This window comes from Spermophilus citellus (assembly GCF_964194105.1).
Source record: "Spermophilus citellus genome assembly, chromosome: 6".
NCBI lineage: Eukaryota > Metazoa > Chordata > Mammalia > Rodentia > Sciuridae > Spermophilus > Spermophilus citellus.
This window is the reverse complement of record NC_138187.1, coordinates 74,727,817-74,871,995: the sequence shown is the minus strand read 5'-3', so window position 1 is coordinate 74,871,995 and position 144,179 is coordinate 74,727,817. Positions and strand designations below refer to the sequence as shown.

General features: G+C 35.1%; 3 protein-coding genes across 4 annotated transcripts in view; 1 reads left to right on the top strand and 2 right to left on the bottom strand.

Annotated features, from left to right (window-relative positions):
* The window catches only part of TMEM236 (transmembrane protein 236), a gene marked incomplete at its 5' end in the record, with an annotated part of 47,890 nt that extends 44,633 nt beyond the window's left edge, over positions 1–3,257 (bottom strand). The window contains one exon of the mRNA XM_081300522.1: positions 3,001–3,257. Within this exon, the coding sequence (XP_081156648.1) occupies positions 3,001–3,257 (257 nt within the window). The remainder of the gene's footprint in view (positions 1–3,000) is intronic.
* Positions 3,258–27,845: 24,588 nt separating this feature from the next.
* Positions 27,846–96,488, bottom strand: STAM (signal transducing adaptor molecule). Its single transcript, XM_081298424.1, has 14 exons — positions 96,262–96,488; positions 76,703–76,787; positions 61,021–61,096; positions 60,844–60,939; positions 58,203–58,349; positions 53,490–53,580; positions 51,555–51,747; positions 47,683–47,777; positions 45,525–45,613; positions 42,156–42,243; positions 41,230–41,284; positions 40,548–40,701; positions 38,110–38,285; positions 27,846–32,961 (listed from the first exon to the last, which is right to left on the bottom strand). Exons 1-14 carry the CDS (start codon positions 96,299–96,301, stop codon positions 32,739–32,741), a joined length of 1,608 nt encoding a protein of 535 aa, XP_081154550.1. The 5' UTR covers positions 96,302–96,488; the 3' UTR covers positions 27,846–32,738.
* A 14,527-nt stretch (positions 96,489–111,015) lies between these two features.
* Positions 111,016–130,905, top strand: HACD1 (3-hydroxyacyl-CoA dehydratase 1). Of its 2 annotated transcripts, XM_081297990.1 has the most exons (7): positions 111,017–111,546; positions 121,535–121,652; positions 121,826–121,844; positions 121,922–122,010; positions 124,978–125,099; positions 129,301–129,479; positions 130,730–130,905. In XM_081297990.1, exons 1-7 carry the CDS (start codon positions 111,290–111,292, stop codon positions 130,810–130,812), a joined length of 867 nt encoding a protein of 288 aa, XP_081154116.1. In that variant the 5' UTR covers positions 111,017–111,289; the 3' UTR covers positions 130,813–130,905. The 2 variants fall into 2 exon arrangements, with proteins under 2 accessions (XP_081154117.1, XP_081154116.1); XM_081297991.1 differs by lacking the exon at positions 121,826–121,844 and having other exon boundaries at positions 111,016–111,546; positions 121,900–122,010.
* Positions 130,906–144,179: the final 13,274 nt, after the last annotated feature.

The window sequence follows — 144,179 nt, the reverse complement described above, 5'->3', positions numbered from 1 at the left end:
GGAGTGAGGGGAGGAAATACTGGTGAATAATATTGGCCAAATCATATTGCTATATTAGGTTCATGAAAAAATCTGGAACAACAACTCCCACCATTATGTATAATTATATGGAAAAAAATAATTAGAAAGAATAAAGGAAAAATTGCATGAGATAGAGAAAATTACATTGAATGACAGAGATCCATGCTAACAAATCCCAGCACCACCACTTAGTAGCTCTATCACTTGACAAAGTTAATCTCTGCTTTAAGTTTCTGTTTCTTCATCTATAACATGAGAACCTTAGCACTTCCATGTCACTGGCTTGTCATCAAATTTAGATTTAATAACACAGAATGTGTAAAGCTACTAGAATAGTGTTTAGTAGCTCGTCTTTTCTATTTTATACTGATAAAAGAGAGCAATGTTATAGTGCTCATGAGACTATGAAGAAATTGTTTCATAGTTCCCTGAAATCATAGATAAACTGTCATCTATTTAATTCATGTGTGGCTGCCTACACCCATACACAGAAACTAAAGACTGGAAGAGGATTTCCCAAGAGAAATTGCTAAAAGATTTAATTGTTGGGGCTGTTGGGGTTGGGGATGTGGCTCAAGCAGTAGCACGCTCGCCTGGCATGTGTGCGGCCCGGGTTCGAGCCTCAGCACCACATACAAACAAAGATGTTGTGTCCACCAAAAACTAAAAAATAAATATAAAATAAATATAAAATTCTCTCTCTCTCTCTCTCTCTCTCTCTCTCTCTCTCTCTCTCTCTCTCTCTTTAAAAAAAAAAAGATTTAATTGTTGTCACAAAGCAAGATATTCTAGCACAGGAGGAATACCTGAACCAGGATGTTAAAAATGAAATCTGTATAGACACCAGAATACAACATGCACTAGAGGGTAGAAACCAAGGACTACTCTCCTCCTCACTCTCAATTGCCTTAAGTGATTGGAACCTTGACCTTCAAAGAGATAGTTTAGGGTAGTGGTTAGAAGTATCAATTATACAGTCAGACAGATCTAGGGCCAAAGTCTTCCATTCACTGGTTGGCTGACTTTGAGAAAGTTGCTTAATCTCTCTAATCAACAGTTTTCTCTTGGGGATAATAATGGTAAAGTCATTAAGATAGCAGTTTCATGAGGTGACATACTCATATGAGGTGGTATCGAGTGAAATGAAGTCCATATATAATGCTCTCAGAACATAATAAATTATCCATAAAGAAGCAATTAGAGCTTAATAATAATAATGATAATGGTAATAATAGCAAATGACATAGGAAATGCCTAAATGACAGTCAGAACATAGAATCCTAGAGACTTTGGGCGAGGCAGGGTACCAGGAATTAAACTCAGGGGCACTCGACTACTGAGCCACATCCCCAGCTCAATTTTGTATTATATTTAGAGAGTTGTATTATATTTATATTCTCACTGAGTTGCTTAGCATCTTGCTTTTGCAGAGGCTGGCTTTGAACTCACTGTTCTCATGCCTCAGCCTCCTGAGCCACTAGGATTACAGGCGTGCACCACTGTACCCGGCTAAGTCCTAGAGATTTGAGCCAACGTGAAGAAAAAAACAAAAACAAACACAAGAGCTTTTCTTGGACTATGGTGGACCAGCTTCCTGTTAGTTTACTCTTGCTGTCATTTGGAACGTCCATCATTCCCTCACAATTTCTGGTCCAACCAAGAATCTTACAGTGTCAAAAAAAAAAAAAAAAAAACTCCTATAGGTTATGACAGGTGGAGGGCCCAAGCTAGCTCTTTGCTACCCACCGGAGACCCTCGAGCTCTGGCCAAGGTTGGAAAGGCCTACACCTCACTCATGTCAGCAATAGCCACAAATGAAAGCAATAGTTTATTTTGGGAAAATCCTTAAGAGTTCTATTCTTGCAGAACTGAAAGTCCTCTGACAGTGTTCAGGGGAGCCACACCCGCTCTCCATATTTAAAGAGCACTTCTTGAACTCCACCCACACTTCACCGCTCCCTTCCAACATTCCCCTAAAGATATTTCTAGCCAGATTGCTCTATCAATTATCTCTACATTTATGCCCTTGCTCGTGTTCAATTTCCAGCTCCTCACTCTACAAGTGTGTTTTCCATTTTTTGACTTTAAAAGATCAGTAAGAAAATTTAAATCAGAGAAAATTTCAAAAATTCCAGGTAGGTAAGAATCAAATCTGAAGATCTGAAAGAAAAAGTCTACCAGGATCAGGAATGATTCATTCTCAATACCTTTAAGTAGATCAGTTCAGCCTTTAGCAAAACCGTTAGTTAAACCAACATTAAATCTTAGTTTATTTAAAATATTTCTGTATTGTTATTGAAGTACTTTTTCTGTAAAAGAATAATAGAATTTATCAACATAGTAAAGTGGTCTTTTTTTTAATCTAAAAGAACTAGTTGCTTATAGTATGTCAGTTACTTAATGGTCCAGTTAAACATTAGATCTAAAAAATGGAATGTAAAACATCAAAAACAGACATTATTTTCAGTTTTACACCAAAGTAAAGTTCTACATCCTAATCTCATGATTATTATTTGTATAACTTAATGGTGAGAACTGCATGCAATTTTATGGGCACCTGTCATAACCTATAGGAGTTTTGTTTTTTGTTTTTTTTTTTTTTTTGACACTATCAGATTCTTGGTTGGACCAGAAATTGTGAGGGAATGATGGACGTTCCAAATGACAGCAAGAGTAAACTAACAGGAAGCTGGTCCACTATAGTCCATAAAGGTGCAATGTTTGCAACTTAGGATGTCATGGACTCAAGCTAACACCACACATATGACACATATAATTTTTGTCACTTAGAAAATTCATCATGAAAAAGTAGAAGATACAACAGTATCAAAACACTTACAGAAACAGTGATCGTACCTTTACCATAATCTCACTTTGTCCATACACACCAGTGCTAGGCTCTCATCCTTCTTCATAGTACATTGGAAAATACATGTTAAGTCTTGCAGGGATTCCCTGCCAAAGAATTGTTTTACTTACCATCCTGTGATTTTTTTGTAAAGATGACGTTTCTTGTGCAAGATAACTTTTATGGGGACCCAAATCAATAGAGTCACTGAAGCCACATAAGCAATAGAACAGGAAACGATCAGCCAATAATGTGTTGGCTCAGACGCATTCCTGGTCCTCTGATAGGCGGTGGCAAACTGCTCCATAACCACCAGTGTGGGGACTGAGAAAGCAGCAAACTCCAGCAGCTCAAAAACGATGAGTTTAATCAGTTTTCCTGAAGCCATCCCGAGGAGAAGCAAGCTGCCAGGGATCCACTGCTCCCCCTTTGACCGTGAGCAGCATATGGACACACAGATACTGAATGAGGATCAAGTTCCTTGTACTCGAATCACTAACCAGTGACTTTATTCTTTTATTGACCCTCATATGGTTCAATGATCTTCTGACTTAACAACCACAGTCTCTTAAAGACACAAGGCCATTATGGGAGTGATCACTAAACATATTTGCACATCTATTGTTAGAAATCGAATGAACTCTAAATCCTGTCTTGAAACCCTGGTAAAAGCAGAGTTTTGTTTCCATGTAGTGTTTATTGCTAATTTTAGCATAAAAACTCCTATAATATGCAAACCTTGTTAAGTAAAACCAGGAAGTAATGTCATTTTAGAATTAAAAAGAAAGATGTAACAGAGAAAGAGGAGATACTCAGACTCTGAATCTTCATCTTAGAGAACTGTCCCTCATTTTTCTTCGAAGTGTTTAAAAAGGGAGTTTGGATTCATTTTGTCAACTTCCTAAAAAGGATGTTTCCTGATACTTATTTTCATGCATTATTTCACTTTGATTATCGTAAGCCACAGATTAACATTATTTTCTTAAGAAACTAAAATAACAACATTAGAAAACTTTTATCAGGATTAGCACATTAAGAAGTATCGCAAATATTTAAAAAACAATAATTGTGTCCATAAATATCCTTTATTCAACAAATATGGTTGAACCAGGCAGGTGTGGTGGTACATACCTGTAACTCCAACAACTTGAGAGTTTAAAGCAGGAAGATCACAAGTTCAGGATCAGCCTCAGCAACTTAGTGAGACCCTGTCTCAAAATAAAAAATAAAGAGATCTGGGGATGTAGCTCAGTAGTAAAGAACCCCTGGGTTTAATTTCTACTACCAAAAGTAAATAAAGCATTACACACACATGAACAGAAAGAAAACATATTTGAGCACTCATGGTGAGTGCTTTACTAGGGTGTGAAGATAAATGAATGAAGAGGTTCCTGTCCTGAAAATGCTCACAGTCCAATGGAAAAAACAAACCTATAAACAACAAAAAAGAACAAAGGTCAGAAGCATAAATGCTGTGGTGACACACAGAAGGACTTCTCCTTTGGCCTATGGGAGAGGAAAATGTGGATAATGGAGATGGATGGAGGTTGTCGGTGGTATTTCAGACAGCAAAAAAAAGAAGGCAAGGAGGATGCACTGGTTAATAAGAGTCTGGTGTAGGGTTGGGGTCCTAGTTTAATGGTAGAGGATTTACCTAGCACATGTGAGGCTGGGTTCGATCCTCTGCACCACATGAAAATAAATCAATAATGAGATTGTGTCCATCTCCAGCTAAAAAATATTGTTAAAGAAGAGTCTGGTGTAGCATAGCAGATAATAGGAAAAAGTGATGTTAGAAAACTTGATGGGAGTGAAAAAAAAAATGTCCCAGTAAGGATTGGGGGGAGGGGCGTGGCAGGCAGTGAAAAAACAAAGTTTCAGTATTTTCTAAACACAGGAATCATTTGATCATTTGGAAAGTCAAGTCAGTGCTGATGTGGAGAAAGGACAGAAATGGCACTACCAGGAGGCAGGGAGGACTGGTGGGAACCACAGAGGAAACCAGGCAAAAAGTGACAGCCTTTGCTAATACCAATGGAGGGGTGACCAGAGGGGAACAGAATCAACAGGCAGTGACTCTTGTCCCTCCTATAAGCTTGCTTCTCTAGATGCCCCTGTGCCTGCAACCAGTATTTCTCGAGGGTGTCTCTCCCACCCATAATTTTCCTCTGGTTTATACTCTCCCTTCACCTTTAACTTCAAAGACAACACAGAGAGCATTGGCATTCATGTGACATGACCTGCTCTTTTCTATCGCCCTCTTATCACTAGCTATGCTTTCTTTGAGCAAGGGGGAGTCTGTGGTTCTGGCCCTCTGCCCCTAGAAAGCCCTACTGTGTGTGAAGAAATGATTGAATGTTTTAACGTGGTCCACTGAACACTTGCTGTGCGCAGACCATGGCAGTCCCTGTTAACTACGTACAGGTCAGGGAGACAACGCAAATGCACAGGTAAGATCTGAGACAGCGTGCAGCACAGGTTAGGACCCATGGTCCTCCGTCCTCCTTCTCGAGCCACGTGTGTCTGGACAAATAGGCTCTGAGCCATGGAATGTCTCCATAAGGTCTGGTGTCACCTGAGCCAATCAGTTCTCACCCTTTAGGAATTTGGACTTAGAAACATGGGAAGCATCTGGTTAGTAGATCTAAAGAAGGCCATGATTCAGAGTTGAAATTAGAGTGAGCCAAACTATATGTGCTAGGACCAGCTCTGGCATGTTGGTAATACTCAGTAACTCTCTGATCAATGAATGAATGAATGAACTAACAAATAAACAGAAGCCAGACAGGGAAGAAACAGAGAAGCCAGTAGAGTCACAATGCCAATCTGTAGAGTGAGAAGACTGGAACAGATGGACAGGGAGCGGCAAGCATACCAAGACAGACCAGTCTCTCCAAACAGGCACCTCAGTTGGAGAAGTCTCCAGTTCATACACATCCCTATAACAAGCAGTTTTTCCTCGCCACACAAAGGGCTTGAGTATAGCATAAAGTAGTACGTTTAGGAGTAGGGGCCAAATATCATTCAGAAACAACGTGAAAATACTGGATAATTCAAAGGAAAATACCAGATTGAAAAAAAAAATTTTCCAAAGTAGAGTTCATCAAGTGAAGCCTTCCCAGCAGAAGTGAGTTTGGACTTGGATTGCTCTTTCTGTTGGCTCAAAGCAATAGCAACAATATTTCTACAGTCATTGTCTCTGTACAGTGCAATGACATTTCCTTTGAAAGATATTTCTAAGAATGTTCATGATCTATGTAATATGTTGAGGAGAGAAGCAGGTTGCAGATACAGTGTATAGCAATAATCAAGGGCACAATCCCATTTTTTTCTTAAAATATTGTAGTTGTAGATTTGTATGTAAATTATAAAATCCAAAAAGATACTCATCCGAACTGTTAATAGTGTTGACCCTGAGGAGTGGGTGAGGAAGGTGAAATTAAGGAGGTTTTTGCCTTTGATTAATATTACCACAGTCTGAATATTTCTCTTTTTTTTATTGGTTGTTCACAACATTACAAAGCTCTTGACATATCATATTTCATACATTAGATTGAAGTGGGTTATGAACCCCCAATTTTACCCCAAATGCAGATTGCAGAATCACGTCGGTTACACATCCACATGAATATTTCATAAGCATAAAAATTAGAAAATGATTTTAGACATTCCAACTGAATAAAAAGTTTGTGCTCTATTCTTTTAATCTTTCCTTCACCAATTTGTTTTCCCTTGCTTTTCTTTAAGCAGAAGCCAGATAAACAAATTTCACTTCCACTTATCCTTTTACTGACAATACTGAAGAGCAGTGAAATGTTCAAGCAGCAAGCAGAAGACAGGGGAAAGCTTTGAATAACTTTTTCCTGGCCGGGCATTTGGGGTGTATTGGATTGCCTTCGGCTGTCATATGAGAAAGCTGGAAGTGTAGCCTTCATGCTTTGACAGTCATTTCAAGTGTTTTCTATTTTGTGCAAACTTTCTTTATTGTCTTTCTCCAAACAGAATTAAGCATTTCCTTTTTTGTGTCAAAATACCTTTTGAATCCTAGGATTGACTTATCACCCTAGCTCATTGGTTTACATGTGGTCCCTACATATCCATAAGTTCCTCCAAGACAGGGAACATCAGCTTTCATTTTTGTGTTATCTCTCAGCACAGTGTCTAGCACATAATATATATTCCTGGAAGAGAAGCGGGGTGCAGTCAGGGGAATGTACAGAGCTTTGGTAATAGCTGCTCTTTTATTCCAAGGAATGCTGCCTCTCACTCTGACATTTCAGAAGGAGAAATCATGCATTCTCTGTCCCATTAAATCTTCTAGCTCAGTATATAACTTCCATTTCCCTGCTTGGTCCCTGTCACCATTGCTGGATTTGGTCATAGTTACAGCTACCAGGTCTCCTTTCTTCATAACCATCTTTCCTTAGGGTCCCAAGGAAATGAAAAGACAAAGTCCTCTTGGACTGCAGATCGGACTAACCTCATAATGAATGTTAGGAAAAGACTCCGACCCTCTCTGAGCATTCACAAAGGCTTTATAGACACTGATGCTACAATATCTTTCCCAACATTTCCCAGCCCATGTGCCCTCAAACAATGCATATTCCAGGATGAATGTGACCATTATCAAAGAAAGCTGAAGGGGACCATCTGATGTTTGTCTGGTCCAGGGTATAAACTTCAACTATTTCACTTTTTAGCCCTTCTAAAGTGTCATTTGCCTGAATTATACTTAACAGATTAGCAGGCAGGGAATGTTCCTTCATGAGTGGTACAGCAACTAGCTAGCTTGGCAGAGAAAAAGAATGCCATTGTGCCAACATGAAGCTACCCGGGAGGAAGTAATGCCAGAGCTTGACTTGGAAACAAAGACAAAGGGAGATGAAAAAGGCTTTTAAAACCACCTACCCTTCAGCTGGGACCCGTTTACTCCAGTCCTGATTCCTTCCCTGATGATTCTGCCATGAAATTGCATTTCCAATAACTGGAAGGACATGGAGAGGAGGTACATTTTCAAACCACCCAAATTCTTTTCTTGGATTTGTCCAGTACTGATTTGAAGAACCCTGCGCCTTCGCCTGCTCTTTTTTTGCTATCTTTAAGAACTTCCTGGTAGAGAACAGATTTGGCTTTCTGAGGCTGGATCCGTGGTGGAAAGACTGAGTCTTGTGGTTAGAATTCACTTCCATGTAGGAGTGTTGATGCAGAGTTTTTTATTTTAGTAAGCAGAAGATATCATTCTGCCCAGAGGAACACCTGTTCTCCACACTTCCAACTGTCATTTCCTTCCTGCAGGCAGGAAGTCAAAAACTGAAAATCTAAAATTGTTAGTAAGATCATTTGTAATCTCAAGGTTTGTTCATTGTTTTCAGTAGAAGGTTTGTGAAACAAAATGTACAAACTGCCAGGAATGTTCTGGCATATCCATGGTTTGTTTCCTGTGATCGCATGGTGTTGATGTGCAAAAAGGCAGGATCTGGTGGAGTGAAACTGCTCTGGGGATCAAGCTGGATCTCCAGAGAGCCTAAGGAATAGGAGAGAGCATGTCTCTGGGCCCAATTCACTATTTACAATTTCCAAAAAAGTTCCTGATCCTCGTAAACAGGTGTTACCAAATAAATCACCTGAAGGGAACTTGGTAAGATTCTGACATCATTTGCTATGTGTCATTTTCACCCCCCGCTAAGCACTTGCAGGCTGGACATACTAAATTTATAGTATAGGACAAAGTACAAGTTCATCTGTGTGGCTATTATGTAATTTAAGCAATTTTGTAAGAGCAAAAATGACACCATATTCACTTTTGTAACCCTTTTAACTGAAGTAACTCTTCTTAAAATTAACAAAATATACAGAATGACCTTAATTTTTAAAAATAATTATTATGCTCCCTTGAAATGGTTTTCAGTCATAATTACCTAGGTCTTAAAAGAAGAAGAAAGAGAACAAATGAATACCTCCCATTCCACTGCATACCCATCACATAAACTGTGTAATTCCTAGTAAGCTAGGAATTACAAAAAGCGATATTAAGGTAAAGCAGTCACTTCATTTTTCACAACATTTCTCAAATTTTATTTTTCAAGAGACAGCAATTTGAGTTGACCTTTCAAGAATTTCAACATAACAGACTTACGTAAATAAATAAAGCTTATTTAAATGTAGGTACTTCCCTAATTATAATTAGCATAAATTTATCCCTGACTTTTCAAGGATGCCTTGGCCTAAACTTTCCAAATCTTTACTGTTAAGGGCTCAAGTTTGTAATTCTCCAAATTTTTGGTTACTTACATTAAAGAAATTTGGAATTACTTTTAGTAGCCTTGCCCATACTCTCACAAAATAAGGCAATAACAATTATCCAGTTAGTTTGGTCAACATAGATAAAATAGCTTAGCTTTCCATGGTGTTTGCCTATGAGCAGTGCTTCCCAACTCCACTGGGTAGTGTGGGTTTTGTTTGGTTTCAAGCACAGTTTTTGAGTTAATATTCTAAAAGCCCTTGTGGGTTTGGAATCCTTCAGCCTAAACTACCTTTTTTTCCCCCCATGTTTTTCTGATACTTTTATTTTACAATTAATTTTTTTCTTTTTTTAAATTTTTAGTTAGTTTGTTTTATTGATTTTATTTTTTAAATAACAACAGAGTAATGTATTAAAATTCTTATTACACATATAGAATATAACTTTTCATATCTTTGTGTATAGATATGTTCACATCAATTCATGCCTTTATACATGTACTGTTTTTATTTTTTGCATTACTATTTTTATTACACATATATACCACAATTTTTCATATCTGTTTATATATAAAGTATTTTGACACCCAATTCGAGTCTTCATACATGTACTTTTTGATGATGTCCATCACATCCCACCATCCTTGCTAATCCCCTGCCCCTCCCTTTCCCTCCCACCCCTCTTCCCTAACTAGAATTCATCTATTCCTCCCATGCTCCCCTTCCCTACCCCACTGTGAGTCAGCCTCCTTATATCAGAGGAAACACTCAGCATTTGTTTTGAGGGGATTGGCTGACTTCACTTAGCATTATCTTCACAAATGCAAATGCCATGATTTTATTCTCTTTTAATGCTGAGTAAAATTCCATTGTGTATATATGCCATTTTTTTAATCCATTCATCCACTGATGGGCATCTAGGTTGGCTCCATAGTTTAGCTATTGTGAATTGTGCTGCTATAAACATTGATCGTGGCTGTGTCCCTGTAGTATGCTGTTTTTTAAGTCCTTTGGGTATAGTTCGAGGAGAGGGATAGCTGGGTCAAATGATGGTTCCATTCCCAGATTTCCAAGGAATCTCCATACTGCTTTCCATATTGGCTGTACCAATTTGCAGTCCTACCAGCAATGTATGAGTGTGCCTTTTTCCCCACATCCTCGCCAACACTTATTGTTGTCTTCATAATAGCTGCCATTCTGACTGGAGTGAGATGATATCTTAGAGTAGTTTTGATTTGCATTTCTCTGATTGCTAGAGATGATGATAAGTTTTTTCATGTATTTGTTGATTGATTGTATATCCTTTTCTGAGAAGTGTCTGTTCAGGTCCTTGGCTCATTTGTTGATTGGGTTATTTGTTTTTTCAGTGCTTAGCTTTTTGAGTTCTTTATATATCCTAGAGATTAGGCTATAAAGGTGTATGCAGTTTTGCAGAATATACTGTATATTTTTACACTATATAAACTGGGCTCATTTAATTTTACAAACACTCACTGAGAGAAGTCAGAACTTCTCTTCATCAAAAACAACCTAGTGACCTCCTGTCTCATTTACAGTCAAAGTCTTGGGCTTTGCCATGATTTTCAAAGCCCTACACCATCCATCCCTTGCCTCCTTTGTAACTTTATTTTTTGTTACTGTCCTTCCTCATAACTCTCTTAAATATTCTTCAAGCATACATAAAGCCTTCGACCCTTGTTATTCTCTCAGAATGTAAAGCTCTCCCCACAACACCCAAAAAGGCAGCCACCTTGCTTTCTGTAGGTCCCTTAAATGATACTAAAGTCAACACTCTTAGTTTGAGTTAATCTACCAACTGATATCAGCCCTGTGATTTAAGTCTGAAGTATTATTATCATTACAGAGAAGGGTCAAATAGAGAAATTTAGACACCTTAGGTCAGATCCTGAATAGATGTCAAAATAGAAAGCATACCTGGGCCACTACCTCTGTGTTGGTGATTTAAACCATTACAGTCTGTTTTCTTCTATATTTATTTGTTCTATCAACCTGCCTCATTTTTCTCCTTATCCCTTAAAACTACCATCATGTTTATCTTATTATTTAATTACCTGTTTCCTGAACTAGAATATGTTTTTATTATTACATAATGTAAGTTTCTGGAGGGCAAAATTTTTTTTACCAATTTTGATTTCTGTTATATGCTCCTTCCTAGACTAGTGCTTGGAGGATAGTAAGATCTCAACAAGTCTTTATTGAATGAGCAGCTGAATGACTTCCCAAATGACCTGGGTGAAGTCTATACTAGGTACTGCACTGATGCTGGGTTTTCCAGGATTTTTAGTCTAGTTGGATCTACAGGTAATTTCAGCAGAAGCAAAACATATGCCCAGATCATGTGGGAGTAAAGGAAAGAGGTGCTGATCAACCTAGAGGTTCCCGTAAAAATTAAAACAGGCACATTCTCTTGCTTACAAAACTAGTATTAAAGAAAACAAAATTACAACAAAAACAGATTTTTGTGTTGGAGAAACCCTCAAACTACCACTACCGTCAAAGATATGCTAAGAGGACTCACAGGACTTGGCCCACTGCCATCATCATAGATGTGATTTATTATAACAAATGGGCTTGAAGACAATGCTTCAAATGCAGGAGCTGCAGGAGGTGAAGCTAGCTCCCAAGGATCCTCTCACCTTTGAGCCACATAGGCCACAGTTAACTACCCCAGCAATAAGTTGTGACATGAAATATTGCCAATAAGGAAGGCCCATTAGACACTCAGTGCCCACAGTTTTTTTCTTGGGTGCTTATCATGTAAGCACTCTCTACCTGACCTGCTTCAAAATTCCAGAGACCTAGAATGAAAGCAGGTGTTCATCATAAACCACATCATTCATGCAAATTATTTAAGCACAGTAGGCCATGCTGATCAGTCCTGGGAATGGTGGAAATCCTTCTCAACCCAAGTTCCCCAATGCCAAAGGAGGGCCACCTTTATAAACAGGCCTTTTAGCCTATGATGTTAACCCCTTTCTGTCCATTTACTCATCATTAGACCCCAGTACTACCAACTTTCTAAAGTACATGTTCAACTTTGCACTGTTTTGTTAAAATGAGGAAATGTAAATTAAAGAAATAAAAACACCACATGTTAAAAAAAAAGTACGACCTAATTTTAAAATGGTCCATATGTAAGTTTTTAAAAACACTGTTTTTTTATTTCTATATTACTTAAATCTGAATGAATCAATTTCAAACAGCAAGCTCATCATCATAATAAATATAGAAGAAAACAGACTGTAATGGTTTAAATCACCAACACAGAGATAGTGGCCCAGATATGCTTTCTATTTTGACATCTATTCAGGATCTGACCTAAGGTGTCTAAATTTATCTATATGACCCTTCTCTATAATAATAATAACACTTCAGACTTATATCACAGGGATGGTATCAGTTGATAAATTAAACTAAGAGCAAATTTATTAGTTTAAATAATTAAAAATTTTGAGTGACAGGACAACTCTAATTACCTGTAGGATCCAGGCCTGCCGATGCTAAAGAATGTGTTGGAAAGTCTCTGGCAAAGCCTGCACTTTACCATTGTGCTGCAAGAATGACTCTCTCTCTCTCTCTCTCTCTCTCTCTCTCTCTCTCTCTCTCTCTCTCTCTTACACACACACACACACACACACACACACACACACACACACCCCTTGACAGACCATCAGTCTCCTTTACCATATTTTTTTTTTTTTTTACTCCCTTGAAGATATCAGTAACTTCACAGCACAGCATGAAATCCTGACTGGAAAATTTCCTTAACAGACTCTATTCTGTATTTTGAAGAATAGGAGAACTTCAAGCAATGTATATAGGATCCTTTTAATTTGTTCATGTGTTCAGGAATATAATCTATAAAATGGGTCCATTTTCACAACTTCTGGCTATAATGGGGATAATGAAACAATAGGCTCCATCAGTAGGGTGGGATAGGATTATGGGAAATCCAGGCTGGAGTTTTAAATTGATTTTATAGGACACATTTTTATAAGATCAGTTACATAAATGGGTTCTAGAGGGTCTCTGACGCACGTGAAACTATATGCAAAACTGGGCAGGAACATTTTTCTGGGGTGAGGGTCCATGGTTTTCATCAACTAACCAAGGATGACTGTGATCTTAGAATTCTATTTGTGAATCTTATACCAAGTGGGTAAGAAAATAGTTTAAAAGGAAGAGGTTGCATAGTATGTTTCCTAAACCGCTATAACTGAAGGATCACTTGGGATTGTAGTTCATTTACAGGTTTCCAGTCCCATCTCAGGCCTACCAAATAAGAATCTTCAGGCAAATGCCTGGGAGTCTATATGTTACCACATTTCTCTTTAACGTAGGTTGGAGAATAGAGATTTCAGCATCTTTAATATCCATACCAGACTGGACATTTTATAATTGCATGATTTTTATGGGCCTATTTCTAACTGGTTAAAGGCCTGAAGTCCTCTCTATATCTTGAAAGTGGACATGAAAATGGTACCTCAGAGGGTCACTTCTGATTCAGCCAGAATGTAAAGCTCCTTGCATATAATTTTATTCTCCAGGAAACTCAAATTGAACCTTTTCTTTTAAACCTTAATACACATTCTGATTTGTTTCTTAGATCTATCACAGTAAATTTAAACATGAAGGCAATAGCCATCCCCATTACAACCTATCATAAATAATTATATTTGATAATATGTTCTTCCTTCAGATTCTGAAGACATATGTCAGTTGCAGTTTCTTTAGTTTTGGAGCAAACCTAGAATATTCTACATATTAAGCAAATCAAAACTCTAAAAATCAACATTTTCCAGATGTCATAGTAAAATGATGAATGGGAAATAGACTGCCTTATAACACTGAATTCTTTTTCCCAAATAACTTGTCTGGAGCCTAGATAATTTTCAGCTATTTTAGATTTTTCAAGATTCAATCTCAGCAGCACCACCTACTGATAATTTAAATTCAGTGCTTTATGTAAATTGTTAGCAATGTACATATTAAACAATTAATTGGAAAATGCCTAGAACATGTTTGGCTTTTCACAAAATAATGTTCATGGTAATATAATTACACATGATAATATAATTACATTATAATATAAAATAAAAATGTAATGTTTTTGCAGGTGACAAATTAAATTGATTGAAATGGTGTTGCATGCTTCATTCCAAATGTGTCTCTAGCATGCTGACTCTTATCCATTTGCCTCAATCCCCATCATTTCCCAGAATTCTCCCTTCATTCTCTGTTCCAATTGGGCTCAGCCAATGAGAAGACTGGTAGAAGGTCAGAGGACAGTGCGGGAAGCTGTGGTATTTATTTCCTTGTCCCTCTTTCCTGACTGGTATGCTACTTACAGTTGTGTCAGCCTGTCCATAGGTTCAGTTCTCACTGGATTCCAGACACTTGCCCTACAGGCCTAGAGGTGGTGACACTTGCAGATGCCTCAATTTCCCTGTCTGCTCCCTTAAGTAAATAATATTTCTTTCATTAAAGTATTAAGTCAAAACTCCTGAGTATAATCCTGCTTCCTCCAGGGCCATGACTCTGGAGACTCAGATTTTATACTTGAAATGGAATTGATCAGTCACTCAACATTTACTAAGTGAATACTATGAAAAAAATCTTGTCCTTAGTACAATGGTAGATACAAAGAGAAAAAAGATTCTGGTATTTACATTAACATACATAAAAGGAATCTGGATTAAACTAAAAAATTTTGTTTTAATGATTAAACATAACTATTTTAATTTCTGTATACAATTTTTAAAATCTTAGTCACCAAACAGAAAGGTTTTGGAGCCAATTATGTCCCCATAGTTCCCTATGAAGTTCTGATCTCATTTATTACCATTAGATTGGAACCCTAAAGTGTATTACAAACAATCTTAAACCTGGAGCCAATTATTTAGTCTATACTTAATGTATGCTTTTGCATTCTAATGAGTATTCTCACACACAAATGCTCACACTGGAGTCCTCTGGGACATGCACGCACACACACACACACACACACACACACACACACATGCACAGAAAATGAAATTTTCCATGAGTGCCCAAATCCTGGAGATCAGAGTGGGACTGTTTCATTATCCATTGTGGCTTGTAGCATTCTCAGGACATGCCTCTCACACAGTAGAGGGTGATTCCACTGTCCAGTGATCAGATGGAAGGCAGCAAGAGGGTGATTCCATTGTCCAGTGACCAGATGGAAGGTAGCATGGCATGGTAAATAAGAATATAAGCTTTGGGCTGGGGCTAGGGCTCAATGGCAGAGTGCTTGCCTCGCACACATGAGGCAGGCACTGGGTTCTATCCTCAGCACCACATGAAAATAAATAAACAAAATAAAGATATTGTGTCCATGTATAACTAAAAAGATATTTGAACAACAACAACAAAAAAAAAGAGTACAAGATTTAACTAGGTTTCAGTCATTCAAACAGTCTAGCTGGGGATTGTGGGTAAACTACTAGGCTCTCTTGCCTCATATCCTCATGTTACAAATGAGGATGTGAATATCCCTCTAGTTTGAGTTACTTGAAAAGCATTTACACTGGTGCCTGTCCCACAGCAGGGGAAATATAAGTTCCTGCTGAATATATCAAATTAAAGTGATGCTATTTTTTATATTACCTGGAAGTAATGTACCTGAAAGGAAACTTAAGCTACCTGGCCTGGACCCAGGTAGCTAATAAATCCCATAATTATCTCATTTTATACATGATAAAACTGAGGGCCAGAAAAAAATTAATGCAATAAACCATTGAAAAAGCCATTATCACCCAGATAACCTCACTCCTAAGATCTGCTTGTTGGTTGGTACAGCACACTTTAAAAATAAATGGAGTAATTTTATCTAATAAAACAAATACAAATCATTTTTCCTCTCATAGAAAAACACATAGGCATGCAAATCTATTTTGGAAAAGGTTTAATCATGAGTGATTGAATTCTGCTACACAATAAACCATTTCGTAACTTTATTATAATTACCTAACACAAAACTGTTGAAATCTATAAAGGGTCTGAATTTTTATTCTACTTGCAAACTAAAAGGTTAGCCTGTCATAGTTCCCTGAATGCCAGCAACCGACATAAGAGGAGGCATGACTCCAAAAGAGAAGACTGTGTTATGTGTTACTGTCAGCATTAGCAGTAGCCAGAACACCAGCATGTTCATGTGCCAGTTCCCCAAGAACAGGGGACATACGAAGGTCAGATGACACTTGCACTTGCAGTGGGCTGTGGAACAAAAGAAGAACCCTGAGCTTAGAGAACCCTGCTTTTTGGTCTGACTGGAGATAGGAACTGTATCTTCTAAGACTCTAACAAACCTGCACTAATTTCCATGAGACGTCTCTACTTCAAAAACTATCTGTTATATAAACATCATTGAAAAGATAGTTTAGAAAAAGCATAGTTAGTGTCACTGCTTACAAGGTGTATAGAACTATGAAAAAATTAAGGAGAATTTATCTCCCAACAATTGCTAGCACAAATTTCCACTTAATTGTTGGCAAATTTTCCTATCAATACACCAATCCATCACTATGACTAATATGACAGAGGTTGGGACCAAATCCGTTAAATTTGTCTCCCATAATATTCAATTAAAAATACACCAACAGGACTCCAAGAAGTAAGATAAGGCCAACTTTAACCATGCCCCTGTGGCCTGGATCCTATTAGTTAATAAATCCCACAAACCACCAAAATTTACCTTCAAAAAACAGATGGACCAGAAATTCCTCAAAGTGATGCAGACCTACACTAGAAGCAAGGAATAATCACTAAGCTATTCTGTGACTGTGAAAGCAAAACAGGGCAGAATGTTCATTCAGTACCAGAGCACTGTGTGATATCTGCTGAGATGTACTCTCACCAGATTTCTCTTTTGCTAGACTTCCATAGTTCTCACTGGGCCTTGACCCTATTTTCCCAGCCTATGTTTCTCTTGCTACATAAAAAATTACCATGCATTTAGTAGCTTAAAACAGAATACAGTTATGATCTCCATTTCTGGGGATAAGGAGGCTGGACCTCTTCCAAGTGTGATTACGATGTTATCCAGGACTGAGTTCTCATCTGGAGGCTGCACTTGGCAAGAGGGCTTCCAAGTTTAGTTTGCTAGCAAGATGGAATCTTATGTGACAAAATATAATCACTGGAGTTACATCCTGTTACCTTTCCTGTAGTCTGTTGGTTATCAGCAAGTCAACATCCTGCTCACACTCAAAGGAAAAGGCTTAAACAAAGGTACAATCATCATGAGGAAGGTATCATGAGGACCTGTGTAGAGGCTGTTTGACACAGGTCAGACACAGTCTTTTACTTCAGTCAGGTCCTAGAAGTCCTAGATGGGTAGTAACAGAAATAGGATGAGAGCTTGGGGGGCAGATAAGTGATGGAGTACTTGCCCAGCATGCTCAAGGCCCTGAGTTAGATACCAAGCACACACACACAAAAAAGCCACATATGTAAATTTTCTATTAGCCATGTTGTAACATAACAAGTGTACAGATTACAGTACTACTTTATGTGAAGCCATGGTCATGGTGAAACAGTTCTACCAAAACAATGAAGTAGTCTACACTATTCTTTTTCAACTTCAAATTAAGATTTAAGATGCAGTTCCATAACTTCACTGAAACATCATAAGTGCCCAAGGGTATGAAGGTACAGCACAGTCTGAGAGCCACCTTTCCTTCAAGCATAAGTCAAAGCTTCAAATATTGCCAGGATTCCAGGTAAAAATGAAGTGACAAGACTGTTAGTCTCCTTGACCAAACTTGGTCAGACTTTCCAAACCCTCTTTCCAGGAGGCTTTGACCTTGCCAGACCTGCCTAGCCCAGTTCTAGCAAGAATCCTACTGAGTCAGTTTAGAGACAATCCCACCCATGCTTGATATCTCACAGAATCCTCATCCCCTGCTCTTCAAGGCTGATCCCCTTGGCCCGCTCTCACCTAGAATCTTCCCTATTCTTGAGTCTCCTCTTACTAATTTTTCACCCAGGGAATGATTGCCCCTTACCCTCCTTGGCTGTAAATCCCCAACTATCTACTTATATTCCACAGAGCCCATTCTATACTGAAGTCCCTTTCCCCTACTGAAATAGTTTCTAGGGAAATAAAAAGAAGTCTTTCCATTTAAACTAGTCTCGAGCTCTGATTCTCTTTAACAGTTGGGAGGACAACAAGTTCTTAGAGGGCTCAGTGGCAAATTGGAGACAGCATGGTTGCTCTGGGAATGTAGAAGTTAATGCTGTCGAATCACCTAATTTGTCAAGAAATCGAAAATCTAATTTCATAGGAAATTACCTTGTCCAATATATATTTTTTACTAGCATTAATTCTGTGCAGTACAACTGGATCTGGCTATCGGTTTCTAACCTCTGTTTTAACATATTTTTAAATTTTTTTGCTCTTTCTTTCTTTTTTTCCTTTGTGGTACTAGGGAATGAACCCTGGGCCTCATACATGCTAGGCAAGCACTCTACCACTGAGCTAGATCCCCAGACTCAAGGTATCTATCTTATTTTTTACTATGGTGCATTATGCATTTCCCACAACACTCCCCCACACACACACCCAATTTGGGTCACAGGAGTAATTTTTGGGGGGCGGTACCGGGGATTGAACTCCAGGATGCCTAACCACTTTTGTATTTTATTTAGAGACAGTCTCACTGAGTTGCTTAGGGCCTCACTAAATTATTGAGGGGGCTGTCTTTGAATTCACAGTCCTCCTACCCCAGCCTCCTGAGCCACTGGGATTACGGACTCATATCACCTTGTCCCACACTGGGGTAATTTTATTTCCTCTAAAGTTTGAGGGAGCTCCATCATCGCAATCCCTAAGAACTGATCGGGACAATATTTCAGAACACAAAGGCTTCTTTTAGGCTATTAGGATTTCTTCATCCTTCCCTTTGCAATTCCATGAAATCCTTCTTTTTATGTCATTGGGAGACAGTGTGAAAGAGAAGCAAGAAACGAGAAGATCTCCTAGCATCAAACTCTATTCCTTCCTTTTAAATGTCAAAAAGAAAAAAGGATCGATTTTTTCTGATTAATTTTACTTCTTCTTCTTTTTTTTTTTTTTTTTTTTTTGCACATTTGTGTTTTCCCCAAGTGTAAGTGAAAAAGCACAAGAAGGGCTGAAGTGGGAACTAGTTTACCTTAGTGCTTCCTACAGCTAAGTGAGAAAAAAACGTACCATGAAATTGCTGAAATCATATGGAAATGAAAATTACAAGGAAACGAGTTTATTTTGAAACTCCCAGAGAGCATTAGAATGGCAAGATTGTTTGATGAAGTGCTTAAGGGTATGGAAAGAGCCCAGGCCACTTTCCAGCTGTTGTAGTCAACTTTTGGTCACTGAGACCAAAACACCTGACAAGAACAATTTAGAAGAAGAAAATTATATTTTGGCTCATGGTTTCAGAGGTCTTAGTCCAAGAAATACTCCATTTTGGGGGCCTGAGTTGACACAGAACATCATAGCAGAGCGTGTGGTGGAGAAAAGCTGTTCAGCTCATAACAGCCTGGAAAGAGAGGATCCACGACAAAATATATTCCTCAAGGACACAGCCCCAGTGACCTCCTTCCTCCAGCCACTCCCCACCTGCCTACAGTTAAACACACAGTAATCCATTCAAATTATTAATCCGTCAAATGGATTAACCCACTAATTTGATTACAGCTCTCATAATCTCATCATTCACCTCTGAATATTTTTGCATTGCCTAACATTAGCTTTTCATATCTATACTATAACAACTACCCTCCTCTCCCATCCAGCGAGGGCCTCTCCAATAACCATTACAAAACTGCCTTCAAAGGACAGGAGCAAAGTTTTGGATTCCCTTGGTGGGAATACAAGTTGGTGGCTCTCTGCTTAAAAAAAAAAAAAATACAAATTTAAAGATTACCTTATTGAATAGATATCAGGTTAGCCTGCCTGGAGCCTGTGATTTGGGTCAGTATTAGAAAACACACACACACACACACACACACACACACACACACACACACTCTGGGGAGAGAAAAATATGAGAGATTATTTTTACAAAGGATAAAATAAAACAAAAATCTTTACATGATCTGAAGTTTCATGCTGCGAAAGTAGCAAGAGGGTAGGTGAATTTATCTTTTGAACTCTCAAAATGATAGGACACAGCAAGCTGGCCTGGGATAGATAGTCTGAGGGTTCAGATGAGACGACTACCTCTGCTTATGTGGAGGTGGAAGAGTCTTGGCATCCACTGATCAGCACTAGGAGATAGGTTCCTGGACAATCCAATGTGCACACTTAGGGTGTCTTCCTATAAAGCACCTGTGGTATGTAAGGTAAGTTCAAGTTGCCATTAACACTATGCTACGCTTTGGTTACAACCTGGTTCAAAAAGGATTTGGATCATAGGCTAGAATCCCAACAACCAGTTTCAGCATGCTTTCTAAAATGTTTCCCACAACTATGTTACAAATGATCTTGGAGAACATATGAATTACAGACAACTTTTGTCAAAGGCCTGCATATACTGTAAAACAATTGAATTGTGATACTAGAGTGGACTTGTTAACATGTTTACTGTTCCTGTTTCAATAAATTTATTGGTTCCTATCAAAATGAACTTGTAAAGACCTAGATGGAAGCTTCCTGACTTGTAGATACTTAAATCTTTAAAGAAATGCCTGTTGTAGTTAGTGGTGTGAAATGTAAAAATTTAGAAAGCAGTTAGTATATTTAAAATATTTTGTATATATTCATGTCAACTAAATGGATAAATCATCCATACTTAACAAACAAAAAAATAAATAAAATGACATCATGGCTATACCTACTTAACTAGAAAAATAATGTTTACTTCTAATTTTCCTCTTTCCCTTGTTTTGGAGGAAGAGGGCAGGACTAGAGGGTATTATAATTTCTTAAAGGCTGTATTTAAGCACAACATAAAATAGTCCTTTGAATTTGAATGTATCCACATATTCAATAGCAGCCATTTTTTTTCTTTTAGTATTTATTTTTTAGTTGTAGTTGGACACAAAACCTTTATTTTAATGTGGTGCTGAGGATTGAACCCAGGGCCTTGCATGTGCTAGGTGAGTGCTCTACCACTGAGCCACACCCCCAGCCCTAGGAACCATTTCTGACATGGTAAGAGGGATGTATTTTTTTTTTTTTATCCTAGATGTTGTCTTCAATTCTTATTAAGAATTTAAAAGCATAAAGGATGTTTTCTAAAGTTAGAAGTAAATGTCACTAGCCACTCATTTTCTGTTTCTAAATGATTTTTAGAGTCATTAATACTGCATTTATTTGGAAAACAAACTTCTTCTAGGAGATTGATAGCAAGGAATATTATGAGAAAAACACAAATGTCACATTTGCTTATATATGATTTCATGAAGGAGAAACACTAGGTGAAATATGGGAACTCCACCCAGCAAAGGAACACAAACAACACACACACATGCACACCCCTTATGTCACCAGTGACCTCAGTCACCACAAGTACTGAGTTACACTCATCCATACCGGGGTTATAACTTGCCTTCTAATTTCAACTGACTGTCCTTCGACAACTTCACAACATCACAGTCTGCAACCCTCCCTATACCCACCCCATAGGTACACATCAAATCTTGGCTAAGGTAAATTGCCATATTTATTTTCATGTTTATTTATTTCTCAATCATTTAACATGTGTGATCCTGCTATTTTAATTAGATTTCTTCCTTTATTATATCATTGCCAAAGTTTTTGAATGCTCTAAGTTTTTCCTTTCTCCATACCCTAAATTTTTTTATTGCATAATTTTGTATAGCACATTGATTTTTAGAATGCATTCTGTGTACTACAGTGGAATTTACTGTATTCTATTATGAACTCCATTTCATCAAAATTAAAAAAAAATATACAAAAGGCATCTGCTAAAAACCACCAGCAATGTTTGGGTTTCTCTTGATTTTAAGCATTCTGTATAGCATTTTACATTTCTCAAATGACAAGTCTTAGAATAAATGTCCAGAAACTAAGGAGTTATAAACAACACTTGATTAATAAGCCATGAATTAATACATAAAAAGAATATCTAGTTTGAAAGACATTAAACATAGTAATTTTGATCATACTATTAAATTTTAAGTTAGTGGTGTTCACCTCTTAGTCAAAATCTGGGTATTAGCACATCAGTTTTAAATCTCAAAATGTTGACTTTTGATAAAATTATTAAAACATACTGTCTATACATAGATTTTCCACCAATATCACCATCCTCTTTTCCTTAATTTTTTAAAATTTCCTGATCATTTTAAATTACAACATACATCAAACAAATATTGAGCATAAATAGGCCACTTATTCAATATTAATTTTCACTACTGAGAGCATAAATAGAATCAATGTTCAGTAACTATTCTACAGAAAATAAAAATCTGGAGTAATCTTCTGCTTTTCAAATATGTAAATTGGCATAGATATCTACAAATGCTGGATGAAGAATTTGTTCCCATCATGCCAAAATACTTGAGACAGTTTACTGCTTTTCAAATATATAAAAGGCACACACACACAAAAAAAATACAGAGATGCTCTACTCTTCAGTTTAATGGAATAAGCAAAAGCAAAATAATTTAACTTGCAACCTAATGTATCTCTATTCCAGTTACAGATCTTTCCATTTCAAATACATATCAAATATAATTTGAAGTCTGTTGGATTACCTTCCCTTCCCACGTAAATACATTGCAACCACATATATGAGATAGCCCTGAAGTTTTGATATTAAAATACTTCACTACACTCTACTGGAATCTGTTTCTCTTGAAAGTGCTTTTCAAAGGGAAGGAAAAACGCATTACTGTATAAACCTAAAAGTAGTATTTACTATGATATAAAAGCTTTTTCAGTGGGGGGGGGGGGGAAGTAAAACTGAACAGCATTCCCTTCTGAAATTATTCTTGAAAAAGGTAGCAAAGACAGCAAAGAAAATTCTAAAATCATCTGCTTACAAAAAAATTCAATAAAATCAGTAATAAATAACTGGAAAAGTTTATCTTTCCCCCACTATGAAAAATAACTAAAAAAGCTTATCTAGTTTAATCAATACTTGAAATAAGTCATTTCTTTATCAGATTCCGTTAAATCATGAAACAAATTTAGGATTTTTTTTTTGCAAACTACAAAGGATCATGTCATTATATTATATTTGTATAACTGTCATTACACAAACTACAATTAACTAGAAGGCAGCCCAGAAAGATTCACAGAGCTGTTCAAGATTACACAGCTAACAAGATGCTATTTTAACAAAAGCTCTGAGTTAAAAGCCAGTTCTCTGTCTTCCTAAGGAAAATAAACTGAAATTCCCACTTAATAGCATAATGGACCAGTAAATTCCTATAATTTAACTTATTTCTTATTCTTACCTTCAATCCAAAATACCATCACCACCATCTAGCAATTTCTTTATAAGATATCTATGTGGTTGTAAACCATGATACACTACAACACAAATTAATGAAACCAGTTGGTCACATAATAGCCATTATTTATAGAAATTAACTTGCTATTTATCAAAATAGAAGCAACAATAAATGTTAGCCAGGATGTGGGAAAAATGTACACCCATACATTGCTGATGAGATTGAAAATTGTGTAACTAATATGGAAAGCAGTATGAAGACTCTTCAGAAAATTTGGAATGAAATCACCATTTGATCCTGTTATCCTGCTCCTCGGTATATACCCAAAGGACTTAAAATCAGCATACTACAATGACATAGCTGCATCAATGTTTATAACTGTTCAACTCACAATAGCTAGACTATGGAGCCAATCTAGGTGTCCTTCAACATATGAATGGATAAAGAAAATGTGATACACACACACACACACTCACACAGGAATATTACTCAGCCTTAAAGAATGAAATGATAGCATTTGCTGGTAAGTGGATGGAGCTGGAAAATATCATGCTGAGTGAAACAAACCAATTCCAAAGAACCAAAGGCTGAATGTTTTTTTCTGATAAGGTAAGCAGAGGGGAGTAAAGGAAGTGGAGCAGGTATGGGGATAGGAAGGAGAGTAGAATTAATTGAGCAATATTACCATATGTGCATATGTTGATTACATGACTGGTGTAACTATACACCATGTACAACCAGAAAAATGAGAAGTTATACTCCATTTATGAATGATGTGTCAAAATGCATTCTACTGGGGCTGAGGTTATAGCTCAGTTGGTAGAGTGCTTGCCTCACATGCACAAAGCCCTGGGAGCAAACCCCAGCACCACAAAAAAAAAAAAAAAAAAAAGAAAGAAAAGAAAAAATGCATTATATAATCATGCATAACTAATTTGAAGAAATTTTTTAAAAAATTAACTTGCTGCTTGAAGGCTCTTTGATAAATTTTAAGTTAACTAACCTACATTTTTTTTAGTAAAGAGCTATTAATAGGACTCTAGTACTAAACTATGATGCTATAAAATATGGTATATTATATATAGTTTAATCATATTATCATAAATTATATAAAATATGTATACATATGTACAAAACTATACTGTGACCTACATACCTATATTCATGTACATACACTATATGCCCTAGATACATACTTTAGTCAGCTTTTTCACTGCTGTGACTAAAGGACCCGACCAGAACAATTGTTTAGGAGAAAAAGTTTATTTGGGGGCTCACAGTTTCAGAGGTCTCAGTCCATAGACAGCTGGCTTCATTTTCCGGGGCTCCAGGTGAGGCTGAACATCATGGCAGAAGAGTAGCAGAGGAAAATGGCTCACATGATGATCAGGAAGCAGAGAGATGGAAAATGGCTCACATGATGATCAGGAAGCAGAGAAAGACTCCACTCACCATGTACAAATATATACCCCAAGGCCATGCCCCCAGTGCCTCACCTCCTCCAGTTACCACTCAGTCCCATCAGGGGATCAATTCCCTGATCAGGTTAAGGCTCTTACAACCCAACCATTTCTTCTCTGAATTTTCTTGCATTGTCTCACATGTGAGTATTGGGGGGGGGACACCTCACATCCAAACCACAACAATACTATCTATACATCATATCAGTGTACTCAATGTACATAACAAAAGGTTCAACAAATTTAGAAAACTGAAACTATAAATAAAGATGACTTACACTATCCAGGATAATAGATGGATCCAGAAAAGCAATGGGATTACACATCTTAAAGACAATATAGTATCAATGTCCACCTCCAGGGTGCATTATCATGTACCTTTGAGTAGTCATGGGAAAAATGAAGGCATACCCACTTGTCAAGCACTCACAGTGTTTTTCTCAATTTTTTTTCATGTTTTTGTATGGCTCTGGAACACCTGAAGGTCTTATTACATTTATTACATAATTAAGGCTTTTATCCAATTGTGAATTCCTCCTTCTTTTTCAAAAAGGCCTGGACATTTTTTAGTAGTACCAGATTTCTTAGTCATCAGGCCTTTCTCAAATGAGTCCTTTAGTCTTTGAAGGAAACTGGGAAAATTGAGTATATTCTTACATTCTGTACTTATAGGGATTTCCTTGCATGAGTTCTTTTATATATGTGAAGTGGTATGCTTAGACTTGAAACGTCCCCTAAAGGCTCATGTGCTGTAGGCTTAGTCACCATCTGCTGGTATAATGGGAGGTGATGGAGATGTTTGGAAGTTGGGTCTGATTATCCCACTGGGGATAGGACCTTGAAGGGTCTATCTGGTTGCTGGCCAATTCTTCCCTCATCCAACTGTTTCCTATGAGCGATGAGAAAAGCAGCTCTCCTCTGCCCCTCCACCATGACATACTAAGTCACCTCAGGCTCAAAGCAATGTAGCTACTGATGGACAGAAATGATGAACAGAAAGCTCTGAAACTATGAGCCAAAACAAGTCTTTCTCTGTTAATTTTTTTCACATATTTTGGCTCAGCAACAGAAAACTAATACAAAAAAAGGAAATATAACATTTGAAGTCTTTACATTTTTTACTTGCATCAGGTGTCTTATTAGTGCGAATCTTTTTGTCTTTTAAAGAAACTCAGGAAAATGTATGCTTTCCTACATTCCTCACGTTCAGAGGGTTTCTTTCCACTGAGAACTTACATGTATAGAAAAGAAAAGGAAACACACTCAAGAGGTTGTTTTACAGTAAGAGTGAAAAAGCTTTGAAAGTAAGTGAGAGCACTCAAATTTACTGTATTCTAAAAAAAGAAACGAAAAAAAGGACTTTTTTCTGGATTACGTCTTTGAGGTGAATGGAAATATGAGATGTTATAGCAGCTTTGGGTATTCAAAGGACTTTTCTCTAGTACATTCTTTCATGTCTACAAAGAAAAATATAATAACATGATTATCTCCCATTACCTACATTAATAAGGACTTCTCTCCAGTATGAATTATCTGATGTTGAATGTAACTGTAAGCGAAGACTTTACCACACTGTTCACATTCATAGAGCTTTTGAGTTTGTTCATGTATTTGGAGATAAGTGGACTACTGAAGGCTTTAGCAAACTATTTGCATTCATAAACTTCTATTCAGAATTAGTTTCATTCATATTGTCTAGTCAAATTGAAGACAGTGAAGGCTTTAACACATTGTTTGCAATCATAGATCTTTTCTCAACTGAGTTCTTTCAAGGATTTTTAAGGGAAATAATAAGCAAAGGCTTTACCACATTGTTTATACCATAAGGTTTCTCTCCAGTGTAAATTCCTTCATATTTTTTGATGGTAAGCAGACTGAGAAAAAAGCGTTCCCACATTGTTTACATTCATAAGGCTTTACTCCAGTATGAACTTATTCTCATATTTGAAACTCTGTAAGGCTTTACTGCAATGTTTACATTCATAAGTTCTTTCATGTATGTGAAGGTAAGCAGAAGGAAAGAAGGCATTACTACATTGTGTACATACATCAGACTTCTCACCAGTATAATGCACTTAAAGGTGATGGGAAAAAGGCTTTCCCACATTGTTTATATTCATAGGACTTCTCTCCTATGTGAATTCTGTGGTGTGTGACGTCTCATGTGTGATGTTAACTGCAACAAGTGAAGGCTTTACCACGTTTACATTCATATGAGTCTGTTCATGTCTATGAAGGTAAGCAGAACTAGTGCAGATTTTAGCATGCTGTATACATGCATACGGCTTCTCTCCAGTATGACTACATGCATGTTTGTAATAGAACTGAAAAAAAATGAACATTTTTCCCACTTAAACATTTGTAAGGTCCATTTTCAGTGTACATAATCATCTATGTTTGAGTACTTGTAAAAAAAAAAATTTCCTGTGTGGCTTAAACTTACATGGCTTCTCTTCACATTTTCCACTTTCATGTGGTCTGTTTTTGTGTGCACCTTAGATTTCCCCCAGAATTTTTGTTCTGACCTGCAATATTTTGGTCTTCCTATAGAAGCCAGTTTTCTGAAGACTTTCTATATTACATGTAAGTAAACATTCATCTGGGAAGGATGCAGCAAAGACCATTCTTCCTAGATAAACTTCACAGTCACATATTAAAAGCCCAATGAATTCTAAAATATCCCATACATGGGGGTGGGGCTGTAGCTCAGCGGCAGAGCGCTTGCCTAGCATGTATGAGGCACTGGGTTCAATCCTCAGCACCACATTAAAAAACTAAATAAAGGCATTCTGTCCATCTACAACTACAAAAAAAAATTTTCTTTAAAAAGCAAAAATTGCTATTAAAAAATATCCCACATATGTATAGCTGCAGAGCTGCAGCTCTGCCTGACTCAAATTTAAAGGTTATGTTACATTCCTTAGTAAACAACATGTCATTGTTTCTGCATTTTGGGATGACCCAGTGTCCTCCCTAGGGATCTCCTGACACCTGCAGCTTCCAGGAGACATAGGCTGCTCTGAGGCACCTTGGCCACAGAAGTAGATGATGCAGAGCCTGGATCAACTTATTTATTTTGATACTGGGATTGAACCCTGGGAAGTTTAACTACTGAGCCACACCATCAGCGCTTTTATGTGAGACAGGGTCTCGCCAAGTTTTTACAACCTCGTTAAGTTGTTGAGGCTGGCATTGAACTTGTGCTCCTCCTGCCTCATCCTCCCAAGTCACTAGGATTACAGGCATCATTGTGCCCAGCTCGATTTTATATTCTTGATTACAACTTCTTCAGTCACTTTCACCAACTTCCTTGGTGTTGATCGTTCCTTTTAAAATTACAGAATATCAAAAGTACTTATGAAACTTTCTTTTTTAAGTTCTTTGGTTTAGAGAAAACCATAGTCTATGTACATTTTACCAATTTTCCTACTTGATATGTTACCTACCTAACAGATAATACTATATGCAAAATTAAAAAAAAAAAAACACCTTCTCAACTCTTTAAAGTAGCAAGATATATAATTGTCTTGAAGCTAAAAAACTTACATATCCTGCCACAGAAACAATAGATTGCAAGTATTTATTATATATCTTTTTAAAAAGCCATTTAACCAATTGAAATAATTTAAGGTCCTAAACATTATTGTGACTTGTATGTGTTTCTACCTGGACTGTGGTTTATACATTTTACTCAGCTTGCTTTCAATTTGTTAATCAACTTGGAGAAAATTAAGTTACAATTAGAACTTTTAAAAAGAAAGAACTTTCCCTCCCTTCTTAACAGAAGGTAAAATTATAGATAAGTTTTAAAACAAACATGCTAAAACTTATGTATCCAAAATTATAGCCCAATAGTTGCTGACTGTACTTCTAAAATTACACAAAAGTCAGCTAGAGTAAGTCCAGTCAGTGGGTGAATGAGCTGAGAAAAAACTCATTTAGGTTTGAACGAAAGGAAGGAGCTATTTGGAGAGGGGGGAACAAACTTTCTTCAGTTACTCTGAACACAACTGAAAATAAAGAACACAAAAACAACTATAATGAGCTACAGTAATGTCAATGGCCTAAGGTTAGAGTCTATTATACAGCATATACAAATAATTTAAGGTTAACAATATTCATTTATAAGATCAGCTTCTAATATAATCATGAAAATATTAGTTTCATTATTTTGAACCATAAATCATATGGTTCTGATTGTTATCTCTTAGGAATATAGAATAGTCACTACAATGAAAATACAGCATCAAGTTAAATAACACGATAAAGAATAAAAGAAATAATGGTATATGTTCCTGTATATAAGTCATACACAATCACTTATACAGTTGGGACATTTGGTAATATTACAGAATTGTTAGGTTTTTTAGATGTGATATTAGGTTTAGGTTATATAGGAGTCTGTCCTTGTCCTTACGAGAGGCATAATAAAGTATGTAGGAGTATGGTTTACAATGTCAACAACTTGGCTAGCTACATAATAAAGTATGGGGGGTATGTGTACATTTGGACACATCCATCTACATATACATATATAAATGTGTAAATATGTATATTTATACAAGTATAAATATACATAAGAAAACAAGTTGCTAATAATTATAAAATCTAGATGAAGAATATTTAATTGTTCAAGGTATAATTCTCTCAAATCTTTTTGTAGGTCTAAAAATTCTCAAAACAAAAAAATTGTTGGGAAAAGCACCATTCATAGTATTAGATATTTCAAAGGACCAATATAGTATTCCTACTCTTCTTCTAAAATAAAAGATAATTGAATGTAAGATCTAAGGGATATAAACAGTTAGTCAACAAAAACAAATAAATAAAAACCTGAAACCAAAAAGCAAACCAAAAAAAAATTGGGAAATGACACTAGAGTGAAAATTTTAAACTACAGTTTTGTTATTAATATTTAAAATGATACAACAAAAACTTATGGTTATTAGTATAACTGGTAAGCAAAATAAGGAAATAGAGAAGAAGAAAATAGTGATTTTAATGCATATTAGATAAAAATTTGACCAATTATACCAATAAACCTCATTTTGGAAAATAATTTCTATAATTTTTATAGTTGCATAATTGAGCAGGTAGGGCACTGATTTGTCTTATACAAATGAAGCCTTGAACAAAAGATACTTTCAAGCTCAATTAGACTGTCACATATAAAAGTCATATCTAATAGAAATGAATGGTAGTTAATGGTCTATTAACAATTTTAAATACAAAAACTAAGAGGTATAGAAAAGAAGTTCCAGAAGCATTTAAGATGAAGTGCGTCTCTAGGCACATAAGATTGTCCCTCACTGAGAAGCGAGAGATCATAGTGAAGGAAGACCACAGAGTTGGAAAAGACTGCAGCATATTAAGGATATATTACCAAATAATTCCTAGTAGGTTTAAGGTACTGATATATTATCATATCCAATTAGCCATACGGTCTGTTGGCTATTAATGCTACATAGTAATTGAATTGGATTCTTCTACTTAGTTGTTACTCTGGTGGAAACAAATCTCAAACTTTATAAAAAAATAAACTGAAAAATAAATTTGCTTCACAAAAGTTTACATTAAAATTAGTTCATTTTATAAATAATTCTACCCCTTTAAAATAAAAACAGCTAGTAATAAAGATTTCTAGTGCAAAACGCAAAGGTCTCAAACCAAAATCATTTGTGATCCTAGCTGGTCCCTTCCTATTTCCACCTCTGTCATGTCACTTCAAAGATGGCAAAGCTAGTGCTTCATTTTCATTGAAATTGTTTTTACCTGATATTTTCATTCTTAATAAATGAAAGGCACAAACAAATATGTTTTAAGTCCTCATTTAAATCTTCCTAAGCCTGATAACCAATAGGTAACAAATAATATATATATATTAAAATAGGATTTTTTTTCATTTCATCATTCTTTGACTTTTATAGGATAAAAAGGATAGAGAATACTTAACTGATTTTGTAACATAAAGGATATCAAAATTAAAATGGGAAAAGAATACAGTTTTAAACAGGAATTCATCAAAAGAAAGAAAAATACAATGACTTGGGAAAAAGTTTATCAGTTAAGACATAATATTCAAATTGAAATGAAAAAGATTATCATCTGTTTAACAAAGTTTATCAAAAGTAACTTATAAAAATAGTTAAAGTGTGAAGTTGAAATTGAAAATTATTATTTGAGAGCAACACACTCTAAACTCAAACACACTACCAGAGTGAAACATTTAAGTTGAATATGATGCTTTAAATAGGAACCTGTAGAATTAATCATCATTAAGATTATCTGCCAATGATGGAGTAATTTGTCAACAAGCAAACAAACAAGTTACCTGATTGCAATAGTTTTAGTACAAATCCAATTTGCACTTATAGTATGAAACCTGTTAATTCATTAAATGTACTCAACTCAACAGGTATTTAAATAATATTGTTAAATTATAGTACTGTAAAACCAGTGAAGTTTTAAATATTTAAGATTAAAATGTCAGTGGAAACATTCCTCGTATGAATGTATTAAAAAATACTCCCAAATATAAAGCCAAAATCACTCATTAGAACTTTAAAAGACAGGAAACAACTAAAAACTCCAGTCTGAAAGGTAATAATAAATACATAAACTGTGAAGCAAAGCCAGGAATATAAAATTACTTTGAAACAGCTACTTATATCCATTTTAATGATGAATTCAAGGTTACAATGTTAAAGACATATTTAAGTCTAGCAGTGGGGTAAGACAGGTGAATCAAACTTTGTATCCTAAATAATTACAAGACACTTTGAAAATGTAGTGTTTTCTTTCCAGTTAAAAAATTTCTATCCATTGCCTCTATCTTTGGTGTCACTGCCACCAATAAACACAGTATACAGCTTAGAAACCTAATTACTATCTTCAACTAGGAAAAAGTAAAACAACATTATTTCTTTAAAAATAAGATGTAAAGAATGTAATCCTACTTAATTTTGTCTCATGGTCCCACATATCTGAAATATCATGCCAAAAAGTAAAAGTCTAAAAGGGAACATCATCATTTGCTATAACTGCACCAAAAATTTAGCTACTGTACGCTGGTGTGATGACAGCCAGTAGTATGCAGAGGCTACAGAAAGACATAATTACACAAGTTTAGATCACAATTAGGAAAAGGAAGGTTCAGTTTAATGTGAAACTGAAACACAGACAACAATGACTTCACGTAAATATGCTACAACTTTGTTCTCTTGCAGTTTAAAAGGACAGTGTAAATATCTTAAATTTACACAAAACATTAGGAAACAAGGTAGTTGTTCATGATTAAAATAAAATAGCAATGTAAATTAATTTAACACAGTGTTAAATATATTCACATGATCACCATTGTGATTCAAATGGCCACTAATAGAGTTATATATCAGTATATGTACATAACATTTGCCGACAGTTTTTGTTAAGTTTGACATTTTGCAGACCAGGTAATTTTACAAGACAAATAATCTTGTATCAACTCTTCATATTATGAAAGGAATCAAATATTGTTAAGTAGTTTCATTCCTCTGGTGGAGGGGTGACCCTCTAAAAAGTCCTTGCAAATTGAAGAGAGTTCTACCTTCTTGAATATTTGAACTTGTTGACCAAGATAGATTCCTATAAGCTGAGGATAAACAAATCCTAAGAATTAACGAATCTCATAACATTGTCAGTGGCATTTAGCAGATATCTGCCACAAAGAGGAACACTGGGTCCTATAGCAGAGCCTTCTGAGAATATGGTTGCTGTGGCTGAGGAGGCTGATGGTTGCCTCCCGGATGAGTCAGGGTTGACGATGTTAAATTGTAGTTTGGCATCTGGGACATATTAGTTCCTGCATTCTGGTATATAGTGACATCAGCAGTTGCAGCAGTAGCAGTGGGAGGAGGACTATATATTGAAGCCTGGTTGGGATATGTATTTCCTTGAACCATTGCACTGTGGAGGGAGAAAAACATCTAATTAGCCAACTACCAAAATATAGCCATTAAGAGATAAACAGTAAAGCCATTTGTTAAACACTCATTCATCTAAATTCTTATTCTTTTTTTTGTTGTTGCACTTGAACACAATGACTTTATTCATTCACTTATTTATTCATTTAGTCCATTTGTTTGTTTGTTTATTTACTTATTTATTTAATATGTGGTGCTGAGGTTCGAACCCAGGGCCTCGCACATTCTAGGTGAGCACTCTACGGCTGAGCCCCCATTTAAATTCTTTTGATAACTGTTTATTAAACATTTGACACAGATGTCAGACATTATTATTTGAGGCACTGGGATGCTGTAGAATAAAAATAAATCACTACCATCATAGAGCTTTCACTCTAGCAGGAGAAGCTAATGGGTTATAAGTGCTGTGAGAAGGAAGAGAGCCTGTTAGTAGGACTAAAAGTCCTGAAGCATGTGATTCTAGAGGAAGGTCTTTCAGATAGAGCAACTGTTATGGTTTGGATATGTGGTGCCTTTCCTGTTTGAGACAATGCAAGAATGTCTTGAGGTCAATGATTAGATTATGAGAGTTGTGACCTGGTCAGTGGATTAGTCCACTGATATGGGTTAACTGGGTAGTAACTATAGGCAAGTGTGGTGTGACTGCAGGAGGTAGGTCACTGGGGCATGCCTTAGGGGCTTATATTTTGTCCCTGGCGAGCAGGGCTCCCTCTCTGCTTCTGTGTTGCCATGCCCCTCTGTCATGATGTTCTGCCTCATCTGGGACCAAAAACTAGGAAGTTGGCTATCTATGGATTGAGACCTCTGAAATCATGATCCAAAATAAACTTTTGCTTCTCTATATTATTCTTGTCAGATCTTTTGGTCACAATGACACAAAGCTGACTAAAACAGAAGTATTTAAACAAAGACCTAAAATAAGGAAGGGAAGGAGCCATATCAATTATCTAGGAAAAGTTTGTTTCAGGTAGAGAGAAAAGAAGCCTTTGAGAAGAGAAAACACCACACATGTTCAAGGAACAGCAAGGAGGACAAAGAGACCTTTGGCCAAGTAAGCACAGGTAAGAGTGATATATGATAGCAGAATTGAGGGACCATAGCATATACAGTACCTTGAAGGCCACAAAGATTCTGGCTTATAATGAGATGGAGAGACATTGGTTGGTTTTGAGCAGGAGGGTGATGTGATATCACTTAGATTCACCCTGAAACTAGGACAGAAGCAAGAACAGTAGAGGCTATTAGATTTTTCCAGGTGAGAGCAGACAAAGCCAGGATGGAGAAGGAAGAAAAGGGCATTCACATATTTTGAAGATCATGTCATCAAAATATAATTATGGACAAAGTAACTTGGAATGCCTGAGGATAGGATAAATAGGAGAGATAAATTTACAGTATTTATTTTATACTTAGTAAAAATAACTGGCAGAACGGCCATTCACTGAAGAGAAGAAGAATCAAGAATGGTTTTGAACATGTTAAGTGAGAAGTCTAGAAAACATACAAGAAAACATAATACATTAAGCAGTCAGATATTCAAGTCTGGAGACCAGTGGAGAGGGTAAGAGTAGAAAAAACATTTGAGTGTCATCAAGCATATACCTAGTGCTTAGAGTCACAGAGCTGAATGAGCTAACCTATAGAGTGTGGACAGAGAAAAAAGCAGTCCATCTGGTCAGCCCTACACATCTGAAAGATAAGATAAAGAGGAGTAAGGCCAAGGAAACTGAGTAGTAGTAGCAATGAATAAAAGAAAACTAATTGTCATAATGGTCATGACCAACTATAATAGTATTTCAAAAATGAAGAAATAATAAACTGTAAAATTGGGTACAAAAGCAAAATTGACCCCATGATCTGGTGATATGGAAATCACTTCCTAACAAGAATAATTCCAATGGACTACTGATAATGAAAGACTGATCGTTTCATTTCTCTTATTTTCTTAAAAATACAGAATAAAAGAAACCACCTATATACCACCCCACCACATTTATCAACTCTACCATTACCTATTCAGATCTGACTATCCATATGTGAAACTGTTAATACAGAGTCTGACCCTATCAATTTTTAGTATCGCTATTAATGCCATCTCTGAAGGAATACATGTTCAACAGGTGTTTTTTTGTAGAACATGTCATTGAAACATTTAGCTGCCTTCCTGGCTGGACTCATTTGTTTATTCTCTAGTTAATTCTTAGCTTACCTTCATTTTCACTAGGATACATTCCTTGATTTCCCACTTTTCTAGCATGGTTCCTCCTGTGTACCATCAGAGGACCCTGAATGTATAACTATCATTGTATATTCTCTGATAGTTTCCTTTTTACTTGTATGAATCCCTACTAACCTATAATATCTTAAGAACTGGAACTGAGTCACATTGCACAGGACACAGTTTTATACTATATAAGAACTTGCTAAATATTTGAAAAATAAATGTTTAAGTGTTAATTATGACAATTTCAGGTGCTATATTAAGCTAGTGAGGTGTATTTCTTTATTCCTTATAAAGGTTTCATAAAACTTTGAGTCAATTTAAGAATCTATGTATAAATGTACCATATATATATATATATATATATATATATATATACACACACACACACACACACACATACACACATATACATATATATACATATATATATAAGTATACATACAAAAATGTGTTTGCCTAGTGTTTCAGTGTAGAAATAAGAAAACTGATAGCAGAGCAAATGTAATATAACAAAATTGGAATAAGTGAGGGTCAGGGTTAGAAGTCTACTTGCTTGAAGTGTGCTAAATATTTGACTTGAGTTTTCTAGTTGCAAATTACGGCCAATGAGAATTTTTTGTTGTTTTTGACAGGCAGGATTTATTTCTTTGTTTTCCTTGATCTTCAGTACACATCTAAAAAGACTTTTTTAAAATTCTTCTACAGATAATTTTGGTTTCAGAGTTCAGTTTTTCAGACTTCTGTCATTCTTGGGCAATCTTATTATTCATTGGAGAAGGTAGCACTGATTCAGTTCTCAAAAGTTACTTGTAGAGATGGTAGTATTTTAAAGTGATAGTAAATGACTTTATAAGGACAGCAAAGCTTGTTTATTTGCTGTTTTTAATTTGCTTCTCCTACCCTGAGGTTCATGGACAAATCAGTGTATGTATGGCAGACATCTGACATATAAACATTACTTAGAGTTTCTTAATTTCAAAACGCTTCCTATTTAGTAGAAGCAAACATAAAAATATGTAGTTTATATTACAATATAAGTTATAAATAAAGATATAAGAGGTGAATAAGTTTTCCAAGAAAATATACTCAAGTTGTGTTATTCTAGATCAGAAGGGGAAGAAAAAAGTAAGAAAGATGTTCGGACAATGGTGGAATGGAATGGCATGGTACCCATGGTATAGCAAAGATGGAAAGTGTGAAAGGCCTGATGTGTGCTGGGAATCACCCTGTTACTAATTGATTGAAGATACCCCTGGAGATACTGACAAGGATTGAAGAACATGTAGTCCTAGGAGCACGCTAAGCAGCTTAACTCTTAATACTGAGAAAGCTCATAAAGAACTTTTAAATGGAAATAGGATAGATGAATTTACAGAGGCAAGATTAGAAGCCAAAGAACCACAAAGATTAGGCAAGAAATTCTATAGTGTTTAACTGTAAGATATGATGATATTAATAGGGAAGAGTTACTTAGGAAATTAGCAAATAATTTTATGTTGGGTATTATGATAGGGGAACAGTGCTGAGCAGACATAAAATAAATATTGGGTGAATTGTAGAGTTTTGTTCCAGGATACTGGGTAGACAGTGAAACTTTAAATTGAAAGTAAGGAAGTATATAGTTAGAATAAATACAGTAAAAGCTAATATTCTTGAAATGTTTAGTATGTGCTAGTTTGCTATATATATCACTCATTATTAGTTCATTATACTGTGATATATAGTTATATTACAGTAAGTCAAATTTTTTACACCAATAGGAACCACAATATTGCATTATCACAGTATAGAGGCCACGTGTGTTAAGCTCTGGAGCACAAGGCCTGGCTCTGAATTGAAGTTAGTAGGATCTTAGAACCCTCTCCCCGTCTCAGTTTCCCATTTTATAAATGAGAAATACTATTATAGCTTCCCCCTAAGTTATTACAAGAAGCAAATGAATCAATATATATAAAGCATAAAGCAGAGTGCTTGGCAGATACTAAACGTCCCATGCCTTCCTAAGTGACTCTGGAATACTAGATGTGACAATAGGATAATTCCTTAAAATTTCCAGGCTTCTCCAATATGTGACTCTTTGAGAATGAATATTACAATAGTGAGGGTAATACAGAGTATCTATAGACACTGATGGAAAGGTTTCTAGAAATTATGCTTGAGTCACCTAGAAATGTCTGTTACACAAGTCAGGATTTCATGACTTGTAGACTACATGCTAGTAAACTCTTAAAGTTTATTTGTTTCAAGGGGAAGAATTCTGCTTAGATTCACATAAAATACTTAAAAATTCATAATGATTTAACTACATGACAGAGAATATAAGTAAATGCCAAAAGAACTGGGCCTCTGTCATTGCATAATCAGTTAGCTATCTGCCTCAAGAACCACAGAGGCAAATCATGTTTTTCATCTTTTCTTTTCAAATGTGCACTCTCTTTAATGAAAATTAAATTCCAATATAATACAAAAATAAGGAAATATTTGCTTTCTTAAAGAGATAGCCCAGGGTGTATATTCCAAAACAATAACAGAATTTAGATTTTACATAAAATTTGTGGGAAAATAATAAATTATAGTTACAAATTAGTTTTTTAAATAAATTATCAAATATCATCATAGACTCAAAATCACAAAAATATTCCACTTATAGGAATACAAAAAATACAAAACTACCCCCCAAATACAGAAGTTGAGTGAGTTATTCAGTCAATGGACTGGCTTGTAGCTGATACTGTAGTATCAAATGGGTTCTTATAAAATCCACTCAACACCACAAATGGGGCTGTCTGGAAACACTGATGACCTCTATCTCAGATTTCTTATTCAGATCTATGCTTACTGATGATTGGAGGCAATTAAAGAATTTTAACAGCAAAATCACAAGTAATAGTCAATGTATCAAATTACTTTGAGTAAGAAGCCTGAGTCTGCTGACTAGATAGGGCCGGGTTTGCAGATGGTGGGACTGCTCCTTGGCTGAGAGAAGACAGTTGCTCTGGAGGAAGACTGTAGCTCTGGAGATGACTCATCTGGGCATTCCCTGCAACCAGGTAAGCACCACTCTGATGAGGCCCTGGATATACCTAGGATGGTTATTGAGAAAACATACTTGATTGTAAAACTTTCACACACATTCCAAACATTTTCTGAAGAGGCACTCAGCTACAAAAAGAACACATATTATTTCTCTGGAATCATGTTTTAAAAACTTACTTCTGTCAATAAGCATTTTATAAAAAACACTTTTTAGTGATGTGGACAGCTGAGGATTTTTGATTTTAAACATTACCTGAACTCTTATTTATTGCAATACAGAAGCATTAAAGGAAACTACCTTGAAACTTTATACTAACATAATATTTCTATTACATAGACTTAATATTTTGCATAATAATATGGAATCCAAAATGACATTTAGGAGGCACATTTTAGGAGACTACAATGCCATAAATTCTATTTATAATATAAATTTCCTAAACTGCAATTTATTGAACCTGGAGCAACTTAACTTTCTAAAGCAAGGGTGAGCAAGTTAACTTTCTAAAGCAGGGGTCAGCATGTTTTCTTATAAAGGGCCAGGTAGCAAATATTTTAGGACTGTAGGTCATATGGCCTCTGTCACAACAACTACAATCTACAGGTATAAAATGTAGCTACAGACAATGAGAATAGCTATGTTTTAATAAAAGTTATCTAAAAAACAACAAACAAACAAACAACAACAAAAACAGGAGGCAGGCTGGATTCATTTGCTTACTACTATATCGAAAAAATTGTACTGTTTTTAGTCTAAAGAGATTGAAGTTTTTAAATATCAAAAGTCTTAAACATGGAATTATTAATATTCTATAATATTCACTTTTAAAAGACAACTTCTGTCTTTGTAATAAAATTGTTACTATGTGGGCTGGGGTTATGGCTCAGTAGTGGAGTGCTCGCCTAGCACAGGTGAGGCACTGGGTTCTATCCTCAGCACCACATATAAATAAATGAATGAATGAATGAATGAATGAATGAATGAATGAATAATATTGTTACTATGTGTTAAATCAATATGACAACCACCAAGAGGCAAGGACAATAATCACCCTGGACTTCTGTTAAGCCACAACACATACCATTTCAGAATCCAAAAGGTCTTCATTATAAACATAGCTCTACCAGCTCATATAACTATTTTACTTTTTTCTTTGCATGAATGTTTTTTTTTCGCCTGACTCAAACTAGTACTGAAGACCCTTGAGAAGATATCATCTAGCCTTATGTTTCTAGGGCTTGGCTGTTAGTTCCAGGTAGTGCTAGACCCTCATCTCAGAGAAAATGGCCCATTAAAAAAAAAAAAAAAAATCTGAACAAAGTTTGTGATAAATCTTTGTAAACAAAAAAGAATCTGGCTGATTATTCCTTATACCTGGAAATTGCTGAATTTATGGAAAAGGGGCTCTTAAACAGTTGCTTCAGATGAAAAGAGAAAAAAGGGGTCTACATTGCATTATATGCATTTTATGTGAAAAAGGGGGAAATCCCTTTTAAGCAGCTTTTTAAAAACATGAAAATATTACATTTTGTTGGTTAACAGTTTTTCAATTCCATTTTTCCCACTGCATTTAAGTTTTCCTTTTATGTATTGCTAAAAGTCATTAGATATTTAAGAAAATTTTCCCATCTCTGAAAATGGTACGTTTTAATTTGTGGGTTTCTTTAAAAAATACAATATTGAGATAATACATACAAAAGGCTGTACATATGTAGTGTACCCAATTTGAGGAGTTTGGCGATAAGTACATACTTGTGAAATCATTACCATAATCTATGCAATGAATATCCAACAATCCAAAAGTTTCCTGGTACTCTATTATTTTTGTGATAAGAACACTTCGTATAATCAGGTCATTGTAAAATAAAAAATAGCAGATACTCAGAAGAACTTAGTAATAATTAAAAATTTGACTCAATAAATTACAGTTTAAAAAAACAAATGAAACTACAGTTCTTAACCAAATCATTATATACAAAGTTTAAAAATATGTAGATATTAGGTCCTCAACTTTAAAGATTCTTATTCAATGGTCTAGAGTAGAACCAAAATAACTATTTAAAATAAAATAAAATAAAAAGATTGATGGCTGATTTTGCTGCCTATTGCTATATAAGAGCAATACAACCACTGGTATATTTAATATATTATAAATTGCATATATCGAGTAAAAAATTGTATTAAACTTTATTCTCCTTCTAAACATTACTTTTAGAAAATTTCATATTTTACAAAAGTACAGCTATTACAGCAATTTCAAATGCATAAGAAAAGTTAAAACAATATTCTTGAGCTTTTAAAAGCATACCTGAGAACCAGAAACACCAGATGACTGCATATAATACTGCTGATTCTGTAATTTTGCATACATGGAATACATGGGATCTTCATTCATTAACTTAGTATACAACGAAAGTGCCTCCATCACTTTAACATTAAGTTCTGAGAGTTCTGAATGTTTCCTGAAACATTACACAATAATTTGAAACATAACTGCTTACTTAAATTATAAAATATTCTAAACTATGACATATCAAAATAGCAAAAATTAATATTGGTAGACATTATTAAAGATTCAACCTATGTAAAATTATCTTGTATTTTAGTGCTAAGGCAACCAAAACTGTTTAAGATTTAGGTACTGTGCTGAGGGGAAATACAATTTATTACAATTGACGGTACCCTGAAATACTTAAGATTTCTCCAATTATTAATAAATGAATCATTTATGGGCTCTGGTAATGCCACTTTAGCAAAGATGACTGCACTAGGCTACTTAACTCTTATTTGTTTAAAATATATATATATAGGGAGAGTCGATTAAATCCTCACTTTTAAAAAGGGCAAATGAGTCAAATTACCCACAGCTAGTTGAAAACAACTGAATAAGGAGTGGTTTCTGTGAAAGCAAATAGAGCTCACTCTGAAGTTTATAGAGACAGTTTTAAGGACAAATATACACAATACAGATATAGTCCATTTTCTTTTACCTATCAATATCTTCCAGCTTTTCATCAATGAGAGGTCCCATCTGGTGACACATTGCTAATATAACAAGATTTGAAGAAATAAGAAAATGCAATAAAAGAAACTGAACCATTGATACATAATTACAAAATTTTAATAATAAAAGATTTAATTTGGAGCAATAAACTTTATATTAATTAACGTTAGTCAACAGAATCCAAAACTCATTTTCTCAGAATATGACAGTGACAATCTACAATACTAATCTCAAAATTAAGAATTTTTTCATTTCATAAAATTCTAGAATATTGAATTAAAAGTTTAATTTGGATAAAAAGTATGAGAATTCAAACTTCACCCAAGGTTTAAACTGCATTTTAAAGAGTCAGAGTAAAGCTGGGTTCAGTGGCATAAGCCTGAAATCCCAGTGATCCAGGAAGCCTGAGACAGGAGGATTGAATGTTTGAGGCCCGCTACAAAAACTTACAAAGACTTTTTTTTATTTTCTCAAAAATAAAAATTCATACATACATAGAGCTGGGGATGCAGCTCAGTAATTCAGTGGTAGAGCACCAGTGGGTTCAATTTCCAGTACCACACCAAAAAAACAGTAAGACTGAGAAATGTTTTGTTTAAAATCATTCTTAAAAACCATTCTATAACAGTGCCAGGCAAGATGGTGTACACCTGTAATCCCAGCAGCTCAGGAGGCTTAGGCAGGAGGATGGTGAGTTCAAGGACAGCCTCAGCAACTTAGCAAGGCCCTAAGCAACTCAGTGAGACCCTGTCTCTAAATAAAATATAAGAAAGGGCTGGCAATGTGGCTCAGTAGTTGAGCGTCCCTGGACTCAAACCCCAGTACCAAAAAAATAAAAAATAAATCTATAACAGAACAATAGATAGAACCTCTGATTATTCTCTTTGCAAGGTAAACAGAAAACGGGTTTACCTTCTAGATGAAGTAGCTCTGGTAGATCTGGTTGATTATCACTGGGGTCAGTACTTTGCAACATCTGTAGCAACTGGTCCATTTTATCCTACAGGAATTAAGTAGTTAATATAAAAAACAACTGAACTTTATGAAACATTATGTTTTCACTTCTTTAACTAGATAAGGGACATAAAACTTTCATCATTAAGTTATAGAAACTTCAATTTTGCTTTTATGTTTTAGTATCCCAAGTATTATCTTTAATACCATGTGTAAACAGTTGAGCGCTATTCCTATGTATTTTAACAGATATTCTCTAAAATTAGAAGAAACAGAACCACATTTAAACTTAAATGTGTGAGTTCTTCAATCTTTTATATCATGATAGAGGATTTCACTTTGCTTTGTAGATGCTGCAGCTTAGACACACAGGGCAGTTGTAATATCTCTCTCAAGATGGCTGTTATGACTAACAACTCAAGTCATGAATACTTCACTCAGCTCTATTACAACTGTTCTTGTAAGCAGAGCTCTAAGGATTTATTTTGTGTTTTCCTTTTTTTACTTTTTTCCCCCTGACAATTTTATTCCTGATTCTTTTTTTTTTTTTAAAGAGAGAGGAAAGGGGGGGGGGGGAGAGAGAGAGAGAGAGAGAGAGAGAGAGAGAGAGAGAGAGAGAGAGAGAGAATTTATTTATTTATTTTAGTTCTCGGCGGACACAACATCTTTGTTGGTATGTAGTGCTGAGGATCAAACCCGGGCCGCACGCATGCCAGGCGAGCGCGCTACCGCTTGAGCCACATCCCCAGCCCCTGATTGTTTTTTGTTAGTACAGACTTCACCATTTCTCTAAAAGAACACTTTCCAAATTTTGTGCTCCTGTCTCCCCTAAAATAATGCTAAACTATCTATAAATATATTTACATCTTTTAGAGATGATTTTTCATTTTCTTCACAAGTTTAAAATAATACAAAACATATGACTGCCAGGTCATTAAATATTGGCATCTTAAATAAAACAGTTCTGCTTTTACATATATGCATTTAAAAAACAGCCTGGGGCTGGGGATGTGGCTCAGGGCTAAAGTGTTTTGCCTATGAAGCCCTAGATTAGATCCTCAGCACCACAAAGAATGAAAATAAAAATAAATAAATAAAACCATCTTTGTTAGGAATTTCAAATTGTTTATTTTTCTCTTTGATCTCATCAGATTTCCACTCAATTTTTTTTAAAATTTTTTTTAGTTGTAGATGGACACAATACCTTTATTTTATTCATTTTTATTTTTATGTGGTGCTGAGGATCAAACCCAGTGCCTCACCCATGCTAGGCAAGCGCTCTGCCACTGAGCCACAACCTGGGCCCTACCCCTACAAATTTTTATCTTAGTGTAGTATAACTGAAAGTCATTTACTTATGACTATATCAAATTTCCTCGCAATAAAATTATGTATATAAACTGACAATGCTCCAAGTATTAAATTCATCTGTATGAGTTAATGATTACTATGGGTCAAAATAACATATTTCAACTTTTAGAAAATAAAATAATCCAGCAATCAGCACTGATTCCATTCTTATTTTTTTTTTTTTTTTACAGGTAGAAGTGACAAAAATCTTTATTCATAAAATAGAAGCTTTTACAGCATCATCATTAAGTCCTTATAGTATCCTCTGCATTTAACACCAGGGATTATAGTGGCTTATCATTAAAAATTATGTTTAATTATCTACTAGTTGACAATTCATTTGTTCCACCCACTTTTTTTCTTTTTCTGTAACAAAATATATAAAACCATCTGATCTATTTTACTCAGTCATTTGTCATTACTTTCTTAACACCAACTCCAATATTTGAAATGGTCCCTGTAAATTTTTATACTGTAAGGCAATGCACCACAGTAAGGTTCAAGATGAGCCAGGGGTAAGGCTTTCTTCTGTACTAAGTACAAAGGCAAAGGGAAATTATAAAAAGAGAGGAGAAAAAGAAATGACCTACAGTGTCAGGGTCAGTACTTTGATAAATTTTAGGAAAGAGTATTTATGGAAAATGAGAAAGAACTGAAAAGATTCTTCTAAAATGATCTATACCCAGGGATCAGAAAATTTTTTTCTGTAAGGGCCAGAGAGTAAATATTTTAGGCATTGCAGGCCGTATTATTTCTACAGAGGTTACTCAATTCTATGCCAGCACAAAAGTAACAAAAGAAAATATGTAAACAAATGTAGATGTGTTACAAATTTGGCCAGCAGGTGATAATATTCTATATGGCTTGAAAGTTCCATAATTTAATATTGTACTATTAAGTTAACACAGCTATGTTAATAGTTTTTCAAAAAAAGGAAATAACATTAATAAGTTTGAACAGGAAAAGACAACCACAAACATGCTTAAATCTGAAAAAGTGAGCAATTTAAATCTTTTTTTTCTTATTTGTAATAACACAGAAATTTCAACATTTCTCTAAAAACACACTTCAAATTTAGTGCTCCCGTCTCCCCTAAAAGAATGCTAAACAATGCTGAATAATTTGGCAGTATCAACATGTAAAACACACAGATCCTTCAATTCAGCAAAAACTTATGTAAATAGGATATTGTGATTTAAAAAGCCTATATTTAAATCCTAATAATACAAGTTTAGGCACTATTATTGGCTCCAAAAATGACTGTCACCAAATTGACACTGCATTTTCAAACAAGTCACTGAAAGTAAGCATTGTTACAGATAATAACAATGACATGGAGACATTTAACATAAAGTTAGCATAAGTTTTTCCCAAAAGCTCAAATGTGTTCAATACAAGAAGAAACCATGGTTTATTCCATTGACAATTTAATCTTTAGAAACAATAGTTTGGCTTATTCAACAAATTCATTCAGTAAGTTTGCCTTTCTCACTAATGTGCAAACAATCTTACTATGCTTGTTGGGTATAATTGGAAAACAGGTACTCTTGCATAAAATCAATGAGTGTAAAAATCCTATTTTGCTGAAAAATTTGGCAGTATCAACATGTAAAACACACAGATCTTTCAATTCAGCAATTCAATTCTTGTACATCTTAAAGAAACACCAAGATAAATGTTGAAAAAAATGTCACTGTTTGTGCTAGCAAGAAAAGCTGGAAAATTCCCATCAGTTGAGGAATTAAATAAATCAAGAGTATATCCATGAAATATAAAGCAGGAACTTAAAATAATGAGGTCCTGATAGAATTAAAAATGGGGGGGGGACTGGAGAGGAAATTTCAAAAGCGATCTGTGTTTTGTCTATGTTAAGTTCTTATTATAACAAAAAAATAGATTACTCAACTAATTAATTATTTTAAAAAATTCCAATTTCAGTACAAAGTACCAACCACTATTACCAAGGAAATCACTTACTTCATCAATAAAGGCTGGTTCCGGCTCCGGTTCTATTGTTTCTACCTGAACATCATCACTAAATTGTACCGTCTTCTTTTCTGTTTTAACTGTAAAATATGTAAAAATTATCTTTTCCTTATGATATATTTAAAATTACATTAAGAATTTTAAGTTCTAAGAGAAAATTTAGATTTTTTTCTTTAATTTCCATCAAGCTGAGAAATTTAAGGAATAATTGGGGTTGCAGATTTAGGCAAAAAGATATAACAGTACTTTATGAAATTCAGTCAAGATTTCTCAATATTCTCTTGTTAAAAATTTTGTTTTCCATGAAAAAGACCACTAAAAGTAACTCATTTCTGAAATGAAAATTATTCAGCTATCACATTAAGAGAATTCAGTAAACTGTTCAGGAAAAAAAAAGTTTTATAATCACATTAGTAGAATCTTCAACTTAAAAACAAATCCTTTTTAAATTATTGAGCCTTCAAAGAAAAATCTCATTTGGAAAAGAAGCACACACTTTTTCACCAAATAGGAAAATAGCTATATATTCTCTGACCAGCCACTCATAATTTCTACCAAGAGAATGACAACCTCCAGGCAAAAGAACTTTTTGTCAGTGGTCTTGGCAGGGATCTGAATTTTCCAACAAATCAGCCTATATTTTCTAGTCACATTATACTTTAAAATGAAAATGTGGTCATCAAGAGATCCGAAAACCATTGGTCAGAAACACGTTTTTCTTTTGTTCACCAAAGCAATTTTTAAAAATCATTTAATACAACTTGTAAATATGTGAATACAAGGTTGTTATGAATATGGCAAACTCCAAATAATAATACTAAGAGGCATGTAAACCTCTAAAGGAATGACCTCCTCCCTTCTTTGTTTCCTCTCTTTTTTTTTTGGGGGGGGGGCAATACTAGAGATTAAACCCAGAGGCACTCAACCATTGAGCTATATCCCCAACTCTTTTTATTTATTTGTTTATTTTTAAATTTTGAGACAGAGTCTTGCTAAGCTGCCAAGGAAGGACTCAAACTAATGATCCTCCTGCCTCAGCATCCTGAGTTGTTGGGATTAGAGGAATGAGCCACTACTCCCAGTTTGAACTTCCTCTGTATTATTTATCCTTATATCAATGAGGTCACTTAAAATTTAAAGGAATGGTAATAATTAAGATAGGGATATGCCAGCAGCAGCACAATTAATGAAAGGAAGTAGTATTTACTAAACTATTAGATGTACTTAATAGAATATTACACATCCCCCAGCAAATCTCCAAAACAATACTATGATATATGCCCACTTAATAAATAAGGTGGTTAAGAAAGGTTAATAACTCTTCAACAAAGAAAACTAATAAATGGCAGGCTTTGATTTGAATGCCAATCTACTGTTTTATTAGCCCATACCAGTGGAAACCGGCCTATAATTTTATTCAGAGAACAAGTAATCATATCACTTAAGCATTTTGTCTTATGTGCTTCCATATTAAACAGAAATGGTTTAAATTCCAACATAAGAAATATACTTATCCCATTCAAACCCCATAAAGCAAAATTATACCATATAAAAAGAAAGTTTCAGCTGATTCATTCCCCATGGGGGAAAAGAGATCTGCTACAGGCATATTTGCTTTTTATATATCTTGAGCTATTAACAAGTACAAAGCTGGGACAGCAGTGCATTGGCTGTTACTCATGAGACAACACATGGCTGACTTCATATGCTGACAATGCACAAGTTTGCAGCCCTTTCTCTCAGAGGCACTAATATTATATATGTGTGTGGTATGTAAAAAATACTATAAAAGTGTTTTCACAATCTTACTACATCTCTAAAACAAAACAAGCTAAGTAGGGCATATGCTTCTATTTAACAGGTTAACACAATGAATAAATTCCATAACACTTCTTAATGGAAGTGTTTTACAGTTTATAAGGGCATCTAGGCAGATATATAAATATAATAAAGAAAAATCCATAGTCTATGTTAAATTAATCTTAATAGTCAGGGTTTGAATTCTTAGATTATTCTTCTGGTAAATAAAAAATAAATGCACTTTTAAATACCCACCTCAGACACATTAGCATTTAAAAGTAATTTCTCAAATTTCATTGAGAAGATTACAAATTACCTTTGATATGTTGACAGAATGAAAAATACTCACTCATTTCTGGTTCAGCAGTGAGATCTGCAGTCACAAAATTAGAAGGAAATAACCCTATGCCTTGATGGGTTTCACCTTTCCACCAGTTGGGATCACTATGATAAACAAAAAAGAATACTTTGTAATAATAAAGACTTTTATTTCTATAAATCTTCATCTTTTATAGTGTTTCTTATTAAATTAGAATTTTATAACAATCTAATAAAGGAGCCAAAGAATATCTTCATTAGAAATAAGAAATGAGGCATTAGAGAAGATAAAAAGCTATTAATCACACAGTTCTTTATCTTTTTAAGGGCCAGCGAGTGTTTTGGGAATCGAATAAAAAACTATAAATCTCTCCCCAAAAGAGGCCCTATTTATAGTTAAAAACTGTCAACTTCAGAGAGTTCTTTCAGTCTAGCATAAAGGTAGGTTCATTAATCCAAATCTTCATTCCTAAATCATTTTTCTTTCTAATACACATCAGCAAGTTTTTTCTCCAACAGAAGACATACAAGAGGATATCTTTTACAGCACAACTTTCCAAGAAACACACTCCCTGATGTGTACGCACATTCACCACTGTATCCCCACTGCCTAATACATGAAAAGCTAACAAGTCTTCAGTAAAGATTTTTTGAAGGAATGCAGGACCAAGGTTTTGTGCAATTTCCAGTTAACTGTCTCAAGTTTACATGATTTTTCTTCCTTAAGAAATCATATGAAAATAAAAATCCTACAGAATGTTTATCCCTCTAAAATTCTTATGTTGAAATCCTAACCCCAGAGCAATGATATCAAGATAAAGTCTTTGGGAAACAATTAGGTCATAAGGGCAGAACATTCCTGAATGGAATTAGTGACTCCAAAGAGCTCATTCACCTCTTCTGCTATGTGAGAACAGAATACTAAATGACCATACAAAAATCAATAGCTTTCCTCTACACCAATAATAAATCTGCTGAGAAAGAAATCAGGAAAATAACACCATTCACAATAACTTATAAAAAATAACAACGCAAGGAATAAATTCTATCCATGGAGGTTTAAGACCTCTACAATAAAGAAAACTGAAGAAAGATCCTGAAGACGACACTAAAGAAGACTGAAGAAGATTTTTAGAAGATAGACGTCCCATTGTTCATGGATAGAAAGAATTAATATTGTTAAAATGGTCACAATACCAAAAGCAATATACAGATTCCATATAATCCCTATCAAAATAACAACGATATTCATCACAGAACTAGAAAAGTTAAGTCTTAAAATTCATTTGGAAGAATAAAAGACCCAGAATAATGAAAGTAATCCTAAGCCAAAAAAGCAATGCTGGAGGTGTCATCATATCTGACTTCAAAGTATTAGATTGCAGAATTATACTAACAAAAGCCACATGGTACTGGTATAAAACCAGACACAGACCAATGCAACAAACTAGAAGACAGAAATAAGCCCCACAGATAGAGTCATCCAATTCTTGACAAAGCTGTCAAAACCATACATTGGAAAAAAAACAACCTTTGTAACAAATGGTGCTGGGTTATCATTTTGTAGAATAAGATTATATCCCTCTCATCCTGCACAAAAGTCAACTCAAAATAGCTCAAAGATCTAGGTAGACCAAAAATTACGCCACACCTAAGAAAACACCGAGGGTCAGCACTCCAACAAATGGGCACAGGCAATAACTTTCTAAATAGGGCTTCTAAACCTCAGGAAATAATACCAAGAACTAATAAATGGGATCACATCAATTTAAAAGGCTCTGCACAGCAAAAGAAAAAACAATCAACAATGTGGAAAGACCTTACAGAATGGGAGAAAATCTTTGCTAGTTACTCTTCTGACAATATTAATATCCAGAATATATAAAGAACTCAAAAAAAACTTAACAACAACAACAAAAAACCCCGAAAACCCAATTAATAAATGGAAAAAATGAACTAAATAGTCACTTCTCAAAAGAAATACAAATGGCCATCAAACATATGAAAAAATGTTCAACATCATTAGCAATTAGGGAAATAAATGCAAATCAAAACTACACTGCGATTTTATTTAATATTTATTTTTTAGTTGTAGCTGGACACAATACCTTTATTTTATTTATTTATTTATTTATTTTTTTAAATGTGGTGTTGAGGCTCAAACCCAGGGCCTTGCACAAGCTAGGCAAACGCTCTAGCGATAAGCCACTACCTCAGCCCCTACATTGAGATTTTATCCCATCCAGTTAGAATGGGAGTCATCAAGAATAAAACAATAATAAATGCTGGAGAGGAGGTGGAAAAAAATGAACTCTTACCCTGTTGGTGAGATTATAAATTAGCACAACCACTATGGAAATCAGTATGGAGGTTCCTCAAGATTGCAAATGAAACCACCACAACACCCAGCTATACCACTCCTCAGTATTTATCCTAAAGAATTAAAGTCATCATACTAGAGTGACACATGCATACCCATGGTTTTTAGCAAAACATTTCACAATAGCCAGATTGTGGAACCAGCCTAGGCGTTCATCAATGGATGGATAGACAAAGAACATGTGAGCATATGCACACACACACAATAAAGTTTTATTCAACCATAAATAATAATAAAATCACATCATTTGCAGGAAAATGGATAGAACTGAAGAATTTTTTTCCACCTCCTCTCCAAAAAAACAATTCATTTTAAGCATTTAATATTTTAAATGAAATAAAACGAACTCAGAAAGTCATGAACCTCAGACACTAGAATGGCAATAAGTAAATCAATGGAAGTGTAACCGATGTGATTCTGCAATCTGTATACGGGGTAAAAATGGGAGTTCATAACCCACTTGAATCAAACTGTGAAATATGATATATTAAGAACTATGTAATGTTTTGAACGACCAACAATAAAAAAAAATAATAAAAAAAAAAAAGAAAAGAAAAAGGAAACCCAAGGCAGGCAGTGTTGGGGGGGGGGGTGCGCTCATAAAAAGAGAAGGGAAATGAGTATAGTAGAGGCAAGGGACCAAGGGGAGACAAAGGGGAAACACTGGCAAACAATACTGGCCAAATTATATTGTTATATCATGTGAATGTATGAATATATAACAACAAAGCCAACTATTATGTACAACTATAACGCACCAATAAAATATAAGGAGAAAACACCGCATAGTGAATAGACTTCCATCTATGAACCAGGAAAAGGGCCCTCCATCAGACATAAAATCTGACAATGCCTTGATCTTGGACTTCCTAACCTCTAGAACTATGTGAAAAAAAAATTCCTGTTGTTTAGGAGTCACACAGTCTACAGCAATTTGTTATAGCAGCATAAAAGAACTAAAACAATAAGTGATACTTGAAATAACCTTGAACAAATTTGATAATATTTCATTATCAATAACAATTCATTTTAAGCAAAGCATCATATAGCTGCAGCTGTTTTTTTTTTAAGAGAGAGAGAGAGAGAGTTTTTTAATATTTATTTTTTAGTTTTCGGTGGACAACATCTTTATTTTATTTTTATGTAGTGCTGAGGATCAAACCCAGTGCCCCGCGCATGCCAGGCGAGCATGCTACCACTTGAGCCACATCCCCAGCCCATAGCTGCAGTTTTAAAGAGAGATGCATTGTAACACTATCCCTATGATAATGTAAATGTCTAATTCCATGTAAAGTTATTTTGATCCACATGGATACACTGACTGTTCTATGTAAATAAATCAATAAACTATATAAATGTCTTACAAATTCAGTGTATTCTCTAAAACTTTTAAGAATCTATCCTCCACACAAAAAGGTCAATATTTTGACTACATTTTGTAATTGAATTCAATAGGAACAATGTAAAACACAAAGGATTTTACATTGTTTCACATGGATAGTCAATTAATGATTAACCATTACCTGTCATCAAGAACTGTTATGATTTCCCCAGCTTTAAACGTAAGTTCATTATCTTCAGCAGCTTCAAAGTCATATATAGCACGAACTTTTCGGCCTTCATGTTGGTGGTTAGTTAAAAGATTGGATGTGCTTGGATACAAAGTGGAAAGAGTTGTTGACTGCTGCCTTTGCTCCTTGAGGGACAACTCAATGGCTGAAAAATAATGAGTTTTAAAATATCCAAAATTTTAATATAGCCACAATCCAAAGAAGTACCAAAAGATATCTCAACAGAGTATTACTTTTTCAAAAGTATAGCTGGAAACTAGAACATATCCTAATATAATATAATGAACAGAAATCATTTGTCAATAATATTCATATAAGCACAACTGAATATGTAAAATTTGATGAGAAATTCATGACTTTTTATTGAACAGATATAATTAAAATTATTGGAGATTAAAAAAATAAATTCTTGAATATTTTATGAAATTTAGTAGCAAATATTTTGCATTTTCTTTCAACTTTTAAATGTTTTTCTATAGCAAGTTCCCAAAACGATATCAAAATCACATGAGAAATCAAGAGTACCATGCCTCACTGCAGAACTGCTTAATCACAATTACAGTCTCAAGGGCAGTATCTAAGAAGCTGGATTTTATTGTTACAAAGATCATTCTTTTGTAACCAGTGGGAAGACTCACCTAACAAATCTTAAATGTATCTCCTCTATCTCTGCCATTACTCCATCAATGCAGATCATCCTCACCATGCATCTCTCAGAAACAATTATGTAACTGGATTATTCTGCAATACAATCTTAATGTACTCACTACCCTGCCTTCAACTGGAACCATAACCCTTTCTGAACCCCTGTTCTAGAGTGATATAAAGAGCTAATATGAAAATAAAACTTTAGAACGAGGGGAAGGGAATGCATCCTACACACAAAATGGTAAAAATCCTAAAAGAAAAGCAATTTAACATCAAAATTTATAACTTTTGGGGGGAGGAAAGTAGCTGGGACTGAACGTATGCCCTAGTGTATGCTAAGTATGCACTCTAACACTGAGCCAGCCCCTAAAACTTTTATTTGGTAAAACATGTCATTATCAAAGTTAATAAAACAAAAGGCAAGGGTAGATGTTTACACAGATAAAACAGCAATAGATAAATACCTAAAATATTTATATCTTTAGAAATATCACTATTTTAAAAAAAAGAACTTCAAAAGGAAGATAATTCACCTAAAAAGAAACCAGAACAGCCACTACACGCACAAAAAAAGGACTCAACCTCACTAATCAGGTAAATCAGGTAAATAAATAACTGGATAACATTTTGAAACTATCAGGTTCACAAAAAAATTAACTCTAACACCACCAACTCCTGTGAGGAGATTAAAAAATAATCACAGCTTCCATACATTGTTAATGGAAAAAAAAATCATGCAACCCTTTAGAAAAGTGAAGATATATATACTTATCTCATGTTCCAACAATGCCATTTTTAGTGCCACATGATAAAGTCACACATATATGTAAAAGAGAATACATAGAGGATATTGCAGTACTATTTGTTATAGTGAAAAAAAACAGTAACAATGCAAATGTCTATTGTAGAAAAAGTGTGCTATATTACTACACTAGAATTTTATACAGTACTTAAAACAAATGAACTTGATTCGTCTGTGTCATGAAAATCTCAAACATAATACATGAAAAAGCAAGCTGCAGATGATAGAGTGTACTGCTTATGAAAAATGAATTTGTTGGATAGCAAAAAGTAACTCATATGGTTTTCTGGATATACAAAGAAATGAAAATACTATAAAAACAGACTGAAAAGAATCATGATAATAGTTGCCTCTGAAGAAGAGAGACAAAGTAGATGTCTGCTTTAGATATAAAGTCCTCTATTTCCTTTAAATATTTCAGGGACTTAAAAATGCACCTTTTGCTAAATCTTCTTCTTCTTTTTTGTTTGCTGCAGTCCCAGGATCCTTGGCTACTAGAGCTGGGCTTGCTTTTGCTTGTTCTGCAGCCTAAAAATAAAGAAACCAATATTTGAGGGTTGTTCTCAAATTTTCCCACTACACTTAATTAAAGAACTTGCAAGAACCCTCTCATCAGCCCACTACAGATTTCAGAAGATGATGGACGTTCAAACTGAAAGTTTCCACTTTGAAAGGAAGAAAGAATAGTCAGAACTGGAGTAAAGACACTGAGAGTAACTGGACACTTACAGTAAACAGAGCTAATACATTCCCAAAGATTTGTAAAAAGAGGTTAAATTAAAAACAGAAAAATGGTATGAAGAGACTAGAGAATATTTTTTTTAACTTTAAAAAAATTCTAACACCAGAAAAGGGGTTGGGAGAGGAAAGTAGACAATTATTTTAAAAACAAATAGATTTTAAAAAATGTAATACTACTCCATTATTAGATTTTATTGCTTCCTTTAGATCAAAAGCCAGGCTGTTATCTTCAGGAACTGAAATTTATATATAACAACATAAATGCTCATGAAATCCCACTATAAACCAAAATACAAATAATTAATTTTGACTGTCTATTACTGCCTATATATTTTATAGATAAGGCAATGTACAAGTAAGCAAATATGAAAAATGATTCACATGTCTGGAATTACAAGTTTCTAAGCCTTATGTTTCCATGGCTTCTAAGTTTATGTACATTCCACACAAATCAGAATCCATCTTATTTTACCAGCCTCATGTTCAATCATTCTACCAGTTACCAGGAACTGCTAGCAGTTCCTGAGCAGTCTATACACTGGTACTTCTATACCTATGACACACTTTTGCTCCACTTAACAATGTTCTCTCTCACTGGCTCCTTATGTCATATCCAACTCGAGAGTCAGTAAACAGCTAAAATATCACTTTCTCAATAAAACAATCCTAAACTTCTTAACTAAAAACTTTTTCTTCTATATTCCTCTGATAATACTTTTAATCAAGGTACTATGGTATGGGTGGAAAAGAAGGAAAGTTGTGGAATCAGGCCAACATAGGTCAAATTCCACAAATTTAACACTTTTTCTAGCAGTCTGACATTGGTGCACTAAGCTCTTTGCACAAGTTCCCCATCCATAAAATGAGAATAATAATAGCACCTGCACTTCATGGGCACCTCATAGCCCATTTAGAGGACTAACATATGTAGCCTGCAAAATCAGAAGAGATGAGGATCATTCAGGGTTTAAAACATAAATATAACATCACCTCCAGGGGTTTATAATATATGTAGAGGTAATTCACCTAACAAATATAGCACAAGCATGGTGAGGCAGGGAGTAAACAGACCTACACTGTTTTTAAGATTTTGATATTTTTACAGCAAATGATACAATATTAGTTTTAATTCAAACAGATTGTGAAAAGTAACAGAGAGATGTTGTAATTCCCCAGAGCAATCAGGAAGAAAAATGGAACTCAAATTATCATACCTACAACATTTAGAACTGTAGCTGGAACACAGTATAGGCAATAAATCTCAGCTTCTATTATAATTATCTGACTACATTTCTTTCTCCACAACTGGACTATATGCTCCTTGGGAAAAAGTACCTAATATTACAAGTACTTGATAAATGTTTGTTGAGTGTTAAAAAAAAAAAAAAAGCCAAAATATTCAGCATTAGAGCAAAATATATTACTCTTATTTCTCGATGTATTTCATACTGTCAAATGCTCTGGCACAGGATGGGCATAGTGGTGCACACCTGTAATCACAGCAACTCAGGAGGCTCAGACAGGAGGACTGCCAGTTCAAAGCCAGCCTCAGCAACTTAGTAAGGCCCTAAGCAACTCAGCAAGACTGTCTCTAAATAAAATATTTTAAAAGGGCTGGGATGTGGCTCAGTGGTTAAGCACCCCTAGGTTCAATCCCCAGTACCAAAAAAATTTTTTAAAAGCACAAGTATTTACTTTTAGAAAAGCAAATTTCCAAAAAAGCTTTTTGGAATTCACTTGAATACAACTTTAAGCACTCTTAATTTTGACCCATCTCCAGTTGTAAACTTATTTAGATAATGTTTTCATTATTCACTTCTGAAAAATTGTAAGTATACTTGGTCAGTGATACTCTATAGTTCTTAGTGACACAATGATACTTGTCATATTAAATAATCTAATATAGTAAGAGTGCTAGACTTAATTCTATCAGTACATCAAAAATTAGTGCTAACAGAAATGTATCAGCATGAAGTGGGTATCTGAAGTATGACTATTCTTAACATTTTTACATTATTTTCTTCTGTACTTGCATGAAAAAATAAACATGGAAAAATCTTTATATTTTCAGGCACTTTTGTTAAGTATGCTACGACAAAAATCTAACCTGATAAAACTGTAGCAATGACTTAAATAATTAATTAGCTTTAAAATCTAGAGGGAATTCTGCAGCTGAACCCAGATGAGCCATTTTTTCATTAAACATGATACTCTCTGATTTCCAATAAAAAACTTTTCAGAACCACAAAAAAAATAAAAATAAATAAAACCCACTATTCTTTTATCATATTTTGGTTTTTATCTAGTTAATACATTTCTTGTAGCTGAAATATACCAAGTATAACAAAATTAGCTTGGGATATTTTATAACATCTAGATCAAAAGTACAGATTTAATTTTGCTACTGGTCCTCTATATCCTAAATATTTTGAATAAAAGAATCATCTGATTTTTCTTGTCAATCAAAAAATAATGCCCTTGCCAGTGTTTGCTTTATTTCTTTGCACTTTGAAGCCTAATCTGGACAGATACATATCCACTAAACTATATCAAACAGAAGATAAGATCAGGTTGGAGAAAATCACTGGACTGAAAATCATTATCCTTGTGTTCTAGTTCCAGCTCTGTCAACTACTAGCTGTGGCCCTGGACAAGTGCCTTAACCATTTTGAGTACCAGTTTCCTCATCTATAAAATGAGAGAAAAGGTTAGACATTCCTTTAAGTTATTCCTATAGCTAAGATTCTAGCTTAACCAAGCAAGGCTACATGTCAAATATATCATTACTTCTTTCTCTTATAAGATTAAGTCCATTTGTGGAGTGAAATGTCGTTTTCACTTGCACTGAAACCTCTACTCTAGAGTTTTGCTTTTCAAACTTCAGTATGTTCATAGAATCATCTAGGAATCTCATTAAATGGAGAAAATGAGTCCACGGGTATGCAGTGCCACAGGAGAGGCTGCATTTTTAATAAGTGTCCAAGTGATGCTGATGATGCTCTCCAGTAAATCACATTTCAAGGAACAAGTTCTAAAATAAGTATAGAAAATGTAATTCCAGGGGCTGGGGTTGTAGCTCAGTGGTTGAGCACTTGCCTCACATGTGTGAGGCACTAGGTTCGATCCTTAGCACCACATAAAAATAAATAAAGACATTGTGTCCATCTACAACTAAAAAAAAATATTAAAAAAAGAGAAAGAAAAAAGAAAATGTAATTCCACTATGTATCTGTGTTCTTTGGTTCTCTACACTGAGTTTACTCACTGGTAAACAAGCACTGTTTTTTCGTCAAGAAATTGATAATATCTTGGATTACTCTACATAAAATTATTGCTTAATTATACAGATTCTTGCAATTATTCTTAGTAAAGCCAGATAGCAATTATGAATAAATAACTTCTCAAAGACATAGCATTGTAAAAACTAATCAAATACCAAAAATTTAAATTATGAAGGAAAATGTCCTCTGTTTGCTTCCTCTCTCAGATATATTTCTGGATCTTCATATCACAAGAGCACTCAGATAAGATGGAAATACCTTGGGAAGAAAATCTATACAGATTTGGTTTGAGAATCTAGGAGACATCTGTAAGCAGTCAAAAGCCCAAAGGTGAGCCCTCCACAACTGAGTGTGTTCTGTTGATGATTTCATGCCTCTCATTATATTTTGGCCTGATCTACACAGTAGGCAAAGATGGTATACTAAATTACCACACATTTTAAGCCCCCTAGATTAGCTGGACATCCTAAAAGATGGTTACCCAGAATAGAAAAATACAGGAAGGGAATAAAAAAAATACACCTTGATTTTTTTCCCCTACATAACATAAATCAGAGATGATCCCATTACAAAATTCCATGTGTTTGTGTGCTATGCGTATATGTGTTTGTGTGTCTGAACGTGTGTATAAGAGGGAAGTTAACCCTTTTAGTCTGTCACATCTACTGGGGGAAAGGGAAAAGACTCAGGTATATAGGTTAGCTCATATTAAGAAAAATGTGTTTCTCTTTTCATTCAACCCTCATATCACTGCCCTATTTTCAATACAGATGTTCATAAACTTCCTAATCAAAAAAGCCATAACCTCATCCCTAAATTTTAAGGATAATAAGACTGTCAGTGTGACCTCACCCAAACAATTTTGTCTACATTAAAACTACACCAAAAAAATAGAAATTACAAAATATTAAACAAATTCATTTATAAAGAAAAGACAGTGAGAAAGTGGAGGTTGGAGCACATTAATATTTCACAACAACATTTTTCTGGCACCTTTGAATCCATCACTCTTATTAAAAATTCCTCTGAAATAGTAAAAACTACATAGAAAATGGACAAAGAAAAGAAAACTTCAACTGAACATAGTTATTTTATAGAAACAAACTATAGCACACACACACACATTACCTGAGAGCCAATAGCTGGGAACGTAACTCCTTGTTCCTTAAGGTTTTTAATCATTGCTGATATTAGACTAAGCTGTGGGTCATTCTTGAATTCATCTGTCCATTCAACCATAAGAGCCTTTAATTTTTCACATACTTTAGGATGACCCTAAGAAACAAACAAAAAAATTTAATGAAAAAATACCAACTTCCTAGCTAACAACTTAGTACAGACACTTTAAATATAAAAATTGCAAAAGTATTGTAGACATCTTTTTCAATCACAAGTCACCTCTAGTTATACATGTGAAATAACTACACTAGACTACACATGTTGAAATAGAACAGTTACTGGGGAAAAAACATATTATTTCATACTATGGGGGAAAAAACAAGGAATATGCCATTATATCTCACTTCAAAAATGAAATGTATTAAATACATAATAACACTGTGGAGATCAGAACAACAGGACTTAGACTCGAGTATTTTGCAAATTAAGCATGTCAGGAAGACAAAAATAGTTTTGTTTTGCTTTTTGCACAATTTTTAAAGACTGCAAGGAGACAATGGTACAGTTCCTTGTATTAATTCCTGACTTTTAATGTTCTTAACTGTGTATTTTTACCACAATGTTTAATAATCTGAGGCTTGGTATGAGGTACTTACATGTTAATCATCTTGGAAAGTTCGTTTTTTTTTTTTTTTTTATTTTAGTTCTCGGCGGACACAACATCTTTGTTGGTATGTGGTGCTGAGAATCGAACCCGGGCCACACGCATGCCAAGCAAGTGCGCTACCGCTTGAGCCACATCCCCAGCCCGGAAAGTTCGTTTTTTCAGAACAAAAACCCCTCCTTAAGTATAAAACTGATGATATAAATTATAAAACATTTGGAAAATAAAGTCCTCTCTGTGATATGTAGTTGCTTTTCAAAATACTTGATTACACTAATATGTAAGTTTTCATATTACATCTTCACTTAAATTATAGAAAACATGAGAATAGAATCTCTTTTGTACATTTTGATCGACATTCAGGACATCAAAAGACAATGTTTATTATTTAACAGAAAAAATTAAAATAAGTAGCTGAACACAGCAGAAAAGGATCTATCACATAATCATATCTGAAATGTACAGAATTTAAAATTTTTATGACATTTCTATGCTGCTTTTTTCTACTAAAATCTGGAATTACTAATTTTTGTCCCCCCCCCCAAAGCATTTCCCCTTTTGGTAGTTTTTAATAGTTATTTTTAGTTATTGATGGACACAATTCTTTTATCTATTTATTTTTATGTGGTGCTGAGGATTGAACCCAGTGCATCACACATACTAGGCAAGTGCTACACCACTGAGCCACAACCCCAGCCCAACCCTTTTGATAGTTTTTATATATAATACCAAAAATTTTTTAAAGCCAGAAATAGTTATCTTCAGAATGTATAATTCTTTACTAGAAAAACTCAAACTGTACTTATTAATTTTTTAACTTCTTTGAATTGGGGGATTTAATTTTTCACTTTACATCCAAATATGCAGACAGTTGTAGGGTCCCCCAAACTCCCACTTTCTTAGTCTTCATGAAGAAACAAAGCACTCTGTGACCCATCCAGCTGCATGTTTTCATCTATAGGCCTGAATCCCAGCCAGGGCTTTGAACACTCCAGGCATTGATTTAAAAAAAAAAAAAAAAAAAAAAAAGCTGTTCAAGGGGCTGGGGTTGTGGCTCAGTGGTAGAGTTCTTGCCTAACATACACAAGGTGCTGGGTTGGATCCTCAGCACCACATAAAATGTAAAATAAAGATACTGTGTCCTCCTAAAAAAAACCCTTAAGAATAAATATTAAAAAAAAAAAAAAAAAAAAAAGTTGTTCCAAGCTATCATTCAAAACACTAAAGACTGAGTAAGTTTGTAAATACACAGAAACCTGCCTTGGCCTGAGCCAAATTCCATAAACTCACATATTTACTTTATAACATAACCTGCTTGTTACAGACATATCTGGATAAAACATTTCTTTTCTCACTGGACACTGCAACTTACACTGTAAGTTCGACTTAAGTTCGAATATCAAATGATTTGGACTGATCACCCTGGCATTTGGTGATTCTTTCTTTGGAATTACATCTGACCCCATCTCTTGATGATTTGAGGCAGTCCCTAGTAGGAAATCACCTGCCACCACTTTTGTTGCCAGTTTGGTTAGACAAAATAGCAGTACCCTATTAAAACCCTGAGATAGCCAAGCAGTGATCTTATTTATATAAGATGAAAATTCAACAGTGCCCTACATTCTGGCAGTATTCCTGAAAGGTTCTACTTTAGGGAACCTATAAAAATGGTTACAAAACCTGTGCCTAAAATAGACTGGCAATATTTAATTAGCTATAGATAAACATATTTTCTTATCAGATGAAGGAATGAGAGTGAAAAAGTTAAATATATCTCAATATGACTTGAAAAAAACAACTCTAATAATTACATAGATTTGTAGTCTTTCCGTAAAACAGTATTTATTTGTATAACGGAAAGACAGTCTAGAAAAGGTATAATGTAGAGAAGAGAAACACAGAATAGTCCTTTGTGATATAAAATATTAAGAAGCGAACAATAAATACATGAAGACTGCCTTAATTTCTGGCAGTAGTGTTCCTTACCTTATTCAATACGTTGCTTACTTCACTAGCAAAATCTCTTGAACATACTTCTAAATGAAAAATTTTGCCACAGTTTGATACACATGCTCCTAGAAGCTAAAAGCACACAATCAGAAATTAAAAGGGTTCAATTTTGGTAGGTAATGTTGTGGCAAAGCTCAAAAGGAAACCACTTACAGTCAAAGCTTGCATAGCAACATGGGGATCTTTGTGGTTCACCCGCCTCATAATAGACCGAAGACAATCTTTAGGCCTAAAATATGAGAAATTAAGCAATTAATAATATATCCAGCACCCACCTTCAATTGTAGGCAACAGACTACTATACAAAAGAAACAGTATGGTGAAGTACATTTATTTTTTATCAAGGACGTGTTTGAAAAATGCCACATTGACTAGTTCCTTTAAAACTTTAAGCAAATTTAATGAGCTTTCTTATTTACCAAGCATAAATTAGGCATTTGGGGTTAATGCTGGTTGAAAAACATTTTGAAAATAAAATGGTAGGCCAAAACTTCCACTCTCCATCATGACAGTATAAATGCAACCAAATTTATATTTCTACTGTAAACAATTTTACAACAAAAAATGTTTAAAATAAATATAAATTAAGAGATGCATCCTACAGCTTCAGTAGTGACAGCAACTCCCTCTGGGTGCCATGCTAGCAACTCCCCAGGAGACCTTGCAGCAGGACAGCTTTGAGTCATGGTAACCATGTGCAACAAAGGAGATAATCAAAAGTACACTACTCAGGCATTTGGAGAAATATAAAAGTAAAGGACAATGCAGTGTACAAGTGTGGCTCAGTGGTAGAGCACCTGCCTAGCATGCACAAAGCCCTGGGTTCAATCCCCTATACCTTAGGGAGGGCAGAGAAGGGGAGAACACTGTGGCCTATGTCAAAGTTTTGTTTACTACGGTACAGGAACACCAGTATGGATCTTCCTGATGAAGAATTAATCTAAATGGAGAGTTTAACAAAAAGTACTACCCCACCAGGTACAGTACCATAGGAAGAACTTTGGTATGTGGCACATGAAACCAAATACTTCACCTACTTCTATGAGGCCAGCCAAGTGGCTATTCCACTTAAATCTGGTTAAAACCTGGGCTGTGTCATATGCCCATTAATACATACAAAAAGAAGCGGTAGGTCCTAAATTCTAGATACCAGAAACAAACATCTACATCTACAGCCTTGCTAAGCATAAAACTTCATTGTATTTTGTACACAGAGTTCTCTTAACTAAAGTTTTATGGGAGAGGGTTTGGTTGTTGTTTTTTTGGGAGGGAGGTTAAATGACAAAATAACTTACTTTTTTTTTAGGTTATTTTCTAGTGCTGGGGATTTGTTTCTTTAGCCATTATTGCCAGAATTCCTATCTTCATCCCAGTGCCAGTGAAGACAATGTAAATTGTTAAGAAAATTGTTTTCTTTTAGTGCCTTCTGGAATGTTACATAATTTTTTCTTTAGCCATTATTACCAGAATTCCTATCTTCATCCCAGTGCCAGTGAAGACAAAGATAAAACCCATCTACAGCTTCTGCAATAGCCATCACCGAACTGCTTGCAGAACTTGCCTAGACTATGTGTCACCTGTATGCATTGTGAACTCACTTGTATGCATTGTGAACTATCTGTTGGTGCAGCGAACAGAAACACATGTCCGTCAATTGGCTTGGTGTATCTTCCTCCCTTCTGCTTGTCATGATCGTTCAGCTAAAATTTGGGGGCCAACAGGTGAGGCAAAGAACCTCACCCCCCCACTGGTACAAAGACCTATCCACAGGTGTGGCTGTATACTAGACCGGTAGTCAGTGACGGGTAAGATCCAATTGCAATGGTACCAACCTAAGACAGGAGGCTGACGCCCTGAGGTCAGCTCATCCAATGACGGGTAAGGACCATATGTAGTATTGGACAACCTAAGGCAGGCACGGTCCCTAAGCCACATGCTTGTTGTTTAAACAGAGAGGGGGAGATGTTGAGAGCCACAGCCAAAGGGGCCCCAGCAAACTTCCAGCTGCCAGCTGATGATTGGCTCACAGCGGCCCCAGCAACATCTAGCTGATTGGCTCCTCTGCTGTGATGTTCATTGGGCTGTTTCCCTGCCCTTCAGACTGCCAGCTGATGATTGGCTCACAGCGGCCCCAGCAACATCTAGCTGATTGGCTCCTCTGCGGTGATGCTCATTGGGCTGTTTCCCTACCCTTTCAGACCACGGAGCTGCTCATTGGGGGACTTCTTTGGCTCCACCCACGTGACCCAGCCAATCGGCCTCAAGAGCAGGAGGATTGGGGGAGGTGGAGAGGCTTGTGGGAAGTGGGTGAGAGGCTTGTGGGAAGCCGGTGGTGGCAGTTGGGCTCTGAGGGTTTTTCTTGAGGAGCTGTTTTGTTTGGCGTGTGTGGTTCTAAAAATAAAGTTAGTTTCTTTTGACAAGTGGCTCCTGAATTGTGCCCAGCCAGACTGCAGCAGGGATTGAACCCAGGGCCTTGTACAATCACTAAGCTACATCTCCCACCCACATGTGTATTAATTTTTTACCCCATACTTCTCTCTCTCATGTTTTACCCCTCAGTCTAATTCTTTAAAAAATAAATCTGTTGTAATTGAAGAAGACCTTTAGAAGACAGAAAGACCTCTCACTGTTGAGAGACAGGCAGAATTAATATTGTTACAATGGTCACATTACCAATAGCAATATACAGATTCAATGTAATCCCTATCAAAAATACCAATGACCATTCTTCACAACTAGAAAAGTCAATCTTAAAATTCATTTGAAAGAATAAAAGACCCAGAATAATGAAAGTAATCCTAAACCAAAACAGGCAATGCTGGAGGTGTCATCATACTTGACTTCAAATTAGACTACAGAATTATATAACAAAAACTGCATGGTACCAGCATAAAACCAGACACAGAACAATGGAATGAACTAGAAGACAAGGAGATAAACCCCACAGATAGAGTTACTGATCCTTGACAAAAGTGCCAAAAAACATACATTGGAAAAAAGACAGCCTTTGTAACACATGGTGCTGGGAAAATGTGGTATCCTTTTGTAAGATGAGACTAGGTCAGAGATCTAGGAATTAGACTGGAAATCATGCAACACCTGGGAGAACAACTAGAGTCAGGACTCCAACACACGGGCACAGGCAATGACTTTCTCAATACAACTCCTAAAACCCCAGAAATAATACCAAGAATTTAATAAATGGGAACATATCAATTTAGAAGGCTCTACATAGCAAAGTGTAGAAAATGGGAAGAGAGAGTCTACAGAATGGGAGAAAATCTTTGCTAGCTACTCTTCTGACAGTATAAATATTCAGAATATATAAAGAACTCAAAAACAACCCAATTAATAAGTGCGCAAATAAACTAAACGACACTTCTAAAAAGAAAAAATACAGCCAGGTGCAGTAGTGCACACCTGTAATTCCAGCAGCTTGAGAGGCTGAAGCAGGAGGACTGCAAACAAAGCCAGCCTCAGCAATTTAGCGAGACCCTGTCTGGGGGAAAAAAAAAAAAAAAATATATATATATATATATATATATATATATATGGATAAGTATGTGGCAGCTCAGTGGTTAAGCACCCCTGGGTTCAATAATTGGTATAAAAGAGAGAGAGAGAGAGAGAGAGAGGAGAGGGAGAGGGAGAGGGAGAGGGAGAGGGAGAGGGAGAGGGAGAGGGAGAGAGAGAGGGAGGGAGGGAGGGAGGGAGGGAGGGAGGGGGAGGGAGGGAGGAAAGTCAATGAACACAGGAAAAAATTCAGCATCATTAGCAATTAGGGAAATGCAAATCAAATCTACTCTGATATTTTATTCCATCCAGTTAGAATGGGAATCATTAAGAATACAAACAATAAATACTAAATGCTGGAGATGAGGTGGAGAAAAAGGAACACTTTTACGCTGTTGATGGAACTGTAAATTAGTACAACCACCATGGAAACCAATATGGAAGTTTCTCAAGATTACAAATGAAATCACCATAAGATCCAGCTATACCACTCCTCAGTATTTATCCTAAGGAATTAAAGTCATCATACTGTAGTGACACATGCACACCCATGTTTACAGTAGCACAATTCACAATAGGCAGATTATAGAACTAGCTTAGGTGTCCATCAATGGATGAATGGATAAGAAAATGTGCTATATATACATAATGAAATTTTATTTATCCATAAAGAAGAATGTGGGCTGGTAAGCTCAGTGGTAAAGCGCTTGTCTAGCACGTGTGAAGCAGTGAGTTCGATCCTCAACACCACATAAAAATAAATAAAATAAAGGTACTGTGTCCATCTACAACTAAAAATATTAAAAATCATAAAGAAGAATGATATTATGTCACCTTCAGAAAAATGGATGAAGCTTGATAACATTATGTTAAATGAAATAATCCTAATTCAGAAAGTTAAGGGTCATGTTTTCTCTCATATATGGAAGCTAGAGAGAAAAAAGGGAAAAAGTATGAGGGGGTAGCATTTCACAAATATTAAAGGGAGATCAGTACAGGAGATGAAAAGGAGCAACAGGAGAAAAAAAGGGAAATGAGAAATACTAGGGACTGATACTGGCCTAATTATATTTTCATATCATGGCAGAAATGAATATGTAACAATGAACCCCGTTATTATGTATAATCATAATGCACCAATAAAAAGTATGGAAAAATATAAATCTGTTGGAGATGAAAAACTTAAAATATATATTGAGGTAACTGGGGACATTAGGCTACACAGGCAGTACTGAGTAAGTCCCAAAAGTGAACCCATGAGATAATCCACAGGTTTGCTTAAACTCTCTACCTACAGATACTTTCCAAATATTAGTGCATACCTTCTGCCTAAAGGCAACATCTGGATTTCAGTGCCAGTAGCATGGCAATCAAAATAATAATAGCAATCTGAGTTGAACAGAAAGAATTCAGGAGGCCTGAGGAAATTAGAATATGCAGGCTACAGTAGAAGGTGTTATACATAGTTAAGAGTTTTAGACAACTGCAGAAGGATTCATTTAGGTCTGCTGTAGAAAATGCCATGTATGAAAAATTCCATGAAGCTGGGCAAAAGTGACTGACTATGCCAAAGATTTACTGAAGCTCACATAGTTTCCAGAGCTTACATCAAAGTGAAGAAACCTTGTTGAATATCCAGGGCAATCACTGCCTCCAGGGGGTTTAGTCCCTGGCAGTGGAGTTGAACTATTCCTAAATTCCCCATACCACAACTTAAAAATAAGTCACAGAAGGATTTAACAACTTCTAAAAGAAAAAGAGTCCAACATTCTTTTTAACTGAATTACAACAAACCTAGTGCTCAATGACATAAAATTCAAACTACAAACATTTTGTAAAAAAAAAAACACTAGATAAGATCTGAAGCAGAAAATTATGACACAATAACTAGGAGAAAATTCAGTCAATTGAAAATGGAGAAAAAACAGAGATGATGGGATTACAGCTGTTAAAGACTTTATATAAGCTATTGGAAGTATACTCAAGGATGTAAAAAAAATAAATAAATGTAAGGAAAATGGTATCTAAAAAGAAGCAGATAAAGTCTATAGATGAAAAATATAATAATGAAAAATTAATTGAACAGAATGAATCAGATATGCAAATATCCTGAAAGCATCTGAACTGAATTACCATGGGAAAGAATAACAAAGAAACACTAAAAAGGAGCCACTACTAAAAATTATTTTTAGGAGAAATGAAAATAAAACAAATCCATAAAAAATTCAATTTGATACATAAAATTTTTATCAAATTTGTACAAATTTATCTTTGATACATAAAAGACAAATGGAAATAAATTTAAAAAACCAGAATAAATAAATAAAAATAATCTAAAAGGAGGTAGATTAAGATTTTCAATCCAACAATACAATAAACTACTTCAGTAGTCTGCAGAACAAGGAATACTCTCCAGGGATAATAAAGAGGGAGATTATATAATGATTTCATCATGAAGGCATAACAATTCTAAATGTGCACATAACTATGTGCAAAAGAATTTCAAATTATACAAAGAAAACATTGATGAAGCTGAAAGAGACAAATCTATTGAAAATCTCAATATACCCTTCTCAATAATCTGAAAACACTAGACAAAAACACACCTACACACAGACTTGGAATACCTGAACAACACTATCACACTATCATACAACTTGACCTTACAGACATTATAAAACAATCCAACCATACATAGCATAATAAACATTTTTAAATGCATGGAAAATTCACCAAAGTAGACTACATTCTGAGCTACAAAATAAATATTAACCAATTTAAAAGGGCTAAAGTCATACAAAGAACATTCTTTGATGACTACAACAGAATTAAACTAAAAATTGATAACAAAATGTCAAAAAAAATCCCAAATATTTGAAAATCAACACATCCCTCAATAATATTTATGTCAAATGAAATCTCAAAACCATAATTTCACTTAAGGACATTAAAAACAAAGTCACATTATCAAGCACTTTGTACAAGAATGTTAAAAGAGACCCTATTCATAAGAGCTCAAACTGGATACAATCTAAACATCCATCAAGAGATAAACAAAAAGTAACATTCATGCAATGTAACTCTTCTTAGCAATATGTAGAACTACTAATACATAAAAACATGAATTCATCTTAGAAATGCCATACTAACTACACAGTTTCATTTTAAGAAATTCTAAAAAAAGGAAAATGTAATCTATAATAACAAGTTTTACCCTTCGTTGCCTAGAGTAAAAGGAACTTTTGAGAGTAATTAAAATTCTGTCTGGATTATGGTGGTAATTATATAAGTGTTTTTTAATTTGCAAAAACTTGCCAAACTATCATACTGTACACTTACAAGGGGTACTTTTTATTATGGAAAAATTATATCTCAGTAAAACAACTTTTTCTTTAAATGGCAGAAGAATGTAGCAAACATGCACTTCATGGGTATGCTATATGATTATTAAAATTAACAGTTATGCAAAGTAACCACACCTGAAAAACAGAAATCTGTTTAGGTTCTCAAAACTTCATATAAACAGCTGGGCAGGTGACATATACATCTGTGTAGAATATACCTTCTCTGAGCAAGAATCATAGTCAATGCAGCAAAGTATTTACACTATAAAAGTAACTGAAATTGTATGACAGCATACACAAACTCACTAAGTGAAGTGGCAGGCATAAGTTTTTAGGAAAAAAAATTAAAGAGTTTCAAAAAATACAGTTAAATTCAATAAGTTTAACATGCACATAATGCAGTTCAATTCTACAATCAGTGATCAAGGAAAAGTAAAACTAATTTTGCACTGATGCATTTTCTCTTCAAGAATAATGAAATTTGTAATCTCTCTTAATGACCCAGAGTAAATTTCCAACATCACTACTTTCTTTATAAATGCCTACTCACAAGCATGTTGCTGCTGAGAGGTTTACAGCTTAACATTAAACTTTACCAATTTTTAAATTAACATTCACCAATTACATTACTTGAAAAGGTAATTCCATTAAAATGTTGAAGGAAGTCGAGAATATTTAGTGTTACTGTTGGAAAAAGAAGTCAAAATTTGCCAGGCACATTGGTACATGCCTGCAATTTCAGCAACTGCAGAGGCTGAGGCAGGAGGACCACAAGTTTGAAGCTAGTTGCAAAAATTTAGCAAGACCTTTTATCAAAATATAAAAGACTGGGAATATAGCTCAGTGGTAAAGCACTCTGGGTTCAACCTTTAGTACAAAAAAAATCAAGATTTATGACACTTTATGCTTTCTAAAACTTTTGACAAGCCCTGTAGTTCAAATATGTCCCATTTTGACACTATTTAAAAAGTACTTCAGTATCATAAAAAATATAGAAAAACTGTGACCAGAGGTTTTATATTCCTAAGGAGATTATTACCACTGAAAAGAAAAATTTCCAGACAAAAAATTAAAATGAAAAAAATTAAAAATAAAAAATTTGAAAATGTTTACATTCTAATTCCTGCATCTATTACAAAATCCATCAAAAATTTTTAGATCAATTTTTTTAAATGAAAATATTACCTTTTCGTTATCTCCCTGGGGTAACGAAAAGGTAATATTTGAAATGAAAAAATAGCACATTTTCCTGAAAGTATTCTAAGTGTAAGGAGAAAATACTAAAAATAAATTAGTAATCATAGTGAAAAGTACTATTAATGGAAATGTTATCATTGTTAACTTCCAAATGTCTATTAAATAGGACTGAAAAAGTACCAAGACACTGGCAGTAGATTCTATATAGAAACACTAATTGGTATTCAGAAAAATTCTTTGTAGCATAAGACTCTAGGGCATGTTGCATTCCTGGTCCCTGCCTAATCAGCAGCAACCTCCTGTCATGCAACACCCAAAAACATCCTTCATCAAGCAATACCACCCTAACTGAGAACCACTGCTAAACAGAAGTAGCGCTGCTGATAAACTAGAAAAAAGATTTGGAATCTGACAGACCTCACCCGTTAAAAAGGTAAAAGGGGCAAAAAAAAAAAATGGTATATAGAGATGTGGGAGAGGTTATGAGAGGGCATGCTCCTAGTATTTCTTTATCAGTGTGTTAATACTTCTAGAATTGTGACAGGGACTTAGAAATACTCAATGATATTACTTCTAGAAAATACAAATATCTCATTCTTTATCATTACTTTTGTAACTGTAGCTTTCAAAATTAGTTAAGTGATTTAAATTTTACATTTTTATTTTACATGCTACAAAAAAATGGCTTATTATGCCTTACCATTTAAGGACACACGAATATCTATATGGAGGTTGTATGTACACACATAACTTTCATAGGTCTTAGTATGTCAGTACTTAGGAGACACACAGTAACTAAAAGAGATGGAAACTCAAAGCTTTGCTAAATGACCCAAACACATTTACAAATAGATAATATAAACCATCCTTGACTACTGAATAGAGCCTAATTTAGAGGATGTTTTTAAAAGTGTAAAGGCATTAAACAAACTGTATGAAAGTTCTAATATAAAAAATTTTTTAAAATCAGAACAAAATGAATAATTCTTAAGCACATACTGAAATGTCAATCTGATTTATAACACACATTTCATAAAACAATCTACATAACACATGAAAAAGGGGTGAATAAATATAAATATATATCAAATTATTTTTAACATAAATATAAAATTATTTTATATACAGCATAAATATCAAATTATTGTCAACTGTGAGTTTATAAAATAAAAATTTATTATGAGATACACAATGGAACATGAAATTATAAATAAGTATACACTATAATGTTACTTATATATTTAAATACAAGTTCATGAAGTCCCAAAAGGCTTCATTAGAAAAGGAGGTAAATTAAAACTTCTACTTACTGAACTAAATATGGTGGATTAATGAAAGGCTAGTAACAGTTACCATATACTTATATTCCATTTGGAATGGAATAAGAAAGTCCAAAAACAGACCCAAATACATACATGAATATAACATATTAAGATAATATTTCAAATTACCTTGAATATAACATATGAAGGAAATGAGATAGAATTCTATCTAGTAAATGATGTTGGGATATCTGGTTAGATAAAAGGAAGAGAATAAAGTTGGACCCATACCTCATACTTCCTAGAAGAATAAATCCCAAACAGATTAAAGACTTCAATGTAAAAAAATGAAACCATGAGCAACTCTGGAGAGACAGGCTTGTGGCTTCTGACAAAGCTAAACACAATTTTATAGTAAGAACCTGTAATCTGCAATCATAAATTCTAGGTATTTATCCAGTTGGACTGAAAACCTATATCACCACAAAAATCTGAACATAAATGATACAATAATCAAAAATTGGATGCAACCAAGATGCCCTGCAGGTTAGTAGACAAACTGTAGTACATACAGATATACACAATGAAATATTATTCAGCAATAAAAAAGAAACTATTAAACCACGAAAAGGCAGGGAAAAACCTTAAGTGCATGTTACTAATTTAATGAAGCCAGTGTGAAAGGACATATATTCTATTATCCAGATATAATCCAACTCTGCACACTTAGGATTCAGATTCAGCTACTCTGTATCTTAAGTTCTTAGAAAAAACAAACAAGTTTTCTCTATCTGGCAACATTTACATACATGCTATTGTTTCTGCCTAGGATACACTGCTTTCAGCTTCTGAACTTTATAATCATAGCACAAATACTATTAACTTAATAATTATTAGCCCTTACATTAGCCCTTCCCTGAAAAATCTAAGTAGGTCTCTCCTTTCGCTCTCCATTATAGCATGTTGCTTACCCTTCTAAACTACTTACCTATTTATTCCTATCTTCTACCAAAATGGTCTTAGAATTGTTGGTAGCAAAGGTTATGCCTGGTTTATTCACCACTATATTCAGTATTCAAAAAGTGTTTGTCAAAAAAAAAAAAAAAGAAAAGAAAAAAAAACAGTTGATGGAAAGAAATGAAACCAATGGAAGAAATTCCATTATGTTAAAAAAAAAAAAGAATGAAAAATGGAAATCAAGATCATGCTTTACAAATTCTTTAATTTTACTTTTGTTGGGACCCTTCCCATCGTTTAAATGACAATAAAGAGTTCTAAATATGAATTAAGTTTTGCATTTTAAAATGGGAAAACCTAAATTACTCTACAATGGCTGTGATGATTAAACGTGTACAGGGCCACTTAAACAGTACATGGCAAATAATAATAAGTGGTCAATAAATGTCAGACACTACTCATTACTCTTAAAAGAGCATTTAGAAGACCTTTGAAAATTGAGGCCTCATAGATCAAGAATATGATCATAGCCTAAAAAAAAAAATTTAAATCTATTTCTCTACCTGATGTCGCCCTTGCAACTCTAAGATGATTAGAGACTATGTTTTCCTTACAAATAGAGAAAATATTCTATTACCGTCCAGTTGAAGGTCAGAGACAGTTATAGTTCAATTCAAACAATACAGAGTTACAAATTTTTTAACAAATTTCTCCCCAAAGACTTGCATTTATGTTTCACAAAATATCAGTAATAACTTTGATTTTATCCTTCTAATTCTGTGTGAATAATTCAAAGATTTACTACCAAACATATCCATCCACTAGGCAAATAAAGAAGAGTTACATTATATTTTCCACCTTTTGTCAATTATATCTAATACTAAGTAAAAACAGTTAACATATAAAACAGTAGAACTTAATAAAGAGTTAAATTACACAACTTTAATCTCAACTTATTATTATTATGGAAAATCAATACCTACCCCCACAAATCTATTTATGCATATGAAATCATACACCAATCCAAAGTAACAGAAAAATAAAGCTATTTATTAAGTGAAGACTTGTTAAAGAAAATTGCTACTATGATTCTGAAGGTTCTCTTGATTCTAAACAAACAGAGAATGTTCAATTCATCATATGACCTAATTGGCATTCTTCACTACTTACTCATAAACTGGAACTGCACACCAAAAATCATGTGAATATCCTAAGGAGTCTGAAAATTTTTTCAGAATGTTTTTTAAAAGTTTTCAGTTCAGCACAAATATTTCAAGCTTTAAAAGAAAAAAAAAACTATAACTTATATGAAGCAAATAAGGATTATATCTACTCAGTTTCTTGAGATTGTCATAATGACAAAAATTATTAAATAATTTGTATTTAATAATTTTTATTTAATAATTATTGAAGTATGTAAAAAAGCCTGTATGGCACTAACCAAAACTGATGTTAAACTAAAAAATGATTTCTAAATTTGTCCAATACTTATAGACATTAAAAGAAATACATTTCTAATATTGACAGGATATATTAAGAAATTAAGTAATAAATGTATATACAATATGCTTATTTTATAAGAATGAGGAAAAATGTATTCACATTAGGAAAAAAAAACAACACGAAGAAATAAAAGTAGTTATCTATAGGGAATGGGAAACAGGAATAGATTTGTTAATTTTCATATTTTTTAAATTATTTTAATTTTTGAGCAATGTGAATATATACTTATTTTTAAAAGAATACATCATACAGGCATGGTGGTGCATACCCATAATCCCAGCAATTCAGAAGCTAAGGCAGGAGGATCACCAAATTCAAAGTCACCCTCTGCAACTGAGCAAAATGCTATCTGAAACACAACAAAACACTGGAGTGGAGGAAGTGTAGCTCAATTGTAAAGTACTTGCTTTGCACATACAAGACACCGGGTTCATTCCCCAGCACAAGCACCACAAAAAAAAGAGGGAAGTGGGGATACATACTTTAAATGAAATTTCGCAATAATGACTGCTGTCTCCCTCTTTATACCTGAGTATATTTTCTAAATTACCAAAATTCAAAAGCATCTTCAAAAGAGGGCTAGGGGTGAGATTAGGGAGAAAAATACAGGGAAGAAAGCTTAAAATAATATGAAGTACTTAATTTTATTTAGACTTTAAATAATTCTACTATATATCACTCATTACAAATTATTTATTAAAAAGAGAAAATTATTGAAAGAGAAATGCTTTCCCTTACGTCCCTTTATCATCCCTGAATCGGTCTTCTTAAATATCTCTCTGTATTTTATAAAACTTCAAGCCAATATTAAAGTGCAACAATAATCTTTTTAAAATCCAGATTGTTGGGCTGGGGATGTGGCTCAAGCGGTAGCACGCTCGCCTGGCATGCGTGCGGCCCCGGTTCGATCCTCAGCACCACATACCAACAAAGATGTTGTGTCTGCCGAGAACTAGAAATAAATATTGAAAATTCTCTCTCTCTCTCTCTCTCTCTCTCTCTCTCTAAAAAAAAAAAAAAAAAAAAAAAATCCAGATTGTTGTTTAATACTCAATTACCTTATAAACCGCATTTCAACCCACAACTTCCCTCTACTTCAAACTACCCTAAACTGAATGTGCTAGGAAAATGCAATTTCCTGTTCCGGTCTCCTCTAAAGCACAAGAAGCATCTAGAATATCTCACTTACAACTTATAGTACTGTTTAATATTCTTATGCTACCATCAGCAACCCATATCTAAACATATCTATACAACTTCCTAAATAAGTCAGATCTCCATTAAGTCTTCCATATACACTAATTACAACATGATTTAAAAATTACAACTGGTAAAAAAAGACTGGCGTCAGGGAAAGTTATTATTTAGTGGACATACTTATAGTTTCACTTTAAGATGAAGTAGTTCTGGAAATGGATAATGGTAACATCTGCACAGTGTGAATGTACTTAATGCCACTGAACTGTTCACTTTAGAAGGGTAAAAAGGTAAGTTATTATATGCGTTTGTTTTATATATACCACAAAAAGGGAACTGAAAACAAGTAACATATTAAGAATAAAAGTATCCCACAGTACAGTGCTAAAAAGATTCTTTAAAATTTTGTATTATTAAACTCTTATGAGAATTTATAAGCCAATTCTGTAATGTTTATATATTAGGAATGTAGGCACAGTTTCTAGAGCTCACAATAATTTTAGAAGCACACAAAAATGTTTTAAATTATTCTAAAATAAGAACCAAAAAACCCTTCGCATCAAAAAACATGCTTTAATATATAACATACATATATTTGTCTTTATAATAAAGCATTCGTGCTTTTTTTTTTTTAAGGGAGCCTCTGAAAGCAAAAATGCCTACAATCCAGGAAAGTCATAGTGTAGTTCTTAAGTTTTCCACTTCCTAATATGAGAATATCCAGGTACACCAAGAAAATAGAAAGATAATTGGATATGTATGCAAAACAGTAACCTTAAAGAAAAATTGCCTACATGAACAATTTGGGTCAGACATTTTTTTAAAAACCTCAGTAATTAAAAATGGTATTAATTATTTCTTTTCAACCAACTCTTTTTTAACAAGAACTACAAAGAGATATTCCATTTATATAAACAAATAAATAAATGTTTGGAAATTAACTTAATGAGGATTTAAAAGAACTAGATACCAGTAACTTTGTGTGTGTGGCGGGGGTGGGGGGGTTACTGGGGATTGAACTCAGGGACGCTCAACCACTGAGCCACATCCCCAGCCCTATTTTGTATTTTATTTAGAGACACGGTCTCACTGAGTTGCATAGGACCTCGCTTTTGCTGAGGCAGGCTTTGAACTCATGATCCTCCTGCCTCAGCCTCCCAAGCAGCTGGGATTACAGGTGGGCACCACTGTGCCAAGCTAGGCACCAATAACTCTTAAGAGAAAAATAAGTGGGAGGAGAAAAAGAAGAAAGAAGGAAATAAAGGAGAACAAAAACAAAAAAAACAAACAGACCATCCCTCATTATGTAACTTACAAAAGTTGAAAATATTTCCTGAGTAAATTCATGAATTTAGTATAACCTCAATTAAAATCCCCAAATGGTATAACTCAAATATTAAAAAAAATATTACGAGGGCTGCAGCTATACCTCAGTGGTAGAGCGCTTGCCTTGCACAAGTCAGGCACTGGGTTCATTCCTCAGCACCACATATAAATAAATAAATAAATAGATAGATAGATAGATAAATAGATTATATTCATCTACAACAAAAAAAAATTTTAAAAAATATTGTGAGGGGAAAAAAAGCAGGCAGACTAAAAATAAATTTGAAAAAATTAAAAAATGAAGACGTATCCAAATTTGTTGATACTAGATAAAAGCAAAATGCAAAAAGACAAAAGAATTTTTTTTGCATCTACAAATTCCAAAATCTCAAATATGTGAGAAAAAAAAAATATGGAAAAGAATATCTAATGAACACTTCTTTGTATAATAATGCTAACATGAAGAAAAACAAATTGACATTTATTGTACATCATATAGAATTTCATATAGGTTACAAATTAATTAATTCATTTATTCGTTCATTCATTGATTTTTGGTACCAGGGATTGAAACCATGGGCACACTACCACTACTGCCACATCCCTAGCCCTTTTTTAAATCTTTAATATATATATTTTTGGGTTGTAGATGAACACAATATCTTTATTTATTTATTTTTATGTGGTGCTGAGGATCAAACCCAGTGCCTCTACCACTGAGATACAGCCCTAGCCCCGCCCCCTAGCACTTTTTCTTTTAAGACAAAGTTTAAGTTTTTCCAGGCTGGCCTTGAACTTGTGATCCTCCTGCTTTAACCTCCCAAGTCACTGGGATTATAGGCATGCACCCTGAAGTCCACTTATGAATTATTTTTTTACTAAAAAAAAAAAATGGAATATTTCTGGTAACAAAAGGGAGTTTATCTTTTGATTTTAAAAAACCGACCAAATTATTACAGCCCGCCCCAAAAATTTACAGAATAAAAAATACCAAAGTAAAGATAAAATGAAAACCAACAGAATGAAAAGAGAAGGACTCTGCAACTGTTATGTTTATATTAGATAAACTTTTATCTCTAAAACATACAGAGATATTGGTCCATACCCAGGCCTCTACAGACAAAATGGAGCAAAATATGATTTTAATCAAAAGCAGAAAGAGTTATACACATTTAACTACAGGCCAAGCACTATTAGAAACACTTTATATATTAATTAATCTCACAAATGAACAACAATCCCCCCATGAAGAAGATACTACTTTCAATTCTATGTGGTAAACTACAAAAGGTAGGCCAGAAGGGCAAGTTACTTATCCAATGTGACATAACTAAGTAGTTACAACCAAAATTTGAACCCAATTTTTTACCACTCATGTCAGTCTAACTGGTTAAACCTTAATGGGATGAGACTTCAAATATTTCTAATAAAAACATTCTCTTTTTAAACTAACTTTTAATATTTTACCTCTTGATCCTTTTCTTCATGTTTAGAAAAAAGAATGAATAAAAACTTTTTGAAATGTTGAACACTTACCCAGTACGAGACTGGCCAACCTTATCACAGATATCCAAGATGAGGCCCCAGTCCTCAGCAGTATTCATCTCACTGGTTGCTTTCTCTGCAGATAGCAAAAGGAATTACAGAAACATTATTTTAAATGTCTTTAAAAATCATAATTATATTCAAATCATCAAATTGTGGTATAATCAAGCATCAACAAAAAACCCAAATAGTTGCCAGCAGTCTGGTTAGTAAGATTTTTATGTCTACCTTTAAAAGAGGAAGGAGCACATTTACTAACACAAATTTTCCCCAGTCACATTTCATTTGCTTTTCACTTAAAATAGAACATTATTTTTCTTTATTAAAGCAAGTTATATACAGGTCTATCCCCATCTGCAAATAGAAGGACTAAAGTAAGAAACATTATTTTCATTATCAAAAAATTCTTAGCTTTACTTGTCAATGAAGGGACACGAGTTGGGCACAGATCTCCATCCAAATGTTTCATGTAATTTATTTGGCTAATTTTATTGATTTGTTTTTGTTTTGTTTTTGAGAATGTGGAGGAGGGAACTAAAGGACAGAAAAAAACCCTGCAAATATTTTTCCTAAACACTTGACATACTAAAAACATCAACAGAGGTATGGTATAATGAACACAATCATCTAATTTAGCTTTCTCCCTTAATTATGAAAAGATTTTTAAAAAGACAAACACACAAGCACATGGAAAACATGAGATGTAATTAATAGCAACTATATCCCAAAAGCTTTATAACAACACATATATATGATAATCTATATAGAGGACCAAAGGGGAGAATCATATATTATATGAATCACATAATCATATATTATTATAACTAGCCTCCATATACCACCAAATTCTCAGAAGGCTGGAAAATGGTTAGCAGAAAGAATGGTAATGAAAGTGAAGAAAGAGGTCTTAAAATTAGGAAAAAATCAATAAAAGCTCTTTGAAATGTAGCAGTTCACTACTTCATCTTCCTTATAGAAGGCCACTTGCAACTACCTCTCCCCAAATGTAGCAAAAAAACAAAAAAAAGTGAAGGTGTGTTTTCTAGAAGTAAAGCAAAGCTTTTCTGAACTAGTGAACACCATGCATAGTAAAAACATGGACACATAAAATAAAGGAAGTACTTCTGGTTTCCAATCTGGCATGTAGGAGCTTGGAAGCCATCACTCCTTCCCAACAAGTAAAACATTGAACAAATTGAAAAACTAACAACTCTTCCTAGATCTTTCTGGGAAGAAGCTTACAGAGCAAACCACTGACTCCCAAAATTAGAGAGAGAAGCAGATGCAGAGAATCACAACTTAGCACAAGCAGAATTAAGCTCCACAGGAATCAAAGCCAGGTTGGAAAATCTAAATGTAAACCGACAAATTGCTGAAGGTTCACAGGACAAGAGTGAGTTTAAAATCCAGCAGAACCAAATCATAAGGGAATCCCCACATCTTTGTAAGAATTAGAGTGGATTTCACAGTGAATATATGAGAAAAATCTTCTTGTGCTAGTGGCAAGAAAGGGAGAGAAGGAACCATTTTGAAACACCAGAGCACTTTGCTCTTCTTAACAAGGACTGCTTTGAAGACAAACTATTTTACTAGGGCCTAACTAAACAAAGTTTTACCAGAGATTAAGGTAAGAATGATTCCCAGCTCTAGTCCCCTCTACCTTTCTAACTGAGGAAAGAGAAACGCCCCCCCACACACACACACTATGTGGGGGAAATACTGAAAAGCATTTGTAAAGTTCACAGTCCAAAGGCACAGGCTCAATAAAAGACATACCTAAATCATAGAAATATAATACACTTCTGCTCCCATCACGTCTTACTACCACACTATTAAGGCCTATTTAAGAGCCATCTAAAGGTCTGAAGTGAGTTTCTATTTTCCATACATCAAAAATTTACATATCGCCTGATGTGGTGGCCCACACCTATACTCCCAAAGGCTCAGGAGGCTGAGGCAGGAGGATTGCAAGTTCAAAGCCAGCCTCAGCAACTTAGCAAGGCACTAAACAACTCAGTGAGACCCTGTCTCTAAATAAAATACAAAAAATAAGGCTGGGGATGTGGCTCAGTGGTTAAGTGCCCCTGAGTTCCTCAGCACCTCACCTCAAAAAAAATTTACACATCATACTAAAAGGCAAAAACAGTTTGAAAAGAGAGCATAGAAAACCAGATTAATATATGGCAGGGATGATAGAATTATCAGACTAAGAATTTTTGACACCATAGTTAATATGCTAAGGGCTCTGATGAAAAAAAGTAGACAGCATGCAAAAATAAATGTAAGCAGAGAGACAAAAATTCTAGGAAAGAATCAAAAAGAAATGCTAGAGATCAAAAATTATACAAATGAAATAAAGGCTGTCTTTGATGGACTCACTAGTAGACTACAACTGGAGTTTGGTCTGTAAATAGTAATTTCCAAAACTGAAAACCAAAACCAAAAAGACTGGGGGCGGGGGTAAGGGGACAGAATATCTAAGAACAAATAATGGGAACACCAGAAGGAGAAAAAAAGAACAAACAGATTTCTCCCAAATGTCAGACACCAAAAAGACCCTGGAGGCTCTGGGAATACTAAGCAAAATAAATGTCAAGAAAACTACACATGGGCATATCATATTCCAACTGCAGAAAAATCAAAGATTTAAAAAAAAAAAAAACTTGCGGAGGCCAGTGGGAAAAAAATGCCTTATGACAGTAAAACAAATACATCTGACTTTTCAGAAATCACCAAGCAAGACAAAGAGTAACATAAAAATTTAAAGTGTTTAGAGAAAATAACTGCCAACCTAGAATCCTATACTCTAAAATTTTCTTTAAAAGTGAAAGAAATAGTTTCTCAGACAAATACTGAAGTAACATGTTACCAACACTTGTCTTACAAGATAAGAGTATTTTTCTTTTTTGCAGAGATGGAAAATAGGTCAGAAACTTGAATTTACCTAAAGAAAGAAATAGCATTGGAGATATGAAATATCTGAAAGTAAAAAAAAATTTCTTATTCTCAATTGTTCTGACATAAATTTATTTAAAATAGCAGGAATGTATTCTTTATGTACCTGTATATAAATATAAATATATATATATATACACACACACACACACACACACACATATACATATACATCTCCTTAAGTATGATTATACATATGTAAAATAAATGACAGCCATGTTACAAGGAATGGTAGAGAGAAAACAGTGGTATTTTTTATGAGGCACTTGCTCTACCCATGAAGTTATACCATGTTATTTGAAAATAAAACTGGATTCGTTGTAAATGTACATTTCACCCTCTACAGCAACCATTGAAAGTCTAGAAAGTATAACTATGCCAAGAAAAGAAATAAGATGCAATCACAAAACACAATTAAAACTACAGAAGGTGCCAGGCGCAGTGGTGCATGTAATCCCAGCCATTCAGGAGGCTGAGGCAGAAAGATTGCAAGTTCAAAGACAAGCTCAGCAACTCAGTGAGGCCCCAAGTAATTTGGCAAGATCATGTCTCTAAATAAAATATTCTAAAAGGGCTGGGGATGTGGCTCAGTGGTTAAGTACCCCTGGAATCAATGACAGATACCAAAAAAAAGAAAAAGAAAGAAAGAAAGAAAGAAGAGAAGGAAGGAAGGAAGGAAGGAAGGAAGGAAGGAAGGAAGGAAGGAAGGAAGGAAGGAAGGAAGGAAACTACAGAAAGAAAAAAAGTATGGAAAACAAAAATAGAATCGAAGAACAAGGGCAACAAAAAGAAAATAGTAACAAACATGGTAAATAGTAATTCATCAATATTAATTGATGAATTAGGCTGGTCACTTTAAATGGTCTAAATACTACACCAAATAAAAGACTATCAGAATAGATCAAAAAACAATACCCTATTATATTCTGTCTATAAGAAACTCACTTTATAAAGACATATATAAATTAAAAATAAAAAGATGGAGAAAGAGATACAGATGGTCCCTTAGTAAAAAAAAAAAAAAAAGTTTAATTCACAATTTTTAAACTTTTGGTCACATTTAGTACTAACTGCACTTCAAATTTTTGTTTTTTCTGGAGTTTACAACATGTCCATACAACTCTCTCTCATGATGCTGGGCAGCAGCAATGAGTATAAGCTCCCAGTCTCCCACACAATCACAAGGGTAAACAACTGATACTCAACAGTGTACTGTGCTTCTAACTATGATGTTCAGTAAGTTAGCTGAATTAAGTACATTTTTCATTGTTTTTATTGGTGCATTATAATTGTATACAATATTGGGCTTTCTGTGACATTTTCGTACATGCACATAACATACCTCCCCTTTCCCTCTCTTCTTCCCCACGCTCCACCTCTCCTTTTCCCTCCCCTCTTCTCTCTGGCTTGATCCCTTTCTTACTCTACTGGTCTCTCATCATTTTCATGAGGTCCTTTTTTATTTATTTTTCTCTCTAGCTTCCACATATGGAGAAAACATTTGACCCTTGACTTTCAGAGTCTGGCTTATTATTTAGCATCATATTCTCCAGTTCTATCCATTCACTAGAAAATGGCATGATTTTATTCTTCTTTATGCCTGAATAAAACTCCATTGTTGGGGCTGGGGATGTGGCTCAGAGGTATACCACTCACCTCCCATGTGCGAGACCCTGGGTTCGATCCTCAGCACCACATAAAAATAAGTAAGTGAAAAAAAAAATAAGTAAGTGAAATAAAAGTATTGTGTCCAACTACAACTAAAAATATAAAATTAAATAAATGTTAAAAAAAACCTCCATTGTATGTATATACTACATTTTCCTTAATTACTTACTCATCTGTTAAATGACACTTAGGCTGGTCTAAAAACTTATCTATTTTTCATTCCACTGTTATACATATCAATATTCATATAGCACTACAGTATGCTGTTACATACATTTTTGACATGATATTTCAACTTACAATGGGTCTATCTGGACACAACCCACGTGAGCCGAGAAGTGTGTGTATATGCCAAGAAAAACAAAAAGTGAGAGTAGTTATTTTCAGACACAGAAGACTTCAGAACAAGGAAAGTTACCAAGGATGAAGAGGAGCACTACATAACAAGAGGCAATTTTCCAGAAAAACCTAATAATCCTTAATGTGTATATGCCTAACAATAGGCCATCAAAATATGTGTGGTAAAAACTGACAGAACTGTAAGAAGAAACAGACAAGCCACTATTATAGCTGGAGCCTTCAATACCAATCCATGAGAAATGGACATATCAGGCAGGCAGAAACTCAGTAAGGACACAGTTAAACTCAATACCACCATCAATCAACAGGATATAATTGACAACTATAGACTACCCAATAACAGCAGAACTTGTACTTTCTTCAAGCTCACATGCAGCATTCACCAAGATAGACCATATTCTGAATCATAAAACACACCAAAACAAATTGAAAAGAGTAGAAATCACACCATATCTGTTCACAGACCACAAAAAAGTCAAACTAGAAAATCAATAACAGAAAAATAGCTGGAAAACATCAAAATACACAGAAATAAATAACATACTTCTAAATAACACATATCAAAAAGTCTCAAGAAATTTTAAAATATTTTAAACTAAAGGAAAATGAAAACACAATTTATCAAAATCTGTGGGATGCAATGAAAGCACTGCTTAGAAGAAACCTCACAGCATTCAATGCTATAATGTTAGAAAACAATAAATACCTAAAATCAATAATATAAACTGTAATCTTAGAAAACTAGAAGATCAAATTAAATCCAAAATAACAGAAGGAAAAACAAACAAACAAACATGAGAACATAACCAATGAAGCTGAAAATAGGAGAGAAAAACAGAAAATAAATACAGTCCAAAACTGGTTATTTTAAAAGAGCAATAAAAACCTCTAACTAGCCTAATTTAAAAAAAGAGAGGACATAAATTTATATGAGAAATGAAGGAAAAGACAGCAATACAGACCCCATGGGCATAAAGATTGTAAACAAAGACATATTATGAACAACTCTATGCCCACAAATTAGATAATCTAGATGAAATGGACTAATCTGTTTGAGGAAACAATATGCCTAAACTGATAAAAATAAAGAATCAGAATAGTTTTGTTATCTATTAAAGAAATTGAACAAAAAAATGAATAACCTTCCAAAACAGAAAGCACCAAAGATGGTTTTACCAGTGAATTCTCTCAAACATTTAAGGAATTCTTTACAATTTTTGTCAAAGATAAATACTTCCTAACTCATTCTATGAAGCCAGCATTACCTTAATACCCATACCAGAAAACACTGCAAGAAAACTATACAGCATTATCTTTCATGAGTATGAATGCAAAAATTCTCAACAAAATATTAGCAAACTGAATCCAACAATATATAAAAAGAACCATACATCAAGACCAAATGAGATTTACCATAGCTATGTAAAGCTGGTTCAACAGCTGGTTTAACCTTCCAGGAAAAGACTAGAACTGAATGCTCTAGCTCAGCCCAAGAGGAAAGACTTACAGATACTAAAAATATAATACTGAGGGCAGGGGAAGAAATTCCACAGTAAATGGCCCACAAAATAACCAATGTAGTTCAAAATCAAGAAGGCCTAACCACACAATCAGGGCTTCCAATGTGCTTTTCAAGTATTAACCATGGGCAGACAAGCAAAAATTATCAAGTAAAAAATATTCTAACATGAGAGATTAAGGAAAAGACGAAAGAAAGAAAGGGAGGGAGGGAAGAAAACAGGAAAAAAGCAACAAAGCAACTTAGGAGAAATAAAATGCATGGGAGGCAAAACTTCATAAAAATATTACCTTTCAAGATTATAGATGCACAGAAGACAACCAGTCTCTACTGGAACACTACATCTTATCAGAGAACAGAGAGATTAAATCACCAATAACAGACTCATTTTCCTTTTTAGCATTAAATTTTTTTGTTGTTGTAGATAGATACAATGCCTTAATTTTATTTATTTTTATATGTGCTGAGGTTCAAACCCAGTGCATCTGCATGCTAGGCAAGCACTCTACCATTGAGCTACAACACCAGCCCCAACAGACTCATTTTTTAACCTGAGATGGAGTAACCCATAACACGATTCATATTTGTAATGGTTGGTTTTAATTCTGTGATAATAAAATTCCTACTTCTCTTCTCAATGCTCTGCTGCCTGCATCGCAAGAATACTCACTTCCCCACCTGACCTACTAATAAGAGCTAGAGATAGGTCACAGCAAGTACAAAAGCAGAAAATAGAAAGTAGCCAATTCTGTCCAAATTCTTTGCAGGCTTATAATTCCTGATCTATGTCACATCCCTAAGGGTTATAGCATCATCTACCAATTGATCACTAACACTGAGAATTGTAATAATCATCTAGTAAGAAAGTAGTGGATGACAACCAATGAGTACTGATAATGTACGGGTACTTGCATACAGGATACCTATGCCTAGCTATCTATATTATCATCTGTCTATTGAATAACAAAATCATGAGACTGGGTACTTTACATTAAAAAGGTTTATTGAGCCCAAGTTTTGTAAGCTATGTCTTAAGATCAAGTAGCCCCATCAGTTGAGCCCCTAAGGGTCTGGTGGCTAAGAGCATCACAATGGTGAGAGTACCTATAAAAGAGACCTTGGTACTGAAACAGGAAACCAGAGGGATTCAGAGGTCATGCTCATTCTTTTTCTAACAACACACTCTTGTAAGAAGTGTCCAATGGGAACTACATTAATCTCTTCCAAGGATGATGTGTCCAATGAACTTAATTAGCTCGTACTAGACACCACCTCTATTGAGAACCAAGCTTCAAGCCCAAGAACCTTTCAAGGACACACTTAAACCCTTAGTAAGGTAACCAAAGCAGATGAATATATACAATGAATTGTTCGTGTAATAAAAAAAAAAAAAAAGGTCCAAAACATCTGTGATTTTGGCTTGGGGCTAAGAAAGCAATATCCCAAGATAAAAGTCTCATAAGCAGTTTCTCTTTCATTTCTTGTCTCTCATCCCTATTCCTCCATGAAGTAAGCCACAGAAACCAGAATTTCTACTTCTCAAAGGTAGGTAACAGAAAGGAGAACCCCTTTTCCCCACAGACAACTATAAAAACTAGAATTATTATGCTAATTTTCCCTTGACTTTCTGTCTAGGAGCCAGCCATAATAAAATTAAAAACTTCATTCCAGAAGATTCTGGCCTCATACCCAGGAAGAAGAAATGCTACATCTCAGGGACCAAGAAGAACTTGAACAGATAAGCATTTGAGGGTTATCTCACACAATCTATTACCATTAGTTACTCCTCTTTTTGTCCAACCACATTTCCACATGGCTGCCCATGCTTCATCAAACCTAAGCATAAAAATGTATAGTTCACCCTGGGTCTGTGGATTTTAATTCTAAAGGCTCCCATATCAGGAAAGACTGATCAAATAAATTTGTTAAGCTTTTTTCTCATTAACTTGTCTTTTGTTACAATATAGAGAAATAGATCACAACTTTCTTTATAGAAAATAGATCATCCCCCTTAATCCACTCCTACACTTAATTATTATAAAAATTATAAAACTTGAATACATATTCAATGAAAATGAGCTTCTAGAGAATGCCAGATCTTATCTGAAATGACTTACAATCTTAAAAAAGAAGAAGAAAAAGAAACTCAGATAGCTTAAATATAAGATAGAAAAGGTGTCATAGAAGTTTAGAAAGCCCAAATCAAGTTGAAAAACAGGCAAAGAATCTGTGGGAAAAGAAAAAAAGAATTAGGAAGGGCTTTTGAATACTTTTAGAAACTAGGAGAACAGAGTAATGAATTATTTTCTTTCTCTTTAATTAAATAAAGAAAAGAAGCAAAGCTATAAAAAGAGGGGGGGAAAGTATAATTAAGAATATCTGGGGCTGGGATTGTGGCTCAGCAGTAGAGTGCTCGCCTAGCACAAGCGGGACCTGGGTTCGATTCTTAGCACCACATAAAAATAAAGGCATTGTGTTGTATCCATCTATACCTAAAAATAAATAAATATTTTTTAAAAAGAATATCTATGTTGGCTGAAATACAGACTACTATGCTAAAAGTTGGGTTAATCAGGTACAACCATACTAAGATCTAAAATACTAGAAGAGTTATTTATTTTGATTCAGGAAACATCAGAGAGTCAAGGAAGAGTTTTGAACCAGGAAAAATTCCAATCAGATCTGGGCTTTTTGAACAACAACAAAAAAAAAAAAAAAAAAAAACAAAATCAATCTACTGCTAATATATAAAACCAGTTTGTAAAAGGAAAAAGGAGAAACATAATGAGAAAATATTTCTGTCCAGGTAACTAAGTGGGTTATTTAGGATGCATATGTTAAAATGCTATTCAATTTTGTTGTGGCCAGAGAGTAAGCTAAGAGACTGTCTTAAATTTACCTGTAATTGTTCAAGTATCCATATACATTATACATCTTTTGAAAATAAGAGCAAATTCTACTTTGAGTCATTCTTTGAAAATCCAGGCCCTCAGCCTAAGAGCTAAACAAATGAAAAAGAGCCCATAACACAAAGCTTTTAAGTTCCTTAGCCCTTCCCTTTAAGATTTTCAACCCCTTTGAAGTCCAAGAAGATTCAAGTCGTCCTGAACAATATCCCTAAAGCTAACATTTACTAATCTTTGAAAAGAAAAATAAGTTATTACTTTGATCTGGTAGTGCATATTAATAATTAATCCATCATTCTTACTGACTAGTAGCCAAGCCCAGTAAGCTTCTTTTTTTAAAATACTAAAATGAATTAAAGAAAAGAAACACATTTAAATTTTAAAACATACCATCTTATTTAACAACAGCTAAATGCATTAAAACTAAATTTATTACAAAGTTAACAGTTAACCAAAAATGACAGGCCTATATTTGATCAAATATAAACTATGTTCATAATTATGATCTTATAATTCCTGAATTAATGGTATATCCAGGAATGTGCAGTACAATCATTTCCAGATATACCAAACACCCATGATACGGAACACCCATGAACTACCTTCTTTACTTTCCTATACAGGGTCAGATCTGATTCAACCTTATATACACAAATAAGAAATGCACTAATTTCAAAACTCCAAATTTTCATATCAGTTATTGATGTTGCCTTAAAAGCAACAAAATCATTAACACATTTCTTCTAGTTACAAAAGAACAAATATTTTTTAAGTCAGAAGAATATAAACTATTAGCAGTTCAGCATGGTTTTGTGAACAGCAACTGAAGTTAAATTTTTTACTTTCTAAGACAAAAACAGGATTTGTGGAAAAGGGAAAAGAGACAAAAATAACCAAACTTGCCTCAAAAATTCAAAGCTTTATAATGATCTAATTTTATCCTCAGATCTTTATGGTCATACTCAAAAAAGAGGAAATAAAGAAATTTACTCAGTAGTACTCAGAAAATCCTACATAAGAAACCCAACTAAATTTCAATAATTTTCTCAATGAATTGGAGAATTTTTTTATGATATGCAGATACTTCTGATTTCCTCAAAATGTATGACTGTCAAGCATTTGGGGAGGGGAGAAATGCTGGTAAGACAATTACTACAAAAGCTCCCAATGGACAATGAGTTGTGGTTCAGGGGAAAAGCTTGTGCTTAGTACGCATGAGGCTACGGATTTAATGCCCAGCATCCAAAAGAAGAAAAAAAAACACATGGGGAGGGGAAAATACCCCAACACCCTAATTTGAACAAGAGAAGAATATGTCAAGCAAGAGGATCTGTACCTGAAAAGGAATAGAAAGTGTTAGGTCGGTGGCTGCGACTTGGTGGCAACTTAGAACAAAGCAGCCCGCAACGAAAGAAAAAGAACATCAATCAGATGCCAGCAGAAACACCTGTCAATCAGCCAGATCTCCTGACTAACGCCTGTCAATCAACAGGCCCCCCCCCACCCCCGGCCAATCCTGGAGTTCAGCCAACTCCCCTGACCAACTTCAAGGGGGCAAGGGACCCTAGAAACACCTTTTCCTGTCCCAAGCCCTTCCCTTCCTGCTGTAAGCCTCATAAAAGTCCAGTCCAGTAGAGCTTCCACGTGGTTTCTCCTCAGACCCTTCCCCTGTCCCCTCTGTGGGTCTGATCAAGTTCCGCCCTGGAGTGATATCTCAATAAAGCCTGTTCAGTGGTCCTTTTAAATCTGCCTCCTTTGGCCATTGCCTGCCCCAACTGATCTGACAGAAAGTAAGGCTGAAGAGTTAAAAAGAAGCCAAAAGTTAAGATGTTTTATATGTCACGTTAAGAAGTTCGACTTAATTGAAGATTTTAGACTCGGATAAATATTTCACTCCGAGGAACCATATTTTTAAAATATCACTATCAGCAACCTGGAAATGACCGGGGACAGACTAGAAGCAGAGAACAGTTAGAGACTACTGTAGTAATCTCAGAGAGCAGTGATATAAACCTGCCTAAGCAGTTACATAAATAGAAAGATGAATTCAAGTACTATTAGGAACTTAAAGGACACAGACTACAGCAACACTGGAATTCTTGAGGGACATATTCATTTTGCCTGGCACATAGTAGATAAGATACATTTATTTTTTGGAATGTAAAGAATTATAACTATAGAAGTCAAGAAGGACTCCAAGGCCAAGGGCAGTGGCACAAGCCTGTAATCCCAGGGGCTCCTCGAGAAGCTGAGGCAGGAGGATCAAGTGTTCAAAGTCATCCTCAGCAAAAGCGAGACACTAAGTGACTCCGTGAGTCCCTGTCTCTAAATAAAATACAAAATAGGGCTGGGGATGTGGCTCAGTAGTCCAGTGCCCCTGAGTTCAGTTGCTGGTACCCTACTCCTCACCCCCAAAAAAGAAGGACTCCCAGGCTCTTGATCTCTGTGACTAAGTAGACAACTGATGTATGAGTCAGCAAAACAGAGGAAAAGAATTATTTAGAAAAAAAAGTTTCTATATACATTTTTTTCTTCTTTTTTGGTGGTGCTGGGGATTGAACCCAGGGCCTTGTACATGTGAGGTAAGCACTCTTATCAACTGAGCTATATCCCCAGCTCCTCAATATAGTTTTTTGACCATGCTGAATTTGTGGTATTTTCAACTCCAGGGAAGAGGCAGAATGTCAAGCGTATTTACAAATAATCCTCACAGCAATTCCATGAGTAGATATATTTCATACCTATTTACAAAAGTGGTAAGTGAACTCAAGTACCTGTACCTGTTCAACTACCCATTTACCAACAGGTGCAAGTTAAGCCCAGAGCCACAGTCTTTTCATCAAAGCACATTTCAGAAGAAAAAGTATCTGGCTGTGGTTTATGACACTGAATGGATTAAAAAATCTGTAGGATGTGAACTGGTCCCACGTAGTCTGACTAGGAATGCAAAATGCCCTATTATAAAAACAAAGACATGAGTGACTTAGCAGAGACAGGAATGATTCAAAGATGCCTCTTGGGCTTTAAGCCAAGACAACTAGAACATGGAATTACCAAAGAATGAATGAAGAACCAGACTGGGAAAGACAAGTTTGGTTTTCTGATAGATTGCTATTTAGGTGATAGCAACAGACCAAATAAAAACACAATACTGACAATCTAGAAAATATTAATAATTAATTATTGGATAAACTGAGTACTTACTATATAACAGGCATTGTCCCTAAGGTACTGGGAATAGAAAGGAAGAGTTCTCATCCTCATGGAGTTTATGTTCCATACAAGAAATGGTCAATAAATTAATTTAACATCAAGTAGTTAAGTGCTATAATGAAAAATGAAGAAAAGAAGCAGTAAGGGTGTAAAGATGGATTTTTTTTAAAAAGAAGATAACTAGAAAAAAACCTCTCTTGGAAAGTGACTTTTTAAAAAATATTATTATAGTTGTCAATAGACCTTTATTTTATTTACTTATATGCAGTACTGAGAATCAAACCTAGGGCCTCACACATGCTAGGCACAAATTCTACCCACCGAGCTAAAACCCCAGCTCTAGTCCCGAATGATGAAATGAACATCAAGACTTTAATATTCGGAGGCAAAGAAATAGCATAAGACAGATAGCTATAGGGGCAGAAATGAACCTGTAGTGTTCAGATCCAAGAAACTTGGCTTGATAGGAAATCTGGATGTCATAATCACATCAGAGACCCAGAAAGGGGCCAGACTACAGACCATCATAAAGAATTTGCATTTCCCTTTAAGTGGTATAGGTAGCTACTACAGAGTTTTAAGCAGGTAAGTAACACTATCTAACATTTAGTAAAGATCACACTGGACTTTGTAAATGAGAACTGATTATAGGGGCAAATGTGGTAACAAACGGTACCAGAAAGCTCTTGCCTTAGTATGAAAGAGATTATGATGACATGATAACAGTTCTGAAGTAGAAAGAAGTAATGAGATTTGGTTTGATATAATGAGAACAACTAAGAACAGAGCAGGGAGGAAGAGCAGGAAGAAAAGATAAACATTAAACAGATACATTAGGTGGGAGGGAAAGGGAGAGAAAAGCGAAATTGCATGGTAATGGAGGGAGACCCTCATTGTTATACAAAATTTCACATAAGAGGTTGTGAGGGGAATGGAAAATAAATAAGGAGAGAAATGAATTACAGTAGATAGGGTAGAGAGAGAAGATGGGAGGGGAGGGGAGGGGAGGGGGGATAGTAGAGGATAGTTACTAATAGGGCATTATGTAAAACTGTGGATGTGTAACCGATGTGATTCTGCAATCTGTATATGGGGTAAAATTGGGAGTTCATAACCAACTTGAATCTAATGTATGAAACATGATATGTCAAGAGCTTTATAATGTTTTGAACAACCAATAAAAAAAAAGAAAAAAAAAAGAGATTTGGGATATATTTCTTAAGTACAGTCAAAAGTTCTTACTGATAGAATGGATGTGGAGTGTGAAAGAAAAAGAATCAATGATAAACATTAGATATTAAATCTCAATAGTAGGAAATAATAAGGGTATCATCTACTGAGATGGGCAATGGTGAAGGAATAAGAGGGTATTGGAGAATGAAATTTTTGAAATATATTTTTAGACTCCTATTAGAATCCAAGTGGAGAGGTTGAATATATGGGTATCTAAGTCTGGAACTCAGGCTGAGGCTAAGTACAAAAATTTAAGTATGATGAATGTGCATGGTATTTAAAGATAAGAGATTAGTTCTACCTATCCAAGAGCCTTGGATAGATCTTTCCATCTTCTAAGGTCTTCTTTAATTTCTTTCTTTAGCATTCTATAGTTTTTGTTGTAGAAGTCTTTCACCTCTTTTGTTAGGTTAATTCCCAAGTGTTTTATTTTTTTGAGGCTATTGTAAATTTAGTAGTTTTCTTTATTTCTCTTTCAGAGGATTTGTCATTGATATACAGAAATGCCTTTGATCTATAGGTGTTGATTTTGTACACTGTTACTTTGCAGAATTCATTTACTAGTTCTAGAAGTTTTCTGGTGGAATTTTTTGGATCTTCTAAGTATACTTAGAATCATACTGTCGGCAAATATGAGTTTTCTTTTCCTATCCGTATCCCTTTAATTTCTTTTGTCTAATTGCTCTTGCCAGTGTTTCAAGAACTATGTTAAATAGAAATGGTGAAAGAGGGCATCCCTATCTTGTTCCAGCTTTTACAATGTTGAGTTATGTTCCTATTATCCCTAGTTTTTCTAGTGTTTTGAACTGAAGGGGTGCTATATTTTCTCAAATGCTTTTTCTGTACCTACTGAGATGATCATATGGTTCTTATCTTTCAGTCTAAATGACCATACTACCAAAAGCATTATACAGACTTAATGCAATTCCAATCAAAATCTCAATGACATTCCTCATAGAAATAGAAAATCAGTCATGAAATTCATCTGGAAAAACAAGAGACCAAGAATAGCTAAAGCAATTCTTAGCAAAAAGAGTAAAGCGGGTGGCATCACTATAACAGACCTTAAGCTACACTACAGAGCAATAGTAAAAAAAAAAAAAAAAAAAAAAAAAAAAAAAACATGGTATTGGCACCAAAATAGACTGGTAGACGAATGGTACAAATTAGAGGACACAGAGACTAACCTACATAATTACAGTTATCTTAAATTAGACAAAGGCATCAAAAACATACATTGGAGAAAAGACAGCCTCTTCAACAAATGGTGCTGGAAAAACTGGAAATCCATATGCAACAAAATGAAATTAAACCCCTATCTCTCACCATGCACAAAACTCAACTCAAAATGGATCATGGACCTAGGAATTAAACCAGAGACCCTGCATCTAATAGAAAAAAAAGAAGGCCCAAATGTCCATCATATCAGATTAGACCCCTACTTCCTTAATAAGACTCCTATAGCATAAGAATTGAGATCAATAATTAATAAATGGGATGGATTCAAACTAAAAAGCTTCTTTTCAGCAAAAGAAACAATCTGTGAGGTGAATAGAGAGCCTACAGCTTGGGAATAAATTTCTACCACTTGCATATCAGATACAGCACTAATCTTTAGGATGTATAAAGAACTCAAAAAGCTAAACACCAAAAAACCCCCAAATAACCCAATTAATAAATGGGCCAAGGAACTGAACAGACACTTCTCAGAAGAGGATATACAATCAATCAACAAATATATGAAAAAATGTTCAACATCTCTAGCAATTAGAGAAATGCAAACTACTCTAAGATTTCATCTCACTCCTGTCAGAATGGCAGCTATTAAGAATACAAACAACAATAAGCATTGGTGAGGATGTGGGGAAAAAGGCACACTCATACACTGCTAGTGGGAGTGCAAATTGGTGCAGCCAATATGGTAAGCAGTATGGAGATTCCTTGGAAAACAGGGAATGGAACCACCTTTTGACCCAGGTATCCCACTCCTCAGTTTACCCAAAAGACTTAAAAACAGCATACTACAGGGATACAGCCACATCAATGTTTATTGAAGAACAATTCACAATAGATAAACTGTGGAACAACCTAGATGGACTTCAGTATATGAATGAATAAAGAAAATGTGGTATATATATGGAATGGAATATTACTCAGCAATAAATGAGAATAAAAATCATGGCATTTGCAGGTAAATGGATGGAGTTAGAGAAGATAATGCTAACTGAAGTTAGCCAATTTCCAAAAAATCAAATGCCAAATGTTTTCTCTGATATAAGGAGGCTGATTCATAGTCGGGTTAGGAGGGGAAGCAAGGGAAGAAGAACTCTAGATAGGGCAAAAGGGTGGGAGGGGAAGGAAAGGGGCAAGAGGTAGGAAAGATGGTGGAATGAGACGGACATCATTACCCTAAGTACATGTATGAAGACACGAATGGTATGAATATACTTTGTATACAACCAGAGATATGAAAAATTGTGCTCTATATATGTAATATGAACTGTAATGCATTCTGCTGTCATATACAACAAATTAGAATAACAAAAAAAATTTTAAAAAGCTAAGAGATTAGTTTTTATTTTATTCTTACTTTATAAATAAAAAGCATAGAAATTTTTCTACTGGCTTTACAACTACTAACAATTCTCTAAACAGTCCTCTAAATTAAAGAACTATTATTATCCCTTCATCTGACATTAAAGATAAGAAAACAGAACAGAATATCTGACCAACTGACTCAAAGTCACACTGTTGTTAAGCAGCAAGCCTGAGATCTGAATTCAAACAGTGGCACTCCACAGAGACTGAAATCTTAACACAAAGTTAAGGTGTCCCCTAAGACATTAAGAGAAAAAAATGTCAAAGAAAAAGAGATTTTAGAATTGAGACTTTGGGCAGTCAACATTTGGATAATGAGAAAAGAAGAAAAAAAGGTTAAAAATGAGCTAAGCAGAAAATAGGAAAGGTCGATGTCCTGGAAAACCATGAATAAAGTACATCTAAGAGAAATATTTAAGAGATCACCAAAGAAATGGACAAGGAACAGACCACTGGATTTGGCAAGATGGAAGTCAGTAGTGACTTTGAAATAAAAACTTGATGGAGCAAGTTTTTTTTTTAATTCAAGAGTTGAATCTAGAAGAAATGAATTGTCCAGAATGAATTTCATTTATTCAGTAAATGTATATTCAGTAATGTATGTATTATTCAGTAAATTTCATTTATTCAGTGAATGTTTATTAGCACTAGACCCTGGTCTACATGCTTGGGATATAGTAGTGAAAAAATGAAACAAAAATCCTAGCATTAAAGGAGTTCTATATTATATATAAGATTGACAGTTTCAGTGTGTGAATAAAACTGAACACAATTTTGAAGTGCAAATGCATGTAATTGTTAAGTGATTAATAATCATATCAAGTAGTACTTTAATATAGCTGAAACACTGATGGACAACAGGGTAAGAAGAAATACTGTTAGAAAGCATTCTACATACTACATTCTATATGCTACTAATGAAAAATTAAACAAGGAACTCTATAGGACTCTGTTCAAGGATAATTAAACTGGTAATCTCTGAAAGGTCTTCTTATATAAACCTTTCACAATATTTCAAAACATATGAGAAAAAATTGATCTAAATGCCAAAACCTAACAAACTTTTTAAAAGTAGCTTTTCTAGAAGAAAACGATGTGTCTACATTCAAGAAGCTTATTGTCTAGAAGTCTTGTGAGAACCGCAACATTCTCAACAAAGATTAAACACCTACTATTTAGCACCACCAAAATAATTAAGGAACAAAATACAGGATACAACTACCTCAATAATACTCAATAATTTTGTAAAGAAAAAATGCTAAAATAATTTGCAGAATTTTGGAAAAAGGTGGAAACTACAATAGACTATATTGTAGATGTTCTCAATGGAGAACTATTCTGACACCCCAGGGGGCATTTAATTATGCTTTAAGACTTTTTAAAACATTACTGGCAGTGGAATGCCACTGGCATCTCATGAATAAAGGCCACAAATGTATTGTATAGACTTTCATAAAGATATTTAGTCTAAACTATCTATATGTTGCTACTAAGAAACCCTAAGCTATATTTATCAGGAAATAATTCAGGCTGGATTCTAAATTGGACTATAAAACGAAGATACACAGAAAGACAGGAGAAATTATAGAAACAAAAGCATAAGGGCAAGAAGGAACCTGTGTTTGAATTGGGTGGTGCAGGTGCAAGGAACAGGTTTGACATTAAGAATTTTGTCTGAATCCAAGGCAAACCTGTTCAAAACACCAGCAGGAGTATGCAAGAGGCCCTGAGTTCAATATACACCACAACAAAGACAAATAATGTGAATGGGACAGAAAGGTGATTGGTTAGTTGATAGTTACATCAAATGAAACCATTAAAACTAGATAAAGGTGCTGAAAACAGGAAAAGCTAGTGTTTTATTTTAAGCATTTGTTCTACAGATTGATACACTACTTTATATAAAATTGCTTACACTGTGGTAGGCTCTCTAAACATACTATTTCATTTAATCACAGAACAGAAATATGTGTTTTTGCTTCTTTAAAGGTGAGGACACTGGAAATCAATTTAACTTTATTATTTCACTATGAGCTAGGAACAGGCAGAGATAGACAGAACTCTTTTCTTGTCTTAACTCAAATTTCCAAGCATCAGTGACATGTTGTAAGAGTCCAAAAGAAAAATTCAAAACTCACCTTTCATAATTAAAATATACAAAGATGTATAAAGTAACTCTATAAGGTTTCCCTTGTATTTGTTTACTATAATAATTGTTAAATTCTGCCTTATAGGACTTGGATATTGTACTTGGCTTGCTTTCCTTAGCACTTGTGTGCCAAGGTAGTTTCTTAGTGCATCCAAATAACCCCAAAATTCTCTTCCCAGAAATCCAAATCCCGCAATTATTACCTTTAAACCAGAAAAAGAAAGGGGAGAGGAGCTTACTTGTTGAATTGGTATGATGGACAACTAATACCAATGATTCCGAAAACAACACAAATTTAACATTACAGATGCCTTCCCGGATTCAAAGTCTTCTTCCATGCTTCTTACAATGAGAGACCCAATCTAAGAAAGGCAACCCAAAAGACTCAGGCCCTCAATTAAGTTTCAGTTGTTGCCAAGTATTTCATCCTCATGTTTCCCAACATTTTGGGGTCTACCCTCAACCAGAGCTTTCTCCTGCAGTGACCTAAGTTAGGAAAGAGATTTTTAAAACCTGAGGAACCTTAACTAAAACATGCTCGTAGTTTCAGATACTTAAAATTTAGCTAGAGTAACACTGCTGCTATAGGACTTACAGCTCTACCCTAGCCGATATATATGCCTCCGTCCTAGTTCTTCCAGTAGCAAAGTCCCAGCACCAGATGCTACACCAGCTGCTCCTCTGAGGCCTTTTACACCAATCCCTTCAGCAGTTCCTCCGAAACCCAGTCCTAGCTCAAGGCCCATCTCAGAGGTTCTGAATCCCATTTCTTTCAAATAGAATGCGCCAAGCCCTCAACCTTCTTTCATCTCTTAAAAGGAGCCTCAGGAATGGGGAAGAGCGTGGTCATGGCCCTGGGGTTCAGAATGGACGCAGACAGAGGAGGCTCCTAGTCCGGTGGAAAATGAACAGGGAGCAGTTTAAAAAAAAAAAAAAAAAAAACACTTACCGACATCCTGGTCAAAGGGATTGGTGGCAAAGAGAGGCATCTCTACTGCCTACCGAAGTGTCCGCGGAGACTCCCCCTAGACAGCACGGGAGTCACGGTGCGACGTGGGATGGAGCAAAAACAGCCAGAACCTGATTCTACAGGGTCCAAGACAGCTCCTCCTCTCCTCCACCCCCAGCAACCGCGGCAGCAGCAGCGGCGGCGGCGGCAATAGCAAAGAAGCTGCGCAGGCCCCCGCGCGGAGCATCTCGGGAATCTAGGCGACCTCTGTGCTGCCTGCCCAAAACATTCCCCGCAAGCACAGTTCCACCCAGGGAGTCCCCCTCTGGCTGCCTCTTATTTTGATTATAGACATTTGAAAGTATGATTGGTGAATGCTTTTTCTATATTTCCCTGGATCAGGAGTCTCCGGAGGACAGGGTCCTCCAGGCGCGCCGAAGTCGACTAATGACCCCACGAGTGAATCACAGACTAAGGAGAAAGAAAGAGGGTCGGATTTAGGGCGAGTGAATTCCTTTTCTTTTCTGTTCCTTCGGTTGTTGGTCTTACCACTGTAGTATCTCCGAGCGAGAATGGACATTCCTTTGGGTCGCCCTTTAAGTAAAAAAGCTGTGAGTTCAGTTTGCTGTGTAAGGTGACAAGAAACTTGCTTGGATGAAGTCATGTGAGCTGAAGGAATTGGCTCCAGTCCCTAAAGAGGGGAGTGTCAGGGCACGCAGCTGCCTCGGGGAGGCTTAGGTAACGCTGGCTCTTTCCCTGGAGTCCCTGCAAGCCCCGCTGCGAAAGCTTTTGTCGTAAGGCGTGGGCACCTCGCGACTCACCGTGCAGTCATTAAGCAGCTGTGATGATTAGAAGATGAGTCTTCCGCTGCCCAAGATAGCCGCCCTGAGCTGAGCAAAAAAGGAACTCGGAAAAATTGAGCTAGAAATGGATTACCAATTCCTGGCAACCAAAATGTTGATTTAATCATTTTATTTATAAGTGTATGAAGGGAATAAAATTTATCCTGTACGTCCCGTAGAAGTTTTAAGGCATCTCCTAGAGATTTCGCGTTGCATTTGGAACTTCACTAAGCTCATCCTGCACGTAAATTGAAATTATGTAAATTATACCCGAATTTCAACATTTCCTAATGTAGCATGGAAACAACTACTGACATGTTAGCACTAGGAATAATATCACAGTATACAGACTGTGTTTATAAAACTCCATTTACTATGAAGTCCCACTTCTGAAAGTGAAAAATGAAAAATTAGAGTAGCAGATAAAGATAAGAGAATCAGAGATGTGAGGGAACTGTGTATTCACATATTGTTGATTGAAGTGTACATTAACAATTTTCCTCAGGGAAATATTTGAATGTGTGTAAGGTTTTGAAAATGCAAATAACCTTGGACCCAGCAATTCAATTTTTTTTTTTTTAGATTTTCCTAAAGATGTTCTTCTGAAAGAATTAAAATACATATGCTTGGCAACATTGCTTATAATATCAAAACCTTGTTAACTACTAAAATGTCTAACATTAAGAGATTGGCCAAATTACTTCATCTCTTGGTGTCTCAGTTTCCTGATCTGTAAGAAGCAGAAATAATTAAGGGTTGTGGGGATCAAGTGGATGAATACAAGAAAGACCCTTATAATAACACCTGGCATATAGTAAGCAATAAATAAGTGCACACAATCAAGATTAGTATTGGTCAAGTACGTTCCAGCACGTGTGATGTAAAAACTATATAGACATTTAAGATGATATTATACATCTGTATTTACATAAATATCTAAGTATTTAAGTTTTTAAAAGGTAGCAAAACCAGTAAAATGACAAATGCCTACAATTTTAAAAATCGGAAGGAAATATTCAAGAAGATTGTGATATGATTATTTTGGAATGGTAAGATCCTGGATTATGTTTTTGCTCTTTATACATTTTATATTTTCCAAATATTTTAATGGAAAGCATTGTTTTTCTTTCAAAGCAAAAAAAAATGGGATATGTTAATATCACCAGGCTCTTAATATTTTGAAGGGCCAATATGAAAAATTTGCTTGTGCTTTCTTATGACAAGAATTTTTTCCAAATTGCCACTATTAATAGAGGAAATAGACCATTGTTTCTCAAAACCTGCTATTAATAGCTTTAGGTAATCAAATGACAACAACTTCTCCACCTCAAGTTACAGAGCAGTATCATGGATTGGTATCATAATTGCCCTATAACAGGGTCCAATATCTATGAAAATGTATTTGAACATGCTCTATGCTTCAGAAATGAGACTGAATTGTTTTGTTACCAGTAGTAAGCCAGTAAACAAATTGTTCAAGCCTTAATTATCAATAGTTGAACATTGGGAATTACATTAGCAGTGAGAACATTATCCATGTATTTTGATCTAGAATAGTGACTTTAACTCCTGAGGGTCTTTATGATTAATATGCTTAAAAATAAACATTTTAAAAATAAAATAGATAATACTGTTATGTTTAACTTACAATTCACATATAAAAAGCAGAATGGGCTTGTATTTTGAGGTTAACATCCTTTGTTCCTTTAAAATATTGAAAACATAAGTTTCACTTTTAGTATTTCATTTTGAAAATTCTACATTAAAAGCAGTGATACTGATGTGCAAATGGAGTTACTACATAAAAAAAATCTATAATTAAAAAGTTCAGGATAAAATAATTAAAAAAAAAAAGTTCAGGAAAAGAAATATCTTAGGGAACTTAGCAGTTAAATTATCCCAACTGAGTAAAATGATTACTATTTCTCCAATTCAGCCCTTCCTTTCTAAGCTTATTGTCACTACTTTTGTTCCCACTCTCACCATTTCTCAGGGAATTAAGTAATCTCCCCTTATCCACAGGATCTGTGGTTAATCTTGGTCCAAAAATATGAAGTGGTAATTGTTAACAAATGAGCAAGTTTTAAACTGCATACCATTCTGAATAACATGATGAAATCTGGCAGCATTCTGTTCATTCTAGCCCAGGACATGAGTGTTGACCAGTATATCCATGATGTATATACTACTGCCCATTAGTAACTTAGTAGCCATTTAGTTATATTTAGGTTGGCTATATTCACATGATTTTTTATTATTGTATATTATGATTGCCCTCTTTTTTATTAGTTATTATTAATTTCTTATTGTGCCTTATTTATAAACTAAACATTATCATAGGTATGTATGTGTAGGAAAAAACAGTGTATATAGGGTTGAGTATATCCAGTTTGAGGCATCCACTAAAGGTCTTGGAACATGTCCACTGTGAGTAAAGATTGTAATACCGTATTATATTTATCTCCTAATATATTTTTTACTTTCCTACTGCTATGGAATGAATTATATCCCCCAAATTTCTATGTCAAATCCCTAACCCCAGTGTAATGGTATTTGAAGATAAGGCCTTTGGGAACTCATTTGTTTTAAATGAAGTCATGAGACTTGGGCCCTTGTAAGTTCTCTTATAAGAGACACCAAATTGCTTGCCCTTTATCCCTTTCTGCATGTGAGGATATAATATAAAAGCAGCTGTCTGCAAGCAAGGATGAGTTCTCAGTGGAGCCCAACCATGCTGACACCTGATTTCAGTTTCCCAACCTTCATAAATGTGAGAAAATTAATTTGTTTGGTCACTCACTTGGTGGTACTTTGTTACGGTAGCTCATGCTGACTAATACACCAACCTGTCTTCAAACCAAGCTCTACTAACAGAATGATTTTTCTAACCTACAAATGACTGTGTTATTCCCTTAAAATTCTTATACAGTTCTTCAGTCACTCAGTCACTGAGGAACTGTTCATTAATAAACTCCTTATGTTTGTCAAGTACCATTCTAGATGCTGGAAATATCATAGGGATACAAGCTTTGTGTAACTTAGCCTCTTTCAGGGGTCTTTTGGGAAGACAGTCATTAAATAATTAGATTACTGCCTAATTACAAATATACAGTCTCCTGTCCCCATATTAAGCACCCTTTACTATTACATCCTTATGAACTGATCCCCTAGAATTTCATCTCTTTATTTTCTGCACATACTCTCAAGTATTTCTAAACTACCAGCAGCAGTCCAGGCACTTTCCATGACTTCAAAACAAGCAACTTTCTGTTTTATCTGCTCTTATTCTATTGGATAGATCTAGATCTTCTAAATTCCACTTAGTCTTCACTTCCCAAAAGCATTTCCTAACTCATTACCTGACCGGTAACAGGCATATAATAAATATTTGTTAATTAATTGGTTGATTGGCCCCCTCTATCACAACACTTAATGGTTTGTTGTTTGGTCCAGGTATTGATTATTACATTAAAAACCAACCCAAATTTAGCATCTTAGAGGGGAAAAGGGTAATTTCTTTTACTTACAAATCAGAAATGTGGTTGGACCTCAGCAGGGACAGCTTGCCTCCCTTCCACGCAGTGTCAGCAGGGTGGCTGAAAGGCTTAGATGACTCTACAATTAGGGCAGCAATATTTGAAAATTTGCACAGTTATATGTCTGGCAATTGATACTGACAATTAGGATTATTAGAGCTATCAGAACAACTACATGTGTTTTAGTCAGCTTTGTTCAAAATACCTGCCAAGAATGACTTTAGAAGAAGAAAATTATATTTAGCCTTCATAGTTTCAGAGGTCTCAGATAATAGATGGACAATTTCATTGCGCTGTGCCGGAGGTGAGGCAGAACATCATGGTAGAAGCATTCAGAGGAGGAAAGCAGCTTAGGACATGACCACTAGGAAGCAGAGAGAAAGCTCCACTCACCCAAGATAAAATATAAACCTCAAAGGCACGCTCCTGGTGACCCACCTCCTCCAGCCATATCCTACCTGCCTATAATTACCACTCAGTTGATCCCTATCCATGAATTAATCCACTGATTAGGTTAAAACTCTCATAAGATAATCATTTCACGTCAGACATTCTTGTGTTATCTCACACAAGAGCTTTTGGAGGACCGCTGATATCTAAACTATAACAATATGTCCCCCCCCCCATGTATTTTCTTGGCTCCTTGTATCACACAGATTTAAATCTGAGTAAACCAAAGACAAGAAGAAGAAACTACCAATTTCTTCACATCTGGGCTAGGAAATGGATACACCACCATTTCAGTTATAGTCTATTGGATGGGCAGTCACAGCATCTACACTCAATGGAAGAGGAAATAAAATTCATGTCTTAGAAGAAGGAGTGTGAAACAACTTGGGGAGCCATGTTTAAATGCTACAACTATATTATAACTTTTACTTTATTTACATAGGCATTAGTTTTTGGGTCACTTATCCATAGGCTCTTCACAGTAGATGTTCCATAAATTGTTGTTAAATGCAGTCAATAAAAAATATTTATTAAAATTGCATACTTCCATTACTGGCCATAAGGGGGTGATAGGATTAGGACTTACCTTTTCACCATACACAAATAGAACAGTGGACAAAAATACATGGTACAATTTATTTCAAATGTAAGATAACAGACATCCCTGGAGTGTGGTCCTGAGGAGAAAGGAAACATACGCAGTAAACCTATGATTGCCAATAGTTTTCTGCCCAGAATAAGTTTCTGGACTGAAGCATGGGGAGGGGGAAGCCCCCCACCCCTCAAAAGTCCCCCAAAAGGCTTATTGTATTGAACAGATAAAAATCAGAGTTTGGGAAGACCAAGAAACTAGAAGTTGAAGGAGGAAATATTAGGAAAGTGCTATGCAGAGAACTCCACATATCTGCACAGAAATCTCAAGACTTTGGCTGAATGCTAATCTAGTCACGGATACACAAGCCCCACCAAGTATAGGGAAAGAAAAATCAACAGGGAACAAAACCCTGAACATTCCCAAACTTCATACTAATCTGGGAATCGTTTCAATTCTCAGAGCCAGGAGGAAGAGACCTACATGAATACAATGTTAAATAAGTACCCCAAAAGGGCAATGTTTTGGTAGTGATGAATAGCCTGAGAAAGATTTGTTCTCAAAGAACATAGAAAGTAACTCTTGAAAAGATTCCGCTAGGCAACGCATATGTTAAAGGCAAAACAAGGTTTGAAACTCTTAAAAGGAATACCCTCTCCCATGTTAGCTTTCTTTACTATAACAAATACCTGAGATAATCCACTTACATAGAGAAATGGTTTACTGTGGCTCAAATTTAGAGGATTCAGTCCATGATGGGTTGGCCCTGCTGCCTCGGGTAAGAAGCATGGCAGAAGCATGTAGCAGAGCACAAACCACTCACCCCATGACCAGGAAACAAAAGATTGGGTCCCACTATCCCATTCAGGGCACAAACCCAATGACCAGAACACCTCCCACTAAGTTGCTCCTCTTAAGGTTTCCACCCTCCACCCCACAGCAGTGCCACTGGTGAAGACCAGGCTTTTAACACATGGACCTCTGGAAGGACAATTGAGATCCAAATTTTTGCACCCCCCAGAAGAAATATAGCATTTGAAAAATGTAAATTCTACAGTGGCCAGACTCCAATTAAAAACAAAACAAAACAAACAAACAAACAAACAAACAAAAAACTGGATACGGACAGGGTCAGGAGAATGTGGCCAAAAACCTACACAATGAGAGGTGTTCAAAAAACTTATCCAGCCGAAAGGAATAGGATATCACTTGGAAATTTGAATTCACACAAACGAATGAAAATAAAGCAGTTGATACATAGAAACAAACCCTGAGGTTAAAGTGATAATTCAACTAACATAGAATGATTCAATTATTATAACTGATAATGTTTAAGAATTTACAGAAAGATAGATATAAAGAGGAGAGAAATAAAAGACACCAGAAAGAAGCAAATGGAAATTCTAGAAATGAAAAATACAATATTTAAGATTACATCTAAAATAGCCAGAATTAACAGATTAGGCACTGTAGTAGAAAAGTGAATTTGAAGCTGGATGGTGGCACACAACTGTAATCGAAGAAACTGGGGAGGCTGAGACAGGAGTATTGCAAGTTCCAGTCCAGCCTCAGCAACTTAGTGAGGCTCTAAGCAACTTAGTAAGACCCTAACTCAAAATAAAAAACAAAAAGGGCTGAGGATGTGGCTCAGTGGTTAAGCGCCCCTGGGTTAAACCTCCAGTACCAAAAAACAAAATGAATCTGAAGACACAAGAATATAAAGTATATAAATTGAAACACATAGAAGACTGAATTATTTTTACAGGAACTCAATGATCTGTAGGAAAATATAAGCAGTGTAGCATGTGTGTAGTTAGGAAACAAAATGGGAGGGAAATGGTTTAGGAAATCTTGACCAATTTTTTTCAAATTTAATAAAACTATATCCCATAGATTTGAGAAAGTAGGTAAACCCCAAATATAATCAACACAATGAAAATGATACCAAAGCAGAACATGAAAAAAATTACTGAAAATCAGTGATAAAGATGAAAAAAAGACATTGTAAAAAAAAAGATAAGAATTACCTTAGTCTAATAATAAAACTATATGATATTTTTTTAATTCTTATTATTTATTTTTAATTTTTAATTTGTTCTTTTTAGTTATACATGACAGTAGAATGTATTTTGACATATCATACATACATGGAAACATGAACATATGTGTACATGATATGGAGATATGATGGTCATTTATTCATACATGAACATAGGAAAATTATGTCTGATTCATTATACTACTGTTCTTTCCATTCCCATTCTGCCTCTCCTTCCTTCCACTGCCGCCTGTCCAATTGGATGAACCTTCACCTCTCTATCCCCACACCCTCACCATTGTGAGTCAGCATTCACATATTGGATTGAACAGAGAGAACATTCAACCTTTGGTTTTAAGGGATTGGCTTATTTCACTTAGCATGACAGTCTCCAGTTCCATCAAATGCTATAAATGCCAACTGGCAAATGCCATAATTTCATTCTTCTTTACGGCTGAGTAATATTCCATTGTGTATATGTATGGCCTTTTCTTCATCCATTCATCTGAGGAAGAGTACCTAGGTTGATTCCACAGCTTAGCTATTGTGAATTGAGCTGCTATAAACATTGATATGGCCATATCACTATAGTACGCTGAGTTTATGTCTTTGCGGTATACGCCAAGCAGTGGGACAACTGGGTCAAATTGTGGTTCCATCCCAAGTTTTCTGAGGAATCTCCATACTGCTTTCCAGAGTGGCTACACTAATTTGCGGTTTCACCAGCTCTTATTGTTACTTGATAGAACATTTTTTAAAAGACAGCAAAATATTACCTTTAAAATCCTAAAATTTTAAAATTTTCACCGAAAGAGTAACTTTCAAAAATAAAGGGGAAGGCTACAGGTGTAGCTCAGTGGTAGAGCATTTGGCTAGCATGCTCAGAGCTCAGGGTTTGATCCCCAGGGGGCACCACCCTCCTAGCACCTTCACATATTCAAACTACCCAAACTCTGTCCAAACCCTGTCCTTTGAGTTTTTGTGTCCTTCTCTTTACAGGAATCATTGATTAAATTGTCAGCCATTTAAATTAAAAATAAATAAATGAAGATTAAAAGCCTCACAACGGTCAGGAAGTTCTGATCACAGTGATATTTTGGTTTGAAAAACAAAAATTGTGTGCCATTGGTAATCAACTTATTCTTCAGACACTGTTCCCTCCCTGGAGGTCCAGGGGTAGGGCCTAAGTACCAACCCTCTACTCTTGGTGGGTTGTTTTTCCTGGCAATCAGGCCCCACCCTAAGACTATCCAGGAACTTTCAGCTGCCAGACATCTCTTTAGGATTTATAAAGATATCTATATTATCATAGGTTCTGAGGATTCCAGGAGCTGTGTGCCAGGAAATGGGGGCAGAGGCCAGATATATTTTTCATATATGTCACGCAGGTTACTGGTTTTACATACGTTACTGCTAATTGGCATACTTCTAATAACCTAGGCATCAAAGCACAGTAAATATGCAGTGAATGGAATGAAAAAGAAACACACAGCATATTAAAATTTGTGAGAAGCACTTACAGCTCTATGTAGAGAGATTTTTATAGTATAATAGAGCTCCTCTAGTAGAATAGACAGAAGGTCCCAAATGAGTGATCTCAGGTATCATCCCAGAAAACCAGAAAAAAGTAGCAAAAGAAACCCAAAGCAAACAGAAGAATTAACAAGCATCAGCATGGAAATCAATGAAAAGGAAAACACAAAATAAATGAAACTCAATACTAGTTATTTGAAAAGATAACAAAAATGATAAATCTATATGTAGACAGATTATGGAAGGGGGAGAAAAGTCACGAATTATCAATATCAGAAACGAGAGAAGTGATATCACTACAGATGCCACAGATATGGAAAAGAAAACTGATGAAACAATATCCATAAATTGGACAACAGGTAAAAGTGCAAAATTCCTTCAAAGGCACAACCACTAAATCTCATTTAACATGAGTGTCTCTGTTTCTATTAAAAGAATTACATTTCTGGTTAAAAACTTTCAACAAAGTTAACTACAGACCTAGCTGGTTTCACTGGTTATTAAAATGGGGGAAAGTGGAAAGGAAGATACTCTGACTTCATTATTTTGTTTGTAGTGATGCTTTTGTGGATGTACATACTGTTATTTAGTAAATCACTCAGTTACTATGTGCAGATATTGTATGTGAATTATGCCTCTCAACAAAGCTGTTAAAAGTAACCAGAAATTACGCCTTTTGCAATCATTTGTACTTATGATAAAACTTTTTGGAGATCACTTAAAATTTGAAAGTATGTGTTTCAGAAAAGCAAAAATGTTTGAAAATCAGTCTCACACCATTCCTCAGGAACTAGATTAGGCTGCCTCCTCTTCCCTGAGATTCTGGAGCAGCTACTTCTTCTAGAATGGTTTGACATCTTTCTTTCTTTCAGAAGGTTGAACTGATCTTTATATTGCCAGGATGGCAAGCAGCCTGTTCATAACAAACAACAGTTTTATAATATTTTATAAGTAGTTTTATAATAGTTTATAGCAATTCAACTCAAAACTTCCACTTTTCCTCCTTCCCAATTATAAAGATCATATCTAGCACCTAATAACTGCCACCAACTGGTTAACTGGATTTGTTACCAGCTGGTCTGGGTTTATGGTGATTCTTCTGACTCAGTCTGCAGTTGGCATGATTCAAAAGAATCTTTGAAAACGGAAAACCTCACCAAGGAATCCGCTCCTTCCCCGTGTTTGCCATTCAAAGACTTTTCAAACTTCAGTTTTAAAGATGATTCAAAGCTTAGCATAGGGAAATGTTTACAGCAGCTCAATTCACAATAAGTAAGTTGTGGAATCAACCTACGTGCCCTTCCACGGATGAATGGATAAAGAAAATGGGAGATTCACAAGAAGATAAAAGGCATCTTCATTCTAAAGTTCTCTGGACTATATCTCTGCTGATGTAGGACATTTTTTTCAAAAGAGCACTTAAAATACTATTTTTTATGCTGAACCATACATGATTAATTTTTTAAAAAATATTTTTTAGTTGATGATAGACCTTTATTTTATTTATTCATATGTGGTGCTGAGAATGGAACCCAGTGCCTCACACATACATGCCAGGCAAGTGCTCTACCACTGAGTCCCAGCCCCAGCCTGATTAATGTTTATAATTGCATGTGAGTATAGTTTGTTTTCATAATCAATTTCGTAGGTATAAAGTGGTTCTTTTGAAATGAAGTTCTTATAATAATATATCTACAAAACAGAAGGTTTTGCTTACAGTCTTTTCAAGTCTTGATTTTCAAGATTTAGTACCTAAAATTTGTATGACTAATTCTGTTCTAAATGAGATTCTAGATAAGCTCTCAAAGGACTTCACTGAGCCTCAGTTTTCACATCAATAAAAAAAAAATAAAAAATAAAGAGATTGGGCTGACTGCCTGCACATCAGTATATTACTAACACATCTTGGAATACATTTATTTAGAAGATTTTCTTATCCACTATAAAACAGTTAGCTTCGTCAGGATAGGCCCTCATTTTTCTTTTTATTTTGATAACACCTATCTATAACTAATGCATAGTAAATTATTATTTTATGTATATTTATTTTTAATTTGTGGTACTAAGGATTGAGCTCAGGGGAACTTTATTACTAATGTACATCCCCAGCCTTTTTTTAGTTTGAGACAGGAGCTCATTAAATTGCTCATGCTAGGGGCTGGGGATGTGGCTCAAGCGGTAGCGCGCCCGTCTGGCATGCAGCGCGGCCCGGGTTCGATCCTCAGCACCACATACAAAGATGTTGTGTCCACCGATACCTAAAAAAAATAAATAAATAAATATTAAAAAAATTCTCTCTCACTCTCTCTTTAAAAAAAAAAAAAATTGCTCATGCTAGTCTCAGTCCAGTGTTCTCTCCACCTCCCTAGTAACTGGGATAACTGGTACACCATCGCACCTTATTCATTTTTTAAAGGACAATTTTACAAATCTGCTGATATTATTTATTCATAGTGTCTTTAGTAGTTTTTTTAAAAATGTTATTATATCAAACTTTGTACAAAACATAACCATTGTGAAAATGAGGTCATCTTGTGTCAGACTCAATGTGTTAAAGGCATATTTGAAAGAGAAAGTATTAACCACAAAATACAAACTCTCTCTGCCACAATATTGAGGTTTTATGTTAAACATATCAATAATATGATGAATTTTTTACTTTAAAATACTTGCTATTAATGACATTTAAAAATCAACTGTAAGTAATAATTTGCACATGAAGTGAATTCAATTTATGTATTCAGTATGATGTTTTGACAAATATTTATACCTATATAACTACCAAAAATCAACATATTGAAGATTTGCATTACCCTATGTATTCCTGTGCTTATTCTTAATCTATTCTCCCCACAAACATCCCTAACCCTAGGCAACTCTGTAGTTACAGATTAGATTTTCCCTTTTCAGAGTTCCACATAAAAGTAATCATATACTATGTAATATTTTGTGTCTGGCTTCTGTTGCTCTGCATAAAGTTTATGCGATTTATTCATGTTGCACATACAGTGGTTTATTCCTTTCTATTGCTGACTAATATCCCATTGTATGATTGCACTAAACTTTGTCTAATCACATGTTAATGGACACATGGTTATTTTTAGTTTGGGGTACTATGACTAAAGCTGCTATGAACATTTGTATCCAAGTCTTTGTGTGAATATGTTTTTATTTCTTTTTCTTAATATCAAGAACAAAATTGCTGAATCATATATAAGAATTTGTTATATAACTGGATACAAATTCCTTGTTAGGTAAATGTATTGTGAATATTTTCACTTTTTAATGTTGTTTTTAAAACAGTAAATTTTTACATTTTTGATGAATTCAATCTTTTTTTTCTTTTTAGATTATTGCTTTTTTTCCCCCTTGTACTTGAGAAATCTTTACTTTCTCCAAGGTCATAAAGATTCTGTTGTATTCTTCTGGAAGTTTCATAGATTTAGCTTTTATGGTTAGTTCTATCATCCATTTCCAGCTAATATTTGCCTATGATATAGAGTCAAGATTCATTTTTATACGGATATCAAATTGTTCCATTTATTAAAAAGATTATACTTTCTACATAGAAGTACCTTAATTCTTCTTATCATTTAAAAAATTTTTTGATACTGAGGATTGAACTCAGGGACACTCAACCACTGAGCCACATCCCCAACCCTATTTTGCACTTTATTTACAGACAGAGTCTCACTGAATTGCTTTTACTGAGGCTGGCTTTGAACTTGTGATTCTCATGTCTCAGCCTCCCCAGAAGCTGGGATTACAGGCCTGTGCCACTGTGCCTGGATAATATCTTAACTATTTGAATGAAATCAGTTGACTCTCTACAGATGGCTCTATGTCTGGACTCTTATGATTCGGTTTCATCGATCTGTGTCTCTCTTTATGCCTACCACACTGAATTGAAAATTGTAGTTTCAGAATAAGGTTTAAAACTAATTCTGTACCTGTTCCATTTTTGTTCTTCCCATACATTTCCGTATAACTCTTAAAGTTAGCTTGCCAGGTTAAAAGAAAAATATCTGCTGGGATTTGGGGTGAACTGACATTTTCATAGTACTGAGTCTTCCAACTCAGTAACATGCGATAGTTGTTTATTTCTTTCAGCAGTGATTTATGGTTTTCAGTAGTGAGTTACAGTTTTTAGTTACAGGTGTAGGGCATGTTTTGTTGAATTTATCCCTATATAGTTAATGTTTGGGGATGGTAATAAATATTGTATGGATTTAAACTTAATTTTTCTTTTTTCTTTTTTCTTTTTTTTTGCTGGTATATAGAATAATAATTATTTTTGTAACGATGTCCTTGTTTCCTGTCCCTAGTTTTAGTAGCTTTTTCCCTTAGGATCCTAAGGATCTCCTAATTATTCAATGTTATCATTTGTAAGTACATGGTTGTATTTCCTCCTTTCTGATTTGATAGCCTTTTTATAGAGTTCAATAGTGTTCATCAAATTTGAACAATTTTTCAGCCGTTTCTTTCCAATACATGCCTTGGTCCCACCCTATGGCCTTCTTCTTCCTTTGGTCTTCTTGGAAGTTTTCTAAATTCCCCAGAGTGGGCAGATGGTGCCACCTGGGCGAGGCTCTCAGAGCGAGAGACCAAACCATACTGGGTCCTGCATTTCTCCCTTTGGGTGCGATCTGGGATGACCGAATAAGCCAAGGAGCCCCTAAATTGGCGTCTAGGGGTAGTGCGGTGGTCCTTTCCCTGGTGTTCATGGCTAGGCTTGGAAGCGATCCAGGAAAACTTAACTTGCTGATAGCTTCTGTAGGTTTGTGCAGAATTTGTTTCGCTGGACTAAGGGAGATGTGTCACCAGAATGGTGGCAAACACACTAGTTTCAGGTGACAAATTCTTTGGGGGCCTGTGCATGTTTTTCACACACAGCTCCGTGAGATAGATTTTTAAATTATTCTTACCTTCAGTGAGGAAACTGAGGAAAAGAGAGGTTAAGTTGCCCACATTCACACTGCTAATAAGACAGGTGGAGTCAGGAATTTAGGGTTTCAATTTCAGTAACCTGACTCCAGAGCCTGTCGTCTTAAACCAAGTGCTTTAAGGGGAAAGAAGGGAGAACTACCAGGAGAAAGCAAGGATCTTGAAAGGAAGAAGGAGAGAAAAAAAAAAAATAAAAGAGGTACATAGAATAGAGAATAGTGGGATGCCAATAGTGGGATACTCTTCCTGGCTGGCTGGGAAGAGTTCTGATTAGTTTCAGGACTCCGTTACCTAATTATCTGTTCAAACTCTCCCTCTCCCCTCCCCACTTGGCCTAGGGATTGCCCCCAAGGGCGCTTGTACCACTAAACTACTTGCCAACCCTTTTCATTGTTTATTTTATGATAGGGTCTTTCTAAATTGCTGTGGCTGGCCTAGAACCTGTGATCCTCCTGACTCAGCCTCCCTAACCGGTGGGATTACAGGAGTGCTCTATCATGTCCGATTCAAACTTTTCTTTTGGGGTGTTTTCTCCTGTCCTCTTTTCCTCTACCTTCCCCAAACCATCCATCATTCTGCGCTGAACAGCTATCTCAACGGCTCTGGTAGAATCCACCGAAGTGGGGGCAGTCTCATTGTAATAATTCACCTTCTACATGGCCATCTAGCCAGCAAAAATGAGACGGGGCGAAGGGGTGCTTCTTCCCCAGAAGACAACGAATCTTTGGCGGGAAGACCCCACTTTTGGACTCCATGGTTAGAAACTGCTTTACAAGTAAGTTTACAGCAAGGTGCACATCACCAGGGCGCAGGACGTCTGGAGTCTCTTTAGGAAGACGCTTCCCCAGCTAGCAAGCCGATATATTCTCCAAGGAAGCGCAAACCACAGCGCCTCCTGCGAACAGTGACCAGGGGCTCGCGGACCAGAGGCCCCACTGCCCAGGCCCTGCGGACCGGCCCCCGGGCTGGCGCTCTCCCTGGAGGCGCGAGAGGGGACAGGGGCGGGGCGGGGCGGCGGCGGCGGCCGGGGGCGCCCGCTCCTCCCCCTCGCGGACGGCTGAGCTGACGGCGCTGAGCCCCCTGCGCGCGGCACATGGGGCGCTTGACCGAGGCGGCGGCAGCCGGCAGCAGCGCTTCAGTGGCGTGCTCTGCCGAGCCCCCTCCCACTCCCTTGCCCCTCTTTTCCACGTCCCCCGGGAGCGCGGCCACCATGGCGTCCAGCGAGGAGGACGGCACCAACAGCGGTGCCTCCGAGGCCGGTGAGGAGAAGGAAACCACGGGCAGGAGAAGGCGCCTCAGCTTCCTGGCCACCGCCTGGCTCACCTTCTACAACATCGCCATGACCGCAGGGTACGTGTGCCCCGAAGGTCCTTCACCACCCTCAGGCCCTCCTCGCTCTGCTGCCCCCCGACCTGCCGGGAGCAGGGTGCGGGGTGCGGACCGGGAAGGCGCGGCTCCGGCAGCGAGCGGCTCGGCGCACGGGGTGCGCGCGGACCCGGCTGCGGGCTGGCGGTGGCGGCGCGGGGGTGGGCGCGGCGCCGGGGTCGCAGGCGGTGGCCATGGGGGAGGGGCGCGGGCCCTGCACAGCCGCCGCCCGGGTTGAATGGAGGGAGCGGGGCGGGCGGGGGAGCCGGGCGCTGCTTGCTGGGCATTGCCTAATACGGTGCACGGCGCGTCGCAGCGGCCGCGGGGCGCGGGCCGGAGGTTAAGTATAGACCCGGGCAGGAATGCGGGGCCGACCCGCGGGGGAGGCGGCCGCGGTCCGGTCACCCGGTTTGCCGCCGCCTTGGGCTGCTGTGGAAGGAAAGCCCGGGTCCTGCCATCCCGGAGCCCCGAGCTGTCCGCACCGACTGCGAATCCGCTTTGAGGGCCGCCGGAGCAGAGCGTGCTGCAGATCCGAGGGCAGGTTTTCTTCACTGTTAATTTCGCCATAACTTTTCATTAATTAAATTGAAAGCATCGTATGTCTTAGAGCCTCTTATGTGGAATAGTTGTTGTTTTTTTTTAAACCTTATCTTATCAGAGCACGACAGTTGTGTCCAGCATCTTAATGGCTCCACGTTCCATTGCTGATACCCTGTCCTTTTTATTTCTGGCTCGTATTATGACTTACAAGTGATATTTACACAATAACTGTTCGCTCTTCAAAGAGCTGTATTGATGACTTCTGTGTCAATTTGTTCCCAAAACCTGTGAGAAAATGCTTTTCAGTTGCAAAATTACATCGCCTTTTGAAAAGTGATTTTTCCCAGTGTCACAAAAAGTATTATTAACCTATATAAATGTGAGGAGAGGTTTACTATTTTAAACTTTTTCCAGGGCTTATAGAAGAAAATGATTGATAAAGATTTAATAAACCTTTTATTGCGTTATTATAAGCTTAGCCTATTATGCTGAATACCAAAAATAGTGTATAAATATATATTAATTGAGCGATTACTATGTGCCAGGTACTGTGCTGGTGGTTTACATGTATTAACTGTTTCTAGTTCTCCACATCCTGCAAAGGCACATGATACTACATTTTATAGGCTGGGAAACTGAAACTCAGGACAAGATCACAAACAACACCTAGAGTTGTCCTATTTCATCTTTGTGCTTTCCTAAGTTTTATAATCTTTTTTTTTTAATTTTTTTTAGTTGTAGAAGGACATAATACCTTTATTTTATTATTATTTTTTTAATGTGGTGGTGAGGAACAGTCCAGTGCCTCACACATGATGGGCAAGTGCCCTACCACTGAGCTACAACCTCAGTTTTATAATCTTGACAGGAGACAAAACTAATATATTCAAAGCAAATGGAGAACAATTTAGTGCTCACCATGTGATGCTGCCTTGAAATGCAGTCAGGACTGACAGATTTCTCTCTGTTCTTGGATAATTTCATTAATTTAATAAACATCTTTAGAACATGTGCCTTGTGTTAATTCATTTGCTGTCTCTTCCCTTTACGTCCATTCTCCACTTTGAAGGTCAGATTACCATTTCAGACATTGCATTTTAAAGCCTTCAGTGAGAAGAAATAAGAATAAATACGAATAAATAAAAAACAGCCTTTAGTGACTTTATACCTCCACTCTAAGGGATTTAGGCTGTCACTCAAGCCCAATTTCCCCTGCAGTCTTCTTACATTTGAAATCTCTATTATTCCTCAAAGCACCAAGCATTTTTGTGGTCCTTGCTATGTTTGCCCAGTTTCTTTTCTCTTTGCATGGTGCTCTCCTTATTTTGCCCATGTCTTCTAACCAAGTCAGCCTATTTGTAGTTTTCTAAGTCTTCTGCCTCCCCTGTGGCAGAATTAAATGCCTTCTTCTTTGTGTTCTAATACATCATTCGTGTCTTCCTTACCATCTCCTGCAAACCAGTGCTTAGTCTAAACTTACCTATTCTCTGCCCAAGAAGGTCCCTTGGCATTTTCATAAGGCCAGGGTAACCAAAGTGGAGTAATCCCTAAGAGACTTAGTGGAGACTTTCTACATGCATTGATATTTGAAGAATAGGATTTGCATTCATACACCGAAGGTAGACATTTCAAGTTAGATGAATTCTAGAAATAAGCATGAGTTGCAAGCCTGGTACCTTGTCTTAAATCTGAGGATCATGTTGGGGATTAGTGGTAAATCGGATTGGAGAAGTGGTGGTGTCAATATTGGTACAAAAATAAATCCACTTAATGAAGTAGTAGAGGATTAATGGAGGGTGGTTCTTTTTGTTCATTTAACATATTTCTCTTTCAGTGGAACTTTGGAGTGCTCATTCGTTTTTTTGTAACAACTTTGAAAACAAAATAGTATTTAAGAAATGTAACAAATATTTATATAAATGTAAAAAAGAACTTGTCTAATTCTATAAGCCTAGCATAAACTTTTCGGTTTTTCCTTATCACCTTTCATATGAGTGTCTAACTTCCAAATTACAAATCTCCCTACTAAGGGAAGCTTTACCTGGGCATCTTCATACAGATAGCAACCTACATGCTAATACTCCTCTCCCTTGCCTACTTTATTTTTCTCCATCCCATATATGAACCTGTAACTGTACCACATATTTTACTAATTTTTCATTGCTTATTGTTGTCCCCATTGGAGTATAAACTTAAGGCAATACTCAGTAAATATTTATTGAATGAATGAATGTATACATATTTTAAGGCATTGTTGTTACAATAGCTGCTCTATTGTGTATACTCCTGTTTGCACTTAACAAATGTTTCTATATAGTTTTTATAATTACACCTTTTCACGGTTATATAAGTATGTAGCATTAATGTACAGTGACAGATTAAATCATGTCCCTAATGGCATTTTGCTTTTATTTCTTTCCCTTTCCTACATTGGATTTCCTACATTCAACATTGTTACTGTTGAATGCTTTGGATAAGTTCCCAGGAGTGGAAACCGAGCTCTGAAGGATTTTCATAGTACTTGCTCATAATGGGGTCTTGACTAGGCAGATGAGCAATTCTCATATTCATTCTTTTTCTGTTTCCTTAAAAAAAAGCAACAAAATATTTTTGAGACCATATGTGTAAATGCATTGGCCTAGGTCAAGTAGGGGACATAAGATAAATATTCTAGGCCTGTCCTTGAAGTGTAACCCGGAGCATTTATATATAAACAATGATTGCAACAAAAGGACAGACTGAGATAAGTGTTTGACAGAGGTGTCAGAGGACAGACCTAAGGAAGGAGAATCAGAGAGAATTTTGTGAAGGAGATCATAGCATTTAAACTGAGCTTTGAAGGATAAGTAGGACTTAATTGGCGTGAATGAGAAAACAACATGAATTAGGGTAGTGATGTGAAGTTGCTAGATATTCATTGAGGCAAAACCAAACAGGCCTGACATGTAGAATGGGAAGTGCAGATGGCCCAAGCTACCTAGCTTGGGCCACTGCTCAGGGCCTCAGATATTTTGCTGGTGTGTTTGAGTTTTAATCTGTCAGCAGTACTGGGAAGTGTCAATTAAAGGATTTTTTTCACTGTTTTGTTAATTGGGTTACCTTGGACAAGTTAACGTCTCTGATCCTTAGTTTTTTCATCTGTAAAATTGGAATGAAACAACTACTTTGTAAAATTGTTACAAAGAATAAAGAGAATAGAATTGAGGTTCTTAGCAAGGTGCCTAATGCACAGGAACGTAATATTTTAATGTTTAAAAATATGAATTCCTTACTCCCGTGTTTAAAATTGCACTTTTTGCAAAAAAAGAAAACTATTTAAAATATTTCTATAGTCTACTTATTAAGTGTTACATAATACATATGCCTTTTAGATACCTTTTATTGCTGGAGAGGATAGATTATGTGGATTTACCCCAATTTGTTTATCTATTCATCTGTTGATGGACATTTGGGTTCTTTCCACTTTGGGGCAATCATAATTAAGGCTGTGAACATGCATGTATGAAGTAAGTATATGGACATATGCTTTTATTTTTCTTGCATAAATACCTGTAAGTGGAGTGACTGTGTCATGTAATAGTCACATGTTTAATTTCTTAAGCAACTGCAGAACTGTTTTCCGTGGGAGTTGTACCATTTTTACCTTCCTTTGGGCAATGAATAAGGCTTGCAGTTGCTGTACATCTTTGCCAGCATTTGGTATGGCCTGTCATGGTGACTCTAGACATCCAGTAAGTATATTGTCTCACTGTGGTTTTAGCTTTCATTTTCTTAGTGACTAATGATACTGCATATCTTTTTTATGTGCTTACTTGCTATTTGTATGTCTTCTTGGGTATTAGTATCTGTTCAACTATTTTGGCATTTTTTTTCTTTAATGCATTGTTTGGTTTCCTCATGTTGATTTTTTTAAAGAGTTCTTCATATAGTCTAGATTTAGTTCCTTGCCAGACAGGTGATTTTAAATTTTTTCTCTGAGTTGTGACTTGACTTTCATTTACTTAGCTGTGCCTCTCAAACAGCAAGTGATCTAAATCATAATTGAGTCCAGCTTATCAGACTTTTTTTTTTTTTTTGTCTGAACCTTTGGGCTGAACTTTTAATTGGCATGAGTGCCTGTGTGCTCTCAGTGGAAACACTCATATGTTGGCTGCAAAAGAAAGTACAGATTTAGTGTACTAAAGGCAGTTTAGGGGTGTTAATGAACAATGTATGAAAGTAAAGATGTGTGAAAGTGAAGACCATTTTTCATACATTCCTCCAAAGGATTGCTTTAAAGGAGAAACATAGAAGTTATGACAAATTAGAATATCATATTTCAAAAACTCTAAATGATGGATCTAGGTAATGCACATCAGTAACTGCAAAAAAAAAGAGGAATATTAAGAAATTATGTGCTCCTTATAGAAGAACCAAAACAACCTTTGAAAGCCTTGCCAGAGGATCAAACATGAATCTGATCAAGATAACTACTTACCAATTTACAGGAAATACAGAGACAGAACATAATAAAATGACACGTGGGTATCCAATTAGCAAAATCCAGGCTGAGAGTAACTCTTCAGGAACAACCACCCAGTGTTTCACAGATAAACTGCAAAAGAGATAGAGGGAAGGCAAGATGGAGAGGGGAAACTTATTGAAGGAGTCATGAGAGACTTAACTGATAATTACAGTATATGAATCCTGTTTCAGTCATGATTTTAAAAGATTATGAAACAATCAAAATTATAGCTTGTCTTAATATTTTATGACATTGATTTTTTTAACATCAGATATAGTGATATTATAGCTTTGCTTATTAAAATAATCATATCACTGCCGGGCATGAGTGGCACACGCCTATAACCCCAGTGGCTCAGGAGGCTGAGGCAGAAGGATTACAAGTTCAAAGCCAGCCTTAGCAATTGAGCAAGGCCCTAAGCAACTTAATGAGAACTTATCTCAATAAAATATAAAAAAAGCTGGGAATGTGGCTCAGTGGTTAAATGCCACTGGATTCAAAACCTGGTACCTCCCCAAAAAATAATTTTAGAGATACATAATGAAACATTTATAAATCATTGGATATTGGATATCTGTTTCAAAACAATCAGGGAAGAGAAGGAAGTGGAGATTTGGATGAAACAGGATTTTCCATAAGATATTAACTGTTGAAGCTGGGTCATGGGCACATGGAGGGGTTTGTTATATCATTCTTTACCTTTCTCTATATGAAACTGCTTACAGAATGTTAGATTTTTTTCTTAAAGGAGATATAAGTATAGGTAACTAAGTTTTTCAGGGAACAGGTGGTCAGTCTCCAAGAAATCTCAGAAGAAAAAGAAGCCCTGGAAGATAGCTGGAAGAAAGACGTGCCCCTTCAATAGGCCTCCGAGGGTCATTGTAGCAATAGTGGCTTGAGAACGAGGCCTCTGTGTTGTGTAAGTTATGCCACATTTTTCTTGTGATAGCATTGTTCTGTTATCTTCACTTACTAATTTAATAGTTCCCCCAAACAAAAACTAAGTCCTATTTATCTCTAGTTCCCTAGCATCTAGCTCAGTGCCAGCTTAGCAAGAAATGTTGAATCTGAAAGATGAATGAATAAACGAATTAATTTACCAAGCAAGAAATCTTTATATTAAACTTATTTGTTTTTTTGTTTTTTGTTTTTTTTTTTTGGCCAGAGATTCTATTTTACCAAGGGCTGATTGATTGCCTCTATTTGGGTACAGGTAATAAATAGCTGTGACATATTTACAAACAAAACAGAATAGAACATCCCAGAAAACAATTTCTAGTGTCAGAAATTCTAGTTACTTTTCAATTTTTTTGTTTTATTAAATGACTGAACTGATAGATGAAGGACGTCCAAAGTTAGTTAAATGTAGGATCCTTAGAAAAACTTCGTCATTTCTTTTGATGGGGGCATTTAGGATGTGAGTTCTAATTAGTTTAGAGTAGATCATGGCCTTATTTACTGAAAAAGAGAGAAGCAGTTAGAATAGATAGTTCCATGACTCTTTTGAACCCTGGAGTATATTCATTTATTTTGAACAGTGTAGCGATTGCTATGCTTATTGGTACAATACTGCCACCTATGGAACAACAGTAAAACTTTTCATTAGAATGCATGGGTTTTTTTTTTTTTTTTTTTTTTTGCATAATACTATTAAAAATTTGGAAAACTTGCCATTTAAATTAATTCTTCAATGAATTCTTTCACTTAGCATAATTCTTATGCTAAGTGAAGCAGTTGTATACTGGAAAAATTATATCAGATTAATTTTTAATTAATAATTATATCTCAGATTTATATTTTATAGACATCTGAGTTGAGTTTGCCTAAACAAGGACAAGGATATGGGAAAATGTTTAAGTTTATTAAGCTCATTGAGCTTTTTGTTTTCTTATCAGAAGCATAGAGACTTTGGATTGTGGTTAATGAACTCCTAACATTTTAAGCCTGAAAGGTACCTAAAACATTCAAGTTAGCATTCTAGGATTAGCCCATCATTGAATTTGGTGTTGACATTCACATGAGAAGAATCCAAGAGTGGAATCCAGTGAAGCAGTTGTATAATGGAAAAAGAACAAGACTGGCGGTTTGGAGACCTCAGAGGTTCTAGTGAAGCCTTGTTGGTTAACTTAATCTAAAATTAGGGGTCAATAACTTAAATGTCTCTGGATGATGATTATCTCATTGGAAAGAGTGGTTTTCAAATTTTTTGTGAAAACAGAATACTATGAGTTAAAATATTTGAGCCTAGACCTCCCCATATAATTTTCATGATGTATCAGTAGTATGAATTAAAGTATGAATTACTATGATCAGCTCCTATCTAAGGATATAGTACATACTTAAAATCAGATCAATGCAACATAGTGTTTAAAAGCAAAGCTTCTGATGGTTTTAGACTCTGGTAGTTTTAGGTCCAAGCAGACTGATTTTGTGTTCTCAGCAGTAAAATAGGATAATACCTGATATGGTTATTATAGAATTAATTATGAATATGTAACAGTGTCTAGAACATAGAAAGCAATCTAAGATATGCTTATTATTATCGTTGTTATCAATATTTCTGCATTTCAGATGTCTGATCATTTCAATAACTTCCTGTTGTATCTGATAAGAAAGTCTTTGCTCTTACTTGGGTATATGCTAAGGAGGAATTCTAGGAGTGGGAGTGTCATCCCGCCATGTTCTTACTGTTCTTACTGTTCTGTTGAATTGTGTCTTCACTCCATTCAACCAGTAGTTTTTTGCAGGAAACTTTTAAGCTGTCTGTCCATGGTATGAGGGTTGTTTAGTTAAAAACTTAAAACTGTATAATTTCATAATTCATAAAACTGTTCAACTGGATGCTTTGAACTGATCTACAGGACTAGGCTAGCTCGTCATTTTCATGGGTGTATTATTCAGACTTTTAAAACAGGACAAATGAGGCAACTTTTTTCAATTTCAGCATGCTTTAGTGTTTGTAAGGGAAACTCTGAAAAAACAAATTACTTCTTATTGGTTATTCAAGGAATAGTGAGAAGAAGTATGGGAAAGCTAATGGCCAGAGTGTGGCGTATATTTTAAGTACAGTTAATTCGTGGAACAGAATCTGTATTTAATATATGAAGGTAAGCCGAAAAGTGAGGGTTAATGTATTTTGGGAGGTTTCTTAAAGTTTTTGAAGGTAGACCATGTCTGATCTTCTGTCTACCCTTTCTGTGGTATAGCATCTATTTTTATTCTGTGAAAATTATGTAAATAGTAACTGATGATTCTTATTCAAGATTTCTACTTATACCGGTATATATTACATAGTTGCATAAAATATCTATTTATACACACAAGTGCAGCTTTTGACAGATTTTTACCTCATGACACCTTCACATAATTTTATTAACTGCTATATGATAGTCTCATTTTTGGTACATGAAACTGTTTTCTGAATCCAGAAATACACTGGAAAATGTCTTCTCTGGTTGGTCTCATGTGTTCTATTCCTGCCCTTGCAGAATCAATATAATAATACCTTTTCTGCTTTTGTGTTCATTAAAGAAGAAATACAATTGATCAATAAATATATGAAAAAGTGTTCACCAACTCTAACAATTAGAGAAATGCAAATCAAAATTAATTTTAAAAAACATATATATATATATATATATATATATATATATATATATATCGTTGTTGTTGACACAATGCCTTTATTTTATTTATATGTGGTGCTGAGGTTCGAACCCAGGGCCTCACATGTGCTAGATGAGCATTCTACAGCTGAGCCCCAGCCTCTCAAAACTACTTTAAGATTTCATCTCACTCCAGTCATAATGGCAGCTATCAGCTATAAAAGCAACAATAAGTGTTGGCGAGGATATGGGGGGAAAAGGCACACTCATACATTGCTGATAGAACTGCAGATTGGTGCAACCACTCTGGAAAGCAGTATGGAGATTCCTTAGAAAAACTTAGAATGGAACCACCATTTGACCCAGCTATCCCACTTCTTTGTCTATACCCAAAGGACTTAAAAACAACATACTACAGTGATCCAGCCATATCAATGTTTATAGCAGCTCAACTTACAATAGCTAAACTATGGAACCAACTTAGGTGTCCTTTGGTAGGTGAATGGGTAAAGAGAATGTGGTGTAGATGCACAATGGAATATTATTCAGCCTTAAAGAAGAATGAAATGATGGCATTTGCCAGTGAATGGATGGAGCTAGAAACTGTCATGCTAAGCAAAATAAGCCAATCTCCCCAAACCAAAAGCTGAATGTTTTCTGATATGTAGATACTAATTCACAATAAGCGTAGGACATGGGGCTAGAGAAGAACAGAGTTACTTTGGATTAGGCAGAGGGGAATGAAGGGAGGGGAGGGGGTATGGAGGTAGAAAGGATAACAGAATGAATTGGACATTATTACTCTATGTGCATAGATGATTATGTGACCAGTGTGATTCTACATCATGTGTAACCAGAAGAAAGTTATACTCCATTTATATATGATATGTCAAAGTGCATTCTTCTGTCATGTATAATTAGAACAAATAAAAAAATTGTGGTAAAATATGCATAACATTTACCATCTTACCTTTTTAAAATGTGCAGTTCAGTGGCATTAAGTATATTAACATTGTTATGCAGCCATTATCATTGTCTGTGCCCCTAGCATATTTCACTTATTGTTGTTTCTTTATAGTTCATCCACATCATGGCATGTGTCAGAGTTTCCTTCCTTTTTAAGGCTGAGTAATATTCCATTGTATGGATAGACCATGGCTTATTCAGTCAGTGATGAATAATTAATCATTATTATTATTAATGAATAATAAATAATTGATGGACATTTGGGTTGCTTCTGCTTTATAACTGTTGTGGATAATGCTGCCCCGAACATTCAGTGGTATGAATTTAATAGAACTTTATAAAATACTTTTTTTTCTAGGTGGTTGGTTCTAGCTATTGCCATGGTACGTTTTTATATGGAAAAAGGAACACACAGAGGTTTATATAAAAGTATTCAGAAGACACTTAAATTTTTCCAGACATTTGCCTTGCTTGAGGTAAGTTTTCTATCATGCTATTTTTCTATCTTCCAATATTTTTTTGAAAATATTTTTGTTGATTAGTGTCAATCTTATTTTGCTACTTACCACTTACAGATTGGTTTAATACCAGTGTTGAAAGGGAGTTATTTTTATATTATTGACTTTTGATTTTTTTTATTTGCTTACAGATAGTCCACTGCTTAATTGGTGAGTTTTTACTCTAATTTTATCTTTTCATTATGAATTGTCTTTAGGGCAATAGTTGACTTGTTTTTCTCTTCAAGGAATTGTGCCTACTTCTGTGCTTGTGACTGGGGTCCAAGTGAGTTCAAGAATCTTTATGGTGTGGCTTATTACTCACAGTATAAAACCGGTAAGTAACATAAACATGCTGTGTTCTTGAGCCTGCAGTGAATAGATGCGTAAAATATCAACTAACATTTGCATATTTCAGAAAGCAGAATATTTAGGCAAAAAAGAATTGGATTTAAATTTAAGTATTATTCTATGTTGATTTCGTGCTGTGATAGACTGACTTTGAAAAATAAACAACCAAATTATTGACATTTTTACCCATAATATACTCTTCTCTGATGTTTATAGCGGCTTTTAAAATTAACATTCATCTTCTGTCAGATACCTAAGTGAAAATTTTCTATTGAAGTTTTTTTTTCTATTAAAGTGATTCTCTTTGATTATATAATTGAAGTTGTTAGTATAAACAGTTTATTTTTCCTCAGTTAGCATTAGTATTCTTGCACAGTCAAAAAGTAAATGTAGTGGGTCTGAACAAATGGAAAAGACTAAATTAAAAGTGAGTTTTTTTAAAAAAAAATAATCAAAGGGTACAAAATCTCAGTTAAACAAGAGGAATAAGTTCAAGAGATCTGTTGCACAATATGGGAAATGTAGTTAATTAAAAGGTATTTCTAACAACAGTAGGTTTTCAGTGTTCTCACCACATATAAATGCCAAATATATGAAGGAGTACACTTGTTAATTAGCTTGCTTTAGCCATTCCATAACGTCTACGTATTTTAAAACACCATGTTTTACAGTGTAAATATATGCAATTTTTTAAAAAATATATTTTTAGTTGTAGAGGGACACAGTATCTTTTAACTTTTATTTTTCTTTATGTGGAGCTAAGGATCAAACCCAGTACCTCACACGTCCTAGGCTAGCGCTCTACCACTGAGCTACAGCCCCAGCCCAAATACGTGCCATTTTAACTTGTCAATTAAAGCATAATTTTTAAAAAGGTAGGGTCAAAACACTTAGAGAAAATATTATTTATGGAAGCATGAAAAGAGACAGACTTAATTACTGAGTCTAATTAATGGCTTAAGTCTTTTTAGATAAAACAAATACCAGGCTGATGCTGTCAAGACACTGGGCTTTTTAAACCTACTACGGAAACATTTCCCTGCTCGACCCCTCTGACCTTCTTGACAGCCCTGGTAGCCGACTGTCTACTTGAGGACAGATCTCTGGCCTCCTTTCCATTCTGCAAATGCCTTTCTTGTCTCCTCTGTGCTTTGAGACTGACACCTAACCTCCTCTCCATTTCCTCTTAGCCTCCCTGGCCGCCTGTCTGCGTGGGGACAGATCTCTGACCTTACGCCCTTTTACTACTCCACACTTTTAGCCCTCTTGACTGGTGTCTTTCACTCCACTTTCTGGATCCACCCAGTCCCTAACCACTGACCACAATACCCATAGCTGTGAGCATGGGCTACAGGGAGAGGCAGGCAGCCTTTTCGTTGATTCTGATTGCTTCCCAATTTAAAAGCAGGAATACAACATTATTAGAATAAAAGACAGCCTAGACTCTCTCTTCCAGGTCACAGAGGATCTGAAGAATGAGAGAGTAGAAAGACAAAGATAGGAAAGCCAACATACACTAGAGAGAGAAGGAATTAAAGTGATGCTGCTATGGAGTGGCAAGTTCCAAAGAGGAAAAAAAAAGGATCCTTCTTTTTATTTAGAAAACCTGCCCCTTAATACTACTTTTTCTTTTTGTCTCATAATAGTTTTCCATTGGCACTATCAGCCACTTCTTAATTAATTCAACATTTATTGAACACATTTGGTACACTTAGCAGAGTTCTTATTTCTGGATTTACAAAAATAAATAAGGTAATACAAGCTGTCAAGGTACTGGCTATTGGGAAGTGGGGTGGGGGGCGCAGTTCAACAAGCATTGACTCATGGAATAGGTACTAACTGCAGCTGTTCAATGCCTGACACTGTGGGATATGGCTGTTATAACACAAATATAGTTCCCATCTCAGGGAGCCCCAAATTAAGAGAGAAGCTAAGTAAGTGGTAACACAAACGCTTATTTAATTATATTAGTGTTAAGTGCTTTAAAATTAGCCAGAAGAAATTTTAATCCAGATTGGCACGTGTTATATACAAATACAAACAAGATACTGTGAGCACAAGGAAGGTGAGCAAGTAACTGCTCAGGTGCGAGGAGAGACTTAGGAAAGTTTTCCAGAGGGTATAATCTTTTAGCTGACGAGGAAAGATTTTCTATGGGAAACATTCTAATCAGATGGAATAATGTGTAAAGACCCAAATATTCAGAGTATATTCTGGAAATTACACAAAGTTTAGTGTTACCACAATGAGAAGCAGATGGGAAGATTGCATGATTGTAGATGAAGCTGGACAGGTTTCTGAGCTCAGATTGTAAGGGACCCTAGATATTATGCTTAAGGTTATAGGATTTATCCCTTTACCCCATTTAGCAACAGGGGAGCAGTGAAGCTTTTAAATCATTAAGATTTAGCTGATTTTTTTTTTGTTTGTTTGCTTTGTTTTGTTTTTAAGAGAAAATTTTCATCCATGAGGAAAATAGAGGATAAACTATTTAGGAGATGGTTACAGTAGTCTGCATAAGAAATGATAAGGTGCTGAATTAACATACTGGTAATTAGGACAAAGACCCGGGGGAAGATTACAGAGTTAGTATCATAGTAGAATATGTGTGATGTTATGATTGGATGACTAATAGAATATTGGAGAGTCCGATTGTTGCCATTCTGCTTTCAAGGAGATGATGGTTGAAGTTACTGGCTGGAGTGAAGGATGAGGGAGAAAAATCAGTAAATAGTTGACCATTCCTGTGAGTAGGAAGTACTTAACTTCCATGTTAATAGCTAATTATACGGTGGTAACTGCCTTAAGTTTTCTGTGTTGCATTTGCCTATCCCCTCCACCCCCTGCAGTCCATTTTAATTAAAAAAAAAAACAAAAAATAATTAAGATGCATCTCTTTTTTGAAAAGTAAGTTCAGGGTTGAACGACACTGGATTTCTCTGTACTTCTGCAGATCCAGAATGAGGAGAGTGTGGTGCTTTTTCTGGTGTCATGGACGGTGACTGAGATCACTCGCTATTCCTTCTACACATTCAGTCTTCTCGACCACTTGCCATACTTCATTAAATGGGCCAGGTGGCGATGTCTTGCAGTTTAGCTTTTCACCATCCTGTGCATGCTTTTTGTGTGCTGAGCTAACACTGGAGAATTAAAATTTGTGTTGCAGCTCACGATGCCAGAATGCGGTTGTTCTAGTTATTAGCAGTGTTATAACTTGTATTCTAGAAGCTTAATTTAATGATCAGAGGTGAATCATGTTAATATGCATTTTGTGTGAAATTGAAACAAGGTAAATCCTTAAGTAATCTCAGAACTAGTCATTTATTTTTCTTTGAGAGTATGATATGTACTTTTGGAATTACATTAAAGCTGTACTAAATATGTGGTATTTTATCTGATTGATTTAAATCATTTTAATATTCAATCTGACATCCACAATTTTTAATGTCTTACATAACAGTACCTGTTTTTTTTCTTTTGTTCTAAATAGTGGAGACAGACATTTACTTGAAATTTGTATTATTTAGAATGTGAACCAAAGTTCACATTCTATATATTCCAAATATATCTATCCTAAACTAATAGTTCTAAAAACAAAGATATAGCTAATTATCTTTAAAAAGATGATTTTTTTGGGGGGGGCTACTTGGGGATTGAACCCAGGGTTGCTCTACCACTGAGCCACATCTCCATTCCTTTTTATATTTGATTCAAAGTCTCACTAAGTTACTAATACTGGCCTCAAAACTTGTGATATTCCTTTCTCAGCCTCCCCAGTCACTGGGATTACAGGTGTGTACCACCACACCCAGCTCCTGTTCTTTTTGAATTCTTTGGACAACTAATATTTTACAAAGATATTTAGAAACAAAACTGCGCTTTGAAGAACAAGTCACAAACCAGAATAGATTTGTCCATTCCATTCTTTTTGTTGTGTATATAGCAGCAATAACATAATAACAGCTGGTATATGCTGGCTGCACACCTGATGTGCAGCTATGAACCAAACACAACCAGAGGTGTCTTCTCATGAAGAAGACAAAAAGTTAAAAAACTAATAGGTTCGTGATAAGTCAGGAGGTGGTAAGTGCAAGATGTACTCCCATCTCTGAGTGTGACAGGGGTAAAAATATTTTCATTTTTAAATTAATTTGTTGAACTATAAAAGTAAAGTTTTCATTGTAAAAAGCTCAGAAGTATATAGAATAAACATGATCAGTTCCTGCCCAGCCCACACGCTGCCTTTAGAAGGAAAAACCAGAATTACCCAGACTTTCTTAGAAAAAAAATATGAAAACACAGGTGTTAGTTTTCAAAACATAAGTAGGGTGATACTAGGTTTTTGTTTATATCTTGGAGCTCTTTCTTTTTTTTTTAAATCAGTACAGGTAAATTTTGATCTCTTTCTTTAATATTCTAATGAACCAATTCTCATTCTAAGTGAACCAGTTCTCTATAAATAATTTAGATTGTTTCCAGTCTTCTGATAGTATAAGTAATGCTTTGACGTCCTATATCCAATGCTATATTTCTGTTATTTAAAAAAAATGATATTTGTTAGTTTCAGACTGGTTTTAGATCCCCATAAGAGCCTAACACTTTTTCTTAATTGATTACTCTTTTTTTTTAATAGCTCCTGTATTATACATGTTCAAATATACATAATAAATTAGAATATATACATTTGAAAAAAGGAAATAACTTTAAAATCCATCTATACAAGGATGACGACGGATCTGATCAAGGATTATGTTATATTGTCTCTCAGACTTTTAAAAATATTATTTTTTAGACATTTGTGATTTATCACTTTGCATATAATAAAATTCTTTAAGATGATATTTTTAGCTTAAATATATTGTCTGTCACAAGAAGGTTGCTCTACCATTTATAGATGTCTGGTTGATTTTATCAGTGTCCTACATAAAAATATATCCACTTTTAATGATTGAACCGTTTACAGGGTTGGCAGTTTTGAATGTAGTTAGACTTAGAATGCATATCAATACCATTTTGCATGATAGTCTTTGGGATCCCTGGTGTCTTTAAAAATATTAACTCATGGCATAGTCTCTTTTCATTGGCTATATTTACGAAATTTGTTTGAAGAAGGTGACAATGAACCTTGTACATTTTCCTCAGGTCATGCACATTCGTCTTTGATGGTTTGTCTCTGTGCCTTTTGCAATGCATTTGCATGTCTTGCTTTTCTAGAAAAGACAAAACTGCCACTGTGTGCCTAAATTTTCTGTTTAGAAAAGAATGTGTCAGTTGCCTTAATGTTAAAAAAGATGCAATGTAAAATCTTTCATCTTTGAAATGCATGTGCTATTATAATCCTTGTCATTTAATCACAATCATAATTACATTTCCTGTCCAAAAAAAAAAATCTTAAAAATCTCCACTGTCTGAATATATTTCAACCTCTTTCAGTAATCTAAAATAATAATAGTTCTTAAGTTCAAATGTGGAAGCTATTGTTCTCAAATAAAACTTCACTTTAAAAATTGCTTCCTATTTGGCCTATAGACATAATTTAAATATATTTTGATTCTGCTTATGTGTCAAGGGTGTTCTTGGAAAACTTCACAGAATAGATGATTGTACAGTGGGTTATGTTTTCAAATTCCCTTCCATTTTAATTTCAAAAGTGCATTCCCTCTAAACTATTTGAGGTGACAATTGGGAATCTTCAGTGTTTAATATCTTTCTGAATGTGAATAGTTAATTCTCCTGTAAGTCTACCCTCAGAACCTAGTGACATGTAATTATTTTTTAAAGTACAAGTAGAGTCAGATAAGTTGTATTAGACATTTTCACTGTCTTTAAGGCTTTAAAGAAATTTACTCTAGGAGTGATTTTTTTTTTCTATTAAAAAACAGTGTTACCCAAAAAGTCATTTGAGAGCCACATAAAATAAAAAACAATCAGTTTGGGTTTTTTTTTTCCTTGTGAAAAGAATATAAAATTTTCAGTTACATAATTTTGTTAACTTGAGATAGAAAAATATTGATTTAAATATTGCATAGATAACTACAAAAGACTGGTAAGAAAGCAGGGTTAAAACCAAGGAGAGGATAAATGGGTAGAGGAAAGGGAATCTTTTTTCTTTCACCATAAATTCATTTTGGCAAATAATTGTGTTGTTCTCTCGAATCTCTTATCCTCATATATTTGTGGTCCAGGGGAATCAGGTGATTTTTAAGTTGTCTCCACGCTCTTCAATCCATCAAATTTAACTTCTATAAATATTTCCAAATGCCAGCAGTGATTAAATAAGACACAGATTGACTTGATTTCTTTTTCCATCAACATTTTGACCTTACTTTTCGATGGTAACTTCTGTATAATGAATACTTTCTTTAGTGTGGAAGTGTCATTGTCTTGGAACCCCTAGGCTCTTCCTGTGTGAGACCAGGAGAAAACAGGGTGTTCCCCTCATAAACAAGGCCTGGCCCTCTCTGGGCTAGAGACCTTGCCAGGGGACAGATGAACTAGTGGTGATTTTGGAGTTTGAATAGAAATTTCCAGTTCTATTTTTAAGCAAAAGAACTGTGTATTTCTTTGAATAGTAATTTGTCTTTTATTCTGAGAGCAGTTTGAGACAACACACTCCTTAGTAGTTAACTGATGCCTTATGTAGAATTATTAGTTCTATAGTAATTAGTTTTCTAAATACCTTTTAAAGATAACTGCTGTGGACATTTTAAGGTTTAGATACACTAGGATCAAAACCAGCGTTTTTAACCACTGAACATTTGATCACTAAATAACCAGCAAAAAAAAAAAAAAAGGGGGGGGGGGCAAAAAAGCAGTCCCTTATGATCCCATGCACCAAAGAAAACACCTTTACAATAATTAAAAGACTGAATAGTGAGCCACAGGGGAGCACACCCATCATCCTAACTAACCAGTTGGTGGAGGCCAGCTGGGCCATTAAGCACAGGAGTTTGAGACTAAGCAGGGCAACATAGCATGACCCTGTCTCAAAAAAAACAAAATTTTAAATGTATAAAACTATTTCAATAGAGTGGAGTAAGTTCCCTTCTTATTTTACTAAGAAGATCTAACCATTTAGAATGAAAACTGCCATTAGAAAAAAAGGATGATAGTTAATGAATGAGCAAATGATTAAAGCAGAAAAATGGACCTACTAATGTGAAGTTATTGTAGGAGAATCTCAATGTTTAAATGCATTCATTTTGAAAGTATCATGTTATAAAATCAAATAATTATTCCAGGAAAATAATTCTCTGAGGTTTTTTCCTTTCTCCAGGTATAATTTTTTTATCATCTTATACCCTGTTGGAGTTGCTGGTGAACTTCTTACAATATATGCTGCTCTGCCATACGTGAAGAAAACGGGAATGTTTTCAATAAGACTTCCTAACAAATACAATGTCTCTTTTGACTACTATTATTTTCTTCTCATAACTATGGCCTCATATATACCACGTAAGTATATATTTATTAGTACTTGTGTTTAACACGTGCTATGCAGAATTTTAGAAAGGTGTCATAATAACCTAATGACTGCTCAAAATACATTAAAATTGTTCAGTACTATGTTTGCTTATAATTTAGAATAATTGAAGGGGGAATGACCTTTTAACTGGCTATGAACAAAAAGGTAAGTAAATTAATACACAGTATTTGCTTTTTCAGAATCAGTTAAAAATAGATGTGCTTTGTACAATAAATTTTTCTAAAGAAAAATCATTTGAAAAGTATGCTGTTTGTAAACATTTGTAATGATGTACCTGAATCTAAACATTCTATTCAAGAAAATTTAAGATCATTTGTATCTGTTCATTAAGCATACTTGGAAAAATCATCTAGGAGTACTTTTTTAGTCTTATTTGTGTTGCTCTGTATACTAGAAAACAGTAAATATTTCTTTAAATATTTTCAATAACTCAGCCTCTTTACTAGCCTCTCATTATGTTTCAGTAGTTGAAATAAATTGGTGAGACTTTAAACATCTTATTTAAATACTAGTAAGATCTATTTTCAGATCAGATTTTGATAGTCACTAGCAGGAAATAGAAGAGAAAAAAATAAGGTTGTTATGTACCCTTTCTCAGTGAAATGATAGACTGATGTAAGTGCAGGGAGAGAGGAAATTTTCATCTATAGAATATCACTTAAAGGGTTGTGCATAAAACTTGGACAACACCTTGAGTTCTCCACCTTTGAAGTTTTTCCAAAATCAGAAGGTACTTAATGGTCAGAATGTTGTCTTCCAGCATTTCACCTGATTCTGTATCCGATTTTTCCATGCAAGCCAGTTCAGGAGGGCTGAGGAAGGTGTTCCTGCACTGTTACCCCCTTGCTTTCCCCAGTATCCAGTTAATGGTAATATGGTTTGAGCAGCGGCAGAGCCTACATGACATTTCAAAGTGTTACTGAATTCTAAATTCATACTTGGCCCTCCTGATCATTAAGAAGGTGTATTTCTCAAGATGTTTAAGTTTGCTAAACACAAAACAAACAAAAACATTCTTAAAAGTTTATTGCATTAAAATGTTTGGACCTGTAGTGCGTAGACCTCTGTTAGTACTTTTGCCTAGAGCTTCATAAATGTTAGGGGGTTAGCAATGATATACAGCGTGCTTTATTCCAAACACTGCCACATTTAACAGGTTTCAGGCATAAACAATTTAAAGCAATAGCTTATCTTTCTTTGTTTTCTTTTTTCAATTAAGTGTTTCCACAACTCTATTTTCATATGTTACGTCAAAGAAGAAAGGTGCTTCATGGAGAGGTGATTGTAGAAAAGGATGATTAAATGATCCCTACAAACAAGGTGCTTTTCCAGAATAACCAGGATTACTTGAGTCCAAGTTTTAATAACAAGAATAAAGAACTTCATGAAATATCATGGATTGTATTATTGTTTCTTAAAATATAACCTGAGACTAATGGTGTTTGCCAATATTTGTCTTCATATTGTGCCAAGTCTGTTGTTTTAGAAGAACTGTATAGTTATTATGAGCTCCTGGGTAGATGTTGATCATTTAGAAAATAACTGGGTGTATTACCTGGGGGCAGGGGGCTTTTTATTTTACTTTTTTTTTTTTTTGCAACTTATGCTCAATGCTTTTAAAATCAATCTCTACAAATTAGTTTAATGATATAACGTTAAGACACCTACAGTGACATTTGTGTGGTATTTATAAATGAAGGTAGATACAAAATTATAGTAACTTATTAAGAATATATTGGAACCCATAATCTATTTTTTCAAGTTATGAGTAAGGATTTGTGATTAATAACAATATTTTAAAGTGGGAACATCATTTACTATGGTAATAATTTTGATGTAACAGTGTAAAAATCAAAAATATTCAAGTGGATATCAGAGTTTGATAATTTCTTTTTCTGCAATGTTGGGGATAGAACTGGGGGCCTCATACATGCTGAGCAAGTGCTCTACCACTGAGCTACATCCCCAGCCCTGGGAAATAGTCTTTGAAAATATTTCTAGGCCATTGAGATTGCTTATTAAGCATTTTTTTTTATTTGAATGAACCTCTAAAAGACTTTTTCAACTAGAAGGATTTTAAGAGGTTAGGAAAAAGTAAGTATATACTTTGTCCCCATGGTAGGAAAAAATTACGATGTCTGATCATGATGTACTCAGATCTCTGATTGAGAAAGTCTGCTTTATCCCATGGAATTATTTTATAAAATCATGTTCTGATGATCCCTGGTGGTACTTACATGATTCAGTTACCAATTATGACCTGAAACAGACTCACTTTATTCTGAATTCCATTGAATAGCATAAAGTCTTGTAATAAAGCTCTTGTCTTCATGTTTAATGAAAAGATACATTGAGCATACCTCACTACTGTTTCACTTCTTAAGTAGGTCCTTTGAGAGTTTCCCCCAAATTATGGTATGCAGATTTACTGACCCAAGTTTAGAGGAAATAAATACGTCTCTAAAAGAAAAGGAACTTTTTACATACTGTGGATATCTAGATATAGTTTTAGCTTTAATATTCTATATTGTTTACATTTACAATCCACATGTAACATTACACTTCTCAAAATAGCTTGTTTCTGTGTTACTGTCTCCTTAACAATTTTTTTTTCATGTAGAGTTTGGAGTTCAGAATAGTTTTTGCAAACTTATTTTAAATAACTTGATTTTTCAAAGGTGCTATTTCTTTTGTTACATTACATTTTAATGTTTCCTCTGCAGCTGAATGTGATGAGCAGTACATAACTAGTTTACTAAGTCTCAACATGCTACTGTTCATTCTGGTCTTATACTGCTTGATGAGTTTTCATCTTCAATTCTTATATGGAAGAATTTTTCATTTTCCCCCATTTAGTAACATAGCTTAAGAGATTCATGTGTTCATTTTATGAAAAGCGCTTGTCTTGTGAAAAATATTTTAAGTCAGACTCCTAAAATTTATACTGATTCATCTGTAGTCCCCAAACAATTATAATACATTTCCCCCTTAAGTTGTGGAATATCTTGAAGGAGGAATTGTGATTAACTAATAAAAGTGAAAATTCATGAAACCATTTGCTGACCTATGTTAATATTCTTAAAACATATCTGAACTTTAGATTTAGATGGTTATCTTCTCTAGTCAGCCAATTCTAAACTGTCATTTGTGTAGAAGATACAATGCTAAATGATAGTTGGATTTTAAAAAGAAAAAGTATTTGAAATTCCTTTGCATTGTTTCCCATGATGGCATGTCCTTTTGAATTTCTCCCAGTCTTCACAACTTTCAATCATCAAGTCAGGGCTTGAATCAAATAGAATTTGAATTCAATTTTCTGTATACTGTGGCATTTGGAAAACATGTCAAAAAATTTTGATACTAGCAACTTTCAATTGTATTTGGTGATGGTATTTGCTAAAATTCTGGTTGTTTTTTAGTTTTTCATAGCTTACAGCTTGATATATTGTATCATGCAATTTTTGAAATGTTCTAATGTTTTAACTTGATATTAATAGAGTGCATCCCTGATATTTTAACCTACAAAAACGCATGCCAAAATAAATGTAAGAAAATCACTTCAACCAAAAACCTTTCTTTGTTACTTGGCATCTATAGATTTTAAAAGCGTTTTTTTGTTTGTTTTTTTTAATTTTATTTATTTTGTTCATTTTAGTTGTTGACAAATCTTTATTTTTTATTTATATATGGTGCTGAGAATTGAACCCAGTGCCTCACACATTCAAGGCAAGTGCTCTACCAGTGAGCCACAACCCCAGCCCTTTTTTTTTTTTTTTTTTTTGCATGCTTAGACTTTTAATCATCTTTCTGGTATATCATGGTTTCTAGTGATACATCGCAAGCAATATAAAATCTTTCAATAATCCTTCCCCCACACACAAATATTTATTTTGTGCCTACTCTATGCCAGCTACCTTTGTAGGGAATTAACATCTTCCTCCGATCTTCTCTCCTCTACCCTACACAGTAAACCTTTATATAATTACCAGGTTACATTAGTTAGCAAATCATATTGCAAAATAATTATTAATACTTTTAACAAAATACAATGTGTTGATAGTATGAGGTGATGGGGTTCTTATTACATGTGTATCTGGATAACACTAAACAGACACTATTCTGGCTTAGAACCACTTTCAAATCAACTTAAAATCAATTAAAATTATGAGACAGAAATTATTAAGGGATCGTGGAAGGAAAAAAACTATAAAAAGCAACATCTGAAAATTTCTTCAAATAAATATGCAACACTTATAGACATTTCTCTTTCATATTCATATAGATTTGGATCACACAGAGTGGAAAGAAAAAAACAACACAGCTTTGTAGTTTCTAGTATGAAGGTATTGAATTGAATGAAAAATTCAATTCATATTTTAGTCTAAATTTATAAGATATTTAAGTAGACATAAGTGATTCCTGTAGATGTGTATATTTTAAAGATCTTAGATTTTTAGTGTTTCAGTTACAAGGTTTTTTTTTGTTTTTGTTCACTTTTTGTTTTGAAATAATTTTAAATGAAACAAAGTTGCAAAAATAGTAGAGCCTTTATGAAGTGAACTTTGCTTGAATTCCCCCACCACTTTACACGTTTGCTATAGCATTCTCTCATTCTCTTTCCAAACTATGTTGTGAACCATTTGAGAGCAAGTTGAAAACATAATCCCCAGTTTTTTTAGTGTGTATTTTCTAAGAACAAAGACATTATCTGACTTTGATGTTGTAGAATTTTTTAAAAATATTTTGGTTTCAGAGTAATACCTAGGTAATAAAAAAATATTTTAGTTATAGATGGACACAATAGCTTTGTTTTATTTATTTATTTTTTTATGTGATGCTGAAGATTGAACCCAGTGCCTCCCATGTGTGAGGTAAGTGCTCAACCACTGAGCTACAACCCCAGCCCCAATTCCTAGGTATTTTAATAATAGAAAGTTTTTGTTCTAATTTATAGGAGTTTGTTTGTGAAGTGGGACATGAGGATATTTTTTAAACTAGATTAGTATGTCTGTGCTCAGATACATGAAGATCAATATCTGTTTTTTAGTGCTTAAAAAGCACTAAATTCGGGGCTGGGGATGTGGCTCAAGCGGTAGCGCGTTGGACTGGCATGCGTGCGGCCCGGGTTCGATCCTCAGCACCACATACCAACAAAGATGTTGTGTCCGCCGAGAACTAAAAAATAAATATTAAAAATTCTCTCTCACTCTCTCCTCTCTCACTCTCTCTTTAAAAAAAAAAAAGCACTAAATTCTTTATACATACACAGTTTCCAGGCATATTATTAACTCTACCTTTATATTGACTTTTATGCCACTAGATTAGACTGTGATTAATTAATGTACTTTGATTTTGCTTAAAAATTTTTAACTACAACATTTGGTTCTACATTGCTGTACACTCTTACCATGTTATTCTGTCTTGCTGAAATTATATACAATGCAAGATTGAGATTGCTGTAAAAATTATTTTATTTCTTGTTTCATGATATTGACTTACTCTTTATTTTTTAAGCAATTTATACAATTCAAATATTTGGAATAATTTTTAAAACCACTCAACACTCTGTGGCTTCACTTTGAGGATAATGATTATAGAAAAGTGGTTTTCAGATCATCACTTTTATAAGAGTCATCTGAGAACCCCAGAGTCCTTCCCTTAAAGATTTTAGATCAATGACTGAGGCTGAGAAATCCACATTTTTTAGCAATTTACTTGGCACCTGTTGCAGGCAGTTTGGTTGTCTTACCCTTAAGAAACAGCAACAGAGAAAGGTCAAGGGCAGGAGAGATGATGTCTTCCTAATGCCATAGTCAATGTACCTAATAGAATTGAAAAGCGTCAGTATTTCTATAGTCATTCCTTTTTGTTTCTTATCAAAACAAACACTATAGTTTTATACTTATAAAAAATAAGAAACGTGATATTTACATCCTATGAAGTAAGATATTTTTTAGGTGCCTTTTCAGTATATTTTATGCCCATACAACTTATCACATTCACTTAAGCATAAGAGAGAACAATAGTAAAATCCAGTCAGCTTTTGTATTGTACTGGATTTAATAATAACATGAAATAATGGACATTATTATGGTTAAGGTCTATTAAAAGATTTTTGTATAGTGCTACTGTTAATTGAATAGAACTTCCAGTACTTTTTAAAAATAAGCCTTCCCCAAGACACACACATCTTAGAAGAATGTATTCAAGATTGTGGGAATTGTATATGCTTCTGTTTGGGGGAAATATTCATGACAAAGTAATGATTTGTTTTCCTGGATGATTTTAAATTTAATCACATGTTGATTAAAATAGATTTGTGGCTAAATTAATGTGTTCAGAATCTGGTTTTATTGAGTTAAACTTTAACTGAAGTTTATTAAAACCCTTAGAATAGAAATTAATCTGAAGAATGAGGAAATGGAAATATTAATTTATGCTAAGTCTCAGGAAGAGAAAATGTCAGTTTTCAGCTCAAAGAGCATGCATTTTGGGACATTAACCTTTCTCAAAGCCACAACTTTACTACTTGTATATAAAGCATTAGTGTTCAAATCTGGCATTTTTTTTTCAATTCCAAAATTAACATATCAGATATTTTATAGAGAAACTGAATTCAAGGCATTAAAAGTGGTTTACATCTTTTATGAAAATTTAAAATTTCAGAAAGTTCACAATTTCAGAATAGGTTATATTGCAGTAGAGGTGATACTGTCTGTAGTAAGTTGTATAAAATACAGTAACAGGTTGGTAGCAAAAGGTAGATATGAACATAGCTCGTAAAAAGGCTTTTTCTTTGCTATTTTTAAACTTTTCATATTTTTATTTCGGTACTATAATTATACATTTTGTACTATAATTATACATAGTGGGATGCATTGTTACATGCACACAAGTTTTATACATGTACACAACTTAACAGTATAATATGGTCAGTATTTTTCCCCAGGATCTCTCCTTTCCCACCTCTCCTCTCTCCTCCTGGTCTGTTTCCTCTACTGGTCTTCCATTTTCATGAGATCTCACTCCTGCCATCTTTCTTTTCCCTTTTCCTCTCTAGCTTTACATTTGAGAGAAAACATAACAACCCCTGACTTTCTGAATTTGCTGATGTTCCCTAACATAATGAGCAAGATGTGGGGGCACATTTCTGTAATCACCAACTTGGGAGGCTGAGGCAGGAGGGTCACAGGTTTAAGGTCAGCCTTGGCAACATAGTGAGACCCTGTCTTAAATAAATAAAATTTAAAAAGTCTGGAGATGTAGTGCAGTGGTAAAGTGCCTCAGGTTCAATCCCCAGTACTGGGGAAAAAATACATATATATGGATTAGGTTGGGGGTGTAGCCTAGTGGTAGAGTACATGTAGTACTGAGTTTGATCCCCAACTCCACCCTATCCCCCCAAAAAAGTATATGGATATATTTCTTGGGAAACACTAACAAAAATTTAAAACTTATAGACTGTCATAGGATGTTGATATTAGGTTTGGATGACAGGTTTTTAAAAATTTCCTCATTAACCATGCTTAGTCCTAGAATGAGGATGTACTGAGGTTTGGGAGTGAAACTTGTGTAAGATTCAGGAAGAAGTACTCGACTGTTTTAAGCCTCCAAGTCCCTCATCTGTAAAGTGGGGAAGGCAGTTGTCTGAGGAGCAAGCAGGACCCATCTATAAATATGGATCACAGAGGTTGGCTGACATAAGTACCCAATAAGTTTTAGTTGTTATTAAGGACATTGTTGCTTTTAATGATTTTATAATAACTTTTATCAGGTGAGATTTCTTAAATCATATCAAACCCATTTCTTGGGAAGAATTTAGCATCAGTTATGGAGGATGGTTTTGCTTACAGGTTTTTGTGCTGTATTTGTTACTTCCATTAGTTTGAAGTATTGCCTATTTTTAACTATTTTCCATATCTTTGTTTTTGTTTTTGGAACCCAGGGGCCCTTTTAAATATTTTATTTAGAGACAGGGTGTCCTGAGTTGCGTAGGGCCTTGCTAAATTGCTGAGGCTGGGCAGGATGCAGTGGTGCATACCTGAAATCCCAGCAGCTCAGGAGACTGAGGTAGGAGGATCATGAGTTCAAAGCCAACCTCAGCAAAAGCGAGGCTGCTAAGCAACTCAGTGAGACTTTGTTTCTAAGTAAAATACAAAATAGAGCTGAGGATGTGGCTCAGTGGTTGAGTGCCCTGAATTCAATACCCAGTACAAAAAAAAAAAAAAATTGTTGAGGCTGGCTTTGAACTCAAAATTCCCCTGCCTCATCCTCCCAAGCTTCTGGGATTACAGGCATGCGCCACCAAGCCCAGGTCTTTTCCTTATCTTGAACTACGAGTCTCTAGCTTTATTTAGTAGAATAGTGGAAAGGATATACCTATAAGTTGGTCTCGTTTTGTATATATGTGGTATCTGCTGGTCATGATTTTCACTGTATTTCAAATGAGAGTTTTACATCGTGGCTCCCCTGGGAGGGAAGAGGGGCCTTTGCTGTACTGACAGGAGTCCCAGGGATGGAGTGTGTGACTATTCTTTACAATAGGAGACCCTTTTATGTGTCTGTATATTGTTAATAATTTGTGTGTATAGTATTAATTGAAGAATATTAAAGTTTTATAGGTTTCTCAAATGAGAAATTCATTAATCAGAATATGATGAAATAATCTTGTTCAGAACTGCTTCATTAATTTACCATCATTAACAATAAGATGATTTTCTGAAATACTTAAGCTTATTGTCTAAAGGCCCTATTTAGCTAGGTGCGGTGGGCACATCTGTGATCCCAGCTGCCCGGGAGGCTGAGGCAGGAGGATTGCAAGTTCAAGGCTATCCCGGCAATTTAGGGAGACCTTATCTCAAAATGAAAAATAAAAAGGGCTGTCAGTGTTGCTCAGTGGTAAAGCACCCCTGGGTTCACTCCCCAATACCAAACAAAACAACAAAGACCCCATTTTAAAAAAGTAGATGTAAATCCCTTTCATCCTTGATGGTATGTAAAATATAGATTTCAAATTACCATTTTTGCCCCTAATCTGAAACACCAGATGATTAAATTGGTTAGAATAAAGTCAAATGGTCTGACTGTTGTGGTTATATGCTTGAAAGTTCCCTGGTTTTAGTGGGAACATTGGAGCTTCTATTGGCTGTCAGAAAAAGCAAAATTCAAATGATGAATGACAGAGTTGAAAGTTGCTCTTTAATTCTTTTCTTCATCCTAATTCTTAGGGCATTAATAACTCTTTCATCTCTTTCTCTTCACCCACATACTTATGTGGAAACACACTCACACAGGTGGTTAAATAAATGTGATTAATCTATGCATACTTTATGATTTTACTATTTTGCTCACAGTGTCTTGTGTAATTACATGCAGTTGAAGAATATTAAAGTATGTATTTCTCCATTGATAGGCATTTTTGCTTATGGTTTATTGGTAGGTACCCAAAAAATAGCCATGTGTTATAAAATGGTGGTGATAGAGTCATATCAATATAACTTTGATCTGAAATACATTATTACTAAACCATCTATTATTTAAATCATTTTAAAACAAAATGAGATATATACTATTACAAATAAACATTTTGACCCTGAATCAGTGTCAAGTTCAGTAACAGGCAAAGTATCTCATCACTTTGTACAGGTGGATATGTGTGTATGTGTGTGTGTGTGTAAGTTACACATGACAGTAAAATGGATTTTGACATATTATACATACATGGAGTCTAACTTCCCATTCTTCTGGTTGTATGTGATGTGGAGTTATACTGGTAGAACATATATTTTAAGTTCTGATAGGCGCTGCTAAACTGTACTCCAAAAAAGATGTATCAGTTCAAACCTACAAGCAAGGCATGGGAATACATTTCTTCATAGTACACTAACCAATGTAAATGTTTTCATTATTTTCCAATCTGTATTTATCTGATTATTAAAATTGAACAAATTTTAATGTTTATTGGTTATTTGTGTGTTTTTTTCCTTTTTTTTCTTTTTGTTTTTTGTGATTTGTTCACCCACAATGTCTACCTACTGTTCTCTTGGAATCTCAGTCTTTTTAAGTGGTTTACAGGTGCATCTGTAAGTTGTGTGTGTACATTCTTTGTCATGTGTTTTCTGTCTGGTGCTCGAATACAGCTTTGTTTATGGTGCCTTTTGTCTTAGAGGGCATTCAAGATATTGTGTACAGGATTTTCCGTCTTTCCCCCGATTTTATGTTTTGCTTATGAAGACTTAGACAAGGCAAAATCACAAGTACACTTTCTTCTATTGTATTCTTTTATGTCTGGTGTAATTTTCTTTCATTTGAATTTTTGAGTGTTTGTTGTGTAAGGCAGGGATCTGCTTTTATTTCTGCCTCCAGAGATCTCACATTATTCTAACAGCATTCATGGAACATGTTCTCTCTTCTCCCACCTGAAGGAAATGCTGTGCATTGTATATATCAGGTCATTTTTTCATATCAAGGTTATGTAGATGTCCAATCACTATTATGGGAGAAGGAAAGATATTCTCTATATGTTTTAGAAAAATCTTCACAGGGGCATACAGCATTGTAATCTGGAACTATCAATATGGTAAAAACTTTTTAATGTTTTAAATTTGATTTCCTTATATTTAAAACTATGTATAAAAATGTGTTCTTAAGGGCAAAAAAATAAAGGCGGGGGGACAGAATAGTGCATATAAGATGTTTTGTTTAAAAACTGGAAGGGAAAAAAACATATACACACTTTTACATATAATGTGTACATATATTTAGAGATATACATGTAAGTGTGTCTGTGTATACATGTAGAAACGTAGACTCCTAAAAAAATGGTAGTTATTAATCCACGGGGTTGGGGGATTGGGAGAGGAATTGACCAGGCATGAAAAAAAAATCAAGAGGAGACTTCTCACTATTAACACCATTTTAAATTTCCTAGTTTTGAACCATGTGAACATATTGATTTTTTTTAAGAGGGAGTGGTCAGTAATCAAATGCAGCAAGAAGTTCAGTGTGGCAAGAACAGAAAGATGCCTATTATGTTTGTCAGTGTTTGATTCAGTTGCAGACTCGACCAGAACAGGTTTTTGGGAGTGTTCGTGACAGAAGCAGGACTGCAGGCAATGAACTGAAATATGAGTGGGGAGTTATTTATATAGACTGAGTTAAGAAATCACCCCAAACTTTGTAGCTTAAAACAACCTGCTTTTTACAATCTCTTGACATCCACCTGCCAAATTGAATTGGCCAGTTGGGAAGGTGTTCTTGCTCCAAGTGATTGCAGAGGAGGCTTCAATTCCTGGGGACTCAGTTGGGCTAGAATCGTCATGGTGACTTGAATGCATGGCTGGCATTTAATGCTGTTATCTGGGGGTTCAGCTAGGACTTGCTACTGATTACCTGTACATGACTTTTGTGTGGCATGAGCTTCCGCAGAGTGGATGGGTTCTGAGAGACTGTATCCCAAGAGGAAGAGGAAACTTCCCTTACAAATATTTGTGCCCTTAATTAAATTATGATATGTGCATGTGTAAATATGGCATAATGAATCCAATTATTATGTATAATTATAAGGCACTAATAAAAGTATTTTGAAAAAATTTTAGTCCTAAAACTGGCCTTCAATCACTTGTGCCATCTGCTATTGATTAGTCAGATCAGGGCCAGCCTACACTCAAAGGAAGGGGTGATTAAGCTAACTCTCAAGGGGAAGAGTAATAAATAACTTAAAACAATCTTTGATCAATCACAAGAAGTGAGGAAGCTTTTGCCAAAAATTAACTACAACTAAAATATCTATTGCACAACTCATTTAAAACAAGCAATACCAGCTGAGGGAATTACAAATGCATTTGAAGAAAGTTTTGGGGTTCCCCTTGCCTTGTGGGTCAACGAGGAACATTAGTAGACTATCAGGGGAAGAATGTCATTAAATATTTGGGAGCTTACGAAATTTTCTTTGGAATCATGCTGTTTGTTGATCTTGAGAAAAACTATAGAAAGTAGTTGCTGGCTATCTTCTGCATTTCCTCCAGAGTTATGGATAGTATTCTTTACATGACCCATTTAACAAGTGCTAAAGAGTATTGTTATTTTTTTAATCCTAGTGCTAGGAAATCTTTATGGCCTGTGAGGAACTGATACGTTTCTTGTAGTCAACACTAAACCTAAAACATATTGTATAAAGAAAAAATTTAATAATAATTTAATTATGAGCAGCATAAATTTACATTTTAATTGTCTTGGTGGTCATTTTCTACACTAGCTGTATTTTCCATGAAATATATTGTTATCTACTTCTGCTTCTCTACTTCAATGTATTGTTCTTATAAATCTGAAGTTTTAATAAGGGGAGATTAATGTTTATAAAATAATAATTTATAATCAGTGAAAATATTGTGATCACAGATGAAGATAAACATCTTAAATTTATACTCTAAGGATTGAGTCCCAGAGTTTGTAAGAGAGGATATTGAATCCATATGCACCTGAAGAAGCCTCAAGAGAGGTTAGAAAGGGATTCTGGATGTCTCAAAGGTACCTCATTTCCTTAAACTCTTGAATAGAGTTTCCCTGTTCTGCAAAAGAATAAAAGGGAATTTTCTTAATCTATTAAACTATTATCTCTACGGAGTCTATAGTAGCTATCATACTGAAGAGTGGGATATAATGATTGTTCTCCTTCTTGTAACAAGTGTTTTCTCTATTGAAGTCAATCTTGAGGAGGTCTCCTGACTAATGCAGTAAGGAGTGGGGTGGAGTCTAAGAATGAGGAAGAAAGAGAACTGTCATTATTTGTAGATGATACTGTGTATGTAGAAATAGTAGATAATTCATAAGATTCTACAGATAAACAGCACTAAGAAATGAACTTAGAAAGTTTACTGAATACAAGGTCAATACAAAAGTATGTTCCATATATTAGCAACAACCAAAATGATACTGTTTACTGTCACAGTAAAACAAAAGATAGGCAAATTTCTACATAGAATCTACAGAAATTAGTTAAAATGGAGAAAACAAATAGGAAAAAAATAAAATAGAACATGTTCATAGATGAGGCAAATATTGTTAAGAGAGTTCTCCTCAAGTTGATCTATAGGTTCAATGCAAATCCAATTAAAGTCCCAGGAGCACTTTTTTATTTATATATATTTTTAGATTCTACAATTTATATTGAAGTGTATAGGGGCAAGAATAGTCATGATGATCTTGAAGAAGTCTCTAGAATTTTACAAGATTAACCAAATAGCAAGCCTTATTTTATGCTTCAGCCATTAAGATACTATGGTACTGGAGAAAAGATGGACAAAAAGAATCTGGAATAAAACTATTATAAGTTTTATTTATAGTAAGATGATCTTCTCAATAACAGTGCTGGACCAACTAGCAAATCTAGTAGGGAAAAAATATGAACCTGATTTTCTATCTCACGTGATACACAAAATTTAATGTGATATAAATCAAAGGCCTAAATTTGAAAATTAAAAATCAGACTCCTAGAAGAAAACACCGGAGAACATCTTTATGCCCTCAGGATCATAAAAAGATTTCTCAAGCAGAACACAACACTAGGCACAAAAGGAAATAAACAAATTGGGCTTTATTAAAATGAGGAACTTCTGTTTATTAGCAGACTTCTTTTCTCTACAACTTGGGAGAATATCTGCAGTACATAAGCCCAACAAGGGACTCCTATCTAAAAGGAAGAACTATAAAGTCAAAGAGAATAAGAGTTCAACAAAAGAGCATGTGCAGATTTCAATAAGCATATGAAAATCTACAAAATCATGAGCTATCAGAGAAATGAAAACTAAAATGGCTAAAATTAAAATTTACTGTGAAGATGTGGAACAACAGGAACTCTCAGTGTACTTCTGGTAGAAGGGTGAGTTTGGAAAACTGGAAACATCTGTTATAACTATATAGATGTGTCTGCCCCAAGACCCAGCAGTTCTGTTCCTAGATATGTACCCAAGAGAAACGGTGTATATGTCCATGAAAATATGTTTAAAAAGAATATTTAAAACAGCATTCTTTACTATAACCCAAACTGAAGACAACCCAACCATCTAAAAAGAGTAAAGGGTATGGTGGTGCATGGCCATAATCCTGGAGCGCAGGAGGCTGAGGCAGGAGGTTTGCAAGTTCAAAGCCAGCCTCATCAACTTAGGGAGGCCCTGTGTCTCAAAATATAAAAATGACAGGGGATGTGGTTCAGTGGTTAGGTGCCCCTGAGTTCAACCCCCCAGTACTAAAAAAAGAAGAAAGCACATTCTGTATGAGTTCAGTTAAACAAAGCTCAAAAAGCAGGCAAAAGTAAGTTATGATGACTGGAATCATAATATGGTGACCTTTGGTCGGGGGGAATCATTGACTAAGGAGGCATAATGTGCTAGAGACATTCCAAATCTTTATGTGGGATAGCTCAGGAATATCCCAGCTTTCTTTTGCAGCATAACAGATGACTACAAATTTAGTAGCTTAAAACAACATGAATTTATTGTCTCATGGTTCTGTAGGTCTGAGGGTCTAATTGCTTAGCTGGTTTTTCTGCTTAGGAACTCACAAGACTGACATCATCAGTTGCCCTGGACTCTGACCTTGGGACTCTGAGGGAAAGTTCAGTTCCACACTCATACTGGGTTTTGGTGGACTTCAGTTTCTTGCAGCTTCAG

Excerpts from the sequence above, each read along its gene's own strand:
- STAM (XM_081298424.1), bottom strand. The coding sequence starts at position 96,301 with ATGCCTCTCTTTGCCACCAATCCCTTTGACCAGGATGTCG. Across the intron at positions 60,940-61,020 it reads TTGCTATGCAAGCTTTGACT|CTTCTAGGAGCATGTGTATC; the intron begins GTAAGTGGTTTC and ends GTGTGCTTTTAG. Across the intron at positions 32,962-38,109 it reads ACTCAGGCTTCTTACTCAAA|TGCAATGGTTCAAGGAAATA; the intron begins GTAATTTGATAC and ends CTCCCTCCACAG.
- HACD1 (XM_081297991.1), top strand. The coding sequence starts at position 111,290 with ATGGGGCGCTTGACCGAGGCGGCGGCAGCCGGCAGCAGCGCTTCAGTG. Across the intron at positions 122,011-124,977 it reads TTACTCACAGTATAAAACCG|ATCCAGAATGAGGAGAGTGT; the intron begins GTAAGTAACATA and ends GTACTTCTGCAG. Across the intron at positions 125,100-129,300 it reads TACTTCATTAAATGGGCCAG|GTATAATTTTTTTATCATCT; the intron begins GTGGCGATGTCT and ends TCCTTTCTCCAG.